The following is a 105335-nucleotide window of genomic DNA, read 5'->3' as shown; positions in this document are numbered from 1 at the left end:
TGGAGGCTTTCTGGTCAAGATGTAGAACTCTCAGCCCCTCCTTTGCCATGCCTACCTAGACACTGCCGTGTTTCCCTCCTCTATGATAAGGGACTGAACATCTGAACCTGCAAGTCAGCCCCAATTAAATGTCCTTTATAAGAGTTTCCTTGGTCATGGCATTTCTCCACAGCAACGGAAACCCAAACTAAGACAAGGTGGCTATGGGCAGATGCACATTGAAGCCACAAGCACTGGCTCTTGGAGCTGAAATTACAGGCTTCTGTGAGCCATGCAAGGTGGACACTTCAGTCTAAATGCTGGCACTACGTCCTCTTAACTGCTGAGCCATGGCTCCAGCTAACATGTTTAATTTTAAGAAGCTGCCAAATAAGATGGATGTGGAGAGGTATGAATGTAATTCTAGTACCTCAGGGGCTGAGGCAGAAAGATTACAAGGTGAGGCAAACCTGGCTTATATAATGAGACTCTGTTTTTAAAAGAAAAATAAGAAACTGCTAAGTAATTTTTCAGAGGAACTAAACCATCTTTTATTAACATCAATAATGTATATCTAATTTCTCTGAATCCTTGCTTGAATTGTCACCAATTTTAATGTTCACTGTTGTTACACGTGTGTAGTAGTACCTTTGAAGACCCCCATACTCGGGAGACCCTTCCTCAAGTCTCCGGAAGTCTCGACCACCCAAAGATCACAAGAAACCATACCTGGATGCAGTCAGCAGAGGCTTTATTAGGGAAGTAAGCCGGCAGTCAAAACAAGCTCTTTAGCTCCAAGAGCAAGGTTTTGGCCCCGAGTGGTGGGTTAAAGGCTCTTTTATAGCATGGGGTGGGGAAAGGAAGGCATTTTCGCGTGCTTACACATGAATGGTTGCATTTTCGCGCGGTTACACATGATTGGTTGTTTTACAAATTTTGAACATAGCACTGGGAAGACCAAGGGAGGGGTAACCAATAACAGTGGAACATTTCAGAGGAATCTAGCCCAAATGATCTAGAGTCATGTGAAATCACTCTGCAGACTCATTCTTCAAAAAAATGTGGTTTTTACCATGTCATTGTGTCCTATCCTGCCATTTACCAACTATTTCAGATTAACTATCTTTGCTTCTTCCTGCTATAGCCCCACCTAGGTGGCTGCATCTTTTATCTGTGGTCAGGAATGTGTCTTCCTGCCTTGGGCCTCTCCCACCCATAGGTGGGAGAGGCTTGAGGAATGTAATCCAGCAAGTGTCCTTCACCTGGAATGTGAAGGCCTGAAATCTTATTTTCAGTTCCGAGTTCTGTAAGGCGAAAAATCTACACATATTTCATAAAATGGCCTTTATAATTTTTCACTCTACACCTTGTGGTTTTAATTTACCTTGTTTTTGTGGCAGGTACTTCTACCAAGGGGTCACATACAAAGACCCAGTTTTAAATCCGTCTGAATCTTTGGGACTTAATTTGAAAGGGCACATGTGTCCTTCCTTGCTATAAAAGATCTTTAATGTAATCTTTGTGGTATCCTCAAAAGTTTTCTCTTCACAGTCCTTTTTTATACAAACACATACACATACTTCCATTCTCAACTTTACACCCCCAGCCTACTTGAGGCACAGCTTATACACTGAACACTGAATACAAAAGCTATTTTTACCACACCCTTGTTTCAAATCATTGCTAAATGTACCAGTACTCTCTTTACATTAGCAATCGTTTCATAGGGAAAAACCCAGCCATCTGAGGCACTGGAGCATATCTTGGCCCAACGAGTTCTTTAAAAAGATTTCCCCAAAAACTGGTTTTTTTAAAATAATTTTCTCACTTTCTCAAACCAGTGCTCTTGAGTTTCCAAAATTTTCTGACACAAGATTTATAAACAATTAATAGCACTTCCTCGAATTTTTCTTCATAAGCACCGTGACCCAGACTGACAGAGTAAAAAGGTTCCTCCATTTTGTCTCAGCTGGAGCCATCTTTGGTTTATGCTGAAAATGACACCATCATCCCCTGATCAAAGTCAAAAGTCCTGTACCCCAGCCCTGTGCTAGAAACTCGGAGAAGTGCCTCGCTAACTGCACGTTTGGGGCTTTTATTCAGCTGCTTGCTTACTTTATTCCCCTCGCCAAAGGCAAACAAACAAGTGTCTCCGTGTTCTTTGCCTTTGAAAGCTCCCTGTAAAATGCGTTACTCGGGCCGCTCTGTGAGAAGGGTTTCTCCCCAGGCAGTCGCCGGCGGCTTAACATCGACTCTCCATTCAGTCGTGATGAGTGGTCTCTGGGTCTCCAGCCAGCAACACTGACGGAACCATGTCCGTCTACAAGAACCTCAGACCACAGACGTGCCCTCTAGACGCCTGAGCAGCTCCTCCGGAAGTCCGCCAGTGACGTACCACACCGTCTCCAGTGACGCGGGAGCGGCCGCGTGACTCACTCAGTGCCTCCGCGCCTGCGCAGCCTGTCGGGGGAGGAGCTAGATGGAAAAGAGAGGGAGGGGCGGGACCAGCAGGAAATGGGTCGAATGTAGAAGAGGAAGGACCGGAAAAATGTGGGCGGGGCGAGGGCGGACCTATCTGCTGTACCTCGGAACTTCACTTCCTATTTGCCGGTATTTCTGCTTCCGGGTTAAGTGTGTTCGGCGCTTCTAGCTCCTCTCTTTGGCAGATCGCGGTACTCCGGTTGACAGCGCCTCCTGACTCAACCCAGGGCGGCTTTTTACTGCCCACCCGCGGAAGCCTGGACCCCTCACCGCCCCGGGACGCGAAGGCCTTCCTCACCTTCCAGCTCAGCCTGGAGGCCTGGTGGGTCCCTGCGCCTGGATGCTGAGAGTGGTCCCGGGCCCAGCGTGGCAGCCGTGTGCGGACCTCCGGCCCCTTAGGCAGACCGCGGGGACTGGCAGCCTTTCGGCGTCCCAGAATCGTCCGCTCCCGTCCTGGCTCGGATGGTCCTTCCCTCTCGATAAATGTGGCTGCTGAGGCAGCGGTGGCGGTGGCCGGACCTGCTGCTGCTTGGTTCCAAGTTCACCCCCGCCGCGGCGCTTTGCTGCCTCCCGGGGTTGCCGCCGGCAGCTCCTTGTCCCCTGGGCCTGGCCTTGCAGAGTGGCGAAGATGGACAAGATTCTGGAGGGCCTGGTGAGTTCCTCGCACCCGCTGCCCCTCAAGCGGATGATTGTGCGGAAGGTGGTGGAATCCGCGGAGCATTGGCTCGACGAGGCGCAGTGCGAGGCCATGTTTGACCTGACGACCCGTCTCATCCTGGAGGGCCAGGACCCTTTCCAGCGACAAGTGGGCCACCAGGTGCTGGAGGCCTACGCGCGGTACCACCGGCCGGAGTTCGAGTCCTTCTTCAACAAGACTTTCGTGTTGGGCCTCCTTCAACAGGGCTACCACTCACTGGACAGGAAGGACGTAGCCATCCTAGACTACATTCACAATGGCCTGAAGCTGATTATGAGCTGCCCGTCGGTGCTGGACCTTTTCAGCCTGCTACAGGTGGAGGTCCTACGAATGGTTTGCGAGAGACCGGAGCCTCTGCTCTGTGCCCGGCTGAGCGACCTTCTGACCGATTTCGTGCAGTGTGTCCCTAAAGGGAAACTGTCAATTACCTTCTGTCAACAGCTGGTTCGAACGATAGGTCATTTCCAGTGCGTGTCCACTCAGGAGAAGGAGCTCCGGGAGTATGTCTCCCAGGTAACAAAAGTGAGTAACTTACTACAGAATATTTGGAAGGCTGAGCCCTCCACGCTGCTACCTTCTCTGCAAGAAGTCTTTGCAAGCATCTCTTCCACAGGTAAGGTTCATTATTTCAGGAGAGTATGCCTTGGAAATTCAACATGTGTTCCTCATAAACACAGTGCACTTTCTTCCTGGAAACATTCTTTTGGGGGGCACTGAAAGGGGTCAGCAAGCATATTTTATTAGAGTAAATCCTCCAGTAAGACATTCTTGATGGAGAGCAAATCTAAATAGCCTTATCCAAAATTTTACTCCACTTCGATACCTTGTTCAGGATGGTACACTGGAGCCAAACTGTTGAGAGTGCCTAAGTCCAAAGACCTTTGTCACTGAACAAGTCACTTAATTGCACCACCTCTGCTCCAGTTTTGGAATTCTTACAGGCTGACAGCCATGATGAAAAGCTTCTAGTCATTACTGACTAATGGTCATGTATGATGCTTGCCACATGGCATTACTGTTACTGTGTGTAACCTATCATCTTATTAAGGGTTTGTTGGTTTTTTTTTTTTCTGTCTTCCAGTGTTCTCATTTTTTAAAGCTTCATGAGTAGCGCAATCTAAGATTGTCCCAGTTTGCCATGTGGTGTTTTTTAAATACGAGCATTTCACTCCACAACAGTGTATGTGACCGAAGAATCAGGGACCATGAAGACAAATGTGACAGCTTAGGTAGAAGGCTGTCTTGTCTTTATCATGAACTGCATCCTCAGAAACTAGGGAAAGGTCAGAGGGCAAAGGATCACACTTAGCAAACCTCTCACCTAGAGTTTTGTCTGAATCTGTTCTTGAAGGGGCTTTAAAGTCTGTCAGTTGTGAAACAGTAGTTGCACAAGCAGGTTCAGAATGAACTTTGTGGAGCCATCCTCTTTTTTTTTGTTTTGTTTTTTTTTTTTTTTGTTTTTTTTTTTTTTTTTTTTTTTTGTTTTTCGAGACAGGGTTTCTCTGTGTAGTCCTGGCTGTCCTGGAACTCACTCTGTAGAAGACCAGGCTGGCCTCGAACTCAGAAATCCGCCTGCCTCTGCCTCCCAAGTGCTGGGATTAAAGGCGTGCGCCACCACCGCCCGGCTTTAATAAATACTAGGTACATTAGCTTCCCCTTCCTGTAATTGTAGTTCATCGTAGCTGTTAGAGGTTTTCTCCAAGTCTTTCACTGTAGTACTGAAGCAGACAGTCTTGATGCCTTACATTGTATATAAGCAAAGCAGCCCCCTTCATCTTAATTTCTACTCTTAAGATTTTTTCAAGTATCACAGTAGTGCAATGACTACTATAATATGAGCCTCTGACATGGAAATTAGAATATTTGACTGGTTCTTCCCCACATCCACCCGATTAGTGCTTACCAAAGCATTATCTAAACCCAAAAATGTACTATTAACAAATTAGCTTATTGAAAAAACAATAGTTTTTCTAATTTAGTGATGTGGCTATAGAATGGGTGATTATCGCTATTTCCTGTTACGCAGCCTCTCATTTCAGTGGTTTAACTTTCATGGTGTGTAACATAACTTCTTGTAGCACCTTCGTTGCTTGTCTGTTGTGCCTGCGTGTAGTTTGTTTTTCCCTTGAAGCAGTACTTCACTCGAACCTCCATGCTGTATTTGTCTATCTTTTTCACTAACAACCAGATGCATCCTTTGAGCCCTCAGTCGCCTTGGCAAGCCTGGTGCAGCATATTCCTCTCCAGATGATCACAGTCCTCATCAGGAGCCTGACCACCGACCCAAACGTAAAAGATGCGAGCATGACCCAAGCTCTCTGCAGGTACTTTGCTGTTTTTATACCAGGACATATTCTGCCTTTTTGGATAGTAAAAACTTTGAGAAATTTCTAAAACTAAAATCTAAAAGTAAATTTGTAGTTTCTCCAGCTCAATTGGAATGATTTACCTTTGTATATAGTCTCATCTGAAGTTGTGTGGTTGGGTTATTTTTCTAGCCTCTCTATTCCTTACTGTTTCCTGTAGCCTACTTCTGTGTGGGTGGGTGGCTTTTATCTTTGTATGGTTCTGGGTTTGCTTTTGTTTCTCTTAACTAGGTAGGGGTTTTATTCTTTTCTTTCAACCAGACATAGGTGATACCTCTGCCCTGTCTCTTTGGATTTATTTATTTTATTTTATGTGTGTGTTTTGCCTTTGAATATGTATGTATACTATGTGCATGCTTGGTGTCAGAGGTCAGCTCCTGCAACTAGAGTTATGGACGCTTTTGAACCACTAGGTGTGTGCTGGAAATCTAACCTGGATCCTCTGCAAGAACAAGTGGTTCTTATCCACTGAGCCATCTCTCCAGCCCCTACCTTTGCTTCATGGACTCTGTTTTCTCTCCCTTATTCTAGCTGGGTTTTTTTCCTTTTCTTTTCTTTTTTTATCATTTTGAAAGTAATAACACATTATTGTCACTGGGCATGTACAGTAGCTGGCGGGAGCTGCTGCCAGTCTGTCAGCTATTTCTGATAACATATCCTAAGTGATCTGCAGTCTTACTTTCCATGTCTAAATAGAAACTGATTTGCCCTTTGCAGCACTTTTATGCTTGTACTCAGTCATTCATTCAAAATGACTTACTGAGTGCTTAACAGTGTCAGACCACTCAAAATTCCCTGAGAAAATTGATAAAAATAGCTGCTTTCTAGTCAGAGAGAACAACAGTAATGTTCACTGATTCCATCCTTTATCGTGATTTTTAAGATATTAAAATGTATAGGAATGGGTGCCCTATTTAAACAGACCTGGCTTTCTTGCCATACTGCTACATAATCACATTGGTTTTGTTTTGGATTTAGGCTTTGTTTTAGAACATATGGTAAATGATTTAGTATGTGAAATGGTGTTTATTGGAGACAGTAGACAAGAAGAGGGGTAGGCTGTGAATAGGTTGTTTGCATTTTTCAGTTAGATGGCTAAGGAAGAGTTTATGGCTCTAAAGTAAAAGAGGAAGCAGTGCCGTGGTTCTATATCAGAGGACAAACCAGCACAGACGGTGTCTGATGTTAGGGTGGCTCAGTGCATGATTTCTCAACTTTCTGATGCTTCCAAAACAAGCATTCCATAGAAGCCATGCTTTGACTTCTGAGTTCTGCTTTTCCTGGGCTACCATATAAAGTATGAGACTTTCTCAAAATGCTGAGTGGATATAGTGAGCCATAGCACTAAGTCACACAAACAGGGTAAGTGCCCAGTGTTCTCAAGTGGAATATGTTGCTAAATCAAGGTGTTTGGTAGGTTGTTATACTGGAAGTTTTACTCCTTGTGGTATTTTCCATTTACAGTAAATCTTCAGTGCTGTCAAAAGTCAGGGAGTACTGCCTTGTCTAAAAACCTGCTCAGTTTCCTTTATGACAGTGCCTGTCCGGTGCCCGTCCATAGTGCTAGTCCCAGCTGTTGAGTTTCTGTATTTCAGTGACAGTATTGTTTTCATATTGAACTTGAACTGTCTCTACTTAGCTGCTTTATTTTTGTTTAAGTTTTTCTGTCTTGTATATTTAGCCTGTTTAAGCAGGTAAGGAGTACAGTGGCTTCTGTGTCTCTTATTACAGTTACATGAACTGAAGTGTTGTATGTTGGGCTCTCAGAAAGTGCCCTGTGCACTGACGCTACCTTCTATAACACAAAAAGAGGCTAGCTGCTGCTTTGTGCTGTTCAGTTAATGCAGCCAATTAATCTGTAACTTGTACTTCTAATTTCTCAGATCACAAATCTAGAAGCAAGGAACTCCATCCTTTCTCTTACTTGGATTAATATCACTAGTCCTTTGAATTCTAGCTTTAAGAACGTTGGAAAGATGGCTCAGTGGTTAAGAGCTGCTCTTCCAGAGGTCCTGAGTTCAATCCCCAGAAACCACATTGTGGCTCACATCCATCTGTATTGGAATCTGATGCCCTCTTCTGGCACACAGGTGTAAGGTGTATATGCAGACAGAGAGCTCATATACATAAAATAAATAAATCTTTTTTTTTTTTTAAATACCTCTTAGAATGTCACTTTTCTGTCTCTAACATTTGTGAAATTGAACCTGTACTGTACAATAGTCAACTAGTCAAATGTAAGTATATTCCAAGAACAGGTCTAGCATTCAAGTTGGAAACAGGCCAGGAATCAGTGAAATGATGTAGACTGTGCTGTATAAGCAGCTTCTGAGAAAGCAAGATGGCCCTTGGCCCTGGGAGTCTCTTGATACTTGAATCTGGTCTTGCTGCCTCAGAATTTTCAAAAGAAGCCTCAAGTCAAATTATCTGTATAAAATTATGTCTATAAAACAGTGGGCCAGATAAGACTGAAAGAGGGATAGTGTCCTCAAGCTGCCTTGGAAAGTGAAAGTTGGTTTTATATTATGTTCCATAATTTATGGTTAACTCTTATTTCTTTGCTTTTCAGAATATTGCCTGTCTTTTTTTTTTTGTTTATTTGTTTGTTTGTTTGGTTTGGTTTGCTTTGTTTTGGTGAGGTTTGGGGGGGGGTGTTGGTTTTTTTTGAGACAGGGTTTCTCTGTGTAGCCCTGGCTGTCCTGCCTGACCTCAGACTCAGAGATCTGCCTGCCTCTCCCTCCCAAGTGCTAGAATTAAAGACCTGCCACCACCACCCAGCTACTTGCCTGTTAAAGTTAGGGTTTAAAAGTTGTGTGTATTTCTTTGAGCTTTAGAAATAAATGACCTTACTTACAAATAGTAGAATCCAAAGTATTAGATGAAAGAACACAATCCCTGGAAGAGAGACTGAAATATACAACGGATGGCCACCGTTAAAACTAAAATACATCCCAGAGTGCATTATAATGTCCAGAGCATAGTGCAGACATCAGGAGCACTGCCTGATGAGTCTTCACAGTTGACAGCTTTCCTGACTTCTCCTTCCAGTTCACAGGCAGAAGCATACCTGTCCATAACACTCTCAGTACCTAACACCTTACTTACTAGCTATAGAGTAAATACTCAGATATTTGTCTCATGAATGACTTCTGTCTGGGCTGCTGTTAAATACAAAACAGAACCTTAGACGGGGTAATTTGTAAGCAGACGCACACTTCTTACAGTCCTGATGGCCAAACAATCTGAACTCAAGATGCCATAGAACTTCCCTCATGTTCTTGAATGGTGGAAGGTGCAGGGACGCTCACCTTTATCAGAGTGCTTACTAATCCCAGTCACAGGTCCTCGGTCATAGCGTAGTACCTCCCGAGGCTGCATTTCTCAATTCAGGATTAGATTTCAGCACATGAGTGTAAAGAAGATGAGGACATCAGCACTGTCTAACTTATGGGATAAGGTAGAATGGAGACTTATAAAATGAGAAGCTTGAAGAGGGCGGGCACCCCAGGAAAGGCAGATAAGATGACTATCAGTAGTGAAGAGCCATTGAGAGTGGACAGTGCTCCTCCTCCATTCGGGCCTCTTTAAAGAGACATGGAGGTTCTGGCCTGAGTGCATTTGATCTGCTCTGGCAATGAGTCCAGAGCCAAGCAGAAATGCCCAATCTACCTCATCTTCATGTGAACATTTCCATTTAAAAAAAATAACTTGTTGGAGTTTCTTAACTCACTAGTATTTTTAATTTAGTAACATCTCAGATCTTTTATTTGGGGGTTGAGGAAAGACTCTAGTCTAGCCCAGACTAATTTAGAACTTGCTTCCTGGTTCAAGCTAGCCTCAGATTTATGGCAGCGTCCCTGCCTTGGGCTCATAAGTACTAGGGTTACAAGTGAAGCACCGTGTCCTGCTCTTACCTTTCTATCTTGGAGCCGTGCCATGTCATAGACAGTGCTAGAGTAGGGGAGGAGGTTGCGATGCTGTGGCTCCAGTCCAAGGCACACACTAGGCAAGCGTTCTACCTCTAAGGTATGTTCCCACCACGAGAATAAAGCACACTCCTATAGGTTTTATTTTGCCTTTTTTTTTATTTTTTTTTTTTTTTTTGAGACAGTCTTGTTATGTATTCTTTTCTGACCTCCAAGTTACAGAGAGCTTCCTGCCTCTGTCTCCCAAGTGCTGGAATTAAAGGGGCATGTACCACCATACTAAGCTTGCTTTTACCTTTTGAGACAGCATCTCCTGTAGCATAGACTGCCCAGCCCCCAACTTGATAGTAGCTAAGGATGACCCTTAGTTTCTTATCCTCATCTTAAATGCTGGAATTTGTGGGGATGTCTGACTTTCAACGTGTTGATGATCCAGCCCAAGGTGACCCAGCCTGACCAACCCACAAGCTCTCTACCAGCTCAACTCAGTACCTGCTCCTGACATGAATATACTCTTCAGAAATGCACGCGTCCTTATCCTCTGTAGAATGCCTACAGATTTTTCTGAAAAGCAGCCCTGCAATAGTTGAAAGATAGCTAATAGCAACTGCTTCAATGACTTGTAACCATCATTGTTGTGATGAGAAGCCAGGAAAAAAGAAAAGAAATGAAATTTGTGTAGAGAATGGAGGGCACCCAGATAACAGTAGTTGGTGTGTGTTATACTTGGAATCCTTACTTCATAGTTTTTAAAACAGTTAAATCTTAAAAGCAAAAAAAAAAAGTTGTGCACTACTAGAAACCTACTACTCGGGAGCCTACAACAGAAGACTGTTTAAGGCTAGCCTGGGCAACACTCTGAGACCCTGTCTCGAAAGCCAAAAGAAACCTGACAAAGACAGCACTCAGCCTTAAGGTAGATGGCTGTGTAGTGCTGGTGTTGTGTGTTCTCTTAGTCACGGGCTTATGTCCTCAGTGTTTATATTTGGCAGGTTGTACAGTCATTGAGACGAGATGGTTCAGCGAGACAAATGCACGTTCTCCACGAGTCTGGCAACCTAAGGCCCATTCCTCAGATCCCATACTTTGGCCTCCTTGTGTGTGTTAAGGCACGCATACTCACACACACACATATATCCATACTCACACATTAATAATAAACTTTTTAGAAGGATGCAAATTGCGCCTTGTGTTAATATTTGCTGGAGGGTTGTAGTATGATGAGTATTTCTAATGTTAGATTCCCCCAACTAATACATCATCAATTGAGATTTTTAAACCTTCAGAGACCTGAGAATTTTTCCTTACTCTTTTATTAGTATCTAATCCACCTATATAGATTGCTTCATCAGGTTTCATAAACATGTAGCTTGGCTGCTTTCCAAAGAGTTGCACTGGTCTTCAGTGTGCTATATTTCTACCTTTAGAAAGCGGCTCCATCAGAACCCAGATTACTTTGTCTTTTTTCCACTGAAGTGGCCTGATATTTAAGGAAGGAAAGCACGGTAAAACAAGTCATTAGAATATTATTGCATAGTGGGTGTTTGTTATGATTGGAGGTTTTCTTCTGTTGTTATTGTGTATAGGATTTTGAAAGAGGTATAGATACCTGCTTCAAGATTCAGAATGTGGCCTCTTTAATGACTTTTTTTCACATTACATTGCTTACCAAAAAGCAAAATCTTGGTTGATACTCATACGTCAGATGCCTGAGTTTTAAACTCCTCTTAGAACATTTACTGTTGAACAAGTCTGATATCCCCATATCAAGCAGCTATTTGAAATTTGCATTTATGAGAAGTGATCATGTATCATAAAGTCTTATGGGAATATATTGAAAAAAGAAACTGTCAGTTTACAAGACAAGAACATGCTTCAAGACAGGCCACAGTTACACTCATTCCTGTAGAGGACTTTTTACTAGAAGCTCAGTAAATACTGAGTTACAAACTGAATGGTTACTTACTTATTGTAACTCTGGCTACTCCTAACTAATGTTGGAAGTATTTTAAGTACTGATAATTGTGTTTTGTTTTATTTTGTTTTGCTTTGTTTTTCAGAATGATTGACTGGCTGTCCTGGCCATTGGCTCAGCATGTGGATACATGGGTAATTGCTCTCCTGAAAGGCCTGGCAGCTGTTCAGAAGTTTACTATTTTGATAGATGTTACTTTGCTGAAAATAGAACTGGTGAGTAGAACGGACCAGTCCATTGGAGTGCACAGAATTTGAGTGTGTTCCTAGTTTTGGTTTTGTTTTAAATAGCTTTTTGGGGGCAAAAGCCAGTGAAACGAGGTAGTCAATTGAAACTAGTTTGCAGTTTTCAAACAGTTTTCACATTTGTTGTTTCTCTGTTCTTTTTAGTGTTAGTTATAACAATGTTTGTTTTCAGTCTTCTGATTTTTAGAGACAGTCTCACTGTGGAGCCCAGACTGACCTCAGACTCACAGTCCTCCTGCCGTAGCCACACAAATAGAAAGGTTACAGGCATTTAGCATCATGCTTGGCTCCCATGAGCCCTTAAATGCAAGTTTTCAGACTTCCAGCATTGCCCTCTACCTAACTGCCGTGAGACTCTGCTTGCTGTGTTACCAACCCAGGACACGGTTGATCACCACATTTTGTGGGGTTTGGTTTTTCCCCAGTGCTAGGAATCTAGCCCAGGGTTAGGCGAGCTTCACCCCTGATCTATGTTCTTAGCCAAGTCACTCTCTCATTAAAACACTGTTTTTACTTAATTCCCAGGGCATTGTGCCCTCTTGCTCTTGTTTTTTACTGACATATCAGGCTCTGTTCTAACTTATCTTTGGTCCACTTTCTTCTTAATCCATACTTACTGCAGCAAGGGTTCTATACCATACAGTAACCATAGATGCTGCATAGATTTAAATAATGTGTCCAACTTAAGGCATAACAGATTTATATTTTAGTTCATTATTTACCCTTGAACTAGGTACTCATTTTGTCTTAGTTACTATTGTATTGGTGTGAAGAGACACCATGACTGTGGTGATTTGAATAAGTATGACCCCCATAGACTCACATGTTTGTATGCTTGGCCCAAGGAATGGCACTATTAGAAGGTGTGGCCTTTTGGAGGAAGCGTGTGCTGGAGGGGAGGGGGCTTTGAGGTCTCCTCTGCTCATGCTCTACCCAGACAGTCCCCTTCTGCAGCCTGAAGATGAAGATGTAGAACTCTCAGCTCTAGCATCGCATCTACCTGGATTCTGTCTTACTTCCTGCCATTATAAACCAGCCCCAATTAAATGTTTTCTTTTATAAGAGTTGCCTTGATCATGGTGTCTCTACAACAATGAAACTCTAAAACAGTGACCAAGAAAAGTTCTTATAAAAGAAAGCATTTACTTGGGGCTGGCTTACAACTTCGGAGATTTGGCCTATGGTCCTCATGGCTGGAAGCAGACAGACACGCAGACAAACAGACCGACAGAACCTAGGTCTGGCATGGAGACCTCAAAGCCCACCCCTAGTAACACACCTCCCAGTCCTTCTGCCCCTCAGATAGCTCTATGCCCTGGGGACTACACATTCAGATACGGCTGTGGGGCCACTCTTACTCAAACCATCACACGTTCATTCAGTTATCTGAACTCGGATCTCTCTCTTTTGCTTTTCTTCGTTTCTTTGAGGGGGGAGGGGCTAGTGAAGGTATTTTGGATTTTGTGGGTTGTTTCCATAAAAAAAGAGTTATTACAGCAAAAGAAAGCTAAAATACATTACAAAGACACATGTTCTGACCAACTCAGGAAGTAAGTAGCCTATACTTGAAAATATTAAATTCGTATCCACACGCTCACTACTGATTTTTACTCCCAAGCCTGGTGTTCTCCCTCTTGATAAATAGCTATGTTAAATAGCTCCTGCTCACTTTGGAGCAGCCCTTCTCTTTATTTATACTGTCTGTTGAGCGCTGTACTGACTTTACATTGTACTGACTTTAAATGTCCAGAGTCGTCCAACCACTGTTAACCTGTTACATCCCTGTTGTTGGTGTGAAGTCATCATCGCTTGTTACATTGAATTCAGCAGCTTCCTTGTTCCTGCCCTTGGTTCCTTAGATATACACAAGAGCTCCTGTTGCTGTCTTCTGTCATCCTATCTCCAGATAGTCTCATCTCTCACTTCATTGACATTGCCCTTAGTTGTTGGGCACACCAGTCTGGGTGGCCTGGGGCCGTGGCCTGTCTGTTCATAAATGCTCTTGTCCTAACTGTCTGTGGAGCTGATGTCTCTTCAGTTTACAGTCAGCTGTCCCATTTTTCTGGGTCATTTTTAATACCCTCTTTAAAATGACAGACTCCTTTGCTACACAGTGTTCATTGGCCACTGTGTTCTACTTTGCATTTTCAGCGTGTATTGCTGTTTATTTCTTTGTTATCTGGTACATGTCCTCTTAGCCATAAGCCGTGTGTGATCTACAGCAACTGGAACAGTGCCAAATAATAGTAGGTGTTCAGCAAACACTGAGTGAGTAAACTGAATAGTGCATAGTGACTCAGAAGGCTATAACCTTATTTGCATATTTTCTCTTAATGTGGTAATTTTGAGAATTGTTTAGGCCACTACCTTCTTTTTAATTTCAATCCATTGTTCTTTCCTTTTCTTCTAATAATGTGCTATGTTAGGTCCTTCAAGGAGGAGGGACATTGATATAAAGACTGTCAGCTGTAGGGTTGGGTTAATGTGTACTCAGCTGTGAACTCTGAGGACGGTGTCTCCTTCCGCAGGTTTTTAACCGACTTTGGTTTCCTCTTGTGAGACCTGGTGCTCTTGCAGTCCTCTCTCATATGCTGCTTAGTTTTCAGCATTCTCCAGAGGCATTCCATGTGGTAAGTACAGTGTAAGCTCCCTGAATTAGAAGAGGTACTTGTTCTCAAAACTTAGCTCCCATTGGATGTTTAATGCAAAGACTGCAGGGTAGCTTTATATTATGTGATGTAACTTATAAAATCTTAACAAATTGAGTTTGTACAATATCCTGACAAACTGTATTTTGAGAAAATTTATACTTCACCAAAACTGCCCCACTCATAACCATTGCCAGCAACTGGAAGTTACTGCTCTAGGGAGCTGTCACAGCAGGGCACCTTTACACTACAGCAGTGCAAGATCAAAGTGGCAGAAACTACAGGCGATGGCCCAGGGAAGCACGAAAACAAGTTAGCCAGCCCTGGATGTAGGGCTTTTTCCTCTTTGTCAGCCCCCTAACCCCATCTTAACCATAGTCACAGATCTACTGACCACCCAGAGCCAGTTGCTTGCTGGCTTTGATTTGATTGCAGTTGTTGGTTACTACATGTGAGGAATGGCAGAATGTTATTGGAAATCTGTCTGTTTCAGGAAACTGTCCCATGATTATCTGCATTCTCCAAGGTCTGACCATATTTTACAGGAAGAGAAACTCAGCAGCAGCCCCTCCCACCTGAGGGACACTAATGCACCATGACATGTCAGGAGACATGATGAAGAGCAGAGCTAATTCCTCTTGGTTGTGCTCAGCTAGCGAGGTAGCCTCAGCACTGTAGGCTCACATGGGCTGCCCAGTACCTTGTCCTTGGGGGAAATTTACAGACTGTTTCAAGGAAACCTTGGCAATAAGTCACTTCATATTTTGGATGTGTGATTTCTGTAGTCATTGCTCTCATAGTAGTGAAATTGATGTTGAAACCATAAGATTCTTTATCAGATCACTCTCAGTTTTTAGCTAATTTAGTTAAGTATACAAACAAAATGCTCCAGAAGAGGAAACATTTGTTCCTGTCTTCTGACACCATTGTGTACAGGATATTTGAGTGAAGGCTTCTTTTCAAAAGTTGTGGGAAAGGAATTACCACTGACGCCATTCCCTAACCTCTGTGGAGAGTCACATGGGCTCTGCTGAAACCTTCTCACTTGACTGAAATTTTAGCTGTTGGATTAAAGCAGTTTTAAATCACGTAGTTAAAGAAGTATCTGGGTTTGAAATTTGAAGTTTTTTATCTAAGTAAAGCCTGAAAATCAAGACCTAATACTGTGTGAATATTCTGTAAAGCTCAAGAACAAATAGCCTGGAGATCTGGTAATGAAGTTCACATGTGCTGGTTAAGTTAGCAGTGACTCCAGATAACTCAATGGAGGATTTTGTGTGGTAGGTATGTATCAGCAGTGGCCTGCGAGTCATTCATTACATTTCGTGTTTGGAAATCTGAGAGTAAACCAGTAAGTTCTGATATGTGTTATTTCAGGCCAGGCTGCTTTTCATATACTTTTTATTTAAAAAAAAAAAAAATTCATTTTAGACAAATCTGTGGTACATAGTTAAAATGGAAAAACAAAAAAATCGCAAAAGTAGTGATTAAGTTATATGTATTTTCTCACGTAGTTTAATAAGTATTGCAGTAATTTCTAAATGCATTTAATTTCACACATTAAAAAATACTTAATCTGGGGGCTAGACAGATAGCTCAGTGTTTAAGAACACTTGTTGAACAGCCCAGTCTTAGTCGGCAGCATCCACACTGTAACTCACCACCATCTGTAACTACAGTTCCCCTGCTCTGACACCTGCTGGCCTCCCTGGGTATGCACATAGGTGTGCATACACATAAAATAGAATAGATAGTTTTTCATCGTAAAGGGTTTAGAAGGCATCAGCCTGCTTGTGTAGCAGTCTGTGCTCCTGGGAAGGACTGTGGCTCATTTCCATGTTGCTATGTGAGTGCCCATTTACAATGTGATAGGAGACAAAACTGCAGCCAGCTGTGAAGACCAGATCTCAACTGAGAAAGTTTTGGAAGACTTGAAACTATGAAATTCAATTTTAGAGTTTATCTCTTTCATCTTTCTCCCTTTGCCTCTGAGAAAACGAAATAATTTTGGATTTTAGACTAATTTAGCAAAAAGTGACAGATTTAAGCTTTATGAAATTGTCACTGAGATGTGTTAGAAATGTAGAGATGACAGCTAGGGATATTGTCAGTGATAGAGCACTCTTCTAAGATGCAGGAGTCCCTGGGTTGTATCCGCAGGGTGGGGAGGAGGGAGGGAAGAAAAGCAGACATGGTAGCAAAAGAACCAACTCATTAGAATCTGGAACAGGCATGTCCACACTCCAGGCAGCCACACGAAACTGAGAAAGCTGATGAGAACACAACACAAAATCATAAGCTGAGAAAGAGTTTCTAGGATCTGTGGATCCAAGAGAGCTGTGGTATGCCTCAGCAGGTTAAGAGCTTGGCTACTCTGCCTGTGGGCCTGTGCTTAGTTCCCAGCACACACATAGTGCTCCAAGTGACTGGAACCCCAGCTCCAGGGAACCTGATGCCCACTTCTGGTCTCTGAGCACCAGGCCAGGCACACATGTGGTACATGGACATATGTGCAGGGAAAACATCCAAATGCATAAAATTAAAAATTAGAGGGTGGGGAATGATAGTAAATAGAATGTTTATGTATGTGTATGAGTTATTCAAGAAAATTTTAAATTAATAAAATATTAACATTTTAAATCATAACTTTAAAATTTTGCACTTCTTGTGCCTCCTCCTTTCCAACCCTCCAATTTTGGAACACAAACCTAGAAGCTGACAGTGTGGTACCATACCACACCTGCTATAGTATGACCACATCAGTTAACTGTAATAGAATTCAGATTATAAAAAGTGACATAAAAGCTACAGTGTGACTTAATGCATTGACACAGAATAAATCCAGACAGTGCAGGACAGCAATCACTGTTAATTGGAGAATCTGACCACTGATTGGGGGCAAGAAAGGGAGCTGATTGGACCAGTACCGGCTGTTCTTAGTAACGTTTGGTGACACAACTCTGATAGAGTTGTGAATGCAATTTATCGGGATTTGGAGCTGCACAGGTATTGTGCATATAGAACCTGAGACACCTTTAGTTTAGAAGTATACATATATATAGTATCAGATTATGATTAATAATTAGTTGAAAAATATTCTATCCTGATATCAGCCATTTCTATAAAACAGAATTTTCATTTGGTTGTGTCTTAAATCTTTGTATAAGAGTTGGTATTTCAACTAATTTTAAGTCAGGGCATTATTGTACTGTTTACCAGTATTAAATATTTTTAAGATTTTTATCAATAGTGAGCATTATTTTTGGAGCAGCTGTTTTGTTAATAAGGATTTGATCTATCTAAGGAATCACTCCTGTACTTAGCAAACAATATACTCCTATGACCTGAGCACAGTTTTAGTTACATACTTAAGTTAGTTCTGAGACTTTTGAAGTACACATTGCTATGTACTTTTTTCAATTTTTTCAGTTGGAAATTTTAAACTTACCACTAGAGGGAGCTCTTTTGCTAATTCCAGTTCCATGCGGTGGTCATTGTTTTGTTTTTGTGGGAATTTTAACATTGTTCTGTTAAATAATCTGGTTGGCTTGTGGGTGTAACTCACTAATAGAGCACTTGCAACAATGACTGAAACTCCTATGATTTAGTTTGTATTTTAGGTGGCTTGTGGGGAGCCATGGCGTACGTACAGAGGTCAAAGACAATGTGCGGGAGTCGGTTCTCTGGATCAAACTCAGGTCCCTAGGGCTTGGTAGCAAGTACCTTACCTACCAAGGCATCTCACTGGCCCTTCTAAAAACATTTTATTTAATATAATTAAAGTGTGTGTGGAAGTCAGAGGATAGTTTGACAGTTCTTCCACCATGTAGGTTCCAGAGATTGAACTGAGCTTGTTGGTCTTGGTGAGAGCTAGATGCTTTTTACTGCTGAGCTGAAGGAGAAGCAAGTTAGATGCAATTACAGGATCTGGAGACAGGGTTCAGCACTAAGAGTGCTTGCCAGAGGACCTAAGTTCAGTTCTCATCACCCATGTCTGTGTGGCTCACAACCTCCTGTAACTCCAGCTCCAGGGGAGTTCAACACCCTCTTCTGTCCTCTGTGGGCACATACCACACACTCAGACAGACAATATACACATAAATAAAAAATAATTTTTAATGCAATTACAATTATGTGACTTTTTAAAAAATTAGATTTACCTTGCTAATTGAACAGTGTATGACTTTAAGGAAAAAACATGACTAAACATGCAGAAAAGAATGTGCTTATCTTGTGTGAGTTAAGAGTGCCTGTCTCTGTTTTTTTTTTTCAGATTGTCCCTCATATAGTTAACTTGGTTCACTCCTTCAGAAGTGATGGCCTGCCTTCCAGCACAGCCTTCTTAGTGCAATTAACAGAGTTGGTTCACTGTATGATGTACCATTACTCCGGATTTCCAGATCTCTACGAGCCTATTCTGGAGGCAGTAAAGGTATGATGGCTTTGAGCCAGTCTTTGTGAGCTACACGCAATATAAGGGACAAATTTGGTAAAATGTGTTACTTTACAGTATTGAGCTGGGGTTTCATTAATGCCAGGGCATAATCTCTTATTTGCTATCTCCATGCTAGGTCAATAACCACATTTCTTAATTATATAGTGCCATCAAGTGAAAGGTATCACTTTAAATAATCGGTTAGCGCTGGAGTTCCCCATTAGATGCATACAGATGTGAGTTGTGCGTCAGCGTGAGAAATGTGCAGCAGTTAAGTCCGTCTTCTTAGAACCAAGGCCAGACTCGGTTCCCTCCTGTTTTGTTTTGTACACTTTATGAATGTCTATATTTTTAAAATTACTATTTAAATTATCTATTACCTTGATTTTCAAGTTCATAAAAGATTCTAAAAAGTGATGAATTTATTTGTGTAGCGGAATGGATGACTGCAAAATCAGAGCATAGCCAAAGACTTGGAGAGCTGAATTGAGTCAGGCTTAATCAGAAGTTACTAGATATCAATTCTAATCGTTATATTAATGTAGCAAATACAATATATAGGCCTCATTGCCTTACTAATATATGTAAGATAAATTAAGAACATGCTGGTTTTGCATTGATTCAGCTAACTCAGACTAAGGACTAGGTCTGGACCACAAAGCTGGTAGGCCTGTGTGATGCTGGTATGACACTGCCCTTTCAGAAGTAAACGATGCACAGAAGCATTTGCTATGGACTTCAGAGATTGTTACTGTCTTCCCTCGTTGCTGCCGTGTCTGTTGACTGTTACTCTTCTGTTTTCCAATACTCAGAAGCAAAGGGCTTACTCTTAGCCCAAGGAGCTGTCAGCAGCAAAACCAAACAAGACAAAATTAGCTTAAAATGCCATTTCAAAGTGTTAGTTCTCTGTGGTGTAAACATTAGATGGTGATCTTGGTGGCTTAGGGTTTCTATTGCTGTGTAGAGACACCGTGACTACAGCAATTATTCTAAAGAAAAATATTTCACTGGGACTGTCTTATAGTTCAGAGGTTTAGTCCATTATCATCCTGGTGGGAAACATGGCTGCATGCAGGCAGACATGGTGCTGGAGAAGGAGCTGGGAGTTCTCCATCTGGATCAGCAGCATCAGGAAGAGAACTGGCTCGAGCATCTGAGACCTCAAAGCCCGCCCCCTAGTGACACACCTCCAAAGCCAGGACTACTCCAACAGGGCCACACCTAATAGCCCCGCTCCCTAAGGGCCCGGATGGAGCATTTTCTTTCAAACCACCACCCTTGGTCTAGAAAAGCTACTCATTTAAGCATGAATGACTTTTCCAGCATCCTTACTGCCCATTTCTCTGCTCAGGTGTGAAATCATTTACACTTAGATTTTTATTTTAGTATTTCCTGTTTTACTAAGTGTGTAGTAGTAGTAATTTTCAAGTTGGCAACCATGAGATTGAGTTTTACTTTTCACAGTCAGATCATTATATAAACTCCCTTTTCATCCTTACTGTAGGCCACCATTTCTAAGGGACGGTACTAATCTTCTGTTTTCAGCACAGAATTTGAATACAGATAATTCACATGCAACTTGAATTTCTTGTTCCATTGACTTTTAAGGTATTTTAAGACAAGCATGGTATTTCATGCCTAAGATCTCAGCACTTGGGATACTGAGGCAGGAGGATTACTGTGAGTTCATGGCCAGCTTAAGCTATAGATTGAGATTTTTATCTCAAAAAAATAAAAGCCCTTAAGATTCTGGGAGGCATTTGTCCCCATGTCTATTTTGTGGATGCTGTGCTAAAGTGACTAGGAGGGAAGGGTTCCTGTGGCTCCCAGTCTGAGGGCCTGCTCCATCAATATAGGGAGTCATGGTAACAGGAGCAAGCAGCTCTCAGCTCTAATGAAAGCTGTCAGCACCTGAGCAGAGGACATACAGCCCACATTTAGAGTGAGTCTTCCTCTAGGTTAGCCCTTTCTAGAGACACCCTCACACACGTACCCAAAATGCCTTTCTTGTTTTTAATTCAGTAAAGTCAACAATTGAAATTAGCCATCACCCTGTCAAGGGCTGACTGGATGTTCTCTGTCATGTACAGAATGAGTGAGAGCACAGAAATTGCAAACATCAGCAGGGAAGACCCACATTATGGTTTTGGCTTGATTAACTAAAAAAATAGTTTTCTCTTTACTTTTAAACTTTTTTTTCTTTATGATCTAGGATTTTCCGAAGCCCAGTGAAGAGAAAATTAAGTTGATTCTCAATCAAAGTGCCTGGACTTCTCAATCCAATGCTTTGGCATCTTGTTTGTCTAGACTTTCTGGAAAATCTGAAACTGGGAAAACTGGTCTTATTAACCTGGGAAACACGTGTTACATGAACAGTGTTTTACAAGCATTGTTTATGGCTACAGAGTAAGTTTAAATGTGAATTTTCTGATTTGAAGTAGAAGTGAGTACATGCTGAGGAGACAGGAGGAGAAGAGAATCATCCCTCCTTCTGTGTAAGCAGCAGAAGTGTTCACATCGCCATCACTTGCCTCAGTCTGAAATGAGCTGCTCTTAATGCCTAGAAATGGTTGAAATGCCAGCATATAGATTCTGACTGATTAGACTGTATGTTGTATTTACAGTGCCACTGTTTGATTTTTAATCAGTGTGACTTGATATTTTTGTAATATAACCAAAGGGGTTGCCTGGGCCTACTCTCGAGACTTATGTGCCATACAGTACTTGTGCTTTTGATGCTGTTTCCTTGCTTCTGCTGTGGTTTTTAATTCATATATCATAGCTTCATTTTGCTTTTTGTTTCCCTGCCAAGATGTTAGTTCCTAAACAGATAATGAAAAGAGGCATGCTCTTTTGCATTCCTGTGAATTTTCTTTGAAACCCATTTTCTTTTGAATTACAACAGAAAGCCAGGCTTGCTGTTGCACATCTGTAATCCCAGCACTTGGGATAGAGGGAGGAAGATCAGTAGTTCATGGTAATCCGTGTCTACATGGCATGTGCAAGGCTAGCATAGACTACATGAGGCTCTGTCTCCAAAAAAAAATGTCCTTGAAGATACAAAGTAATTGTCAACTTTTCCTTAAAAATAGTGCCAATTGAGTTGACCCAAAGATGGAAGCTGTTAACACTTAACTACTTCCTAGAGGAGTAGACTATCAGATGTGGGCTTTGCTTTAGGGTTTTGTTTTTTGTCCTAGGCTACAAAACCCAAGCGTCTAGGGTTGCATTCAGTTTTATTGTTGGTTAGTTTGTATTTGACAACTTGTTTTACGGTAACATCTGAGATGTAAATAAAATATCCAATAAAAAATGAATTTAAAAAAAAAAAGATAAAGGGATATTCTTAGACGCACGTGGTATTAAATATAAGACTGAAGAGAGTCCATGGCTCACCACCAGAGGTCACCTTGCTAGCCATTTCATCTTATGAAAAGTAGAGACCATAAGCACGAGTAACTGCAAAGTGTTGTGGCTGCCAGTGATATCTCAGAACAGGAAAATTTTTTAAGAAATACATGAATTATTTTTCTTGGTTTAAACAAAAAACTTGTAAGAACCAAGATGCATACATTCTCAAAAATGTCAGCTATGTGAATTGTTTTAGAACTTTTTTGTACAGTTATCTAATACAAAACAGTTGCATATAATTTCTGTGTGCACACATCTGGAAGGAACCCTGTTGAAATTCTTCTTGTTAGTCACTTGACATGGTGTCTATCTTTTTTCTTTGAATGTCTTTGTTAGTGTTGAGTGGGGACATGCACACATACTATGACGTGTGTGTAGAAGCCAGAAAACTATAGACTCAGTTCTCTCCTTCCACCTTTGCATGGGTTCCAGGATGGAACTCAGATCCTCAGGCTTGTGTGGCAAGCCCCTTTCTCAGCAAGCCACCTTGCGAGCCTGAAGTTTCCTTACCCATGCTTTTGGTAACTATCAGAGTGTTTTGCTCTTGGTTAGCGTTTCTCTAACCATGCACAGATGAGACTTTCTATGACCAGGATATGCCAGATTATTTCTCCTTAAACACTACAGAGATTGAGAGGGGTTCTTGCCCTTGTGGATGCACTTAGAGTGCACAGGCTGATGTCAGGATAGTTTCCTCAATCACTTCTTGACCTTATGGTCCCTCGTGGAGCCTGGAGCTCCTCACTGCAACTAGAGCAGCTGGCCAGCAGGCTCCCAGAATCCACTTGTCTCTGCCCCACAGTGTTGGGGTAACAGAGGAGAAACTCACTTTCACGTGAGTGCTGGAGACATGAGGGTATCCAACGGACCATTTCCCTAACCCAGGTTTGACCTTATATACCAGCATATGACTACCTGTGACCCTATACCTCTGACAGCACTTGATTTAATCATTCAGTCTTAAATTTTTCACAATTTAGCAAATGTTATTCTTGTTTTTCTATTTTAGGGAAATAGGGTCTTGCCCAGAATGGCCTCATATCCATGATCCTCCCGCCACAGTGCTCCAAGTGTTACAGACTACAGTGCGCACTTGGAACACAGCTAGTCCGTGTGCTCTTATTTGAACATTGCTGACCATTGGGGAACTTTTTCTTCTTTACTGAGAGCAGAAGGAAGTAAATGAGCTATTTTCTTTGTGTGTTTTTCTATTGACTTTTTGTTTGGTTTTTATGTCAATTTATATAAATTAGGTGTGTAATATTGTGGCACTCTCTTTCGTCCAATCATATGATTCAGATTTATAGTGTTTTATTTATATTTTTTGTTTTATATAGTCAAATCTTCAGCTTTTGTACTGTCTAGATTTTAGACCCACAAAAAAATCCCGTTTTACTTTTGAGTGATTTTTTTTACAGATATTTAACCAATTATTCCTGTTTTTTGAGATAGTTTGTCTTTGTGTGTGTGTGTGTGTGTGTGTGTGTGTGTGTGTGTGTGTATACATTACATTCCTTTGATTTGTTTGTTTGAACAGACTCTCTCCCTCTCTGCCACTCTACCTCTCTCACTCCCCCACTTCCCTCCAGTGTTTTCCTGGAATTCACTCTGGTAGCCCCAGACTAGCCTCATGCGTATTTCCCCTCATCCCCTGACTGCTGGATCACAGGCACATGCCACCAGACCTGGTTTGTAGCACATCCCTTTTATTTTTAAGATTTACTTTTATTTCTGAGAAAGAGAAAGAGGTTCAAGTGCTTCCCGAGGCTATAGGATCCCCTGGAGCTGGAGTTACAGGTGGCTATGAGCTGCCTGATGTGGGTGCTGGAAACCAAACTCCCAAGCCTTCTCTCTGACGCCATCTGACTGTTTCTACTCTGTCTGTGCTGATGTTTTGCCTGAGTGTCTATCTGTACCTCACTTTAGTGCCTGGTGCTGTGGAAGCCACAAGAGGGCGTCAGGGCCACTAAAACTAGAGTTACATATGCTCATGAGTGTCTTGTGGGTGCTGGGAATTCCACCCAGCGCCTCTGCGAGAGCAACCAGTGCTCTGAACTGCCAGCCACATCCCAAGCCACACTCTGCCTCTCTTTAAATCACCCTAACTTTATGATGCGTTTTGATGGAAGAATAGTTTTTACTTTTGAAATCAATTTTAAGTTGATTTTTGTAAGTTAAAATTAATGTTTAGCCCATTTATATTTGCTAACCCAGAAAACAGATTTAGACCAGGCCATGTACTTACTGTCACCGCCTTCTTATGATATAAGTCTACAGACAGGCACTCAGGCAAAACACCAGCACAGACAAAGTGAAAGCAAGTCATGGCTCCAGGGAGAAGGCTCAGAGTGTGGTTCCCAGCACCCAAGTCAGGCAGCTCCCTCCAGCTCCAGGGGATCCCAGAGCCTCAGGAAGCGCTTGAACCCCTGTCTCTTTCTTAGAAGTAAGGAGTGTGAGCACACCAAAGTGCTAGTGACTTTGTTAGTGAGGAGCTGCCCTGTACGTCACGGATGTTGAGGATCATTCATTCGTTACACGAGCTCCCTTTAGCTTCTTTTTAAAAAGTGCATGAGTGTATAGATAATACTAGATTTTGTTCTTTTTCAGGTTCAGAAGACAAGTATTATCTTTAAATCTAAATGGGTGTAATTCGTTAATGAAAAAATTACAACATCTTTTTGCTTTTTTGGCTCATACACAAGTGAGTATGTGTGTAATATGTACATGTTAACTGCATGATCATGTTCTTTAAACTCTAAAGCATAATGAGTCTTTTTAGCTGAGGGAATTGTATATCAGGTGTTTTACCCAAGATAGCTGATCCACTTCCACATGCTCAGGGACTCTGCCTGGACACCGAGAACCCTTGTCTCTTCCTGCTTCCCCTCCCTGCAGAGGATTGTTATGCTGACATATTCTTCCAAAACCTACTGCACATGAGGTCTACTTTCCTGTTGATAAAGAATTTCCTTTATGAAAAAAGAACTCTAATGCTAGGCTTACTCTTACACACCTCTCACTCCAGCACCCAAAAGTCTGGGTCAGGACTCTTGAGTTCAGGGCCAGTCTGGGCTATATAGCAAGATCCTGTCTCAGACATGAAGGGAGGAAGGAAGGAAAGACAGAAAGAATTGACTGTTGTTGAGATTTTCTTTTGTTTTGTTGGTTTACAGAGACTGAATATATTGACATAATAATGAACACAAAATACTTGTGGCCTAGGCTTTTTTCTCTGTGGTCCTTTTGTTTTGGTTTTGTTATGGTTTTGTTTTTCAAGACAAGGTTTCACTATGTAACCCTGGCTGTCCTGGAACTCAATTTGTAGACCAAGCTGGACTCGAACTCACAGAGATCCACCTGCCCTGCCTTCCAAGTGCCAGAATTAAAGGTGTGGTGCCACCACACCTGGCTTTTCTCTATTTTAGGTATTCTTTTATTGTAATTACAGGTCTTTGTAGATCATTATTCATCTCTTAAGCTCTTGAACTTAAAACTTTGTGGTGTTCTTTTATATCCACAAATTAATTCAGAGAGGTCAACTGGAGGCAGGGTCTATAGGTCCTGTAGTTAAATTCACTGAACAGACATAATCAAAGGTTCTGTATGTAGTCTGGTGAGAATCAAGCGGGGATCCTACTCCCAAGGAACTTCTAGCTAAGGCTTGAACATACATAGAATTTATGTATGTTGCTCATATAGAGCATAAATCATTATTTTTCTGGTTCACTCTAATTGTCATTGTCTCACAGTATGACCACTGTCAGGAAACAACAGTGTTTAGAACTGGAATGAATTTCTTAAATGGAAAGGAGAGCAAGCTTGAGATGACTGGTGATACACTCGGGATGTGATTCACTTGGAGAAATGTGTTAACAAATTACCATCAGGACCCAGGGAAATGAAAACGGCCTCTTAGCCAGGTGTGAGGGCTTACTTCTGTATTGCCAGTATTCCAGTACTCCAGAGGTGGGGGCAGGAGGCTCAGACACAAGTCTCAAGCCAGTCATAATACTATAAAAGCAGTATTAGACCATAACCAAAACCAAGCAACACCAAAACCTCTCTCCCCCCTCTCCTGTTGTTTTCTACTAATTTACTAAATTGTTAGTCTATACTTTATACATAAACGTGTGTGCATTTGTGTAGATATATATACTTTATTTACTTACTAAGTCAGAACTATTAGGGAAGAAAACCTTTCGGAGATTTCCCTGCTTTCAAGAACCAAGAAAGGCACTGTTGCTTTATGCCACAAATATTTCAGATACAGAGAGAATCCAGATTTTCCATTTCACCAGCTCTTTTTTTATGTTGTTCATCTTTCTTTTTGTGAGAAAGCCTGGGATTTGGGCGTGCAAGACCCAAGTCCATCATCAGCTGCCTTTGTGTTTCTGGAAGAAGGGTCGTGGGGAGAAGGGAAGAAGGAAGGAAAGTAAAGAAAGCAAACAAGCAGAGAGAAATAAAGAGAATGAAAGATTATCAAAGTCCTAACCAGCATGCTCCCATTCCACACATGTATGACTTATGACAGAAATTTTCAACAAAGTAACCATGCGTGATTCCTATTGCACTACACAACATACATACATTATTCACATTCATTAACATCATCCTCACACTCCAGGTTTTGTTTTTTTTGTTTTTGTTTTTGTTTTTGTTTTTGTTTTTTTTCCAAAAGACTTGGGGACTCAAAACCATGCGTGTCAGAGAGAGATAAAAGCGGGGACCCTATGGTGGGAGTTAGAGACATCTGAGTCCTGTTGTAATCACCCCTGTGTTCACTTGGCAGTTCCATCTGAGCAGGCCCCGTGGCTTTTCTGTACAGGATTCATGTAAAGTTGCCTCTGCCTCTGCATTGTACCCATGCCTGGCATATTTTGATAAAAATGGGGTACGGGAGTAATCTTGATGAGGTTCAGTCACTGGTTTGTACCTTAAGAGTCACTTTCTCGCATTTCCTTTCCATGATCAAGAGGGAAGCATACGCACCTCGGATATTTTTTGAGGCTTCCAGACCTCCGTGGTTTACTCCCAGGTCACAACAGGACTGCTCTGAGTACCTCAGGTTTCTGCTGGACAGGTACAAATAGTTTAAAGTTCATGACGCTGTCTTTCTTAGCACCTTACTTCCCTCAATACTGATTTCAGACTTGGCCTTTAAAGCACCCTTTGTGGCTGTGTGTTTATAAAGTTGTCTTTGTTCTTAGTTTGGTTTTTATTTTGGATGCTTTCTCTTTAGAATACCTGTTATCAAAATATAGCAGCAGGATTCCTAAGGGGCTGCCAAAACTTCACACCTCTGTTGAATCCCTTCTTAACTACATATCTGTGGGAGCTCAGCTCTTTACTTATGAAAGCAGATATCAGGAAGGAAGGCTGCAGTGCAGATACCGGACCCAGCTGTCTTCTCTGGCGCCACATGCCTAGAACACTTACAAAGTGTGAAGCAATGACGCTTACTTAAAAATACTGGAAATTAATTTGTGATGGATTCATTTTAGACATTGTTTTATATATTTTATTGTTTTTAATATAGTAAATATCTATTTTGATAAATATGTATGCATGCGTGTACGTGTGTATGTATGTTGCTTTTCTATTGCTTGATAAAATACCAAGGCCAGAAACAACACAGAAGGAAAAAGTTTATTTTGGTTCACAGTTTCAGAGGGCATATAGTCTGTCATAGCAGAGAATGCCCGGCAGCAGGAGTTTAAGACCAGCCTGGCAGTTGGGAAGCAGAGAGAGAACAGAAAGTGGGACCAGGCTATAAAATCTCCAAAGCCTGTGCTCAGCAGTGTATATCAGCAAGATTTGCTGAGCTTTCGGAACAGCACCACCAACTGCAGATGCTGGTTACATAGATAGGGTCTAGTTGTTTGGTTTGGGGGTTATGGGTTTTTTGTTTGGTTTTTGGGTTTGTTGTTGTTGTTGTTGTTGTTGTTGTTGTTGTTGTTGTTGTTGTTGTTGTTTTTTAATGAATATTAAGGGACCCTGAGACCAAAATTGGTAAACTCTAAGGGCTTGCTAGTTTGTGGTGTCTTTTTACTACTTCATTAACAATAAGACCTCCTGTACCTGTATATTTCTGTGTCCATTCCTTTTTCTAGTATGAATAACTGGGAAAGTTAGTCAGCCTGCACAGCCTTCCTTCCTCTGTGTAGTGTTGGTTTCTTGGTGCTAGGCTGCTAAGATGTCAAGCACAGGGAGCTGTGTGAGGCAGAGCTGCAGGGCAGGTGACTGACTGCAGTGTGGTGTGTGTGCACTGTATATCAGTGCAGAGATCGTGAGCTGAGTGTGGAGAGCAAGCATGCTTTTTAAGCCTTTCCTACTAACTGTTCACACTCCTGCATAAAGGAGGAGAAAATGACTTGAAGCTTTTCACTTGATTGAATTAACATGTCTGTATAAGCTACCAAGATCTCAAACAAATACCATTAATCTTGGCTATGTAATGATATACCTTCTTGCAGACTCCATGAAGAAGAAAAGCTCTTGCGAGTTCAGTCCACACATAAGCCTTCTGAAGGTCTGGGCTGTGCTGAAACTTGTTTACAAGAAGTAACCAGTAAGATAGACATGCCCGCAGAGTCTCCTGGTCCAGGTGACAGTGAGAAGACTCTAATAGAGAAAATGTTTGGAGGGAAGCTGCGGACTCACATCTGCTGCCTGAACTGCAGGAGTACCTCACACAAAGTGGAAGCCTTCACAGATCTTTCGCTAGCCTTTTGTCCTAGCCCTTCTGTGGAAGACTTGTCTTTCCACCATCCAACTTCACTACCCAGTGCACAAGATGATGGGTTAATGCAAACCAGTGTTGCTGACCCGGAAGAAGAGCCAGTGGTTTATAACCCAGCAACATCTGCCTTCGTCTGTGACTCAGCTGCGAATCAAAGACTATTAGCCAGTCCTCCTGCTGAATTTCACTGTGAGGAAAACTCTTCTGTCCCTGAGGAATCTGCAGAGGTCCTCCTCAGTAAAGATGTACCTCAGAACCCAGGGGGTGAAAGCACAACTTCAGTGACTGACCTACTAAACTACTTTTTGGCTCCAGAGGTTCTTACTGGTGAGAACCAGTATTACTGTGAAAGCTGTGCCTCTCTACAGAACGCAGAGAAAACAATGCAAATCACGGAGGAGCCCGAGTACCTTATCCTTACGCTCCTGAGATTCTCCTACGATCAGAAGTACCATGTGAGAAGAAAAATTCTAGACAACGTGTCACTGCCGCTGGTTTTGGAGTTGCCAGTTAAAAGAACTGCTTCCTTCTCTTCCTTGTCTGAAAGTTGGTCTGTAGATGTTGACTTCACTGATATTAATGAGAACCTAGCTAAAAAATTAAAACCTTCTGGGACTGAAGAAGCTTTCTGCCCAAAATTAGTGCCCTACCTATTAAGTTCTGTTGTTGTGCACTCTGGTGTGTCCTCTGAAAGTGGCCATTACTATTCTTACGCCAGAAACATCACAGGTACGGAGTCTTCATACCAGATGTGCCCCCAGTCTGAAAGTCTGGCATTAGCACCCTCCCAGAGTTGTTTACTAGGAGGAGAAAGCCCCAATACAGTCATTGAACAGGACTTGGAAAATAAGGAAATGTCACAAGAGTGGTTTTTATTTAATGACAGCAGGGTGACGTTTACTTCATTTCAGTCAGTCCAGAAAATCACAAGTAGGTTTCCAAAAGACACCGCTTACGTGCTTTTGTACAAAAAACAGAGCAGCGCTAATGGTGTGTGCGGTGACAATCCAGCCAGTGGCGTCTGGGTCAATGGAGATCCACCACTACAGAAAGAGCTCATGGACGCCATAACCAAGGACAACAAACTGTACCTGCAGGTAAGTTGCAAGCACAGATTCATTTCTGAACTTACTGAGTAACAGAGTTAATCCAATGCTCTAACTTTAAACTTGACACATTTCCCAGGATACTGAAGCCTAAATCTGGATGTATATATTTCCACTCACCATACATGTAGTATGAAATATTGCCAATTATCTGCAATATACAAGACTTTATCTTTAATTACAAAACTGTGCCTCAGTTGTTTATAACTGCAAATGGTGTCATGTTAGTTACAAAGTATTGTCAAATCATGCTATACCGAAACAGAAACTTAACGGAATGTAAATGTTCTCTTCCTTCTGTCCCCCAGTTTCTCCTGCAGGGAAAAAAGCTATTTTTTTCCTGTTTTTATTTATCATGGGGCGTGGTATAGCCATGGAGGTCAGAGGCACCTGTAGTCTGTTCTCGCCGTCCACCTCCGTGTCAGCCCCTTGGGCCTGCACAGGATACATGCTGAACCACCACACCAGCACCAACTCCTGCAGGCTCTCTGTCAGTGTTCTAAGGAAAAGTTATTGACATTCAGATGAATCAGATAAAGAACTTAATATGTGAAGGATGTTTGTGTCCTTCAAAGAGTTACCACAGAGCCTTTTACTGAGGAAAAGCTATAGAGTTAAGAGATATGAGAGAGATTTGTCATGAATATATCTTTTTCAAGAAACTACTTCCTTTGATGTTAACCAATCTTCAAATTTGTTGGATTTTGTGTGTGTGTGTGTGTGTGTGTGTGTGTGTGTGTGTGTGTGTGTGTGTATGTGTGTGAAATTTCTCAACTTTCTGTCAACAGAAAGCCACCAGAAACTAGGTGTGGTGGTGCATGCCAGCAAGCCAAACAGAAAGGAACTGGAGGCAGGAAAATTGCCAGTTGGAGACCCTGTTCTCAAAACAAAAAAGGAAGTACCGTAACTTATAGCTGAAATTACAGGGGTATTCAAAGGCTTTCAAGTTTACTGAATTATAAACTATCAAAGAATGACACATGATACATTTCAAAGGGGTATGGCAATGTTCTAGAGTGTTACAAAAATTAATTAGCTTTGCAAAATCATTAGAATTTTAGAACTAGACTGCATTCCATTAATACTTTTGCAGATGGCTTAATATCCAGGTAAAAAAAAATAGGATGTATCCAGTCATTTCTTCCTTGCCTGTGTCACTCAGCATTACAGATCACAGTGTTTGAAGGTTGGAGGTACAAGAAGAGCAGAGTGCTAAAATGGAATAGGACAATCTATAAAATAAAATGTATCCTATAGGGCCCAGTGTGGCCTTCCCTTCTGAGGTAAACAGATTACCAGTGTTGTGATGTTTATCAGATGACGAGCTGCTTTCCACGATTGAGCTGGCAAGCACGTTCTAGAGCCACAGCTGTTCTTGGGATCCAGTCCAAGTCCGAAGACTGCTTCTGGCTTGCCCAGTTCTTCTGGCCACTGGTGGGATTTATTTGACCATGAGCAGCCATTCTTTTCATTGTTGATTTGAGTCCAGTTTTGCACCCTACCATGTGATTCTGCCATTATTTATTCACAGTTCCTTTTTGTAAAACTGATTGATGATTTCTTTTTAACTTTTTACATTTTTTGCATGCATGTATATGTGTGCGTGCATGTTGTTCACATTTGGAAGTGAGAGAAGTTTGTGGGTGTCAGTTCTACCTTGTAGGCTGCAGATGTGAAACTCATATCGTTAGGCCATCTCAGCTTCCCAGTAACTAATGATGTTCTAAAATAAGAGCATTAGTGTTTATTACACAGCTGACATGTACATGACACATGGACAAACATCACTGATTTCCTGGGGACCTTTCTAATAAATGAGTGGGGGGAGTTCTAAGTACCACTGTAGAGACAGGACTTGCTTGCTTACCTCTCTTCCTCGAGTTCTGCCTGATTCCAGCCTAAGAAAGCAGGAGAGGGGAAACTTTAGGCATAGTGGTCATTTCCAACCTGTCGTACTCACACACTTCCAAATGGATTATAGATGTTGAAGAATCCATTTCTTTTGTACTAGAGGGTTCTCAGGAGTTGACCCTCCTCTGTTTTAAAGTGTCTCACTACAGTTACATGAGGAATTTTCCTGTGAGTACTTCAGTGGGAAATAGCAAAAATAGATGCTAGTTTTTATTTTATTTTTGTTTAGGTTTTTTTTTTTTTTTTTTTTTTTTTTTTCAAACAGGGTCTCTCGTGTAGCCCTGCCTGTCTTAGAACTGTGTGTTGTCGAACTGTCCTCAAAGATTGCCTGCCTCTGCCTCCTGAGTACTGGAATTAAAGACATGTGCCTGTCTTGATGTCAGAGTTTTTAGAGAAGGACGCTTGCTTGGTAGAGACTAACACAGTTTGAGACGATGTGTGATGCACCATACTCATCCGCTTTACTTAGCTAATTTATTTCATAAACATTACTTTTAATTTTAGGAACAAGAATTGAATGCTCGAGCCCGGGCCCTACAAGCTGCATCTGCTTCATGTTCATTTCGGCCCAATGGATTTGACGACAATGATCCACCAGGAAGCTGTGGGCCAACTGGTGGAGGGGGTGGAGGAGGATTTAATACAGTTGGCAGACTCGTATTTTGACCCTGAGAGAATTGAAAATGCATTTGGTCACAAAACATCCAATACTGTGGCTGTTAAAATGTCAGGCTGTAACCTATAGCATATCTATCTTTTATTTTTCTTTGCATTAGACCCAAATACTTTAAGAAAATACACTCAGTGGTTGTTTTTATTTTCTTGACAAAAATGCATCATGGAAAAAAAAAATCTACCTCTTAAACTTCCATTTGCAGTTCTGGTTAGACATGCTTGGCCACAGTGCTGAGAGAAAGAGGCATACCTGCTCCTAATTGAGCTGCAGCGAGTCTGGTAGAAGGATTTAAATGGTGTATTTTCAGTTGTACTGAAGAAAATATTTCATTTAGCATTCTTTATAAAAGAATTGATGCTAGATATATATCTTGTTTTAAGAAAAATGAAAGTCTTTGTTTCTGGTATAATTACCCCAATATTAAATTCAAGTCTTTGAAAATAGTAGAGATGGTGAAGTCTCTGGAGGCGATGCCACCTTCCAGCCCAGCTGCCAGTCTCTGGGCCACTGTCTCCGCGGTCCTCGGCATTGCACTCCAGTTTCAGGAACAAGTGTCACTTAAAGGATCGTTGATACACGTGTCGAGTGAATTTACACAAGTTGCATGACGCCAGACGGCAGTGTTTTTAACTGAACTTTGTAGTGTTTCCAGTTGTCCAAGGACTTAAAATCCTGTTTCAGGGAGTGTTATCTCCTGTGTGTTTTAAAGGAGGTGAGTCCTGTATGTGCCTTGCAGTACTGTCATTCAAAAATAGGTTATCTTTGGCTGCGGAACGTTTTCTAAAACAAAATGTTAGGAAGTAATTTTGTGCTAATATTAAAATTATAATTTTTTTAAAGGTATTAGATTTTTTAGAAGTAAAATCTGATGGTTCTAAACTAGTAAGTGTAATGATAAATTTCTAACTCTTAGAAAAATTCAGAGGAAATGAAGCTAGTTTAAGTAAAAAATCTTTAATTGATTTGTTACTTAATCTTCACATTAAACATTGGTAACATTTTTAGAGTTGTATATTTGAATTTTTTCCTTTGAGACACATGCCTTACACATAAAATATAACCTGCTTCATAAAATATTAAAATGCCACACCCCACATCCCTACTGTCCTGTTTTGGTTTTTCTTTTTGGTCCTGGGAGTGTTTGCTGTTTGGGTGGGAGGGAGTGTGTGTGTGTGGGGGGGGTGTGTGTGTGTGTGTGTGTTTTGTGCCAGGAAACTGGAAACATGTCAGTCCTCCTGGGACTTGGTTATGTAGTACTCAGCCATTGTCCCAAAGATCCTTCTTCCTGGCCATTTTAGCATATCCATGCCCATGTATTGTTCTGAAGATCAGTCACATATTTATTTTGAAAACACTTTAAGGAAATAATGGTCTTTGGTGACTTAAGGTTTATCTTTTTCTCAAGCTTCTATGGCAGTGATTAAAAACAGCTCCCCATCTTCATCCTGCTGCCCCCCAGCCCTGACCTGTCTCCAGTTACCAGGAAGATGCTGAAAGCAGGCTGGTGTACAGCTGGGAGTGCTTCACAGATGAGTGCAGGCTGTGGAGCATTGGGTTTTCCCTGTGAGTGGGTGAGCCTGTGGGCGTCCGCCAGACCTCCTGGTGCTTTCCTGAGTTACCTACCCTGTGTTCAATTAGCCACAGGCAGAATGGTAACTTATAACCAGATTGTGTCAGTCTTAGCATTTGCTGAAATTGATAAGTCATTCAACCCTTGGATTGAAATTAGGTTAAGGTGCTTCTAGAACATCCACAAAGGCAATAAGCCCCCACTTTTACTTGTGACTATCAAATATTTTAAGGGTTTTATGTGTCAAATAAAATGTATTGAATTGCAAATGAGAAAGTTTAAATTTTAGTAATAATACTAGGATTCAAATTTTAGTTGACTAACCAATACCAAAATTGAGGGCTTTCTTTTAAGATCAGAGATGTAGTGTGCTAATGTCTTGCTGGGTTTGATATGTTTGGCCCCATTGAGAAGCCCCATTGAGAAGCCCACCCAGCTAAACTGCTCTGCCCTCACATCTGGTACTTAACTAACTGCTGCCTTAGACACTAACACAAGGCGCCCTCTTCTGGACCACCATGTTCTTTCCATGCTTCTTACAAATCTGGTTGACATCTCGTGTTAAAGGCTGGCCAGAGGACCATTGTTATTTCTGTTCAGTTCAAGAAAATCAGCTCAAATGAAATGGCCCATTGTTGTTAAAGAGAACGTACTCTAGCTTCACTGTGAACCAGAATATAAAGCTGCACTGTACGTCTGTGCCTCTAAAAGATGTCTCTTCATACACTGCAAAAAGTTGGGTATCTCTCCCAAATAATAATATGCAAGGAAGAAAATACGTATAGGGCTGGAAGCCCATCTAATATGTCCACTAGTGGGGGCAAAAAATGTCTGACTCCTAACATCAACATAGCTAGCTGGAGGAATGGTCCTGGCTCACTCGGCAAGCTTCAAGTCTCATTTGAATAGCCAGAAACTGTCAATGACTTAAGATGCTGTTAGAGTCATTTGGCAGAGACACAAGATTCGCTCATTGCGTCTTAGAGGTACTGAGATCCTTCTGACGGTTTCAAACTCATTAAATCACATCTGAGAAGAAAAAAATGAGTCTTAAATCTTTAATGTGGGGGCTGGAGAGATGGCGCAGAGGTTGAGGGCACTGGGTGCACTTCCAGAGGACCTGAGCTCAATTCCCAGCACCCACACGGAGGCTCACAGCGACCTGTAATAAAGTCTAGTGCCCTCTTCTGGTCTAAAGGCATATATGTAGGAGACTGCTGTATATATAATGAATAAATAAATCTTAAAAAAAAATTGGCAACCTTAGCTTTACAGAATTTGACTCTTTACAGAATTTGTTCTGATGCACTTGACACGTCCAGGTTTCTTGGAATAGGGAACTTTTCACTGGGGCTGGAGAGATGTCTCAGTGGTTAAGAGCACTAACTGCTCTTCCAAAGGTCCTGAGTTCAATTCCCAGCAACAACATGGTGGCTCACAACCATCTGTAATGGGATCTGATGCCCTCTTCTGGTGTGTCTGAAGATACAGTGTACTCACATACAATAAATAAATAGATTAAATAAATAAATATTTTTAAAAGTCTGTAATTTGGAGAACCAATGAGATAAGTCTTGAGTGAAAAAGTGCTTGACATGAGGCTTGAGGACCTGACTTGAGTCTTCAGGAACCACATGGTGGAGAGAGAACCAACTCTACAAGCTGTCTGCCTGCCTCCGCACACATGCCGTGGCACAAGCACACCCACCCACATACATTCACACACCAGAAGGAAAAGTGTATGGTTTTCTTTGCTTGTTTAACGTTCTTTTATGATGGTGTTATCTACAAAGATATTTTTTCACATACCAGCCCTTTAATGATGTCTTATACATGAGAATTGGATGCATTTTCTGTACCCAGCACTGTAATAAATAAATAAAAAAAAAATGATACAGCTTGTCCAGTTACCTGAGGTCACCACTTTTATTTGTTCAAGGTGTGTACGTTACATAGTATGGTCTATGTGTACTCTAGAGCACTTTTGAGGGAGTGTCTCAAAGACAAGATTATACATTTGTGTGTAGCTATTTCTCAAAATGCTATTCTGTAGGGCCTGGGGTGTATATTTTGGCTAGCAGAGTCTTGCCTAGCAGGCACAAGTCCCTGGGTTTTATTCCCAGCACCCACCCATAAACCAGTCTCGGAGGCCCATGTCTTTAATCTCGGTGCTTGGGAGGTGTGAGCAAGAGGATCAGGAAAAAGTTCAAGTCATCATCACCTACATAGTGGGTTCAGGACCAGCCTGGGACAAATAAGATGAGGTCTTAAAATCTGCTTTATATATTTCACTGTTTATCGTGTTTTGTTTCTATTGAGTTTGGATTTCTGAAACTATTCCTGAGTGGAAAAGGTGAAATTATGTTTTATTTTAAAATACCCAAGAAGTGTGAACTGTCACTAAAGCTTGAGGGACATCATCTGGAAGAGGAGGGGTAGGTCTCAGGTGACAGCCTGTAGTGGAGGTTTAAGTTCAGTGACAAGTCCAGATTAGAAGATACCCTAAGTGAAAATTATTTACAGAGCCCTTTGTTAGAACTGAATGAACCTCAAACAGAACTAAGGATTTATTTTACAAAAGGGTTCAAAGTAAACAGTGCTTTAAAAAAAAAAAAATAGCTTGTTAAACTGCAACTTTCCCAGGCAAAGAGAAATTCCTACAGAAGTAATTTTCAAAGACATGAGAACTGACGTTTCTATAAAATCAACAGTTGAGTTTCAGGCATTCAAAAGTTGTTATGTAAGCCCTTAGCCCCAATGTTACATAACCAGTGTGGCTTTAACATTAAAAATAGAATCTAAGAAGTCCGCCAAGTGTATTGCCAGCTCTCAATGTCTGTCATGGCCTGCAGTTGTTTCCCTTTTAATAGATTTTGCCTTGTGTACTACACACCAACACACACACATATGCACCCTTCTACATTGATTTGGGGGTATGAAAACATTGGCTTTCACTTTGTTTTCACATTGCACTCATGTTAAAATCACTTGGAACCTGGATATACAGTCACACCTTGAATCCCAGCCCTCAGGAGGCAAAAGCAGGTAGATCTCTTGAGTTCAAGACCACTCTGGTCTACATTGTGAGTTCCAGGACAGCCAGGGCTATGTAGAGAGTCCCTGTCTCAAAAAACACAAATCACTTGGAAAAACTTTTATAAGTACTCCAGGTTCAGGCCTCCCTCAACTCCAGACTAATGTGAGCACTGGGCATCTGCATTTGAGGATGTGGTTTTAATATGAAGGCCACCTGAGAGCTTTGGAACGAGATGGCAGTGTTAAGCCTTTTTCTAGGGCTTTTCCTAGGAAATTAGCACAATGCTAAGTGTCCTGTGTGCTGCATAGTGGGCTTCTGCCCATAAACAACATCAGAATGAGGATTTTACCCACATCTTTAAAACTTCAGTTGATTCTCAAAACTGGAGGAACAATGACAGAGGAAATCAAATTTTCCAGAGCACATACAAAGCTTGAAATAGGCTCGCTGGAGCATTTCTAGTCGGCCTGGCCTTGCTGCCCTCCTACTCTCTCCTCCCTGCTTTCAATGCCTAGTTCCTGGTCAAGAAAGAGAAGGCTCAACAGTAGAAGGGAGTTGGCCCTGAAGGACTTTTTATACTTAGAAACAGGTAAAAGTAAGCTTTGAAAGAGGCTGATTCTGCTTAATTTAATGTGTGGCTAATAGAACAAAATCCAAAAAACATTTGGGAAAGTAAGTTGATAATGATCAAAATTATCATTCAAAATCACAAGTGAAAACCAATTAGATCAGAAAATAATGGAACGGTGAGAAGCTGCAAACTAGAAACTTACATGTAAAGGAAAACGTGGAGAGACATGAAAGATCCAAGAATTACCTGAGGCCGGACACTAAGCCTCACACTAAGGCCACCGCCATCTTGGTACTTAGAAACAGTGATGGAGAAAACCCTAAACACAGCTAGAGGAGAGCATACATACAACCAAGTTCGGCAAACTCTCCAGCCCCCAGGCCACCTTTGCATGAAGCTGGACTGGAACACTGGCCCCCGTTGGCTTACATACTTCATTTTTATGCTACTACAGCAGCCTTGAGTGCTTGTGACAAACTGTCAGCAGCATAGCTATCAGAGTACTTTATAGAAAACCTCTATGACTCAATGACTGGGCGCTGTCAGAGAGCACACAAGCTTGATGGCGGTTACAGGACATCCATAAAACCTGGAAAGAAAAACTCCCAGTGAATGTAGCCAGGGAAATTTTCAAAGTGGACATGAAGTAATACTTTTTAGACACATTAGTTACTGTTTTTATTGATGGCAAACACAGAACAAGCACCATAAACAAGGAAGGACTTGCTTTGACTCAGCTTGACAATGTGGGCCAAAAAGGGGAGGTGTGTGTATGCAAAGGCTCTGGGCTCTGGTGGCAGAAGCTTGCTCAGCTCTCAGATCTGGGAACACAGAAGAGCAAGTGGGACCAGCCTATAGACTTTAAGCCTTGTCCCTACTCAGGGGCCCATCACCTCCTTCTATGCCCTGAAAAGGCTCCACCACTTTCTAAGAGTACCACCACCTAGGGACCAAGTCCCAAACACACGGCACCTTACAGCCAAGCCATAGATAGCATTGGACAAAAACCAGAACTTTCCTCGGATATTTGTTCTGTGTGAAGGAAAGGTCTTCAGCATGATGGGAAATGCTACCAGGTAGAAAAACCTGCACACAAAGTGCTTGCTGGAAATGCATTTGTGGCCATGCACTTGGTTTACAGACTGTCCAGGAAAGGAGAGCTTTAGAAAGCCCAAACCCACTGTGCATGAGCAGCCTTGGGTGTCATCCTCCACCTGTTGTGTGTCAGGCCCACACAGAAGGAGGAGCATGAACCAAACCAGGAGCTAGCAAGCCACAAACCATTCCCTATAGTTTTAAAAATCCAGAATACTTCACATGAAAATATGTAACTTGGGCCGGGCGGTGGTGGCGCACGCCTTTAATCCCAGCACTTGGGAGGCAGAGGCAGGTGGATTTCTGAGTTCGAGGCTAGCCTGGTCTACAGAGTGAGTTCCAGGACAGCCAGGGCTATACAGAGAAACCCTGTCTCGAAAAACCAAAAAAAAAAAAAAAAAAAAAAAAAAAAAAAAAATGAAAGAAAGAAAGAAAGGAAAAGAAAAAAGAAAATATTTAACTTATATGGACACTTTTAGAATTAGCTTACCATTAAAAAAAAAAAAAGTTAAGCTAATCTGATATTGAGAGTTACCTTTAAGGAAGAACTGGTCAGAGACGTGGTCTCTGGAGTGTGTGGTGGTTGTATCTTATATCCGTTTCTTCATTTTCTGGGTTGTTCCTGTTGGTACTTAGAATATTAATGTGTGACTTCTATACTCTCAAAAGATTTTACAGTTGGCAGTTCTTTTGAGTCAAGCCTCCTAAGATATAAAACTAGAGGGAAGGAAGAATTTAAGAACTTGGAGGCTGAGTCCAGAGAATCTTGAGTTTGAGACCAGCCTGGGCTACTAGCAAGCTCTTATGAGGAGGGAAGGAGAGAGACAAAAAGGAAGAATGTCAGTCCTCAGTGATTAAGCTGAGTATCTACTTAAATGTAAATTAAATAACGTGTCAGTCCCTTGGGTACACTAGCCACAATTTAAGAGGATATGGTCTCATGAGGCTCGTGGCTACCCACCATAAAGAACTCAACTCTAGATGGTGGCGACAAATTAATCACCTTTTGTCATTTTGTACTTTACTTATCATCTTGTTCACCATCAGGGCATTTAAATAATATTTTAAATTATTTAAATAATTGCATATTTAAATAGCATTTAAATAATTAATTAAAATATTTAAATACGTAATTTAAATTCTGAACTTATAAAATAGATTAAAATGCTTAAGAAAAATACCCTGGTTACCTATCTTCCAGGAAATGTAGAGTTTATTTTAGAGACTAGACCATATATGAGTTCCAACAGAGAAACAATATTGATAGCTTTGCCATGCCTAACACAGCAAACCAATAAACTTACTTTTTAATGCTGCTGCTGTTGGCAGCTTATTTTCAATCTTTCCATGGCTATAATAAAGGAAATAACTCACAACATGTGCTTGACCCCAAAAGAACACCATGTCTTCCTTGGGAGTTTATTTTTATTTCTTAATTTGGGGTCATACACTTTCCTCCACTCTCTTCCAAGGACCCTAGTTTATTGAGATGAATGAGAACAGAGGTGAGCATTTTTTCAGAATGTCGCCTTGTGGTTTAGATGGTCTCAGTATCAAAACAACAGAACATTCCAGGGCCGAGCTCTGAAGCCATTTCATTTCTCTAGCACAGTGTGTGCTTGGCTAAGCCAGGACACATTTACAAATCACGCTCATGTTGTGGTTTTGACAACTTCTATTTCCAGAGAACTCTATTTTCAGGTGTGAAAGACAAGCTTGACCTTAACTTGGTAATGCCAGGAGCAGTCTGTTCTCAAGCTGTGGTCCAGAGTTAATGGGGAAATTGTTGAAATATAGACTCACAACATGGAAAACCAACTTGTCACTGAAATTGATGGTATGCCTCCGTAGGTCTGTGCTGAGCAGTTTCCTTCCCTGGATATTTTCTGCCCTCTTAGCTTCTACAACAGCAGAAGCAATTTCATAAGCAGATCAGCTAGTAGACAAAAGTGTATAGCTTTCCTAAGTATAGCTAAAATGAGCATCATCATCATCATCATCATCATCATCATCATCATCATCATCATAAAACAACTTGCCTCTCCAGCCAGTGAAATGACCCTGTAAAGGCATTTCCACAACGTCTAACAGCCCAAGTTCAATCATTTGGACCTACAGGGTAGGAGGGGAGAACTAACTCTTGAAAGTTGTCCTCAGACTGTCACATCCACATTATGACGTGACCTATACACACACACACACAGAGTCACAGACACACATGGCTTGGGGACAGCCAGCATGTCGACCTGCAAGAAAGCCACATGGAGAGAAATGAGTGCTCCCTAGTGCCGGGAGCGTGGCTTTGACTAACAACACATACACACACACACACACAAACTTGTCTAATAAAATTTTAAAACTTGCCTCCCAGCTTGGACCATCTTCCCTTAAACCCCAACAAAATCACAAGAAAACATTCTTAGCTAAACTTAGACTTTTTCTTTGGGAATTGTCTGGAATAGTCTCCTTTGTCTTCATTGAGGATGCTGGCTGTCAATATTAGGTCAGCAGTTGGAACAGTAATTTATTCTGCTTTCAATGGCATGTAATATGAAACCACCATAGTTAGGCATTTGCAAATATACAGCAAAGAAGTATGTGTTAAATATTAATGGCAAGATCATAGATCAGTCATGATCTGGCCAGTTATCTTCCCAGATCAACTACTGAGTCACAGTGACAGACAGCTTTAACAATCCCTACTTCTGTTTTCCAGGTGACTTAGCATCAGTTAACAAACACCTGCAGGAGTGATTTTGAAAAATGAATAAGTATGGTGTCTTTATAAAGAGGCTCTCCACTGAATATTGCTAAATAATTTCTTTGCCTGGATAATATTTATACTTTGGGCTTTTAGTACTAGCAGAAGCAATTTTACAGTTACATTAGTAAGTAGCAAGACAAAAGCATTGGACTATACCCCTGACATCCTAAAAATGCAATCACTCTTGCATATAGGCATCCTTATCCCTGCCCCACACTCCACATATACACTCCATAGAATAATAAAGCTGCCTTGAGTGATACACAGGGTCTGCTTGTGAAACCTTGCTCTGTCTCCTGCGCCTTCCAGTCGGGTATGTGGAGTATCTCTTTCCAGAGACTAGGCTAACTCCTCAGACGACCCCTCATCTGTGCCTTCTCCCCACGCTTTTCTGTGTCCTCCTTCTGAAAACAGCACTAGAGTCTGTTTGAAGATTTTCCTAAATAATGTGAGCGAAGGTTTGCTTGGGTCACTTGTTCCTAGAGATGGCCCTCCTACTGTCTACAATCTTTAAAGACAAACATCTCAGATCAACTCCACTCGTGTTAAAGACCCTTAAGACACCTTGCTACAAGACAGAGGTGCACAGGAGGAAACAGCAGACACGATGGTGTCTTACAGCACCTGACTGGATTGAGAGTTACCTAGAACACTAGTTAAAGCATACTTCCGGGTGTGACTGTGAGGATGTTTCCAGAATCAACTGGAATGTGATCAGTGAAGTGATGTGAAAGACTCATTCTGAAGATGGGTGGTGGGATCCGGGGAACGGAACAGCTCCAAAAGCAGAGCACTGGTGTGTTACTTACTTCAGTGCCTGTAGGGATGGGGTGGAGCGTTAACCAACAGACAGCCGCACTGTGGCTGCGTCAGTTCTCACGCCTCACTCAGCAGATCAGTATTGATGCTTGCAGGGTCTGCGGCTGGGTAAGGCTAATGAGGAAGTTTCACCTCCAGTAACCTGTACGGTACCTCCGGCACTGTGGATGCTAGCCAACAGTGTGGAAGCTTCTAGGTCAACGCCAGCTTGTATTCTCTGTGCCGCGTACCCTGAGCATGTGATGTCTTCAGCACAAGGGGTTTATCATTTAGTACTAGCGGGTGGCCAAGAGTAACGTTAATAGCCTCTGTTGTTCGGCAGCCTCTGAGAGCTTCCTGGCCACAGCTGACGCCAGGCTTTTCACTGACAAAGTCCATGGCTTCTGAGAGCAGCATTGTCCTTCTATGCAGGCTACCTCCAAGCAGCCTCTTTTTTTAATTATGTTTTTTGTTAGCGTATGAAACCTGGTACATCTGGGTTTCAGTTGACCCTGCCCATGGTAGCTCCCTCTCCACAGGCTCCCTCTTACAATTTCTGTTTAACTTTGCCAACCCTCCTGTTCCCCCTCCACTGCCATCTCACTTGCTATACAACTCTTTAAATTTTTAGCTGATAGAGAAAGGCTTGAAAAACATCCATATCAATGGGGTTCTGTTAAACAGAAATCTGTTTTCTGTTTTTCTGTTAAACAGAAATCTGTCTTTAGGCTTGCTTACCTGGCCAAAGCCTTTCTGTTTAGGACAACTTCACCAACACCGGCACTGGGGAAGAGGGCACTCTGTACCTAAAACCTGCCACCACACAGGTGCTTGCCGTACATACTTCCCCACTGTAGTGGTGGGGAAGCCATAATGAACCCTTCCTTCTAAAGTTACCTTGGTTATGGTGCTTTAGCACAGCAATAGAGGTGTAACCAATAGAGATGTAGCCAAGTTCTTCTTGGCCTGAGGCAGGAGGAGGGCTGGAATTAAGTAAGAAAGAAGTTGTCCAAAGAAAGTTTTCCTTTAAAACACTGAATCAGGCATTTGGCTTTATGTTCAGGTTCGGCCTGCATGGAGGACAGGTCTGTGTGTCTGTCCAGCAAGGCCCATGTGACCCTCAGTTCACAGTCTGTGGTGGCCTGACCAAGTCTCCTGACACAGCAGTTTCTCCTGAGTTGTTTCTTCACAATACAATGCAGGATCTTAGCTGCAGCGTGTTTGGGAGATCAGTCATATGAGCAAATTGAGCTGTAAATTAGGTCACCTTTAATTTTCTTTTATAAAATCAGTGTTTAAAGCCTAAGTGATCTAAAACATAAAAAGAAAAATACCAATTCTTTCTCAATATCGTCAGATTTTTCAGGAGTACCGAGACTTCTCCAATCACCATGGTCTCCTTTCCTCCCAGGCTTGAGTCAAGAACCAAACACAGTCTACATGCTGTAACTGATGGAGACGCTACCTCAGACATTCACTCTGTGGCTTTTCCTCTTTCTCTCTTATTTTCCTTGTGAATTCTGTTGTCATTATTAAAGAAACCATTTTTTTTGTTGTATAATTTCCCATAAAACACTTTCCTCTAGAGCAGTGGTTCTCAATCTGTGGGAAGCAACCCACACAGGGGTCACACATCAGATATCCTGCATATCAGATATTTATATTACAATTCATAACTAGCAGAATTCCAGTTATAAAGTAGCAATGAAATAATTTTATTGTTGGGGGGGTCATCACAATACGAGGGACTGTATTCAAGGGTCGCAGCATTAGGAAGGTTGAGAACCACTGCCTTGGTGTTAGAATCAAATTAATTCTAGAGGCACTTCAAATAGTCCCTGTATGTTTTCCTTCTAACTAGTTACAGAATTAGATTACTTTGATGTTTTCTCAATTTATAAGGTGTTTGGTTTTTTGGTGTTTGTTTTTGTTTGTTTGTTTGATGGTGGGTTTGTTTGATGGTGGTGGTGGTGGTGATTGTTGAGCCAGGTCTCACTATGTAGCCTGGATATCTAGAAAGTCACTAAATAGACCAGGCTGGCCTTGAACATAGAGAGATCCACCTGCCTCTGCCTTCTAAGTGCTGAGATTACAAATGTGCACCACCATACTGCCTAATTTTTTTAAGTTTTAAATGTTCATGGAAATAGCAAATGTTGGTGAGGACATGTAGAAAAGAGAACCTTTGCATAACTTCAACAGAAATATAAGTTAATACAGTAACAAGGTAAAACAGTATGGAATCTTGTCTAAAAAAAAAAAAAAAACGTGAAAACAACTAGTATATGGCCATAGAGCCCATATACTGGTGTATACACACATATATACATACACACATACACATGTACACACATATATACATATATAGACACACACAGATATACACATGCGCATACAAACACACACGGACACATACACATAATTGAAACCCCATATTCATTATAGCACCAGTCACAACAGTAAAGAAATGAGGAGGCCGGAAAGCTGCCTCAGCAGTTAAAAGCACTGCTGCTCGGGACCCAGGTTCAGTTTCTGACACCCACATGGCAGCTCCCAACCATCAGTTACTCCAGTTTCAGGGGATCCTCCACCCTCTTTTGGCCTTTGCAAGTCCCTGGATGTTTGTGTGCAAATAAACTCACAAAAGCACACACACGTAGAAATTATTATAGTCACTGCATCTCATTAGTGAGATGTGGTCTGTTGCTGTATATTCTAATGCTAAATACTGGCCCTGGTTGCCTCAGCAACAAGGCGATTCCAGTGTACACTAAGTGATACTATGTAACCTTGCCCCCAAGTTATCTTATCCCTGATTGGTCAATAAAGATGCCGACAGTCTACAGCCGGGCAGAAGAGAGGTAAGGCAGGCTTTGGTTTCTTGGCTTGGCGGCTGAGCATGACGGAGAAGAGAGAGGAGAAGACGCCATGGGGTGGGAGCCATGGGGTAGGGGAATCGTGAGCACATGGCCATGAGGGCTGGCCAACTGGAATAAGAGCAGCCCAGGCAGAAGACGGCAAGTTGTAACTCGAGGTTTTTGACTGGGAAGTAGAGAGCTGACATCTGCCCAGCACTAGTGCTATTAAGGCTTATTATGAATATAAAAGTTTTGTGTCTTTTATCTGGGAACTAAATGATCCAAGTGGAGTAGAAACCCCCCAATTATTTTTTACTACAACATTTCATTACATAAAATATTTTTAAGATAAAAACATCTGACATATCCATCAGCCAAGAATGAATAAGGAAAATGTGAACCATGCATATATACAATGGAATACTATTCAAGTGTAAAATAATAATAAAAACAAATGTAAATAAAAATAATAAAATCCTCCAGGCGGTGGTGGTGCACGCCTTTAATCCCAGCACTTGGGAGGCAGAGGCAGGCGGATTTCTGAGTTCGAGGCCAACCTGGTCTACAGAGTGAGTTCCAGGACAGCCAGGGCTACACAGAGAAACCCTGTCTCAAAAAACATAAATAAATAAATAAATAAATAAATAAATAAATAAATAAATAAAATCCTATCATTTAAGACAACATAGAGGGCTGGAGAGATGCCTCAGTGGTTAAGAGCACTGACTGTTTTTCCAGAGGTCCTGAGTTCAATTCCCAGCAACCACATGGTGGCTCACAAACATCTGCAATGGGGTCTGATGCCCTCTTCTGGTGTGTCTGAATAGAGCAATGGTGAATACATAAAATATAATTTAAAAAAAATTTAAAAAAAGAAGACAACATAGAATTGGAGCGCACTATTTAAACATGATAAGCCTGTACAGAAAGTATTTGCTGATTTCAAGTACAGGTAGAATTTTAAAAGCTGATTTGGTCCCAACTCCTATATCTCCAACACAGCTCCTACATGTAAGGCTCAGGGCCCATTTAGGACAAGGGAGCGGAAACACTGTGGGAGCCAGCAGACTGGAAGTCTGCTATGAGACTGCGTCTCCTGGATGTGCTAGAAGCTCTTCCCATGGTCTCACACAAACATGGCTGCCTAACTGCGGCCTGACCAAGACAACGCCAATAGGCATGCTACTGTAGGAACGGGAATGCTAAGGAGGTCTCAGCCCTAGACAAAGACACACAGGCAACTAAGGGATGTGGAGAGTGGGAAAATGGTCTTCCCCAGGGAGGGGCACACTCGGTTATCCAGTGCCAAATGGTCAACCCTGATAACGTGTACATGCAAGTAACATGGCACAGGCTGACCAGGCTATACTTATGTGTTTAGGAATGCACACACACACACACACACGTACACACACACCCCGTTGTTGCTGCTACCACCACCACCGATTAAAGAAAAAGAGGCTGAGCCAGGCAGTGGTGACACACACCTTTAGTCCCAGCACCTAGGAGACAGGCAGACAGATCTCTGTGACCTCGAAGCCAGCCTGGTCGACAGAGCAAGTTTCAGGACAGTCAGGACTACACAGAGAATCTCTGTCTCAGAAAGAAAAAAAGAAAGAAAGAGAGAGAAAGAGAGAGAGAGAGAGAGAGAGAGAGAGAGAGAGAGAGAGAGAGAAGAGGGGAGGGAAAAGAGGAGGGGAGGGGAGTTGGGAGGAGAGGGGAGAGGGGAGGAGAGGGGAGGGGAGGGGAGGGGGAGGGAAGGAGAAGGAGGAGGAGAGGGGAGGGGAGAGGGGAGAGGGGAAGGGGGTGGAGAGGGGAAGGGGAAGAAGAGGGGAGAGGGGAGGAGAGGGGAAGGGGGAGGAGAGGGGAGAGGGGAGAGGGGAGAGGAGGAAGAGGAGAGGGGGAGAGGGGAGAGGGGGAAGAAGGGAGAGGGGAGAGAGGAGAGAGGAGAGAGGAGAGGGGGGAGAGGGGAGAGGGGAGAGGGGAGAGCGGGGAGAAGGGAGAGGGGAGAGAGGAGAGAGGAGAGAGGAGAGGGGAGGGGGGGAAGAAAAAGAAGCCATGAATTTGAACAAGGGCAAATTAGGGTATATGGAAGGGAAGGGGAAATGATATAATTATAATCTCAAAATATACATATAAAAAGAGGAGTTAATTCATATAGAAATAGGACATACATGATATTTATTACTGGAAGCCGGGAGATCAGGAATGAGTGCAGGGGAAGGTGCTCAGGGGATGTGACCACAGACGCTCTGGACAAGAACGCACAGTAGAGCAAGCACAGATAACAAGCCAGAAGAGAGGCATTAAATGTTTACACCAGAAAGAAAAGGCTTCAGATGACAGAAGACCAACCACAAGCCTTACACAAAATGCAAATGGTTAAAAATATTACATGGTGCCTCAATTAACATATATAATTCTTATGGATGTAATACTCTCAACTTCTCTAGCACCATGTTTGTCTGCATGCCATCATGTTCCCTTGCATGAAGATAATGGACTAAACCTCTGAAACCATAAGCAAGCCCAAGTTACATCTTTTCGTCATAGGCGTTTCCATGGTCATGGCGTCCTTTCACAGCAATAGAACACCAACTAAGACTATTATTGTTATTATTATTATTATTATTATTATTATTATTATTATTATTATTATTTAGTTTTCAAGACAGGATTGCATTATATATGGCTGTTCTGGAACTCTCTTTGTAGATGAGGTTGGGCTGGAACTCAGATATCCACTGCCTCAGCCTCCCAAGTGCTGGGATTAAAGGAGTACACCACTACACAAAGTGTCCTTCAACCTTTTAAATCCCTGAAATAGCTCTTAATACCTTCTTTTTCCTGTTCTTTTAAGACAACCCATTATTTAATAGTAAACTCCTGGCAATTTGTTTTCTTGTATTTTTAAAAACATTTTCTTCTTTTGAGATAAGGTTTCTTGTAGCCCAGGCTGACCTCAAACTAGATGTGTAGCTGAGGATGACCTTGGATTCCTGACCCTCCCAACTCCACCTCTGAAGTGCTAGGACTGCGGATCTCTGCCACAACTGGCCTTTATGAACCCTGTCTGTCTGTCTGTCTGTCTGTCTGTCTGTCTGTCTATCTATCTATCTATCTATCTATCTATCTATCTATCTATCTTACCTGTGTGATATACACAGGTGTGAACATGCCATGATGCCTGTATAGGGTTCAAAGAACAGTATTCTACAGTTTCCCCTTCTACTTTCATGGGTTTGGAGGATCAAACTCAGATCACTATCATATATATATGATATATATTATATATATGATATATATGATAATATGATATATAATATATATATTAGACCTTGTTTTTAAAACAATTTAATTTAAAACAAAAATGTAATAAATTCTTCACTTTAACTGATACAAATTATTTGAAAGGCCTCCCTCACAACTCCTTATTGTGTGTCTGTATGTTCATAGCTAAATATTTATGGGTTTGATTATCTGCATTTAATTTTGGACAGTTCTATGCACATTTGCAATGCATTGTAAACACACTCTGATTCTATCACAGTCTGAGGTCTCTCCCTCTTTCTACTCCTCCCGCCACCTTACTTTCCTGTCTTCTTCTTTTTTTTTTTTTTTGCAGGTCACACAACAACCACTGTGTGCTATGTCCTTGGTTTTCTCCATATATTTTTCCGAAGTTTCTGGGCCACCTCTGCACACTTTAGTCTGTCCTCTGTGCCAGCAGCCAGCAGTAAAAGAAAGTTAACTACCCTGGCTCTTTTCTGTTCCTGTTTGGGCACAGAATGAGAGTCCAAGGCATGAATTTTCCATCTTTAGGGGGAGAGTTCTGCTGTATCAACGGAGCCAGGTGCTCTGTGGTACTATTTTTCTTAAGAATTATTTGTTTATTTGTTTATTTGTTTATTTATTTATTTATTTATTTATTATTTATATGAGTACACTGTAGCTGTCTTCAAACACACCAGAAGAGGGCATCAGATCCCATTGCAGATGGTTGTGAGCCACCATGTGGTTGCTGGGAATTGAACTCAGGACCTCTGGAAGAGCAGTCAGTGCTCTTAACCACTGAGCCATCTCTCCAACCATCTGTGATACTTTTTAACTGTAGCTTCTTTTGAATAGAGCCAAATGCCAGCTACCTCTTACGTCCCTCTGGTTGGGGCCTGTCCAATGCTGAGCATTCTCAGTCCCCTTCTGACTGAATCAGCAGCAGTTCCCACCGCCACCCTGCTCCCAGCCCTGCCAAGCTCAGCACTGCTTAACCAGGAAACAGAGACCAAGGGGCTATCTCAGGAGCCTCAGACTCTCCTCAGCCAGGGCAGCCACGGTCCCTGTTTATGTCATTGTTTGTTGTTTTTTGTTTTTCTGATCATTCTTGGGGCTAGGCAGGTATACAGTGACTAGTTCAACTTCTTTCATTCATGAATAGAAAAGAGATGTTTCTATGCAGCTTCTAAATGAACATTTCTCCCTGTCAATTACAAAGACATTCAAAAGGCATGCTTGGCGAGATGTTTCTGTCAATTACTCATAACTCTGTTGCTCATTATTGTGGAATATTTATCTTTGTGTAGAGTAACTATAAATTATTCTTTGCGAAGGAAATGTACCAAAATTAGTCACAAGTGGTGAGTCAACCCAGCCCAGAAATCACTCCGAGGTGTCGCACAGGAAAAGACAAGGAGGGATGTACCTGAGCAATACATGGGGTAAGAAACCACTTCATTCATTCATGTCCACAAGGCAGTAAGAGCAGTATTATAAACAACAGGCAAGCAGGAACTTGACAGATGGCCCTCAGAGACAGCCCCGTAGAACATTACCCATCCCCGCAGAACAGCTTGCCAAGCCTTGGAGAGACACTGTGCTGAACTGTTGCTAATGGAGAGAAAGTTGAGCTTTCCACACAGGAAGAAGCTGTCCACATCCTTCTGTGACATCAGATACTGAGGAAAACAAAGAGGTCAACACTATATTAACCATCCCAGGAAGGTAAGGTTCAAAGACCTGGCCTGTATTCTCTGCTTCTTCCTGATGTGGAAAGACAACTTCCTTTTCCCCTTCCCATTCCATTCTTTCCCCCTTTCCTTTCCTCTTACCCCCTCTTTTCATTTCTTTTTCTTCCCCCTCCCCATGCCTCTGCCACCTCTTTATCTCTAATTAAAAAAAAAAAAAACAAAAACAAAAAAACCCAAAAAACAAAACAACAATAACAACAACAAAAACCAAACAAACCATGGTCTAGCCATAGAGCCTAGGTCGGCCTCAAACGTGAGATCTGAGTACCACTGTGCACCACCACATTCAGTTCAGAAAGTCAGTCTCATTTCTTCTGGAAATGAGATCAAGACACTTACTTTAAGAGTAATTGCCTCCAGGTTAGTTGATTCTGTTGTTCTTCCTGTGGAGTTTCTCTTCCCTTAGGGGCCTGCAATCCTTCCTCCTATTCTTCCATAAGAGTCCCCGAGCTCCATCACTGTTAGGCTGTGGATGTGTGCCTTGGTCTGAGTCAGCTGGGAGGGGATGACCGGGAGGGAGGCAGTGAGGAGGATGTAAAGTGAATAAGTAAGAAAAAATAATTTTAAAAAAAGAGAGTAATCGCCTCAGTGGAGGAGGAATACCACACAGAGACAGATTATTGGTGAGGTGGCATGACTTAGCAGGAATTTTGAGGAATCTCTCTACAGATTTCCATAGTGGCTGGAATAGTTCACAGTCCTATCAGCAGTATATGAAGGGGTTTTGTTGTTGTTGTTCAACAAGTAAGTAGTTTAGACCTACTGTGTGCAGATCCATGTAACATCTAAGAGTCAGAAAGTTCTGGTATGAAAAGCAAGTCACTGGCGTGAGATACATCAGGAGCTGAAGCTTCTGGGGGAAGTACAGGGACTGAGGCAGTTGCTGCAATCCCTTCAGAAGTCTGAAGAAAGAGTTAAATAAGACGTGAATGGTTTTTAGGCATTATGGGCTCAGCCACACCCCTTTTGTAGACTGTTACTCTCTTCCTGAAGTTCTGTTCAAGACTCTCTCAGAAACACAGGCACTGCAGGGCACTGGTCACTTGTCTCACTGCTGTGGTTAAATATCTGACAAAGCAGATGAAGAAGGGCACTTTGGACTCACAGTTAAAGACAGAGTAGTCTGTCTCGAAGAAGAAGGCCTGGAAGCAGGTGAGGAGGCAGCTGGTCACACTGAATCGGCTGTCAGAAGACAGAGAGGTGGTGCCAGTGAGCAACTTGCGCCCTTCTTTGTATTTAGACTGAGACCCCATCCCATAGGATGGTACCCCCATCCTCATGGTGTACCTCAGTTAAATACCTCTTGGCCCACCATAGTCGACATACCCAGAGATGTATTCCCATGGTGATTCTAAGGCTTGTTAAGGTGACCATGAGTATTAACCATCACACGTTGGATACACTGTTCCAGTTGTTACATTGTTGCCCCAGAATGGACAGAACTGGTGAGCAGTTTGCCATGGACTTCTTAGTTAAATAATTTTTCATATGTCTTGTCTTTGTGTGTGTGTGTGTGTGTGTGTGTGTGTGTGTTGTGATATATGTGTTCACATGTGCAAATGTGGGTACGTGTGTGTCATAGCATTCGTGTTAAGGCAGGACAACCTCAGGTGTCCATCTTACCTGGCATCTTGTCTGATTTAGTTCTTGTTCGCTGGCTGGCTGTGTACACTAAGCTAGCTGGTCCACCAGCTCCCAACGAATCTACTGTCTCCCCGTCCCATCTCACTGTAGCAGTGCTGGCATTATATACAAGTGCTCCATGTCCAGCTATCCATGGGCTTTGGGGATCCAAACTCGGGCCTTATGCTCATTTGCTTTACACACTGAGCCATCTCCCCAGCTCAGCAACCGGTTTTAACAAGGCTTTGTTCCTCAAAGGGTGGCTTGCCTGCCGAGCAGGTAAAACGTGGCGATCTGGGTGGGATGGCTATTGTCTGGGACAGCCTCGAAGAGGAGAAATGATCACTTCGTAGGTCCTAAGAGTGTTAAGAGGGTTGTGAGCACTGGAGATGGAAGCAGATGCGATAAACCTTTACTAGATTTAGCAGAACAGAACAACGTGTCACTGTGGTGGAGTTGCCAGGATTTCCTGGGTCCACTCCACACTTCTCAATAATGTAATCTGTTGGGAAAGACTGGCGTAGTCTTCCTATAGAGAACAGAATATTGCACCCATTTAAAATAACAGAAAACAAGAAAATAGTTTCCATCAGGCCTCCCACCTGGAGGCTCCCGGCCGACGCCTGAACAGTGAGAAGCAGCTCTCCAGCTTACCTGGTCCAGATCTCACATCTTCCAGGGAGGGCGTCTCTGACCACCCAGGCTGTGAGCTCTGTTCTTCTTGGGAGGGAATGCCTCTGGGGACCAATCTGTGGCCGCCTACATGGAGAAAAGCGCCTGCCCTCTCTCCTCTACCCAGTTGCCTTAGGTTTGGGGACTGCTAAGACACCACAGGGAGAACGAAGTTCTTATTTTGATTTTTAATCTAAGAAAAATACTCTTTTATCTCCCCCTGCATTCTCACAGGGCTTCTCCTCTCTAAGGGAGGTGAAAATTCAGGCTCCAAAAACAGCCGCCTCCCTAAGTCCACAGCCCTATCTCTTCTGGCAATAACTGTATCAAGAGACTGAGCCAAAAGCAGCATTGCAAGGGCTGGCCAGAAGGAAAGTAGACACTGAGGGGTTTTCTTAGGCTGCCTTAGGTAGTTCCTCACTGGGTCTCTGCTGCAGGTGGGTACCAAGAGGACAAAACACATTGAGAACTAGACAGAGCCCAGGGTCCTTTCAATGTGACAGGAAGGGAAGGAGGGAGGAGGGAGAAGACTGAATTATTTTAAACAAAGCTAAAGTATTTGGTATGAGAAAGCCTGTGTTTAGAATTGCTGACACGTTCAAATAATATTTTCAATAAAGAAAAGAGATTGGAAGTAAGTGGATAATATTTCTCTTCCCAACGCATTTACTTCCCCTCAGTCCATGGAATGATGTTCTTGCATTTAGGTTTTTCCTCTTTGTATAATGTAGATGACAAGAATGGGTAGACTTGCTGGGCAGTGGTGGCACACACCTTTAATCCCAGCACTTGGGAGGCAGAGGCAGGCGGATTTCTGAGTTCAAGGCCAGCCTGGTCTACAGAGTGAGTTCCAGGACAGCCAGGGCTACACAGAGAAACCCTGTCTCGAAAAACCAAAAAAAAAAAAATAGGTAGAGTCTCTCTTCTTTATTCGTCCTCTGTAACCCAAGTGACAAATCAGCCACAGAAGGAGAGTTGAAAGCAAAAGGCTGAAACCTGCAGGCTGCACCGGGTCATGTGACCATGAAACTTGCAGGCTGCACCGGGTCATGTGACCATGAAACCTGCAGGCTGCACAGGGTCATGTGACCATGAAACCTGCAGGCTGCACAGGGTCATGTGACCATAAAAACACTTTGCAGGAAATTAATGATACATAACAACTAAGCATGTCTCTCTGCCTGTCAGTCCACCCCTTGATAGTTTTAATTAAAAGTCTGTCATGTCATGTGTATAAACCCAACAGCACAAACCTAACTCTCACCAGCATGTCAAGGAGTGCATGTCAAGGAGTGCGCGTGTGCAGCTTAGAATAAAACCACATACAACATGGAGATGTAAAGTTTCTCTCTCTCTCTCTCTCTCTCTCTCTCTCTCTCTCTCTCTCTCTCTCTCTCTCTCTCATCATTAATAATACCATCCCAGAAACCCTGAAAGGTACAGTTCCTAGAAAAAAAGTAACAAAATCTGAATTCCAGCAGAAAATGTTTTTGAAACCTGATTTTTTTTTTTTGCTTGTTTTCTTGCTTTTGTTTTGCTTTTTAGACTCTCACTATATAGCCCAGGCTGACCCTAAACTCATCACTCCCAGCCTCAGGCTCTAGGTGAAGTGTTGCAAGCATAAGCCATCACAGCCATCAAAGTCTGGCTTTCTCACAGTGACATCATCTTCAGATTGGGTTACCTGTGAATTGCCCAGATTCACAGAACTGTAAGTCTCCCCTCATATTCCAGAAGCCCTTCTGGAGCTGCGGAGACAGCCCAGAGGCTAGCAGCTATCGCTGCTAATGCAGAGGACCTGAGTTCAGTTCCCAGCATCCATGTCCAGAGCTTTGTACCCACTGGTAAATCCAGGTCCAGGAATCCAGTATTCTCTTCTGGCCTCTGTGAGCAACGACACTCATGTGCACCTAGTTAGATATAGACACACATACACAATTTAAAATAAAAATAAATCTTAAAGAAGTATTTCTGATCTGTCTGAGAACCTGAGTTGAAACTTCAGACCCCAGTCAAAGGTAAGTCAGCATAGCAGTAAGTCACACATGCTTGTCATCCCTGCACCACGGACGTGATTACCCAGCTTCCAGACAGCAAATAACCCTGGATCAAAAAATACAGTGGGAGCTGGAAGGTGGCTTGGTAGGTAAAAGTGCTTCTCTGAGCCTCAGCTCAAATTCCAAGAACCCATGTACAAAGCAGACATGCTAGTGAGTAGTCACCCCAGCACTAGGGGGCCATAGGGATGGGGGTAGTGCTGAAGACAAAGGGATCCTGGGAGCTTGCGGGCTAGCCAGCCAGACTAATGACTTTCCCCATCAGTGAATACTCTGACTCACAGCACTAAGACAAAAAGGGAATGGGTACAGAAAGACCCCCAAAATCCACCAGCATCATAGTGTGTGCATGCATATCCACATACACACATGTGACACACCACACCCCACACATAGACACATACAGACACACACGTGACACACCATACCTCCACACATACACACGTCACACACACATACATATGTGACACCACACACGTGACACACAACACACACATAAAAAACACAGACACAGAGACACACACATACACACATGTGTCAAACACACACACACCAAATAAAAAAGGAAGAAACTGCCCTCAATTCCACTTAATTCCACAAAATCTTTCTGTATTGTTTCCATGTATCTTCCAGATCTCGTCTACAAATCATGAGACCTTTTATATATTTTACTTTAAAAAAACAACTGTATCACACTTTTGATATTTCTACCTTGTTTACATAACTATATTTAATGGATGTATATTATTAACTGTCTTGTTGATACACTAGAATTTACTAAATTATGTCTTTTCCTGTCTCAGCTTCCTTTAATACTACAGATAGAAACATTTACTCCACATTTGTCAATGTCACTATGTCCTTAGGACGAACTCTCTGCAGCGTTATTATTTGGCCAAAGACTTTGATGTCTGTATAGCTTTCACTAAATGTTACTTGATCCCTTTAGAAAGCTGAGTTCTCAACAGGAGGTGGTGGCACACGCCTTTCATCACAGCACTCTGGAGGTGGAGGCAGGTGGATGTCTATGAGTTTGAGGTCAGTCTGGTCTACGTGGTATGTTCCAGGACAAGCAAAGATACGGAAAGAAACCCTGTATCAAAGACAACAAACAAACAAACAAACAAAAAAAAAAAAACCTAGCCAAAAAAAAAAAGAACTACCTAATCTACCTGGGTAAGGCCCAAAATAGCTTCTTTTACTGTCACTACCGTGTGAGTGCCTCCTGAGATTGTAACCTATGTCTTGTCTTTGACATTCCCATCTGCTCCTCTTTTTTTCCCCAGCTGGTTTGCTACTCCTACTGAGGTGAACAGGCTAGAGTAATGACAGAGAGTGTCCCTTGGGCAGCAAGTAGGAGACTATGGGGCTGGATGCCCTTGGCATGCAGAAGCTGCTTCTCTCTGGGTGTTCCACTATTGGCCCACGTAAGGCTTACTCTTCCACCTGCCAGAGTGGTTGATCGCTGGAACGAGAAGAGGGCTCTGTTGGTGTATAAGACAACACTGGAATCCTGGGGGATTTCGAAAAGCACCCAAAAGAACTGATCAAGGGCCCAGTTTGGCTTCGAGGCTGGAGAGGATCTGAAAGAAGAAAATGGTGGGAAACAGAATGTTCATTGAATATTCATAAACGCACAACCTTTAACAAACAGATCGGCTATTTCGACAAACACTCTAACCGACATGGAAAGTACAGATAGGACAGGAAATGGGGAACGGGAGAGATACATTTGTCATCCTGGAGAAGGGGAACAGGACCTATCCTGGCAAGGAAAGACCTTTGTGTGCTCTCTGTAGTAAAAACGGGGCTTCTTTGGAATCTGATATGCACAGTGCTGCCTTTACTCATGCACATGGAATTGTCTCCTCCCCAAGTCACATGACCATCTGTTACGATTACTTATTTACAGCCCAGTTATACTTGTGGCCTTTATAACAGTTACAATCATTTATTGCTGCACTTTTGGACGCTGGCCCTTCATGTATGTTTTTAAAGATTTTTTTTTTGTAATCTTGGAAATGAAACCCAGGGGCTTGCTCATTCTTCAGAAACGCTCTGCCACTGGCTGCCCGGGGCCTTGGAAGTGTAGCTGCTGTTCCTAAAGACGCTGCCACAACAAAATAAACTAGTAAAGTGAAATTACACTTTGTACTGCTCTCATCACAATAAACTAGGGAACCCATCTGAGGGGGAAAAAAAAAACTACCACCAACAAAAGACAAAAACAAAATTAATTTAACAACTTCAAATTTTCAAAATTGAAAATTTGCATAGAAAAATCCAAAATAAAGCTTATATTTGTACATATTATCAAATATGGTTTGGTTATCTAAGTCTTCTAGATAACTTACCTTCAAGTAGCAATCACCAATCTATGTTTCTAGAAGCTTCTCTGGATCCTTAGACTTGCTTAAGTGCAAGTGGAGAAGCGAAGAGAGGAAACTGTGGACGGGATGGTTCTCCTGTCAAGCCTGGAAATAATTTCCATTGCTTGCTTCTCTTGAGACTGCCTTGACCATCACCCAGACTCACCAGGCTCTATCCCACTGGAAAAGGGTAATGAATTGTTTAACTACAGATAAAACAGTTTGGTGAAGAATTAACTGGTTGTGGGTACAGATGTCATAAGCCAATGGATGCATTCATTTATTATTATTTTTTGAGACAGGATCTCCCTATGTATCCCTGGCTGTCCTGGAACTTGGTATATAAACCAACCATCCAGGGAACTCACAGAGATCTGCCTGCCTCCTGCCTCCTGCCTCCTGAGTGCTGACATTAAAGGCATACACCACCACACCTGGATTATTCTCATTTGTTTTACTAAATACATTTCTAATTTATTTATTTGTTTGTTTGTTTGTTTGTTTAAAGTGAGCTGTTGATCTGAACTGCTGCTAGCTATGTATCTAAATCCAAACTTGAGTCTGCCGTCAGGTGAGGCAGAGGTCAGAGGTCAGTCAGTTTCCTTCTGAATAAAGACGCCCTTCCTTCAATCAAGCCACGCTCTGGTTCTCGCACTTTCCTATGCAATGCTTTGCTTTGTCGCTCTCATTTGTGTCAGGGTTTTGCAGTTTAGCCCAGGCTAGCCTCAAACTCCCAATCTTCTTATCTCTACCTGCCTAAGTAGAGGCCTAGGCCACCACACCCAGCTTTTTCTTGTTTTGTAAATTCTTTTGCAAAACTTATAGAAGCCGCTTATTGTGGCTATAGTTCTGGGATAGGAGTCTGTTATCGTCATAGCAGGGAAGCATGGCAGCAGGCACACATGGATGGAGTCTGAGACAGTGAGCTGTCTGAGACAGTGAGCTGAGAGCTTCCATCTTAAACAGCAAGGAGAAAGTCAAGAACACAACATGGGGATAGCATGAGTCTTTGAATTCTCAAAGCCCGCCCCTCAGTGACATACTTCCTCCAGTAAGGACACATGACCTAAACCTACCAGAACAGTGCTATCGACTGGGGACCAAGTATTTAACTATCTGAGCTTCTGGAGGTCATTCTCATCCAAACTATCACAAAACATTAACAAGTTTCTCTCCCTCACTCCCCTCTCTCCCATCACACACACACACACACACACACACACACACACACACACACACACACACGAGTAGGAGGAAACTGGATAAGAGGGACAGGGGAGGTAACCTGTGGATATGATCAGCATGCATTATATTCAGATATGGAATGTAAAAAAAAAAAAAACAGTCCCAAGGCTTGTGTCTGTCCCTGAACAGTGTCACCGCACTGGGTCAGCCATTTTTTGTTTGAATGCCTCATGGTCACAAAATGGCTGCCATAACCACCAGGCACTCCAAAGGCAGGAAGCAGGAGACAGACAGATGGTGGAGGCCAGAGGAACACTTTCCCTTATTCTGTCTTTATCATGTTTCTTCAATAGGACTAAGTTTACAGTTGCTGTCAGATAGTTCATCATTACTAGCTAGAAATGGGCTACAGTCCTTGGCCATCCCTGGACTGGGAACTGCAGCTTCTTTCTAAGCATTTTCATTGTTACCTGAGGAAATTATGATAGTGACAATGAGTAAGAATGGAAGCAAAACCTCCAGAGAGCTACAGTATGTGTCAAACATGGGACCCAGAAACTTTATGGAATGCTTACTCTTCCTGTTCATGGATTTTATTTCTTTTTGATATCGTTTGATTGGGTGATTCTGATTTTGCTTTTGTTTTTTAAAACAGGGTCTCAAGTAACTTAAGTTGGCCTTGAACTCCTAATCCTCCTGACTCCATCTTTCGATGTATCACCATACCTGGCTTATTATGGGTTTTCGTGGGCAGGAAATTCACATTTTTCTTCCTCTTAGTATCATGTAGAAAAAAATTAATAAAAAAATCTTGGCACAGGGCTTATTCCCACCTCTGACTACTTATGTTCCTGGATGAAAGACACATACACAGTCTTTATATTTTAATATGCCTTAAGCAACACAATAACTGGGCAGCTGCTCACCCTCCATGCTGTTAGAATCTACCTCGTATCTATAACCCAAGTCATTACTTACTATATTTCATCTGGGCTGCTCTTAGCTCCAACCAGGCTGCCCTCTGGGCTGCATTCTCTTGGCCCCTAGCCCATGGTGGCTCACCTTTCTACTCGAGGTCTCAAACCCAGGAAACCTAAACCACACCTATATTTCTTCTCCCTGACTATTGGCTGCTAGCATCTTTACTTACCAATCAGAATTATCTTGGGGACAGGGTCCCAGAGGCTATGTGCAGACTCCAAATCTTGGAGGCCAGCACTTAGCATTACAATAAACAATACAGGCCGGGCGGTGGCGCACACCTTTAATCCCAGCACTTGGGAGGCAGAGGCCAGCCTGGTCTACAAAGTGAGTTCCAGGACAGCCAAGGCTATACAGAGAAACCCTGTCTCGGAAAAAAAAAAAAAAAACCCAACAACAAACAAACAAAAACAAACAAACAAACAAAACCAAAAAACAAAAAACAATAAACAATAAAGGACAAAACCCCACCAGTACAATATTCCAAATATTAAAAGAAAGAATCTTTTTGGCCCTGTGCTAGGGACCTGCCTCTCCTTGGAGAAGGGCTCCTGAGGAAGGGGTGTTTAAGAGCAGTGAAACAAACAACTTAAAGTCAAATTATGAATTACAAATTGATGGCCTATGTTCCGCTCCAGACAGCTTTCCAGATTGCTCTCTGTGTTCTGCTCTCTAGAGACAGCTTCCTCTTGCTGTTCTAACATCTCTAGACAGCTCATCTCTTGCAGATCAAAAGCCCAATATTTTATCTTACATATCAATTCAGTCTTTACCCCAGATTCCCTTTTGATTATCTCATGAATCAGCATCCCATGACCCCAGCCCCTCAATTCATTGGAAAGAGACAGCAAGTACAAGCACAGACAATAAGGTAGCTGGGTGGGATCCCACTCTGAAATTACCATTCTGACCATGCCTGAACCTACATTAGCTCAGTCCCAGGCTAACCTTGAACTCAGGAATTTGCCTGCCTTTGTAAGTATAAACAAAAAAGCTTAGCTGGATGGGATCTTGCCTTGTGATCACCACTCCCTAAATCTCTTTATCTCCTTCCTTTCTGACAAGCTGGCTCACCATGCAGCTGCCTCTGTTCCTTTTTATCTGTGAAGCTCCTTATACAATTCACATTGCATCCTTATATTTTGCATAGTTGAGAAATTATATATTTCAAACTCATGTTTTCAGCATTCTTTCCCACAGCCTTAAGGGTTGTCCTGAAGGTCACAGCATTCTACCATTTTGCTGAGATATAGACATGCCATCACCTCCCGGACTCATGCTGTCTCTGATTATCATGGAGTCACTAACCTTGGCAGAGAAAACGTTCCTCAGAGGAATGTAAAAATATTTACACTATCATACAAACAAGCCTTACACTCATGGAGGCCCATGCTCTGCTGGTTCTGTTCCAGGGGCAGGAACCATGTCATGCCATCCTTTATACATGGCCAAGCAGGACTTGGTAGCCTTGCTCCTGAGGAGACTCTCCAAATAGAATCCTAGCTTCAGTGGGCTTGTAGTGTCAGGGGAATATTAGTGATCACACCAAAATCAGACAGGAACCAATCCATTGCAATCACAGTAGGGCCTTTTTATTTGATCTAGCTCAGGCCTCTCATTGCATTGCCTTCAGGCAGGATGGTTTTGGTGATGAGGAGCCCCAAATATCTACTGAGGCAAGGCTTTATCATAAGCAGCAAGTAGGAGTGAGTATACAAGCATCTAATTGGAAAGTTACTATGGCCTTTAACATAACTGTCTGGTTCTGGGAGTCATATCATAAAACTTAATTTGTGCTTTCCTCTGCATTGGTGGTCACTAGGTGGGGGCGGGCTTGTAACCTGGGGGTGAAGATCTGTTGGGGTAACAACCTGGAGACACAGATCTTGTTGGAGGTGAGCCTAGACACTAGGTTCGGGTTTTCTTGGGGGGGGGGGTAACTTGGAAGCTAATGTTAGGTACCAGCCTGTTAGTTCACCTGAGTTCAAACTTAGATCAAGTTCTCTAAAATAGAGTCTAAGTGTAACAGATTTGGCCTCTCAGGCTGTCTCTGCCTATATAGGTCATTTCAGCTGGGGAAAGGAACTATCAGTCCTCAGCGGGGACTGAGGGAGTAAGAGAGCTCAGCAGGGAAAGACAGACACTTGTCACAGAAGCATGACAACCAGAACTTAACCCCTGGAATCCATATAAATGTGAAAGGAAAGACTTGAATCCACAAAGTCTCCCTCTGATCTCCACATGTATACCATGACATGTGTGTTCCAACACTCATGAACATGTGCATGTACACACACACATACACACACCAATAATAATAAAGCTTTATAAACATTAGTGAGGATTATCCTGAGGCAAAGATTAAGTTATCATATATGTGAGTTAATAAAACACAGAAAAAGATGGATTGGCATGCTGTCCACATATCCCATGGAGATAAATCCATGGGCTCTGTCCTCCTCGGAAACAGACACAGAGTTTAGGGCACTGAGGTACAAGTGATCTGCTCTGACAAATTTGTTGATATGATATTTCAGATGGACCAAAGGGTCTGGAAAAGGTCAACTCAGCCAACTTCCACGTAGTCAGCTATGCCAGATCTCTCTCTTGCACCCCAAATATCAGGGCCACAGCCTCTTCTGACACAGGCCATCTTGGTGGTGTGGACCATGGTACTAGCATAGAGGCTGCCTGGAGAAGCTTGCTTCTGTCTTCCCCCTCCTCCTCTTGGATCTCTCTCTCTCTCTCTCTCTCTCTCTCTCTCTCTCTCTCTCTCTCTCTCTCATAGTGGCATATTTTCCTGAAAGTTAGGAGGAGCTAAGGTGGGGGAGTAAGGAGAGGAAGAAAAGGAAGAAAGAGGAGGAGCTGGGGAGAGATGTGGGAGCCATGAATGGCCATGCATGTATCGGGAGCAATCCTGGGTAACAACTTATATCTAGGTTAGTTAATTGGTTAACACTTATAATTGTGTTGACATCTTGTTATTTGAGCATTACCAAATATATAAAGCTATTCGATAATTTTTAAACATTAGAGTCTCATTTCTACTGGGTACCGAGTGGATGGCTGGATGGTATGGGCTCAGCCCAGTCTTGTGGAGACAGCATGGAAGATTGGCAGAGCATGGGAGATGGCTCTGCCAATCTTCCATGCTGGCATCTTGTGGGTGGCAGGGCCAGTGTCTCTGGCTGCCTGAGCCAGCAGCTTGAGCTGAGCAGTGGCGAGAATACACTGCTCACAACCATCTGTAATGGGGATCGGATGCCCTCTTCTGGTGTGTCTGAAGACAACTACAGTGTACTCATATAAATAATAAATAAATCTTTTTAAAACGTACTTTTGTTTATGTGTGTGTGAAGGTCCGAGAACAACTTTTGAGAGTCATTCTCTCCTTCAAGTACCAAGGAGGATCAAACGCAGGCTCCCAGGGTTGGTAGCTAATGTCATCCTGTCCAAACCATCCTGTCTTCTCTTGCCTTTTCCCAGGATATTAATTTTACTTCATCACTTCCACCCATGTGCCTTCATTTTCAGTGGTTAGTGAAAATTCAGTTTTTCAATTCTTGGTGTTTGTGTGCATGCGAGTATGTGTGTGCGTGTGTGTGCATGTGTGTGCGTGTGGTGCGCGTGTGTGCGTGTATGCGTGTATAAGCCACAACAGATGTCAGATATCTTCCCCCATCGTTTTCCACCTTATATTTTGAGACAGGGTCTCTCACTAAACCTGGAAATCATGAATTCAGCTACAGCGGCTGGCTAGTGAGCTCCAGGGATCTCCTGTCTCTGCCTTCTCACTCCTGAGATTACAGACACACATATCTACATCTGTTTTGGTTATTTTTTTCCACTGATGCTGGGGATTCAAACATTTTACTAAAAGAAGCACATCCCCACAACCCTCTTCTACAGTCAACAAGCAGGCAGCACCAAACACTCATGAGTCCACCACTGGTTTGCTATTGGCAAGTAGCAAGTCACATAAACTTTTGTATGGAAGAAAGTAACCTGAAGAAAAAACTAACACAAATAATTTTTCCTATGTTTTATAGTCAGGTTTATGCTGAAAATTAGTGAGAAATTCCCTAATGAAATATTCTATGGAAACACGATAAGACAAATGGATCTGTTGTGTATTCTCTTGCCTGGAGCGTTAAGAGCTCCCTTGGTGGAAAATGCAATCACTGAAGTCTACATCATTTTTCTTGGGCATCAGAGAATTCAATAACAGCAAATATAATTAAGGGGGTGGGAGCATTCACACCCTTAAAATGAGTGACACTGGCAGGGCTGTGATCCAATTAGCAAAGCTGGTACCATCTGAAGTCGCTCATAAGCCAAAAACAAGTTGCTAAAACCAAAAGCAGGGATTCCCAGAGGCCCGGGACAGCCTCTGAACTGACGATTCAGTTAACATTTTTTTTTCCTTCCTGACTTAAGCACGGGGATCCTGACCCACGATTATCACACATGGCTTTTTGTTTTCTAATCACCAAACACTATTCAGGACTTTCCGCAGGAAGCAGCCCCTTAGTAACAGGAAGATTTTGTTAAGTAAATAAATAAATAAATACTAAAAAGAAGAAGAACCTCTCCTTTCAGGAAAAAGGAAGACGCTCCATAGGGCAGGAAGCTCCCTCACACTGCACACTGCACTGCCTGTCCGCAGGCAACGAAAGCAAAGCGACTTCCCCTAAAGCGACTCCCTTGTTCCCATAAATTAGCAATTAACCCCTTTTGGTGACCACCAACCTGATGGTTTCAATCTCTTCCTAGTATTTATCTTCATGACTTATATTACTGTTAGTTATTTAGTCATTAATCTTTCACACCAAAGCGCCGAGTGTTCCCGTGGGACTCAGCAGCTCTTCACCCGGCATCCTCAGAGTCTGCCACGGCTGGGCGTGTCGGACTCTTTCTTTGTGTTCTGGGTTGGTCCCAAGGATCCAACCCAGAGCTTTGATTCCACTAGGCAAGCACTCCATCACTGAGCTACATCCCCAGCCCTAGAAGAGTTCACTGTTAAATACCACCTTCTCCAGCTTGTCAGGCTTTGTGTTAGGGGCAGGAAAGACTGGGGTGGGGGAGGGGCAGTGTTCTCCTGTTGTCTCCTTGCCTAGGCTAGGTAAGCAGTGCCACTGCATAAGCGCAACTTTGTGATGCCTTTGTGAGAGGCATCGTATCTGAGGATGCCCGTGAGTAGCGTCCACTAACCTATCTTAAGTGTCTTCAGAGGACAAGCACTCCACATATGTACTGAACTAAAAGAGATCTCCCCGAAGGTGTCCATAGTGTGCAGCGTGGACAGGAGGGACCTCCTTCCTTGGACTTCTAAAGTCAACGACCTGTGCTTAGGAACCTGTGCTTTTGACACGTTCCTAAGGCTGTGTTTGTTTATTCTAACATGTATGTGATCTTCACCATCCAGGACAGGTTCAGTGTACTGGACCAGAAAATTAAAATGCGTGGGGTCTTGTTCCAGCATACACGCCGCTGAAGGGCAAATTTAAAATTTACCTAAATGCAGAGAGGAAATGGAGTTTATGCATACTAATAAAGTAAAAACAGACATATCAGCTGATGACCTGCCCAACATATGCAGTTACACAAGCCGGCAGCAGGTGTGAATTTACTATTGCTTCTGAGAGGCTTGCCTACAGTTCCAGTAACTTACAGGGGATAGTACAGTCAGACAAGATCGAAAAGATCAGATTTATTTTTCTTTGCAGTTGTTTGGGGACTACAATGAGCCCAAAGAACACTGTTCCAGCTGTGCAAACCTGGTCAAAGGCAAAAAGACTTGGCAGAAGTGCTTGAGGCACTCCTCCTCGGCTGGAGAGCCAACGCAGTTGGTAGAGAGTCAGCTGTCTGGCTGTCCGCACAGAAGCCCTGTCAGCATGGACAGAACCCTAGGTTCAATTCTCAGCACCACAAATACCAGGCTCAGTACACATACCAGCAAGCTCCAGGACTAGAGAGGCTGAGGCAGGAGGATCACACACTCAAGGCCAGGTATTAGCCATGGTTCTCCGGAGGAATAGAACCCATGAAATGAAAATATACTAAATCAGAATATGTTACAATAGTAACAACAGGTGTCTCACCCAAGAGACTAAGTACCCCTTAGCTGTTTTGTCCTTGAGCCTGGTTCCTCAGCAGCTCAAAGTATTCCCACAGTGGCTTTCTCATCCCAGAGAGGTCAATGACCCAGTAGTCTCTCAGTTCACAAGGCCGGAGCCTCGGCAGTTCCAATCTGATGCCACCTGATGCCAAAGATCTGAAAGTTTCCTAGAGAGCTGTTGGTCTTAGTTCACAGTGGAAGCCTGGAATCGCTGGTGCTGAGAACCAGGAAGAACCAGGGGAAAATCAGCCAAAGAAGCAATAGGGTAAAATAACTCACTGGCAAGAGGGACACCCAAGCAAACAAAAGGTAATTAATTTTCCCTCTGCCTCGATTTCCTTTAATCTGTGCCACACAGGCTTGGAGTGGGTCTTCCACAGCAGTGAAGTTCATCAGGGCAATTCCTCAGGTAAGACTCCCTTCTTGGTGATTGCAATGTGTGGCCAAGTTAGCATTAAAATCAATCACCACACTGGACTACATTAAAAAAGAAAGAGGGAGGGAAGGCAGAGGGGAGGGAGGGACAGAGGGAGGGAAAGAGGGAGGGAGGGACAGAGGGAGAGAGGGAGACAGACACTGACTTTATTCGGCATGGTGCCTTGCCATCCTAGAGTTTGAAAACACAAGACAGAAGGATACACAGTGAAACTATGTCTCAAACAAAGAGGGGGAGGAAGCCAGTTAACTGGTTAAAGCCAGGAAAAGTCAGAGGTGGAGAATGAATAATTGTTTAAGAAAAATTTTAAAGCAGGTATCATAAGAATATTTCCGCTATCAAGAACAAGTTCTCCTGAAACAAAGAGTTGAAAATCTCAGAAAAAAACAAAACAAAACAAAACAAAAAAAACAGAAGACATTAAGAAATGGAACATACTGTAATAGAAAGGGGGTAAAAAAAATGAAACCTGGCAGGGTTGGCGTGGACAGAGACCAGAGGAGAAAGTGTGGAGCCCAAGGCTGTGTCCCTCAGCTCTCAGTGGAAGGCTTCACTGTAGAAACATCTGAAGAGATGATATCTGAAAATCCCCTAAGCTAGGAAAGCACACGAGGAAGAGACATACTCAGGATGCAGTGTTAGCCCCAAAAGTCCTGACATGCAACGCCGGACAGCATCATCCATCAAAAGGAAAAGCTGACAGACAGATGCAGATAATACAAAAGCGCCATTCCTAAAAGACACTTGAGGAGTGTAAAAGGCAGGTGGGGAGCTGCAGAGATGGTTCAAGCTGGCAGGGGAAGGGGAAGAGCACTTGCTCTTACACATAGAGAGAACTCTTGTGGTGATTTCAATAAGAATGTGGGCCCCCCGCCCCCCCTCCCCCAGGATCATATGTTTGAATGCTTGATTCCCAGTTAGTAGAATAGTTTAGGCCCAGACTTTACTCTTTAGTATAACTCCAACCCCCAAAAAAAAGTAAAAAAAAAAAAAAAAAAAAAAAAAAAAAAAAAAAAAAAAAAGTGTCATCATCAAATTCTGGCAAGAATGTAGAGAAACTACATCACTTACATATTTTGTAAACTTCAAAAATACCATTGACTGCTGTCTTGATTAAAAACTCCAGCTAGCTGAAACAGGAAACCACAATTAGTTTTCTGCTGATCCTGTCAGCCAGACCAGGAGAAATTAAAGTGAAGGCACCCACCCCCACCCTTTTCCTCAACTACGCTGCCAGCAAGTAGACAAGCCTGCTTAAGCATCCAGGAAATACCTCAAAAGAGGAAGACACCAGCTTTTAAATGTGCAGAGTTCATCTAGGTCATAGGTCGTGGGGGAGTGGCCAGCAAAATGGCCACTTCTCCAATTTGATCTGGACAAACCTCTAATGGTGGAGTTGAGGGTCAATCAAGGACAGCCTTGGGAAACTGCAACAAATCATCAAAAGGCAGACCCAAGGGAGGATGAACAAAAACTCCACCAAGTCAAAGATGCACTGAAAAATCAGTCTCCATCAGTCAATTTCGATGTATCAATTGCTACTCTGTAATTTCCCAAGTCTTACAGTAAAAATGTGTGCACACACATTTGACTCACTCTGGCAGGCTGTCTTTTATACGTCAGCTCTGTGCATGAACTCCTTCCTGTTTGCAGCAATGGCTACAGTTAACTTTGATCCTCAGCCTTCTTGCCAGTGGTAGCCAGAATTGCCTCAGAACACCTTATCCTGCCCCCATCAGTCCATCTTCTGCTCTTTCCTTGCCCTGATGGCCCACAGGATCCCAGTAGAACTGAAAAAAACACAAAGTCTGGGGAAGGGCTAGGAGTGTAGCTCAGTTGAAAGAATTGTTTGCCTAGCATTCAAGAAGCTCCATCCCCAGCACCATACACCAGGCATGATGGCAGAGGGCCTGTACTCAAAAGTTAGACATAGGAGGACCCTCGGCTACACAGCAAGTTAGAGGCCAGACTGGGAGAGATCTATGAGGTCTTTACAAAAACAATAGCAAAAAAAGAAAGGAAGGAAGGAAGGAAGGAAGGAAGGAAGGAAGGAAGGAAGGAAGGAAGGAAGGAAAAGGGAAGGGAAGGGAAAGGGAAAGGGAAAGGGAAAGGGAAGGGAAAGGGAAGGGAAAGGGAAAGGGAAAGGGAAAGGGAAAGGGAAAGGGAAAGGGAAAGGGAAAGGGAAAGGGAAAGGGAAAGGGAAAAAGGGAAAGGGAAAGGGAAAAAGGGAAAGGGAAAGGGAAAGGGAAAGGGAAGAAGGGAAGGGAAGGGAAGGGAAGGGAAGGGAAGGGAAGGGAAGGGAAGGGAAGGGAAGGGAAGGGAAGGGAAGGGAAGGGAAGGGAAGGGAAGGGAAGGGAAGGGAAGGGAAGGGAAGGGAAGGGAAGGGAAGGAGAAAAAAAAAGCAAGCCGGGGCAGTGGTGGTTCATACCTTTAATCCCAGCACTCTGGAGGCAGAACCAGGTGGATCTCTGAATCTGAGACCAGCTTGGTCTACAGAGAGAATTCCAGGACAGCCAGGGCTACACAGAGAAACGTTGTGTCAAAAAACAAAGCAACAACATAACAAAAAGAAGAAGAAAGGAAAAGTGGAGGGTGGGGAAGAGGCAAGAAAGCTGTGTTTCTTTTTATTGCTGTGCTCAGTACAGAAGTAAGGTGTGTGGACATGTTTGGGTATGGACTGGTTAAATTCATCCTGAACTATGATTATGTAGTGACTTCTTGGTGTCTTCTTCCTAAGGCGGTGCCCTGAGATTCCCTCACTCCATCCACTGGTGCTTCTCACTATACCATCCCACCATAAAAGAGAGATTTTGTTTATAAAGAAGAAACTCACTCGTGTGTGGTGATTAGCCAGGGCAAGTCCAAGTAAAGCAAGTGTCAGCCTAATGGCTACAGAAACAATGTATATAGCTAAGCTCTTGCCTCAGTCTCTCTCCCCCCACCAATAGAGCTGCAGGTTTGCCATCTCATAAGCTTGTCGGGTTTACCTCCTTCTCCCAAACCCACCCCAAAGCCATGATATCAAGCCCTGCTGGACTTTTCCCTCCAGGTTGTGCTAAAATCCCAGAGTGCTTTGTTCCTTTCATAGCCTTCTTTCTGTGACCAGCCCCCCCACCGCCCCAAAGCTGAGATGTCTTTCCAGATATCCCTCTTTCAAGTAACTTTTCTGTCCCTGTCCCTGCGGGGCTGGGACTAGACAGACAGAGGAAGAGCCTCTTGGTCCACAGTAACAAATGTTCCCGGCATTTTCTCCTGCTTTTTCCTGCCAGCCCTATCCTGTGCCAGCTGCCTCCCTGACAGCTTTCCTGTTTTACTCTATTCTGGTTGAGGAACAATCCTCTGGGGCCCCTTCCCTGGTTTCTGACTTTTGAAAACTGAAGCAAAGATGTTTTTATGTTACAGTGGGTAACAAGCATGTTCCACTTTTTTGTTGTTTGTCAAAAGCGAACTATTGATTTAATTTGCTTTTGTGACATTTCCTAGGCTGGGGACAGAACTAAGTCCATATAGTGTCTGCCTCATATTCGAGAAACACTGTGTGATCCTCAGCACTGCACAAAACCAGCCATGGTAAGATATCTATAATCCCAGCCTGCACTCGGGAGGGGAATGCAGGAAGATCAGGAGTTCAAGGCCAGCCTCACCTAGCTATCATCTCACCTAGTATCAAGGCCAGGCTGAAATACAGGGATGAATTTTTAGATGCATTTGACTTCCCAAAATTAAACTAAGATACATAATTTGAATATTTGAGTAGATCTATAACCAATCAATAAAATTGAAGTAGTAGTAGTAATAATAATAATAATTTTACCAACTGAAACAAGTCACAGCCCAGACAGAGTCACAGGGATCACTGCTGAATTCTAACAGACTGTAAAAGAGAACTACTATTACTCCTCAAACCACTCCAAAAAACTGAGACGAAAGGCAAGGTACTAGACACCACTGACTATTACCAATCTATAACACAAATGCAAAAATTCTCCTTAAAAGGGCTGGAGAGATGGTTCATCACCTAAAAGCACTGGCTGCTCTTCCAGAGGACCAGAGTTGCATTCCCAGCACCCAGATGGGCAGCTCACAACCGCCTGTAACTCCAGTTCTTAAGGGTATATGATGCCCTATTCTGAACTCTGCACATACTGCAAAGACATGTATGCAGGTAAAACAGCCACGTACAAGAAATAAAAAATTAATTTTTTCAAATTCTCAAAAAAATACTTGCAAATAGAATTGAAGAACGCATCAAAAAAATCACCATGATCAAGTTGTCTTTTTTACCAGAGATGCAGGTATGACTCAACATACATAAATCAATAAACGTATTTCATCACATAAATGAGTTAAAAATAGAAACCACATGGTCATCTCAATAGATGAAGAAAGGCTTTTGACAAAAATAAAACATGTCTCCATGATAAAATACCTGAAGAGATTAGAGATAGAAGGAGCCCATATCCACATAACGAAGGTTATAGAGAAACCCACAGGCAGCGTCATATTACATGTGAAAAAAACTCAAAACACTTTCACTAAAATTGAGAACAAAAGAAGGGAGTCTACTCTCATCTCTTGCATTTAATAAAATGCTTGAAACCTTAGCGAGATCAGTAAGTACAGAGAAGGAAATAAAACTGGTAAGAACAGAAAGAAATATGCCATTTGTACAGGGTATGTTTCTGATCATGAAAGACTCCCAGAACCGTACCAGAACCTTTCGACAAAGTGGGAGGGTGCGAAGTTAACATTCAAAAAGTTAGTGTATGATGAGAAGGAAATCGGAAACAACCCATCAACAGCTGCTTCAAAACATAAATCAATAAAAGGAAGTACCTTGAAATAAGCTTACCCAAGGAAGCAACAGACCTCCCTAATAAGATTTTTAAAACACCAAAGAAGTTGGAAACAGCACTAAAAGATAGGAAACGTCCATGCTTACGGAAGAGTTAATATTGCAAAAATGTCCATCCTGTCACAGGTAATCTACAGCTCCAATGTGATTGCCATCAAAATGCTAATGACATTCTTCAAATAAATAGAAAAAAATCTTAAAATTTATAAGGGAACACAAACAGCTATAAATAACCCGTCCAATCTTGATTGAAAGCAATACTGCCAGAGGCATCAATGTACCTGATTTCAAGTTATACTATAGAGCCTCAGAAACCAGCAAAATTCGGTACCACTCAGAAAGAGACCTGCAGATACATGGGATAGAGTAAAGGCTGGCAGATCTTTGTGAGTTTGAAGCCAGCCCAGTCTACATAGAGAATTCTAGGTCAGTCAGTTCTACATAGTGAGACCCTGTCTTTAAAAAGAAGAGGGGGTGGGGAAAGAGGGAGAGGGAGAGGGAGACAGAGACGGAGAGAGACACACAGAGAGAAGCCAGGGAAAAAGAACTCCAGCACTGCACAGCCCTCTCTAATGTCATCACAGTTCTGATGAGCGGGGATACAAACCAGTTATGTCAGCAGAAGAATCCACCGGAGAGATCTTACAGTTCTGAGCCACAAGATAGAACTTACTACGTGCTCCTACATGCTAGGCAAGTCAGTGAACACACGGTGTCTCCATAGTTACCTGCGACACAGAAAATATCTTCAACTTTCAAGAAAGAAAACCGGGCCTCTCAATGGGAACAGGTTTTCCAGTAAACGTCAGTGTCAGGATTCACTCTCCTGACCCAGAAAACGCATGTCTTTTGCAGATCACTGTTCTGGGTCCTTACAGCAGAGCCTGCAATTGGCAAATTAAAGATCAAAAGAAATAAAAGCAAAAAACAAAAAACAACCAGCCATGGACACTAGTTGGAAGAATTCGTGTGCAGATATCTAGGTTGGGGTTAGTCTGGTGCTGCTATGTATTCAAATGATAAATTCTGTACCCCAAGATCTGGTTGGCCCAAGATGAACGAACGACAGCTTTTGTTGTACAAAGCCTACTCCCCAAGGTAATTGGTCAATAAAAGGCTAAAGCTTCTGATTGGGTAGTAAAGAGAAGAAGGCAGGACTTCCGGGGAGGGAGAAAGGAATTCTGGGAAGAAGAAAGAGAAGGCCCCTTCGCCAGGAGACATGAAGGGGTACAGAGGTGACCGTGGGCCATGTGGCTGGATGCGGCTAGGCGGTCGGGATAACCCCATGACTCTACCCATCTAAGGACTAAGCTTTGAAATAGTAAAAGGTCTCTGTGATTATCTGGGGAACTAGCTGGTCAAGAAATAACTGCTGTAGTATTATACCACACTCAAGGTATTAGATACCTTTTTGCTGCTATGATAAAACATGGTGACCAAAGCAACTTTAAAAAAGGGTTTATTTAGCCGGGCGGTGGTGGCGCACGCCTTTAATCCCAGCACTTGGGAGGCAGAGGCAGGCGGATTTCTGAGTTCGAGGCCAGCCTGGTCTACAGAGTGATTTCTAGGACAGCCAGGGCTACACAGAGAAACCCTGTCTCGAAAAACCAAAAAAAAAAAAAAAAAAAAAAAAAAAAAGGGGGGGGGGTTTATTTGTTGTAATGTTCCTGTGCTGCTTTGAATATGCTTGACCCAGGAAGAACCACTATTAGGAGGTGTGGCCTTGTTAGAGGAGGTGTGGCCTTGTTGGAAGAAGTGTGTCACTGTCGGGGAATGGGCTTTTAGAGCTTCCTTCTAGCTGCCTGAGAACTCCAGTCTTCTCCTGTTTGCCTTCCGAACAAGATAAAGGATTCTCAGCTCCTCCTGCACCATACCTGCCGGGATGCTCCAGCATTGATGATAATGGATCGAACCTCTGACCCTATAAGCTAGCCCCAGTTAAATGTTGTCCTTATAAGAGCTACCCTGGCCATAGTGTCCGTTCACAGCAATAAAAGCCTGACTAAGACAGTTCCCGAAGGAGGGATAAGAGTCCATCCTAGCGGGAAAGCGTGGCAGCAGGCAGCAGACAGCAGGCATGGTGGCTAAAGCAGAAGCTGGGCTCACACCTTGAACTACAAACAGAAAGCAGAGAGCATGCTGGAAATAGCATGTGGCTTTGAAATCTCAAAGCTGGTCTCCAGTGACATACTTCCTCCAGCAAGGCCATGTACCTCCTACACCTCCCCAGACAGTGCCACCAACTGGGGACCAAGTACTCAAACTTCTAAGCCTATGGAGGAATTGCCATTCTTGTCCAGCTGCCACACCCAGCAAAACCTGGTCCATGATTTCCTGTGACATTAGGGATCGAACCCACGACCTTAGGTATGCCAGGCAAGACCCCTGCCAATGAGCTCCAGCTTAGCCCATCTCCAAACCATCCCAACAGAGAACAAACCTGGAGACCTGATGCTCTCTGCTTTTAAAAGCTATTACATACAAAGCTACAGTAATTAAAACAGTGTGAACTGACATGGAGACAGACACATTGAACACCACACTGGAACACAGAAGTAAACCCACATACATACAATCAGCTGATCTTTGTCCAACAGTGCTAAGTGGAGAAAAAGATAGTTTCTAACAAATGATGTTAGAAATATTGAATAACCACATGCAAAAGAATAAAACTGGACCCTCTTCTTATACAATATTGAAAAACCACTTCAAAACGGGTAAAACTCTCAGAAGGAAACAGGGAGAGATTTGACTCCCCAGGCCTGGACAACAATCTCTTGGATGTTACCCCCCAATACCAGAAACAAAAGCAAAACAGCGCCGGGCGGTGGTGGCGCTCGCCTTTAATCCCAGCACTTGGGAGGCAGAGGCAGGCGGATTTCTGAGTTCGAGGCCAGCCTGGTCTATAGAGTGAGTTCCAGGACAGCCAGGGCTACACAGAGAAACCCTGTCTCGAAAAACAAAAAAAACAAAAAAAACAAAAACAACAACAAAAAAAAAAAAAAGCAAAACAAAACAAAAAATGTCAAGTTTACATTGTGTTAAAAGTTTTCTATAAAAGAAACAATTTGTGGAGATGTTTCAAATTACACATCTGATAGGAATTAATGTGCAAAATAAATACATATGAACATCCTACAACTCAATGGCAACATTTTAATAATCTTACTTTTAACGGGCAGAGACTAGCACAAGTATTTGTTGAATCGGGACATATAAATAGTAGCAGGCATATGAAAAGACACTAGGCTCACCAGGAAAATGGTCTTTAAAGCCATCAGGGAATAGTACCCCACATCTCATAAACTGGCTACTAACAAAACCAAGAGATAAGATTTGGGGAGAAGATGGAGAAACTGGAAGCCCCAGGCATTGTTAACAGAAGTTGCACCCTGTCAAGGTGCCTGGGTTGGTGATACATCCTGGCATCTACAGTATTTTCAAGGCTGTCGGTTCAATGCACAACAAGGCTGTGGAGAGGGAAAATATGTAAGCCCCACTTTGGCTGAGAAGTAGGGACAGATCTGGTTTTGTTGCTGGAGGTAGTAGATGGTTTCATTTGCATGCATGTGTGCAGGTGTGTGCGTGTATGTGCGAGTGCATGCTTGTGAGTTTGCCACAGTGCTCAAGTGGAGCTCTGAGAACAACTCACAGGAGTCACTTCCCTTCTTCCACCATGTGAATCCCACACTCAGGTTAGCAGGCTTGGCAGTATCTTTATCCTCTGAATCATGTCATTATGCCTCTTGTGTTCTGAGATAGGGTCTCATACGCCCCAGTCTGGCCTTGGAATTCTGATCCTTCTACCCTCATGTGCTGGGATGGCAAATAAAGGCCACCATTTTAACTTTAGATAGTACAGGGATTCAGGCTCAGGGCTTGATGCATGCCAAGCATCTGTTCTCCCAGCTGAGCCACTTCTCATCCTGCTGAGTGTTTTCCTGAGCCCTAAAAATGATTCCAGTGGCCCCTCTATCCTGTCTTTAACCATGGTTTGTCTCAGAACATGAGCAGTCTTTATCTGTCTGAAACGGAAAACAAAAAGCCTCCCTTTATTTCCTTAGAGAAATGTCTTTTTGTGCCTTGTTGAAATTCATCTCTCCTCCCTGCAGGAAGCTGCCGAAGCCTGGGAGAACTGGCATCGGTCTCTGTCATCATCTGAAAAGATCCATGTCTCCCAACCCTCACCCTATTATCTCAGTACAGGATATTCACATTGTTAAAGGAAAAATAAATAAATACAGAAAACCCCAAATCACAACTTCAAACCAACCACAGAGACACTTGATGTGTGTTTGGACAACATGTGGGTAAACATTTGACATGTTTGCTTTACTGTTTTAGAGCTCAGATTCCGTACTGAAGGAGCCGCAACCACATGCAGTTTGCCAACAAATATGCTACTTGTAGCTTTAAGCACTGGGAAATAGTAGAAATTCTCGTCTGCCGTAGAATTACAGGGTTGGGTTTAATCAGGGTTAGTATCACAGTTTTTTTTAAAGTTGACATTAGACTTCATGTCCCCAATGGTTCTTTAGACATGGAATGGAATGGTTGAAAGCTGTGACCCACATTCCCATGGCCTTCTATGCTTCTGGGTTAGCTTTCTCTGGGAAGAAAAACTGCAAACTTTCTTGATACTGAGCCATGCTCGCATCTGGGATAAAGATTAAGAAAGAGGAAGGGAGCTTTTGTTCTGATTATAAATGCCAGATGCCGCCACATGCGTGGCCCTATAGATCCCTGGTGCTTACTTCAAACGTTTGCTTTTAAAACATCCTCTGTGGAGAATGCGCTGGCATCCATCAGGAGTCCGAGGAGTGACCCACTGCACTGGCCAGCCGATTTCACTGATAGATTACAGGGAATCCCTCGGCCCTGGGTGCTTTATCAACTTTCACAGAGAACACTTTCCCACATTGAAGACTTCCACTGCCAAGATAGCCATGGGAATTCCTGAAGGTCATCCTGTGGACTTCAGGCCAGCAGAGGATAAACCAACAACGACGGAAGACATTTCAGAGTTGGTATTGATTTTCAGAAAACCACTGTTACTGTAAGTCAAATAACTTAGATCATTTGTTATTACACAGTCTGAAATAGAGCAAGCAGCTCAAGGCTGAGAGACATGAGTGAGAGGCAGGGGATGTCGTGCAGTTGGTAAGATACCAAAAGTCCTAGGTTTAATTCTTAGCGCCTCATGTTGGGTGTGCTGGTACATGCCTATAATCCTAACCCTGAGGCAGTAGAGGTAGGAGAAGCATAAAGTTATCCTTAGTTACACAGAAGGTTGAAGTCAGCCTAGGCTACGTGAGATCCTATCTCAGGGCAGGCATGGAGGTGAGTACTAACAGAGAGTAAAGGGGAGAACAGAGGAGCAGGAATGGAGGATGGGGGAAGGAGGAGGGGAGGAGGAGAAGGAAGAGGAAGAGGGAGGAGGAGGAAGAGAAGTGGAGGAGGGGGAGGGGAAGAGGAAGAAGAGGAGGGGGAGGAAGAAGAGGAGGAGGAAAGAAGGGGAAGAGCTAACAAACATTGCTAGAGTCCAGCTCAACTTCCCAGCCTCGTTCCAATTGCTCTGGTAACTCCTGGCAAGCCCCCAAGGGAGAAATACCAAGGAAGAGTCTGAGTCTACTTAGGATCTACTAGGTCAACACTGCTGATTCTTTCTCTGCCCTTGGGATGACGCAGAACTGGACTAGCACTGATATCTACCCACAGCTTCTACCTTTTGCTCTTTATGATTTTACCAGCATTGCTTTTGGGGTTTTGTAATATGCAATACTATCTTCTTAAATATACGTGTTTCAAAATTCATTCCTTCATAATTTCATACAGATAACTGTTGTGAGCATGCGACGCCAGAAACACAGACAAATACGAAAATGTCAAGGTATTGAATAAAGATAAGTTTACAAGGTTCAGCAGTTTCAATGACAGCAATTTGTCATATAATTTGCACATCTTGGTAGCCTGGCTAAGGCAAATGCTGAGTCTTTTATGCCAGTCTTATACTACCATTTGTTTTATCTTGTATTTAAGACAAGATCTGCCCCCAAACAAGCCCCCTTACTCAATTCTACTGGATTATTCTGTGATGTTAGATGCCTGGAAAATACTGGTGATGTGGGGTTTTATCCCTGCGTGTGAGTGAACATGATGAGAGAGTACAGTGTTCCTCTTGGGATTGAGGACTCCATATTTGAGGTAGACAAACTTGATTTGGTGTTGCTACAGGAGGAACAGCAAAGGGAAGAGGGAGGAACCTAAGCAAGGCGTGTGGAGGCAAAGTAAGATAAAGGAAACGTGGTTCTCATCTGTTCGTTTTCATGACTACTTTATACACCTATACAGTATCAGTGTCAGTTGCTACAGAATTTTAGCTGGGCTGAGCTGGCTCACTTGTGAAATTGTGCTGGTTATCTTTAAGCTTATCAGTTGTTTGTCCGATCAGACACTTGACCAGTATTTAGTCCAGGCTGTACAGATGATGATGTATTTGGATTGTTGTTGTTGTTCATCTACAGACTCAAAGCATAATCATTTAAAGTACCTTGGGAGTGTGTAGAGCGTAACTATAATAGCTTTATGATTCTGATGATTTTTTTTAATAATATAAAAGATGGATCTTCCATGTTACAATCACAAAATTAAAACCAGTATTTAAAAGTGGAGAAGTATTAAAATATTATGGACAAAAAAAAAAAAAAAAAAAAAAGACAAGGTCTGCCCATACAACCTGGGTGTCCTGGAACGTACTATGTAGACCAGACTGGCCTCCACTGATTACTAATCTTAACTCTTGCATCACGTAGCACGCAGTAAGTTTGTCTATTTATCTATGTGCATATATGTGGCTTACAGAATGAATGCAAGTTTAAAAGGCTACATAGAGTTCTAAAGGTTTCAGAGGTGGGCAGAGTCTACATTGATAAGATAATGAAGCAGTCCAGCTCCAGGAGGGAGGTGCTTTGGAAGCTGCTATAGTCAGGGTTGGATAGAGAAACTGTGAGGCAAAGGCCTAACCAAGACTGGAGAGCAGGAGATGGGCCCAGAGCAGGAAACAGACGGTCTAGTCCAGACTGGTAAACAAGTGCATGGACAAGTGGTCCAGTGGGCCACATCAACAGCAGAGGATCAAACCACTGCAAGGACAGTTGGGGAGTCCGTGCCTGTCAGCCAAGTGTCTGATGATACGTTGTGTGGTGCTATGCCATCCTAGTGTTAAGTGTCTGTGCTCGTGGGGATCCAGGGGAGGGAGTTACGTGCTTTCCTTGGTCTGGCATGTCTAGCAGATTCTTGGGCCTGGTTTGACTTAATGTGCTTCTACAGTTTCAACTCACCAATGGCTCCCTTTCTATTCCCAGGATCAATCCATTTATCAGTTTGTACTGGGTAGGTATGCCAGACTGATGGTGCCACTTCTGCCCAACCCCCACCTCCGGGCTGAGGTAATTTTTCTCCTTCAAAATAAAAGTCAAAATCTGGCTGTAAAACAGAGCCTTCTGTGGAGGCTCATCAGAACATAAGGTGCTGTAACCATGCTTTCTCCCAGCCTCGTCACAACGTAACGTATTGATGACATTCTCCCCCGTTATCCTCCCTCGTGCCTGGTGTTACTTTCAGTGTTCTAAAAAACATTCCACTAACAATATTTACCTTTGGTGTGAGGATTTATCCACATGTGTGTGCCTGAGTGTAGAGGTCAGATGTCAGTCCTGAACATCGTCCCTCCTCTGACACCCACTTGGTTTTATTGGAGGCAGAGTTTTTATTGAGATCTGGAGCTCCAGACTAAGTGGTGTTGAAACAGGGATACTGTGTAAAATAATGGGTATCATTCCAACACTTCTGTGCACACACAGTGGGCTTTGATCACATCCTCCCCTGTTATCCCCACATCCAGTTGTTCCCTGACTTCTTTTTTTTCTAATATTTGCCCTCCTATTTTCATGTCTTTCCCCTCACCACAGTCTGTATAAGAGAAAGCATGTCATCCTTATTGTTTTGGATCCAGCTTATTTTACTTGATGTGAAGACCCTGGCCCCATCAATTTCTCTGTAAAAACACCATTTTGTTCTTCGTACTGACTGGATGACACTTCGTTATATTTGCACATCACACTTCCTTTATCTATCGACTGCTGATGGGCACACAAGCTAATTCCCTTCTGCGTCTGCTGTGAACCGTGCCCAGGGAGCAGGAATGTGCAAGCACCTCTATTATGTGCCAACTTGGGTTCCTCTGGGCATGTCATCCCAATGAAAATCTAACTGAGTTCTGACTGAACATAGATTTTGAGGCTGACTCTCTTGGGAAGCCATTTTCATTTTCAGAAATTTTGGGGACTGAAGACAAGCTTGTGCCTAGGGCCTCTGGGGTGGGGGCTTACTCTGGAGTGTTTCTCTGAGTGCTTGCACACACAATCTAATTAAAACCACCAGGCCACACACTCAGGTCCATCATTTGCTCAGCCCCAGAACCAAACCAAAGAACTTTCCTTGTCCTAACGGCTCCAACGAGGAGGGCCACGCAACACTCGGGTGTAAACTGCAACTTGAACCTGACAAGCTTCTCCCTGGAGCAATGTAAAAGGGTTCAGGAAAAACACATTGTGAGTGTTAACTGATCTGTCCATGCGGGAAGGAGATGCAGCCCTGAACGCTGTAGGAGGTTACAGAGACACGTTCACATGAAAAATGTTCAGGTAGGAAAAAAAAAAAAAAAAAAAAAAAAACTAGTGACCGAGCTGAAGAAAATCTGACCTACGTCATCCTTCAAAGTATCGGACAAAGGTGTGTCACCACTGCAAATCTGAGTGACATGGAAATAGGTCATGGGGCTAGTAATTTATATGTGTGTGTGTGTGTGTGTGTGTGTGTGTGTATGTGTGTGTCTATATACACATACCTATACAGATACATCTTGTCATCACTTGTTAAAGACAGCAGAGTGCAGGCATTTACTTACACTATCTTCTCGGTCTATGCATGTGAAGAGTGTGTGTGTGCTCAAGCTCCACAGTGCATGTGGAGGCCAGAGGTTGACTTCTCTACAGCTCTCCACCTCATCTTGTGAGACCAGGTATCTAGCCAGTGGGCTGAATCCAGAGGTCACCCACTGGCTAGACTGCCTGGCCAGAGAGCTCTGTGGATCTGTGTGTCTGGCTGTACAGTTAGAGACAGATGGTTCTGTGACAGGGATCTGAACTCAGGTCCTCAGGCTTGTGCCGCTGAACCATCTGAACTGTCTTCCCAGGCCCTTGTCATCTTTCTAATCTCCATAATAACCATTCATGGTTATCTATTGCCACCCTGTTTCCATGTGAGGCAGCTGAAGCTTAACAAAGAAATCTGCTTCCGCTCAAATATAGCTACCTGTTAAAAGTAAATAAGACCAGATTTCTAACCCCAGGCTGAGTTTGTAGTCGCTGTAGTTTTCTTGATACCAGGGGTCAGTAACCAACAGCCCATAGACAAATCTACTATGCCACTTCATGGAAGTGGCTTTTACAGCTTTAAATTGTTGAAAAGTAAAAGTGAGAAATGCCATCTCGTGCCCGTGGAAATCACATGAAATCCAAATTTCAGTGTCCATAATTGTGAGGTTTTTAATTTTTTTTTGTTTTGTGTTTTTGAAACTGGGTCTCATGGCTAGTCTTGAACCCTCTATATAAACAAGGATGACTCTGAACTATTGATTTACCTGCACCCCTTACCCTAAATGCTGGAATTATAGGCATGTACTACCACACCCAGTTCTTGTCATGCTGGGATTGAATCCAGGACAGCAAGCTTCTAGGCAAGCATTATAGCAACTAAGCTGTATCCCCGGCCCCCCACAAATAAAGTTTTATTAGTACACAGTGTATTTGTACAGCTGCTTTTACAATATGTGAGAGTTTAGCAGTTGCTATAGAGACCAAGTGGACAGTATTTAGTACTTTGCATTTTAGAATAAAGTCTGTCAACCTCTGTCACATACTATTTGGCCTCATAACCAGTGGGTGCCAACTTTTGAAAAATTTAATAGACATTTACTCTGCAGCTCTGATCAGTACTCTTGAGCATCTCTTCAGCCTCCCTGTAAAGGTTCAGTTTGGAGCTAACTCAGTTGGTACAGGGTCTGCCCAGCAGCTTCAGATCACAGGTTCAGATCCCGAGCACCCACAGAAAAAAGTGTGGTGGTACCCTGACATGGCAGAGACGATTGGATCGCTGAAGCGTATTGGCCAGAGAGCCTAGGTGAATCAAGAAGCTCCAGGTTCATCAAGAGATTCTGTCTCAAAAATAAAGATGGTGCTCTACTGAGAAAAGACACCCAGCCAGATGTGATGGCTCACACCTTTGATCCCAGCATTTGAGAGGCAGAGGCAGGCGGATCTCTGTGAGTCTGAGTCCAGCCTGGTCTACAGAGCTCCAGGACAGCCAGAGAGAACTACACAGAGAAACCCTGTCAAAAAAAATTAAATTAAATTAAAAAATAAGCAGAGAGAAAGAGAGAGAGAGAGAGAGAGAGAGAGAGAGAGAGAGAGAGAGAGAGAGAGAAAGAGGGGGGAAGAAGGGAGGGAGGGAGGGAGGGAGAAGGACCTCCACATGCACATACACCTGTGTGCACACACAGACACTAGCAAGTACACTCATGACATATACCATGAATTCCCAAGTTTGCACCTCAAGAGCTCCTTCGTACCTTATCATGCTAGCAACCAAGTCATGATGTATTTATTTTTTAGTTCAGTCCATCTCTTTATTTATCGAACACAGAAAAGCAAAATCCAGGTCCTCTTGGAGTTTCTGCTATGACTGAGCGTAGAGAACAGAAATTAGGACAGAAAGCATACTTAAAAAACAATAAAAGAATACTTTGCAGGCTGAGTCTAGGAATAAAGTTAAGGCAAGGTGAACACTACCACGCCATGTCACATACACCACATACACCACATACACCACACACACCACACCACACCACACCACACCACACCACACCACACCACACACACCATACCACAACAAAATAGAGTTCTTGCCGAATTCTGTTTGAATAGATCACTTCTGCTGTCTCCTTCCAGTGCTTTCTGCTGCCTGCTTTCATTTGACAGTCACTCTGCTGACCTGGCAACCCAACATCATTATGTAAAACGTTCTGGGAATCTAACAGCCAGTTCCCAGCATCCTGAGTCTAGCCCCCAAGCATTATTCATAATGTTAATGTCATCACTCTGAGCCAATTGCATTCCCATAATGCCCTACAAGCAGTGAAGGAAAAAAAAAAAAGCCTAGAGGAACATCTATCTCACAGAACTCAAAGGTCGCCAGCCTCGTTGCAGTGGCAAGCTAGGTAGCTTCGGTGTTTCTTGACTCTCAGCGTTACCTCCTGGTTGGCCCTCTTTGAGGTTTCCAGTGGTGTCCTACAACTCATGATGCTGCTAGGACACTACAGAGATTCGTTAAACTAATGTAGTATAGCTGGGGATAGAATCAGTAGCTCTGTTCGTATTGTGCTTGGCTAACATGCAAGAAGCCCTGGATTCAGTCCCAGCATGGCATGAACTGGGTGTGACGGTACACACCTATAATTCCATCACCCGGGGTGGATGCAGGTGAATTAGGAATTCAGAGTCAGCCTTGGCTATAATCACAGTCTGTATGTTGGCCTTGTTCATAGAGTCCTAGGTTTAATCCCCAGCATCAGAACCCAGGTATGGTGGCACACACTTGTAATCCCAGAATTTAAGAGAGAGAGGGAGGATTGAGAGTACACAGGCCATTTTAGACTACATAGTGCCTATAAGGCCAGCCTGAGCGACATGAGATTCTAGAAAAGGAAGAAGGAAGGAAGGAAAAGAGGAATGGGAAAGAGAGGGGGAGAGAGTGGAGGAAGGGTACTATTAGAATGCTCTTCTGTGGACAACAAAGGAGAGTTTTCTTAGCCCGAATCTGCTTTTGTAGTTGGGAATTCTGTGTCTTCATCTGGTCTCCAGTGGTTTTCTTTCTTTGCCAGACACCAGCTTTAATCAAATCACCAGGAAACACATCTCTACACTCTAACTACATGACCCACCCCTTAAAATGAATTATCTTTCTCCATTTTCCCAGCCTCCCAGGTTCCCAACCCACGTTGTATCTGTCAAAGTCAAAGTACTACACTCCTAAAGTCCACCATGAGTGACCCTGCTTCTCAGCCACAGCGGGATGTGCTTGCATTTTTGACAAGCTTAGATGGAAGGAAATAACTTAAATCAGATTTGAGACTATCTTGTCTGTATGGCTGGTAGTTTTAGTTTTTAGATGCTTCCAGAAACAATAAATATAATCCTTGAGAGTGTTTACTTTGGAAGTTGTTTTTATTCTTCAGCTTTCTCTGTGTGATCCTGAAATGAGAACACTGGGGACTCAGGTAAGTTGTTCTAACTTCATATCTGGCTGAGCTGTCAGAGCAGCTGGTCCTGGGGTTGAAAGATCAGTATGGAATATTCTCTGTGAGATGATTTTTGGGGTTTTTTTTTGTTGTGGTTGTTGTTGTTTTGTGTTTGTTTGTTTTTGTTTTTGAGACAGGGTTTCTCTGTATATCTTTGGCTGGAACTGGCTTTTTAGAGCAAGCTGGCCTCAACTCACAGAGGTCCTGTCTCTGCCTCCTGAGTGTTGGGATTAAAGGTGTGTGACACCAGCACCAGGGGAGACTCTTAATAAGATAGAGATGAGCTACAGTGAGACAGAGCAGGGTCAAAGTTTCAAAACTCAAACAACTTGGATGTATATCGTTTTCAAACTTCACATCTGAGCTTCATGAGATCTTGTCTTAAAACAAACAAACAACAACAAAACAGTATTTGCCACACAAGCATGACGACTTCCGTTCAGAGCCTCGGGACCCACACCAAACCCAGACACCGTGATAGGTGACTATAATACAGACAGGCAGATCCCTGGAGCTCCTGGCCAGACAGTCTCGCTAATCATTAAGTTTCAGGTTCAGTGGAGAGACCCTGTGTCAAAAAATAAGCGGAGAGCAGCTGAGGACAACAGCTGAACCTGACTGTTGCCTTCACAAGCAACCACACGTGCCTGTGCTCACACGCATGCTAACACATATGTGGGGGGGAGGGGCAGGGCATCACAAAGAAAAAAAAAAAAAAGGAAAAACATCTGTAAAGTTCGGGAAGGAGCTGAGTCAGTGCTTGCCAGCAAGCTTCGCTGAAGCCTGAGAGCATGTAGCAACCTGAGATTTTCTTTTTAAAAACGCACACAGCAAGTTTTATCCAAAGATCTCAAAGTATTCTGCAAAAGTAAAATTGCCTAACATTCCCTTGGTGGGGGTGGTGGTCAACCATCTGGACATTGCCAGTGCCTCCAAGTCAAGGTTCTAACCTCTGTATTACTGACACCAGGCTCTGGAGAATTGTTTTGTCATGCGGGTCATGGGGACTATCCTGCGTAATGAGGGCTGTCTGGTAGCATTCCAGACTTCTCTCCACTAACTGAACATTTTGGTTTGTGATAAACAAAAGTGTCTCCAAATGTGACCAAAGATCCTCAGAGATCTGGAAGGGGCAAAAGGAGCTCTATTTGAGAGTCATTGTTCTCTATTAACGCTGGGAAGTGCAAAGCCACTAATAACTGTGTATAACAGACCCAGCTAAATATCTGTCAAAAAAAAGGATGACTCCCGTGTCTGAGTATAACCACTGCTGCTCCCTGCCACGGTGGGAGCTCCTCTCTGTGACCATGCCTGAGCCCTCATACACTCTGGAGGCTGGGAAATTCTGAGAAGACAGCCAGGAGGACTTGTCAGCCTGAATTCACCCTCATGCTGCTGGGTCCTCAGACAAGTTGTGTTTGTCTGATCAGTGTAATTTCCTCAGGAATGACTATGTGGACTTCGAGTCTATATTCTCTCTGATGGCATGAGGTAGGTGAGAAATCAAGCTGTCTTACTCATGGTAAATCCTCTTCAGCTGAAGGCTTCTTTTGAAATCATACATTTGATTTGCAGGACAGGATGGCACAGGATGAGAGAACTAGGGAGGGGAATGACTTCACAGAGCAGAGAAATGCTTTTCTATTTTCTTATCTCTTCAGTCTGCCAACCATTGTATTTGCTTGTCTGTTTATTTATTGCAGTACATTTTTGAAAATACTTGCAACATGATCACTGTGCTAATTGATTAATTTAAACAACAGAACATTCCATTTGCATAGAATTCTTTATTGGAAATGTCCATACTTGTCTCTCAATAACTGTCAAGTGCCTGTTCCTCCCTCTCCTTGCTTCTCATCAGCTTGTGAACTTGATGAACCCCTCCATGAGTCACTGAAAGCCTGCAAAGATTAGCTTGAGAAATAAACCACCTCTAGCATTTTGGGAATAGAGACAGGTGTAAACACATGCGCTCTCTCTGTCTCTCTCTGTCTCTCTCTCTGTCTCTCTCTCTCTCTCTCTCTCTCTCTCTCTCTCTCTCTCTCTCTCTCTCTCTCTCTCCTTTCTTCCCTCCTTGCTATTCTCCCTCCTTCCCTCCCTGGCACATAAACTCATGCATATGCATTCTGAGGCACAAGGTAATCAGGGATTTAAAGGGAAGCAGGTGGTTTTGACATTCACAATTTTTGATCCCATGATATTTCAAAGACTTTGGTTTTCATCTATGCTGTCCCCAGGGTGTGTATGTCAGGGTGAGGAAATGATATGTAATAGAAGGTGCTCTAAATTTAGGACCAAAAATTATGGCTGAAGGGTCTGGGAGATGCCTCATGCCAAGTAAGCATGAGGACCTCTGAGCTGGGATCTCTAGTTAAAAAAAAAAAAAAAAAAAAAAAAAAAAACCAACCAAGGGTGCTATCACATGTCTGTGATCCCAGCACTAAGCAGATGGGAACAGGAGGATCTCTGGCACACACAAGCCAGCTAAGCTTATCAAAGGAATTCCATGTTCAACAATCTTTCAACAAAGGATGGCTCAAAAAAGAATGATGGACAAAGACATATGATCTCAACCTCTGGAATTCAACATCCATGTGCATACACATGCACACACTTAAACACATATTCATGCACACACATGCGCACACATGCATGTAGGACTCACAGGAGACCCCAAGTGATCCTGAAAGGTCCACTTAAGTCACAGGATAGCACGCACCCAAAGGACACACAGGAGACCATCTTGCTGTAAAGCACATGAGGTGGTTTATTATATCAGAGCTCTGGGTCAGCCCATATCCCCATATCTCACATAGGGGATAGAGGGACTGACCTTGTGGCTCAGTGGTCTAGAGCTTATATATGGGCGGGGTGGGGAAAAAGCGAACTTTCGTGCGGGTGCACAGGATTGGTTGTTTTACTTTTTTTGAAGACTAGTAGGCCTTACTATGGGGGCAGGGTGTAGTTCCTCCCTTGGCCAGCCAGTTTCTGGGATGTTCTTAACAGGCCTTTGTCTTGTAACTCCCCCTCCTCTGTAACTAATTAGATGGGCCCAAACCTGCTGGCAGGTGCTTTTCTGCCCAAGGTCTAAGGTGAAAAATTTACACATATTTCATAAAATGGCCTTTATAATTTTTCACTCTACAATCCTAAGGGCATGCATTTCACCATGCTCCCAGACTCCAGGCTCCTGACATGAGGACAAAGATCTCCATAGAATGGGGTCCTCCAATCACATATGACAACGCCCCCAGCTCTGCCCCCAGCTCCTCCACAGGTAGAGGGTGTGACTGTAGGCCACAGAGCCTCAAGACAGATCTCCATATTAATGAGATACCTAAAGGCCAGAGGGGTGTAGCCAATTAAACATTCCTTCCCAGACCCTCCTTTTTATAAAAGGTATTTAACCTCAGGCCTGCCCTGAAAATACTGGGGTATAGTTTTCATCTCTTTTCTACCACGACAATAAATATCTTAAGACTGTTTTTCTTCTTCAGGGTCCACCATGGGAAACAGTGGAGCAGGTCTCAATTCAAATTCCTAATCTCCTGCTGACGACCTCTCTACATTCTCAGCCATGGAGACCACCAGCCACCCAACCCAAGCAAGCTGAGCCAGCTGTGACTCAGCCAAGTGAGTCGCTGTGACCAAGACTCTCATCCCCACAGGACACAGCCAGAGCTTCTTTCCCTCCCCTCTTCGGCTGTGGGCCACCAACCGGTACACTCCCACTTCAGTCTTGGCCTTTCCACAGCCCCCCAGCAGCACCTGAGAGCCCAAGCGCCTGAGAACCAGCCAGTTCCCAGTCACCTTTTGGACCAGGGACCCCCAGGCCAAGAGCTCTGGCTTCCCATGGGACCTCAGACTGTGCTCCCCACCCCCAAGCAGAGTCCCATGGCGACGTCCGCTTGGCGCCAGTGTGGAATGAACACAGTCAAATTTCCGCACCTCTGTCCCCACAAGAGACCCTAGCCACACGGCAAGACAGAGACAGGACCTACACATCAACCCAACAACAGGACCCACACACACTACAACCCAACACATGCACACACAAACATTCAAATGCCCTCATATAACATACACATAAACACATACATGTACACACACATACACATGCACACACAAATACATATACTTGTACATACACATAAACACACATGTACACACAAACACACTTGCAGACACACAAAACATACACATGCATCTCTCTCTCTCTCTCTCTCTCTCTCTCTCACACACACACACACACACTGGGGCTGAAACCTGGTTGTTCTATTTTCAAGCCTTACATCTTTGAATGTATTACAGAAAGCGGTAGCAGGAGGTGCTGTGATTGACCCGGAGCTGTAATCCAACATCTGCCAGGTTTTTATCTTGATTTGATCCACTGAACTCAAAACCATGAACAATTTGCACATGACTGTACTGCCATGGCACCATGACAGCCTCTGCTTTACACAAAGGTGGAGGGGTGGGCGTGAGTAAACAAAGTGACATGGCTCCTACGGAAATACAGCAGTTAATAAGAATAACCGAAGAACACACTGACAGTTTAGCATTTTTTTTAAAAAGTACATATTACGTATTACCAACAGGATTCTTAACAAGGTTAGAGTTAATTTGGAATTTGAGACAAGGAGCAGGTGTGAGCCTGTTTGTGGGGCCTTATTCTTGCTTTCTGACTGGTAAGTTTCCACAGTCAAAAAGAATGAGGGCTTGACAATCCCAGGATCTGGTGGAAGCTCGCTCATATTATGATAGGAGAAAAAAATGGTCAGGTGATGGCTATCCCAGGGGATACAAGAAGAGAAGAAAACAAGAATCGACTTCTAAAGAAATGAAGCAGCCAGGTATGATGGTGCACATAATCAACCTAGCACAGGGGAAGCAGAGGCAGGCAGGTGTCTGTGAGTGTGAGTTTAAGCAAGCCATAGCCCAACATATCAGGTGGAAATAGTCTATTTTTCTACTTTATGGATTGAAACTTTGCTTTTCCAGAAGAGACCATAGAAGACATGTAGAACATTGAGAACATGAAGAGAAGTGTCTGAGGCCAGCTAAGACTTGCTTTGACTGCATTTAAACCCCTTATAAAGCACTGCGCTGGTCTGGTAGCATGCAACTGTTTTCTTATTTGTGGGATGATGACAGTCTACAATGACACCCAAACTACCTTTAAGATAAGAACACTAAAGCGCATTGGTGTCATTGCTATTCCCAAGGTGGGCATCTCTAGATGGGGAGGTGCCCTTTGGGTCCCGTATGGGTCATCCCACTAAGCATGCTCTACATTTCTTTGTACATGTGCCTCTGTTGCCAGCTGGTCCACAAACTAGCATTGATGTCTGAAATGACCTCTGTGTCACCACCATTTCTCAACGACCTGAAAGGTTTGCACACTCTTTGACAAAATGATGTCACCTACTAGTACTCCTTCAACACATCGGGATCCTCCCAGGATGTAAGGGACTTTTCATCCCAGCCTAAGCAAAGAATCAAGAAGAAAAGTTGGTGAGACAAAAAGGAATCATTATAGACTCAGGACGAAAGAGAAATTGCATTGTGCGTATGTGTGTGTTTTTTTTCTTTCTTTCTGGATTATCTCTTCTCTCTTCCATGAAGCCAGATAATTGAGGTTAACCTGGATCTGCAGCCTTACAACATCTCTGAAAGCTAGGTATTAGTCTATTTTTATAGATGATGAAGGTTTTAAGTCTCTGAGGTTAAGGAACTTGCCTCCGGACATGCAGGTAGTTGCTGCCAGAGCTGAGCTTCTCGACCTCACTTACCCTGAGTGAGACACTCCCCTCCCAGGAAAGCAAACAGCAGCTGGAGATGATGGGAAACCTTCCCTTTTAAAGCATTAAGTAACCGGTGAGGTATTTGGGCTCAGCTCTGTGGCCTGTACTTGATCAGCTAACTTATGAAGGGTGCACTTTATTCTTATCCTTATATCTTTCAGGCCCCTGTCAATGAATGGGCTCATCGCCCAGAGAATAATATTAACATCTGTTCAAACCTCTTAGCATTGCAAAGGCAAAATTAAAATGAGAAAACAAGATATGAGATCTCATTCCATGGCCAACACAAAAGACTTGCCATTGAAGACCCATGTTTTAACCTTACCCATTACCAGGACTAAAAATTCCAAGGCTGCAGACAGAGCTCAGCCTGTTTAAAGTGTTTCCCTTGTAAGCACAGGGACCTGGGTCCCATCTGTAGAAACTATGTATAATAAAAGGGAGGCCAGTTGGTGAGTGAGGAGCCAGTAAAGGCTCTTGCCACCAAATCCGATGACCCGAGTTCAACCTCTAGGATCCACACAGAGGAAGGAGAGAAACAGCTCACACAAATAGTCTTTTTACCTTTACAGGAATGCCATTGTGTGGACACTCGTGCACATCTATATTGTGTCCACTCGCAGCACACACACACACACACACACACACACGTTTAAAAAATAAAGAAAAAGAAAAGGGCAGGCATGATGATCTACATATGTAATCTCAGCCCCAAAGGAGCAGATTCCTAGGGCTTACAACAAGCCAATCTACCTGAATCAGCAAGTTCCAGGCCCATCAGAGACCTTCTCTCAAGAAAACAAGGTGGATGTCTTCCTAGAATGACAGAGAGGGTGGTCCACTGGGCTTCACACACGTGTATATATGTGCATCTGTATGAGTGCGCGCACACACACACACACACACACACCAATAACAACCACAATAATAAAGGTTACTAGTAAGCCCTGATTTCATTAGCTCTGATTCAGAAGATAGAAACTGTTATTCCTATTTTGTTCCCTCTCAAGTTGAGAAAGCTACAAGTAAGCAGCTTGTTCAAGGTCACTGACCCGGTAAATTATAGAATCTGGATTTCAACCACAAGCGTTCTCTCTAGCTAGCCCTCAGTCTTCTTCCTTCTGCATGAATATCTATAGTGAAAGCCGGTTGTCATACATATGTCTCTTTACAAACATTAGATGTCGGTTGGAAAGATGCAACCGGAGAAATCTGCACGGATATGATGAATAGAAACCTTTACCTCTGTATTTTGTGCTCAAACTGTCCCACCTCATGTGATAATCAGCCTCTTGAGTTAGTCCCACCACTGGGACAAAATACTTGAGGTAAGCACCTTAAGGGAGGAGAGGTTCCAGCCAGGGTTATACAGAGAAACCCTGTCTCAAACCCAACCCCCCTCTAAAAAAAAAAAAAAAAAGGTGGAGGAGGAGAGGATCGTTTGTCTCCGTTTGTCTCCGTTTCTGAGGGTTCCGTTCATGCTCGGCTTCATCTACTGCCTCAAAAGAGAAGGGAACAAGCTTCCAGACAGCACACACTGCTACCCAAGCAAGAACAGCTGGCGGAGCCCTTTTCCCAGAGCCCTGCTTGAATCCTCCTGAGGATTCTAAAGCTCCAGGGACTCTTTCAATAGACAGGCGACTTCAGGCTCATCTCTCAGTCACACAGAAACAAAAACAAGTTTCATTTCCTTCCTGCAGATGTTCCAAGAAATTGGGGAAAATATCGTTCAGAACCACTCAACTCCTGGCGCCCCCCCCCCCCCCCCACACAAACACTGGTTTCTTTGGTGGTGCTATTTATTTTGTTTGTCTATTTGTTTTGAAATAGTGTCTTATGTATCCCATCCTGGCTTTGAACTTAATCTTATGACTAAGGATGATCTTGAACTTCTGATCCTTCCTTCTCTACCCCCCGGAGGCTGAGATGCCAGGTGTGTACCACCCCACACAGCTGACGTCACACAGCATGTGCCAAGCTTGCACAAAGCTCTCATTTCCGAAGCTACACCTCACCCTGTACTCCCCATTTTGATGACCTAATTATTGACCTAACTTTCAGTGGAGAAGTAGGGTCAGACTGAGATGTACCCCTCACAAAGTACGCTATATACCTTGCAAAACTATTTACCAGAAAAATATAAGAATTCACTATAAAATACTATGAAGACTCTTCACCTTCCCAGAGAACCATGCACAGAAGTGATTGCCGCACTGACCAGAGCCATTCTTGTTTATCTTTTTCTTGAGACTCATGGGTTTTTGAAAGTGCTTTTAACTATGCAACTAAAAGTTAATTCTGTAGTACGTTTGATGTTTAAACTTTTTTTCTTTTTAACCTCAAGTGACATCTAACTAAGGAACATATACAAACCATGGCTGCTGCATGGCAATACATAAAGTTTTAGAATATTTTTAGCTTGGAACCTTTGGGGGAAATATCACCAATGTGATGAATTCTTGCTCCAAGATGCCCTGATTGCTGAACAGAAACTGCCTGAGGAGAACGGGAACCACATCACGTCTGGCGGGACCCAGGCAGGGTTCTTTGGAAAGACCAAAGAAATTTGCCAAGCCCAAAGAAGCCAGGCCTCTTCCATTGACAGTTGGTCCAGTTCCCGGGAAACGCCTTGGGCTTGGGACAGCTCTGGAAAGACTGCGCTCTAGTTGGCAGCAGACCAAAGGCTATTTCTTCTCAGGCAGCTCTAAGATCCCCTGAGAGATGCAGTCAGCTCCAGAGCCAAGTGGGGGCGGAGGGGAGGGGGGCGGGGGAGCTGAGGCTCAGTAGAGGATCCTATCATGATGCCCCTCCCCCATGCCCTGCTCGTCAATGTGAGCCTGTTATTACAGAATTCAAAGATGTGAATTATGTGAAAGAAATAGAATGCTTGCTAAGATTATTCTTAGCTTGTTGAAACTACAGTATTGTAAACACCAAGACAACTGTGGTTTGATACTGTCATCCAGACAGGACAAGACTGTTACACCCATGAATTCTAAACAATATGGCTGCCTTCAACAAGACCACTCTAGTGAAATGGATGAGGAGAAAGTTCACAAGGCCCCACACTAGATGAAGAGCTACAGGTAGCTAATGGCTGCTAAAGGAGAGAGTATCTGTTTTCCCAGGGACCCTTCCTCAGTGGTCATCCCTAAACACAAGCACACACATTAACACTAATTGGATTCAATACAGTGGTGTGTGTGTGTGTGTGTGTGTGTGTGTGTGTATATATATATATATATATATATATATATATATATATATATATACAATAATTATAGAAGTCATGAGTTTGGAAGGAAGTGACAGGGACACAGGAGGAGTTGGAAGGGAAAGAAAGGGATGAAAATGTAAAGACAGTATATTCTTATGTAAAATTCTCAAATAAATTTCAAAACAAAACACAGAAAACTACATTATTGGGTTTATTAGAGGTGGGGGGACTTGTTTGGGGAACTAGGTCTTACGTAGCCCAAACTGGCCTCGTGTTTAGAGGGCAGTGCTGAACTTCTGGTGCTCTGTAAGTGCTAGTTTTAGCACACCTCATCACGGTCAGTTTCTGCAGTGCTGAGATCAGACCTCAGGCATCGTGCATGTTAGCAAGCCCTCTACCAACTGAGACACATCCCTGGCCCCCTACTATTATATTTTGTCCTCGAATTCTCCCTGCCAGACAGGGATTGTTGCTCCCTCTATAATGGGGCAGGGAGTACCTTAGGGAAGCTAAGCCATGTACCCAGCATCATAGAACACCAGCATTGGGCCAGAGCCTGTTCCAAATAAGCAACATCATCAGATACACCACATACAGAACGGCAGGAAATCAGCTCTACCCGTTCCAGCTTACCAAAGCCCTCCAAGTTCTTAGCAGGGTTTTCAGAATAACAAAGCGCCACCCGGCACCAGGTCCTTGAGGAGCTTCACAGACCCATGGCTATTGGCTTTGCAACCTTCTTCCCTCTCAACCTCATCTTCCAGCCAAGGTCTACACTTCTCTCAGAGCAGTTCACCTGCACTTGAGTTTGGCAGGATCCTGATGTTCCTTCCAACCGATATGGTAAAGACCACATGGTTACAGCTATCTTCTTTTCTGTACAAAAAAATAAAGAAGAAGAAGAAACAAAGCCAGGTGTGGTAGCTCATATTTATAAATCTCAGCACTTAAGAAGCAGAGACAGGAGAATCACTGTAAGTTCAAGGGCAGCCTGGTTGACACAGGAAATTTAAGGTCAGCTTGTGCTAGTAGCCAGACCCTGTCTCAAATAACCAAACCCCAAACAAACAGCAACAACAAAACAAACAAACAAACAAGCCAGAGGGGAAAAAAAACCTCATAACTTCCAAAGACTCCATGAGCAAAGTGACCTGTACTTCTTAAGTGGGTCAGCCCAGTGTGGTGACGGTAACCCCAGCACTGGGGCGGCAGAAGCAGAAGTGCCAACCTCAATGATATAGTGAGTTTGAGAGCAGCTTGGAATACATGAGAACCCATCTCTCAGACAGACAGACAGACAGACAGACAGACAGACAGACAGAGATGGAGGGAGGGAACAAAGAATGAGGAAAAGAGAAAAAGAAAAGAGAGAAAGGGAAACAGAGGAAAAAGAAGAGAGAAAGGAAAAAATCCTTCAAAGACATTTGCTCAGTTTTTCAAAGAGATATCTTTATTTTAAGCACGAGTCTATAGTGAACTCTGAATCAGGAAAACTCTTCGAGATGTATTCTTCCAGCTCTATCAATTTTTACTCTCATTCCCATCCAGTCAAGGGGGAGAGGGTAACACAAATGGGTCAAATCAAAAGAATTTAATATTTCCAATAGCAATTTTCTACATTGGAATGAAGACTGTCAAGAAAGCCAGGAGAATTATAGGCTTGCATGACTTGCCCAAATTCTACATCTAAGGTATTTTTATTATAACAATTTTTATTTAATAAGCTGGATTCTAAATGCATGTCTATGATTTCCAGGGGTCAGCTATAGGAGGGCTGTGAGGTTGAAGCTAGCTATCCTGGGCTAACTATACATTATTAGATATATTTTTTATATATATAAATGTGCATTGTTTTATGTACATATATGTAATATGCATACATATATTAATATATACATAAAATATATTATATATATGGAGGAAGAGAACAATTATACATAATGCATTACCTATAATATATTGGCCACATATATGGATATATCCATGTATATTATGTATTCATATATATATATAATCTATATATGAAATAAGATAACAATTATATATAATTACATAGAATGCATTGTGTACATATATCATTAATATACATTATATATAATGCATAGATACATACATATATCATTCAAATATGCATAGATAGTAGGAATCCATTTTATCTTTTTGAAATTGTCAGATGTGTTCTTTGTCCAGACATAGTCCTTGGGGACTATTTAAACAGCTTGTCAATTCTGTGGGGTTTTTAGCACTGAAATATACTGAGTTATTTTAGCTATGGTAATGAGAAACTGAAAGAAAGTGTTAGGTATTTTTCTAAATATGTAAGGCTTTTAAGACAGGGTCTTACCCCATGGTACAGGCTGGAACTCACTGTGTGCCCCAGGCTGGACCCAGACTCCCAGGTTCTAGGATCACAGCCACCAGCCCTCATGTTCACTTTAGACACGTCAAAGCAGATGTTACATAAAGTGCTAAGTACTTAGTAGTAAGGGGAAAAGAGTTCGTCTGTGTTTAAAACTACGATACTTTTCAAAGCAGGATATGCAGACTCCCTCATCAGTAGAGAAAGCCAAGCTTGCTTCCTACAGCACTTGAAAGTAGAAGGAGGCAGAAATCCGAATAATGGGAAAAGGAAAAACGCAGGTGAGGAGGGGAAAACCCTGCTGGCACTGTCTCACCTATATTACTGTAGCAAAGGGCACCTGCCACAGGGGACAGGCTATGACAGCGGTGGCAGAAGAAATAAATGACTGTTGCCGATTGCTGCTCAAGAACTCAGCCAATCAACCACTAAAGCTGTTTCTCAGGCATAGCCCCGGACCTACTGTCCCTGGGCCTCCAACTGTTCGGTGTTTGCATCATGGCAAACCCAGCCCTCATCCCACCCCCACCCTCACCCGCAATTGGGTGCCGTGTGTTTCCCAGCCCCAGTTCCAAGCATGACTTGCTTCAGGTATCCTTCTGGTACTGTTGGACACATCACATTCTCTTCATGTGAAGCCCCGCCTTCTTCCTGACTCAGCGGGCCCTGGGTTACAGAACCTGTGCTCCGGCGTCTTCCGGGCCTCTCCCTGTTAGAACCCGTGCCTTTCTGCATTCGGACTTTTCACCGCGTTGGGTGTAGACGTTCAATAAGCATGCCTCCCCATGGAAGTGAGAAGGAACTGTAGGCTAGACAAGAGAAACGACCTCCCTCTGGGCGTTCTATCCTCCTCTTCCCCTCTGGGAAATAGGGAAAGGCTAGTTTTTAAACGTTCGTCATCTTCTAAGAATCATCCCCACCTTACTTGGAATATGCAATTGTCTTGTTCTCAAGATTTCCGTTCCGAATACCATGGTCCTATCCTGATACGATAATACCCATCCAGAGGGCTCAGAGTGGGTCTGCTGTGTGGAGCCTCTGACCCATGGGCCACATGTGGGTAAACACTACTGTGAATGCAGCCCAGCAGTATAGTGTCTTAGGATTTCTGTTGTGAAGAGACACCATGACCATGGCAACTCTTATAAAGAAAAACATCTAATTGAGGCCGGCTTACAGTTTCAGAGGTTCAGTCCATTATCATCATAGCAGGAAGCATGGTGGCATGCAGGCAGACTGGTGTTGGATGAGAAGCTGAGAGTTCTACATCTGGACCTGTAGGCAGTAGGAAGATAAGGATGAGCCACTGTGTGGGCATAGGTTGAACTTCTGAAACTTCAAAGCCCACCCCTGGCGACACATTTCCTCTAACAAGGCCACTCCTCCCAATAGCACCACTCCCCGGTGAGCCTATGGGGGCCACCACAACTGTAAACTTAAAAACATTACAACATGTTTTGGTGGTAGTTGTTGTTTTGTAACTCAGCTGTACAATAAAGTTTTGGAGAGTGAACTTTATAGATGGCAGCAGCATCTCACAGTGTTGAAAGGAGGGATACCCTGGTAGACGGCTGCTCTCTGTACAGAAAGCAGAAGCAACAGGACACCCCAACTGGTGTTCAACAGAAACACAGATTGTTCCCATGCTAATTTGCTTGGTGGACTTGCAGGATTCACCTCTGCATTAAGGTCTCTGTCTAGTATTAGCTACTTTTCTTAATTCTTACCAAATACCTGAGATGGAGCAATTTAAGGACAGAAGGGCTTGTTTGGGCTTGGAGTTTGAGAAGCTGCAATCCATCATGGTGGGAAAGGCATGGGAGCCAGAGATCACTGTTCATATAGTATCCACAACCAGGAAGCAGGGAGGGAGGGAGGGAAGAAGGAAGGAAGGAATGGAGGGAGGGAGAGAGATCAGGAGAGAAGGATGGAGGGAGAGAGAAGGAGGGAAGGAGAGAGAGGGAGGGAGGGAGAGAGAAGGAGGGAGGGAGAGAGAAGAGGGAAGGAGAGGGAGGGAAGGAAGGAGAAGGAGAGAGGAAGGGAGGGGGAGGGGGAGAAAGAAGGAGGGAGAGAGGAAAGGAGGGAGGGAGGGAGGGAGGGGGAGGGAAAGAGAAGGGAGAGAGGAGGAGAGGGGAGAGGAGGAGAGGGGAGAGGGGAATGGGGAGAGGAGGAGGGGGAGAGGGGAGAGGGGAGAGGGGAGAGGGGAGAGGAGGGGAGAGGAGGGGAGAGTGGAGAGGGGAGAGGGGAGAGTGGAGAGGGGAGAGGGGAGAGGGGAGAGGGGAGAGGGGAGGAGGGGAGAGGGGAGAGGGGAGAGGGGAGAGGAGGGGAGAGGGGAAAGGAGGGGAGAGGGAAGAGGGGAGGAGAGGGGAGGAGAGAGGAGAGGGGAGGAGAGAGGAGAGGGGAGGAGAGGGGAGGAGAGAGGAGAGGGGAGGAGAGGGGAGGAGAGGGGAGGAGAGGGGAGGAGAGGGGAGGAGAGGAGAGAGGGGAGGAGAGGGGAGGAGAGGGGAGGAGAGGGGAGGAGAGGGGAGGAGAGGGGAGGAGAGGGGAGGAGAGGGGAGAGAGAGGAGAGAGAGAGAGAGAGAGAGAGAGAGAGAGAGAGAGAGAGAGAGAGAGAGAGAGAGAGAGAGAGAGAGTCTGAAGCCAGCCACAGTGTGGTTGCATAGTCCCTTCTGGGAAATAATGCAGAGTAGCCTGTGTTTTTAATCTTGTCCAAAACGTGTGTTTAAATAGTAATCAGGAAAGATTGTCCATGCTCTTTTAAATGTTACCCAATCATCCTTGGGACATTTTAATTTTATAAAGTGATTTAGTAGTTTGCACTATAGTTGGGGAATTTTCTTCCCTATACAGCCTCATCCGAGTACAGCAGCTGAGGGTCAGTGTCCGCCAGAGCTCGCAGCTCAGCTTCCTGTGCTCTCAAGTAGCCTGAGCTGTTGATGAGAAGCCCGTCTGGGCAGAGGCAGTGTAGTTTCCAGGAGATGCTGGCTCCTTCCAGGGGTGATGTGAGGTTGAGAAAGCCTTTGCCCTTGGCTCCATGATTGGTTCTGTCCTGAACATTCCCAGACATTGTGTTCCAAGGCCACTGCCTCCTTCTTTTCCCCAGCTTCCTGTGTACCCAGCACAAGGCTCAGCCAGGTACCTCTCTTTGTTAGGAATAAGCTCCAAGGTCACTACAGCAATCCAGCTTCTTTATCTAAGGTCCATCTAGAAGCTGTGGTTTGAATGAGAAATGTCCTCCATAAGCTCATGCGTCCCCAGATGGTGTCACTGCTTTGAAAGGTTGTGAAAACTTTAGGAGGTGTGGTCTCTCTAGCGGAAGTGGATCATGGAGGGTAGGCTCACTTCCTGTCTGCTCTCTGCCTCCTGTCTACAGATTCAATGTGACCAAACACTTCATACACCGGCTGCCACAACTTGCCTGCCATGATGGACCATATTCCCTCAAACTGGAAGCCAAAGTAGATGCTTTTTTTCCCCTATACAGTTGTTTCTTGTTAGGTATCTGGTCACATCAACAAGAAAAGCAACCAGACACACAAAGAATGAAGTCCTCTCTATAAAGTATTTCTTCCTCAGCTCCTTTGCTAACACAACTTCTTGTTCTGCCCAGGAACGGACTGTGGGCAGCTCAAGGAGTGGGTGGGGTTTGGGCTCTGTGGCAGAGCACGCGACCAACATGTGTGAGGTCCTGGGTTCACCTTCTAGTACTGAAAAAGAACCAAATGAGGATGATAGTTGGAAGACCTAGCTGACATGCTTACTGCTTCCGGCCTAAGAGAGCTAACATTTCTCCAACCAGGAGTTTCCAGATTTCAGAAAACAGAAAAGAGTTTCCTATATCTCACTATGTAGCTCCAGTTGACCTCAACCTTGTAATTCTCCTGCCTCCGTCTTCTTTTGAGTGTTGAGATTACAGGCACGAACCACCATTCCATCTTGGAACCTGCGTTCTAGCTGTCTTCTCCAGTGCATGCAGACTCCACCTTGAGTCGAGTGTATATGCACGCATGCGCCTGCAGCACGTCCCACAATCCCCAGCCTCGGTGCCTTTCCACGTCCTTACTACTTTAGTAACTTGGCACTGAAAGCCAGTACGGCCCTGCCGCTTTCTTACAGAATAGTGAGAAAATCCCCAAAGTCCGCACCTCAGTGTTCTGTCACCATTGACAGAGTACTCATTGAGAAAGATGAAGGAGACTCTGGGAGGTGGACGCAGGAGGGGGTAGACATCCGTTTCGGATTCCCTTCCGCAGTACAAGCTGTGCCAGGAGAGAGATGCTGTGCCATGCACCTCAGAGGGGATAACAGTTAATATTTGTGAAGGTGTCAATTCTCAGAAGCTTTTCACTCAGGCTTCCGACAGAAGAAAAAAAAAAAATAGACAAATGGTCTCTCTCCTGTTCTCTCCTCCTCTTCTTCCTCCTCCTCTTTGTCCTCCTCCTCTTCTTCTGCCTCCTCTTTTTCTTCTTTTTTTTTTCTTTTTTCTAGTTTTTCTACACAGGTTTACTCTGTGTGCCTCTGGCAGCCCTAGAACTCATCCTATAGAACAAGCTGGCCTTGAATTCAGAGATCCCTCTGCCTCCACCTCCTGAGTGCTGGGATTAAAGGTGTGTACTACCAAGCCTGGTGTTCCCAACATTACTTTTTTTTATTTTTTTTTTTGTTGTTGTTGCTTTGTTTTGCTTTTGTTTTTGGTTTGGTTTGAGTTTTTGTTGTTGTTGTTTTGTTTGTTTGTTTTTGCTTTTTTTTTTGCTGTTTTTTTTTTTTTTTTTAAACAGAGGCTTTACTCTGTACCAGGCTGATGGCAATCCTCCCGATTTAGCCTACCCTGCACTGAGATTACAAATGTGAGTTGTCATGCACACTTTTCTTGTTTAATTTTTCAATGTTATTTTATTTGATGAATAATCAATTCACCAATTTGTAATCCATTGTAAAAACGGTAAATGTGGCAGCTAAATATAGGATTAAACCTGAAGGAAAGTCTCCGTCTCGGGTGTAGCTCAGTTGGTAGAGTGTGTACCTGGTTTAATCCCCAGAACTGCTTAAATTGGATGTACAGGTGTAATCTCAGCACTGGAAGTCAGAGTTCAAGGACAGCTAGGTACATGACAGCCTGGCTAAGAAAAAGTAGCAATATGATTAAAACAACAACAACAATACAGTATCAGAGAAGTCCAGGTTCAAAGGATGAGCCCGCCACTTACTGAGTCTTGGCCTCCACGTCTTCAAGTAAATAACGTAGACAGTATGTTGGTGAGGACTCAGATCTGCGGACATCTGTGTGTGATTGGTGCTCCCTGGAACTGTTAAGTGCCATGTCTGCATGGACCTTTGTTTCTATAGCCCTGGTAAGCCATGAAGCATCCGCATGAAGTGGAAATTATCTGGTGTTCGGTGCTACCGCCCAACTGAACCTGCAGTGTGGGATGATTCTGAACTAGAGGGGAGCGGCTTCATTCCTTTTTCTCCCATCAAGAACGTGTAAAAGCACAAGGATGTGTGTGATTGCCGAACCCACTTGAAACAAGCAGAAACGAACACTGGCATTTGTGATCTTGGACTTTTAAAAAGAACTCTGTGACATAGTAAAGAGCGTTACACTGTGTGTTCATGAAGGAAAAGACCAACTAAAATGTGTGTGTGTGTGTGTGTGTGTGTGTGTGTGTGTGTGTGTGTGTGAGTGTGTGTGTATGCGTGTGTGACAGAGAGACAGACAGACAGAGAGACAGAGACAGGGAGAGGGAGAGAGACAGAGAGAGACAGAGAGAGACAGAGAGAGACAGAGAGAGACAGAGAACCTGGGGCATCTTTTTCAATTGCTTTCCAAGTTATTTTTTGAGACATGGTGGTCTCTCACTGAACCTAGCTGGTCAGCAAGGTCCTGGAACCTTCTTGTCTCTGCTTTATCAGCACTGGGGCCATAGGAGCTCACTCTCAGCACTTGGAAGGAAGGTATAGGCAGAAGCACCAGGACTCAAGAATTTGAGACTAGTGCCAACTTCAAAAATTTAAGGCCAGCCTGAGCTACATGAGACTATGTCTTCAATCATTTTCTTCAAAAATAGATTATTTACAGCCAGCTAATTCTGGCTTCCTCACATTGGTTTTGATAAAGGACAGGTTCAGCTTACTGAGTTTAAAGATAGGCTGTCTTTCATTCCTCAGTAAACATTTGAGTTTCTCACAAATTATTCACAAGACTCAAGCTAAGATTTGTGTTTCCCTGGGTATTATCCTTTGGCTGCCGAGCTGGAGAGTAATTTACAACCATCTGACTGCAGTGACCCCTCCTCCCTGTGTGACTAACAGGAAGGGAAGTTTGGCAGCGACTCTGCACTAATGAATGAAAAATGCAAACCTTGCAAATCCCTTTGCGTCTGAATCCCGAGAGACCTGATGCAGACACATTTCTAAAAAGCCACATTTCCAAGATGCAATTTCTGCCTTCAGGAGTTCCTTGTAGACCACCCAAAATACACGGGCCTTATGAAAGCCGGTTTTATCAGCCAAGTCAACCTACTGGCTTTTTTTTTTTTTTAAGTACAAAATTGGAAGCGAGGAGAAGCTTTGATGGGAAATGACTTAGCGCTCGATCGTCGGTCCAAACTGCAGCCATGGAGGAGGTCAGAGAACTGACCCTTCTGCCCCCACATTGCTTCTCCACAGGCACCACAGGATCTTGAAGAACTGAAACTTCATCCTTGCTGCGCCCTTAAGCAGTGAATTCCTGAGAGGAAAACTCAGATATTCCCCCAGGAAACACTACCTGTGAACTCTCATCGGCAGATTCAATAAAGCAGAGGGTGTGGGAAGGTGCTGGATAGAGAAAGCCTCTCTCTCTCTCTCTCTCTCTCTCTCTCTCTCTCTCTCTCTCTCTCTCTCTCTCTCTCTCTCTCTCTGAAAAATATCATTTCCTAGAACCCACAATAAAGCAGAGGGTGTGGGAAGGTGCTGGATAGAGAAAGCCCCCCCCCCCCCCAATGTATGAAAAATATCCTTTCCTAGAACCCTAGGGAAACTATTTACCCAAGAATTGGTGTTATAAAATGGAAGTGTATTATCCAATGCAGGACACAAATTACAATACAAGTCTGGAACCCATAATGCAAAACCCTCTGGTCATGTGTGCTTCAGAATGTGCAGTCTTTCATGTTTTTTTTTTTTTTGGATGGATTTGGTTCAGTTTTTAAGTTTGTGTGTATGAGTGTGGGCTTTGTTTTTTGTAGTTGTTGTTTGTTTTTGTTTGTTTGCTTTTGTTTGTTTGCTTTGCCCCTTTCACAATGTAGCCCTGGCTGGCCTAGAACTCACTATGTAGGCCATGCTGGTCTTAAACTTAAAGGAATCCTCCTGCCTTTGTCTTCTAAATGCTAAAATTACAGACATATACTACCATTCCAAGCTTCATTTATATTTTCATTTTTTGAGACAGATTCTTGGTATGTAGCCCAGGCTGCCCTAGAACATTCTATGTAGCCTCAGCTATCCTTGGACTTACAATCTTTAGGACATCCTTCTGAGGGCTGGGACTGGGGCATGCAGCATACTTGGCTTCTTTCAGATTTTTAGAAGGTTCATATGAATCATATGTCCTATATCTAAGAGAAAATGTGGCAGCACCCTGTAACCAAATAGTCTTTCTATCTGTTAATTGTCTTTCTGCTACTACGAGCAGATACCTGAGAAAATCAACTTAAGAGAGGAAAGATTTATTTTGGTTCTGAGTTGTGGAGGATTTAATGCATAAAGTCTGCTGCTCTCCTAAACATGGTGGATCTCCTTGTGACACTGGAAAGAACAAAGAAGAGAAAGAGGAAGAATCCAGGGTCACGATGACCTACCCTCCTCCACTATGCTTTATACCTTCTAAGTTCCCAAATCTCCCAACAATGTCATAGGCTGAGGACCAAGCCTTGGACACCTAGAACATATTAACATTACAATGTTAGTCAAATCTCCTTTGTGGTCTCAAGGTGAGGGAGGCAGAGTGAGTCCAAGAATATTATCTTCCTGCAGTGATAATCAGGTGCTAGGATTGTCCCTCACTGTGTTCTTTCTTAGCACAGGTTATAATTCTTTTCTAGTAGCTCTAAGGAGATTGATTCCAGATTCCATTGTCCAGAACTATCGGACATAATCCAGTTTGAATCCCAGATAAATTTTTTTCCTTTCACCAGGGAGTGGGAAGATACATCTCTGTGTCTTGCAGTTGGGACTGAGCAAAAGCCAGAGAGTTCTTTAGCAAGAACTGAGGTAGGAGTTACACTGGATACAGCAATTGATTTCGAGCAACACATAGACTGTATCAGAGAGTCATGGCGGGGTCTCATACCTAGAAAAGAAACGGCAGAGGCTGCCCAAGTGGCCTGGGATGAAGTAGTAACTGTGTAGGACTTTATTCTGTCTAATCGTCTAAGGAGCTCTCATGCACACTTCAGCTCAGTCTCATTACTCGGCGTGCAGATAGATTTTATTACTTCATCTAGTACTTGTCAGAACCCTCAGGAAATAAAGAGATGGTTCTGTAGGAAAGAGAACGTGCTATGCAGGCATGAAGACCCCGAGTTCAAAACCCATGTGAGCAGTCAGGCCTGGCTGCTCTTGAGCCTGTAGTCCTAGAGCTGTGGAAGGCAGAGGTAAGAGGATCCCTGGAGCCTGCTGGCCTCCAGGTTCAATGAGAGATCCTAGCTCACGGAAATAAGGCGAAAAGTGATACACATGACATTCAGCACCATCCTTTGATCTGCTTTGCTCACATGTATTTGCATCACCCTCCCCAACATGCACACATATAACACGCATGCACGCATGCACACGCGCGCGCGCGCACACACACACACACACACACACACACACACACAAACATTTAAAGTCCTATCTTGGGGACTTATATTAAGGTGTGCTGTTTTAGCCTCAGCTACATACAGAAAGCAGATGAACTGGAAGAATTAAGTACAAATCAGGTTGGCAAATGAGGCAGTGCAGGAGCTGGTTCCAGATTAGACCAGTGAGCACAGCAAATTATAGCCCTGGAGCCAGGTCTAGCCTCCTGCCTATTTCCATAGGTGGATATGTATTCATATACGAAGTATTCATACACAATGACATCCGTTATTTTACGCACTGCCTGTGGTTGCTTGCACTACTTGAGCTGGGTACTGCAACAGCACCTCAGGGCTGCAAAGCCTAAGTGCTTGCTCTGCAATCCTTGGAACAAAAGCCTGGCAGATACAAAGGTGACCCACCCAACCAAGCCGATATTTAAGTGGGCCGTAAAACAACAATCTCCATCCCCAAATCTCAGTTGCTATGAAAAATAAAGACTAGAGCAACTTCAGACAGGAAGGACTCACTGTGGCTCAAAATTTGAGGATACAGTTCACCATAACACCCCAAGGGGACGGTAGGTCTTATCTAGTTGGTAGTATTAACCATCATACAAGTTAAAGAAAGGTTCGAGAGGGATCAACACTCTGTGCGTGTGTGTGTGTGTGTGTGTGTGTGTATGTATGTATGCATGTATGTGTGTGTGTGTGTAAATATGTGCATGTGCATAAGTATATGTGTGTGCATGAATTTATTTTTGGATATGTGTATGTATATGTCTGTGTAGGTATATGTATGTGTGTATGTATGTTTTTGTGTATACATTTTTTGGGGGAGGGGGGGTTGAGACAGGGTTTCTCTGTGTAGTCCTGGCTGTCCTGGAACTCACTCTGTAGACCAGGCTGGCCTCGAACTCAGAAATCCACCTGCCTCTGCCTCCCAAGTGCTGGGATTAAAGGCGTGCGCCGCCACCACCCGGCTGTGTATACATGTATATATGTGTGTAGGTATATATGTGTATGTGTGTGTGCATAAGTGTGTGTACACCATCTGAAGAGAGCAAAGGCATCATCGATGAGCAAATCACACACTAGGAAGTGTGTTGCTCACGGATCTGTAGCACAGAGACAGAGCTTGGAGGTTATATCTGGAATGCACCTGCAAAGGAGCTAATCAGTAACACGTTGCTGGTTTGCAGGGAGCCTGGAGCAATTGAAATGACTTCTTCCTCAAGTCGGAACTGTGTTAGCAAGTAGCCAGAGCGAAGTCATATTGGGGAAAATCAGCACCTCACCTGAGGCCCTCTGCAGAAACAGTGATGTGCTCCTACCTAGACAAGGCTGAACTACTTCTTTGATTAACACCCAGAGTCACTACCCCTACAGAAGAAAGCCGGTGATGTTCTGACCTTATCCAGATTCTCTTCCAGTTGTGCCAGGACAATCAGCTACTCACTCCTTCGCCACCCCATACTTTACTGATGCTGTAACATGAAGCAAGATTATATTTCAGGTTTATGTTTCCTGATCCTGGCTGGCAGAACTCCTCACATCCATCTTTAAAGGGCTTGGAAATAGCTTTGTGAGACAGGCTTCCTGTAGACCCAAATCCACCCCACTGGGTTAGGATTCTTAGAGGGTGTTGCCTTCCGGGAGGCAGTGTCCTTGACTCTTCCTGTGCTTCTGTATCCCAGATCTCACAGAAATGCTTGCTTCCCTGTTCTTTGGAGATCTAGGTAAACTTGGTTTTAACTCCCATAGCCTGTGAGTGACAAGGCTCCTTAACATACTTCCAAGAATTCCTGGTCCTTTAACTTTGCTATTCTTTCTATCTCTCACATCTGCTTCTGTAATCTGATTTTTGTCCCATCGAGGGTTGAATGGTGTCCCCTCAAGGATATGTTGGCATTCTAGTTCCCAGTGCCTCAAAGCATGACCTTATTTGGAGATAAAGTTATATTGTGGTCTAATTAAGATGATGTCATTAGGTTGGGCCTTAATCTAACTTGAGATGTCCTCATTAAAAAGGGAAATTTTTCCTCAACCTAGAACTGACCTTAATACTTGCATGTAATTTAAACAGTATAAAGGGAAAAAAGGAGGA

At 43.3% G+C, this 105335-nt stretch overlaps 1 protein-coding gene, 1 long non-coding RNA gene and 1 pseudogene across 2 annotated transcripts; 2 read left to right on the top strand and 1 right to left on the bottom strand.

Moving 5' to 3' along the window:
- The first annotated feature begins 2441 nt into the window (after positions 1 to 2441).
- On the top strand, positions 2442 to 33691 carry Usp38 (ubiquitin specific peptidase 38). Its single transcript, XM_034522589.2, has 10 exons — positions 2442 to 3770; positions 5346 to 5481; positions 11510 to 11639; positions 14198 to 14299; positions 18591 to 18749; positions 20965 to 21158; positions 24771 to 24864; positions 27137 to 27243; positions 28637 to 29999; positions 32424 to 33691. The coding sequence occupies exons 1-10, from the start codon at positions 3089 to 3091 to the stop codon at positions 32583 to 32585; spliced, it is 3129 nt and encodes a 1042-aa protein (XP_034378480.1). The 5' UTR covers positions 2442 to 3088; the 3' UTR covers positions 32586 to 33691.
- A 16308-nt stretch (positions 33692 to 49999) lies between these two features.
- On the bottom strand, positions 50000 to 52023 carry LOC143435037 (uncharacterized). Its single transcript, XR_013105009.1, has 3 exons — positions 51076 to 52023; positions 50652 to 50807; positions 50000 to 50240 (listed from the first exon to the last, which is right to left on the bottom strand). It is a non-coding gene; the product is annotated as an uncharacterized LOC143435037 (long non-coding RNA).
- Positions 52024 to 55989: 3966 nt separating this feature from the next.
- LOC117723533 (large ribosomal subunit protein mL51 pseudogene) lies at positions 55990 to 56366 on the top strand (annotated as a pseudogene).
- The last annotated feature ends 48969 nt before the right edge of the window (positions 56367 to 105335 follow it).

This window comes from Arvicanthis niloticus, chromosome 18 (genome assembly GCF_011762505.2).
Source record: "Arvicanthis niloticus isolate mArvNil1 chromosome 18, mArvNil1.pat.X, whole genome shotgun sequence".
Lineage (NCBI taxonomy): Eukaryota > Metazoa > Chordata > Mammalia > Rodentia > Muridae > Arvicanthis > Arvicanthis niloticus.
Note: the sequence above shows the minus strand (reverse complement) of the source record. Positions and strands in the feature narration are given on the sequence as shown.

Excerpts from the sequence above, each read along its gene's own strand:
- Usp38 (XM_034522589.2), top strand. The coding sequence starts at position 3,089 with ATGGACAAGATTCTGGAGGGCCTGGTGAGTTCCTCGCACCCGCTGCCC. Across the intron at positions 14,300-18,590 it reads CTCCAGAGGCATTCCATGTG|ATTGTCCCTCATATAGTTAA; the intron begins GTAAGTACAGTG and ends TTTTTTTTTCAG. Across the intron at positions 24,865-27,136 it reads CTTTTTTGGCTCATACACAA|AGGGAAGCATACGCACCTCG; the intron begins GTGAGTATGTGT and ends TCCATGATCAAG.